The sequence below is a fragment of the Phoca vitulina genome, unplaced genomic scaffold (genome assembly GCF_004348235.1).
Source record: "Phoca vitulina isolate PV1807 unplaced genomic scaffold, GSC_HSeal_1.0 scaffold6, whole genome shotgun sequence".
Lineage (NCBI taxonomy): Eukaryota > Metazoa > Chordata > Mammalia > Carnivora > Phocidae > Phoca > Phoca vitulina.
This window is the reverse complement of record NW_022589709.1, coordinates 18619056-18762653: the sequence shown is the minus strand read 5'-3', so window position 1 is coordinate 18762653 and position 143598 is coordinate 18619056. Positions and strand designations below refer to the sequence as shown.

The window sequence follows — 143598 nt, the reverse complement described above, 5'->3', positions numbered from 1 at the left end:
GTTAGCCCCCTCTGAAAGACGTGGAAATGCAGCTTTAAGATGTTCTATAACTTTCTCCCTAATCACAGGTAGTCACGGTTGGAGCCGGGCTGTGTTGCCAACAGTCTGCTCCAGAGTCTGGATGCTCACCTTACAGTATAATGTATATAGAAGGGCTTTTTAGAATGTCATGGAAGAACAGAAATCTATTGCTTATTAGGACTCTAAGGTGCCAGGTCTTCCTCTGTGGCTTCACATACTTCATTCCATATACTCCCCAGCTGTCCTGGGAACCAGAGCCCAGCACACTGCAGCCCAGAGAGGCTAGTTACCTGTCCAAGGTCACACAGCCAGAACTCGAAGGGCGGGGATGTAAGCCAGGTGTGCCTGACCCCCAAACTCTAGGGATGATGCTTCTCTTGTTGATAATGACGGCGAATGGGTGCGCTGGTCCTGGGGTACCTGGAATACAGAAGGGGGGCCCACTAGGAAGCAGTCACCACCGCCACCGGGGCACTGGGATGAGTTCGTGTCCTCAGCAGCACTCCTGCGCTCCCCCCCTGGATGTCCCTGTTGATGCTGTAGCTTTGTTTTCCTTTCTGTATTTTCACGAATGTTTCAGCTTGGCTTTTCTGTCCCCAGGCGCTTTAATCATCAAGGGCCCTGTTCCAAACGTGCTGTGCATAAATAATTGAAGGAACTAAATAACGCCTACAGCTTCCACAACAAAGCTGGAGCCCCGGGCAGTGCGGTGGGGGACGGGGACTGGGGATGGGGACTGAGGACGGGGGCCACAGGGCTGGGAAGATGCAGAGATTTCCCAGGGTCTGAGCCCAGCCCTGCTTCTGTCCTGCTGTGTGACCTCCGGAAGGCCTCTTAAGCGCTCTGTGCTCCGATTTCCTAATTTGCCAGAGGAGGAGAAAAGCAGTTGACAGCACAGAGATGGCCAAAACCAGTGCTGGGGAGAATGTGAGAAGGTGGAGCAGGCAGGTGGAGGGCGTGCCGTGAGGACGGGTGACTACCTGCAGCTTCGCTAGGTGACGTGGCAGGTGCCCCTCGCCAGAACACGGAAGCACTAGCAGTCCCTCCACTGAGGCTCGGAGGGGACACGACCCGGAACATACCAGAGCTGGGATTGTGGGCCATACCTCGCGTCTCTAAAGCCGACGCTCTTTCCCGTGTGGGGGAAACCCACGGAGTGCAGGGCCCCGAGGCTGTTCTTCACAAGCCCAGCTATTCTCCCAGGGAGCAGCTTTTCCTTTTGAGCAGAAACCCTCAGACCTGCAGAGCTCCTGCCAGCTCAGGAGATAAACAAGGGTTTCTGGATTTGGAGCAAGAGGAGCCTGGTGCCTCCCCGGGCCCCACACATGTAAAGCAGACATCCTCAGAGACACTCGGGGTGGATGGGGCGGTGGCCTCGGGGGGAAGTGTGCAGAAGCTAGGCCCACTGTGAAAAGAGCAAGGGCCACCCAGGACCTTGGGGGAACGGGGCGTGGGACAGGAGAGGCCCCAGGAGAGCATCCCCCGTGGTAGTGTGGATCTTGGGGTCCTGGACTCATCCAGTCCCACCCCCATGTTATCAGGATGGCAGGCTCTAGAGGCCGATAGCCTCCGAACTGTGGCCTTGAGCGAGTGCGTTAGCGCTCCTGAGGTCCTCCTTACTCCTAATGGCGTAGCTGCCTCACGGGCTGGGCATGGACGTCGGGTGACTGTACCGATGAAGGGCTCGCTGCCGTGCCTGACAAGCAGACAGCGCGCACGCAACTGCAGCTGTTATCAGTCCTGGCAAATCAGAGTCTGTACGTCTACCCATCATCTAACCGTCCCCGTGTTCATGCATCTGTCCACCTGCCATCTATCTATTCTTTGTTCATTCACCCATGTACTCAGTGCGCTTTCACTCAGCCCTGCCCATCCGTGCTCCAGGTCCTATCAGCGCTGAGCCCCGGGGTTCTGAGATTAAAAACAAAACCAAACGACATAAAGGCACACAGCTCTGGTGCTCAAGGACCTCATATTTGGGTGGCAGGGACAGATGTGTGTGTCACACCAGGGCCCTGTCAGGAACCCCCCAGGAAGAGCTGAGGAGGGCTTGGCTAACGCAGCGTTTCCAAGGCGGGGACCAGGCCAAGGTGCTGACGGGCGGTGGTGTGGCAGCAAGGAAGCTCTCACTGCCCTCTGGGGACGAAGGACACCCGGTTACTGGAGCCCTGCCAGAGCTGCGGTCGCGGAGGGAGGCTGCCCACAGAAGCTTCCTTCGGAAGAGGAAGTGAGGTGCTGCCTAAGGGGGGGCCCAGCAGGGCGGAAGCCAGGACTCAACCCCCATCTCACTCTCCCCTGTTTCATCCTTCGCTGCTGCCTGACATGCGCTGAGCCAACCGGATTCAGAGGGTGAAGGAGTGCGGCTGAGAGCGAGGGAGGGAGGGGTGGGTGAGGAGGGCGGTAAACGCGGACTAGGCAGCCTGTCCTGTAGACAGGTGAGTGTGGTGTCCGCGTGCTGCCCCAGAGGGACAACTCTGGGGAAGTACAGTGGAGGGCCCTTTAAATGGGGGTGGGAGGTGGTGAGGGCTTCCTGGAGGACAGGACATTGGTGTCCAGGGATGAGTAAGAGTTTTCCAGGCAGAGGAGAGGCGAACAGCGTCCCTGACAGAGAGCTGCCTGAGCACAAAGGGTTGGGAGCAAAGCGTGGAGAATGGAGGCGATAGTGGGGTGTCAGGGTGGGGATATGGGTACAAGAGGAAGGGGAAAAATAGAGGCCCACTGAGGGATGGAGGGGGCTTGCTGGTGGTTCGAGAGCAGACAGAGGACAGGGAAAGGCCTGGGATTAGACCCTAGTGCCTGGGGCCAGCCGGGTCTCTTCCCTATTCCAGGACTGAATTTCCCAGCTAGAGCAATTTTCGAAAAATTAATTTTTAATGACACAAGTAAGCCCTGAATATATTCTCCTTGTCAAAAATGAAAGCACTAGGGATCCATCACTCCCGCTGTGCAGCCCATCCCATGGCTGGGGTTTGGTGTATTACTTCTAGTCCTTTGTCTGGCGGCGCGCGACTGGGAGTGAGTTTGCCTTCCAGGGACATTTAGCAATGACGGAGACATTTTTGATGGTCACAACCGGGAACTGGTGATATTGGCATCCAGGAGGTAGAGGCCAGGGATGCTGCTGAACATCCTCCACAGCACAGGACAGCCCCCTCCCCCACCCCCCCAGCAAAGAGTTATCTAGTCCCAAATGCTAACAGTACAGAAATGGAGAAATTTTGGTCGAGGCTAGGAGTTCTTAACCCTTTTTTCCCATCAATACTGCCTTCCTAAAGAGTCTTTTCAGATAATTTTTTTCCTAAACACAGTCCCCCTGAGGTATTTTAATACTATATACATATTGTTTATTTGCTTATGTACTCTGTGTATACCTGTGCTTTATACACAAGAAGGGCAAGATTTCTTAGGCCTTGAAGAATCAATTTTCTACCACTTGGAGGCCATGTCACCACCATTGAGGATGTGGGGTGCGGGCCCTTACCCAGGAACCACACTCTGTGTGTGTGCATTTTAACATTAATGGTACCACCTTGCATAAAGGGTTCTGCAACATGGCTTTGCAAGTCAGAAGTAGTTTTTTTCCCTTTTTCTTTTGGTTCTGCACACTACTGCATTTTATGGAGCTGGCATTATAATCAACCATTCTCCTACTTAAGAACATGTAGGCTGTTTCCAAGTTTTTCCCCTGAATACGAGCAATGCTGCAAACACATTACTTTTTTAAATTAAACTATTTATTTTGAGATAATTGTAGATTCACATGCACTTGTAAGAAACAATACAGAGAGATATCATGTATCCTTTACCCAGTTCCCCCAAGGGTAACTCTCTTGCAAAATTACAATACAGTATCAAAACCAGGATGTTGACATTAATACAGTTGTGATACAGAACATTCCATTACTACCAGTCCTTTTATGGCTACACCCACTTCCTTGCTACCCCACCCTACCTTAACCCTTGGCAATCAAGAAACTGTTCCCTATTTATAGCATTTCTCATTCCAAAGATGTGATATAAATGGGAGCATACAGGATGAAGTCTTTTGGGATTGACCTTTTGCACTCTGCAAAATACTCTGGAGATTTATCAGTGTATGTGTAGTTGGTTCCTTTTTATCGCTGATAGTTTTGCATGGAATGTATGGAACACAGTCGGTTTAACCAATCACCTATGGAGGGGTATCTGGGTTGTTTTCAAGTGTTGACTTTTATGAACAAAGCTGCAATAAACATTCATGTATGGGTTTGTGTGCAAGTGTAAGTTTTCATTTCTGCAGGGTAAATGCCTAGGAGCGTGATTGCTGAGTCATATGGTAGTTGTATGTTTAGTTTATGAAAAGAAATTGCCCAACCGTTTTCCACAGTGGCTGAGCCATCTTACATTGCCACTAGCAGTGAATGAGTGATCCAGTTTCTTTACATCCTCGTCAGCATTTGGTATTGTCACCATTTTTATTTTAGCCGTTCTGAGAGGTGTTTAGTGATACCTCGCTGCGGGTTTCATTTGTAATTCCCTGATGGCTAGTGTCAAACATTGTTTCATTGTTTCATGTGCTTGCTGCCTATCTGTATGTCCTCTTTGGTGAAACCACTCTTCATGTCTTTTGACTATTTTCTAGTTGGATTGTTTATTATTTTACTGGTAAGTTCTTTTTTTTTTTTAATTTTACTGGTAATTTCTGAGGTTTTTTTGGTTAGGTTTACTGAGGTTAAATTTACAGATTATAAAAATTCTCTTTTTAGGTGTACGGTTGATGAACTTTGACAAATGCATACAATCACCTAACCATCACTACCACAATCAATATATAAAACGTTCCATCACCCCCCAAATTCCCCTTTTTAGTTAACCCCACTCCCAGCAACCACTGATCCATTTTCTACCCATATAATTTTGCTTTTGCCTTTTCCTAAAAGCCATATAAGTGGAATCATAGAGTATGCAACATTTTGAGTCTGGTTTCTTTCACTTAGCATAATGAATTTGAGAAATTCTAAGAACGCACACACACACACTAGAATGTACATATACCATGTGTACATTGTTGAATACGTGGTTTGCCATATTTACTCCTAGTCTGTACTTGTCTTTTCATCCCAGTAACAGGGTCTTTCATGGAGAAAAACTTTTTAAATTTTAATGAGGTCCAATTTATCAAATTTCCCTTTTATGGATTGGACTTTTGCATTAAGTCTAAGAATGCTTAGCTAGCTCTGGACCCTGAAGATTTTCTTCTATTTTTTTTTCCAAACAGTGTTAGTTTTAAATTTTATTTTTAACTCCATGATCTTTCTTCCTCCCTCCCTCCCTCCCCCTCTCTCTCTTTCTTTGCCTGTGGATGTTCAGTTGCTTCAGCACCATATGTTGAAATTCATTGAATTGCTTTTGCACCTTTGTCAAAAATCACCTAGGTGGATTTGTATGGGTCTATTTCTGGGTCCTTTATTCTGCTCCATAGATCCATGTATCTATCCCTCCACCAATCCCACACAGTCTTGATTACTGTAGCTCTATAATAATTTTTTTTTTTAAAGGTTTTATTTATTTGACAGAGAGAAAGACAGCCAGAGAGGGAACACATGCAGGGTGTGTGGGAGAGGGAGAAGCAGGCTTCCTGCAGAGCAGGGAGCCTGATGCGGGGCTCGATCCCAGGACCCTGGGATCATGACCTGAGCTAAAGGCAGACGCTTAACAACTGAGCCCCCCAGGCGCCCCTATAGTTCTATAATAATTCTTGAAATCAGGTAGACTGATTTGTCTCACTTTCTTCCTCTTTTTTTTCAAAATTGCATCATCTATTCTAGTTCTTTTGTCCTTCCATATAAAATTTAGGATAATCTTATCTATATTTACAAAAAGCATTGCTTGGATTTTGAGAGTAATGGTGTTAAATCTATATATTAATTTGGGGACAAATTGACCTCTTTACTATGCTGAGTCTTCCAATCCATGAAGAGAGCATGTCTTTCCATTTATTTAGATCATCTTTGATTTCTATCATCAGTATTTTGTAGGTTTTGGCATGCAAATCCCATACATGTTTTATTAGATTTATACCTAAGTATTTCTCTCTTTTTTTGAGTGCTTTTAAATATTATTGTATTTTCAATTTCATCATCCATGTGTGCATTGCTAGTATATAGAAATACAATTAACTTCTGCATGTTTATGTTTACCTTATGTCCTATGGTCTTGCTGAACTCACATATTAGTTCTAGGGTTTTTTGTTTGTTTTGTTTTTGTAGGTTACTTAGAATTTTTTACATATGCAATCATACCATCTACAAATACTGACAGTGTTATTTATTCCTTTCTGGTCTGTATGCCTTTTGTTTCCTTTTTTTTTTTCTTTGTTGCACTGGCTAGAACTTCCAGCACTATGTTGAATAAGAGTGATGAGGTCAGACATCTTTGTTTTTTTCTTGATCTTAGGGGGAAAACATTCAGTGGCCTTTTACCATTAGTTATACTGTTAGCTGTAGATTTTGTGTTGATGTTTTTATCAAGTTGAGGATATTCCTCATTCCTATTTTTCTGGTAGTTTTGACTACGAAAGGGTATTGAATTTTGTCAAATACCTATTTTTTTTTTTTGCAGCAATTGATACATCATGTAATTTTTCTTCTTTAGTCTATTAATATGGTGGGTTTCATTGATTGATTTTTCAAATATTAGACTAATATGTGGTCATGGTGTTTAATTCTTTGCATAGATCGCAGATTCTACTTGCTAATATTTCATTAAAATTTTTGTGTCTATATTCATAGGAGATATTGGTCTGTACTTTTTTGTTTTTCCTTTTTTTTCCTTTTTAAGATTTTATTTATTTATTTGAGAGAGAGAATGAGACAGAGAGAGAGCACATGGGGGGGGGAGGGTCAGAGGGAGAAGCAGACTCCCTGCTCATCAGGGAGCCCGATGTGGGACTCGATCCTGGGACTCCAGGGTCATGACCTGAGCCGAAGGCAGTCGCTTAACCAACTGAGCCATCCAGGCACCCTGTTTTTGCTTTTGTATTGTCTTTATTTGATGTTGGTATCAGGGTAATACTGACTTTGTAAAACAAATCGTAGAGTCTTTCCTCCTTTTCTATTTTCTGGAGGACATTGTGTAAGATTGGAGTTTATTCTTTAAACATTTGGTGGCTATCTGGGCACGGAGATTTATTTTTTGGAAGTTTCAAAATTATGAAATAAATGTCCTTAGGGTAGTTTTAGGGCTATTCAAATGGCCTATTTCATATTTGGTGAGTTGGGGGGAGTTTGGGTTTTCTAAGGAGTTGATCCATTTTATCGAAGTTGTCAAATGTATGTGTGTAGAGTTGTTGTAGTCTTTTATTATCCTTTTGATATCTGCAGGGTCTGGGATATCCTGTTGTTAGTAATGGGTATCTTCTTTCATTTTTCCTTTGTTAATCTTGCCAGAGGTTTGTCGATTTTATTGATCTTTCCAAGGAACCTATTCTTTGTTTCACCGATTTTTATTTATTGTTTTACTGTTTTCAATTTCATTGATTCCTGCTCTCGTGCTTATTATTTCTTTTTATTTCCATGCTTTGGGTTTATTTTGCTCTCCTTTTGCTAAGTTCTTGGGGTAGGAGCTTCGGATCATTGATTTAAGACTTTTCTTCTTTTCTAAGGTATGCATTTAATGCTATAAATTTCTCTCTTAGCACTGCTTTCGTTGTGCCCCCAAATTTGATATATTCTATTTCCAACTTCACTCAGCTCGGTGCATTTTTTGATATCCCTTGAGACTATCTCTTTGACCCATGGGTTATTTAGAAGTGTGCTGCTTAGTTTCCAAATGTTTAGAGATTTTTCTGCTAACTTTCTGTAATTGATTTCTATTTTTACTCCATTATGTTTGGAGCGCATACTCTGTATGATTTCAATTGTTTAAAATCTGTTGGTTTTTTTTAATGGCCCAGAATATGGGCTGCATTAGTATATGTTTTGTGGGCACTTGAATGCATATTCTGCTGTTACTGAGTAGAGTGTTCTATAAATGTTGATTAGATCTTCTTTGTTGTTGGTGATATTCTTTAATGTCCTCGCTGCTTTTCTGTGTAGTTGTTTTATCAGTTATTGAGAGGGTATGTTAAAGTTGCCAAATATAATTGTGGATTTATTTTTTTCTCCCTTCAGTTCTATTATGTTTTGCTTTGCAGTTGTGTTTTTTGGTGCATCACATTTAAAATTGCCATCTTCTTGGTGGACTTACTCTTTTATCATCATAGAATATCCTTCTCTGTCTCTGGTAATTTTCTTTGTTCCAAAGTCACTTTGCCTGTTATTACTACTACCACTCTTGCTTAACTTAGAGAACTTGACAGGAGAAGGAAACTATATTGTATTTACCCATAGTTTTGCTTACCCTGTTCTTCCTTCCTGATATTTCAAGATTTCTTTTATCATTTCCTCTCTTTTTTTTTTTTTTTTAAAGATTTTATTTATTTATTTGACAGAGAGACACAGCGAGAGAGGGAACACAAGCAGGGGGAGCAGGGGAGGGAGAAGCAGGCTTCCTGCCGAGCAGGGAGCCCGATGCGGGGTTCGATCCCAGTACCCTGGGACCATGACCTGAGCCGAAGGCAGACGCCTAATGACTGAGCCACCCAGGCACCCCATATCATTTTCTCTCTGTTTAGGGAACTACCTTTAGCCATTCTTTTAGGGTAGTTTTGCTGGAGGCAATTTCCCTTAGTTTTTCTTTATCTGAGAATGTCTTGATTTCCCTTTCATTCCTGAAGAATATTTTTGATGCACATAGTTTTCCTTCAGCACTGTTGTGCTACTTCTTTCTGGAATTCGTGGTTTCTGATGAGAAATATACTGTCCTTAAAATTGTTTCTCCTCTATAGGTAAAGTGATATCCCTGATTTCATTCCTGTGTCTTATTTGGGGTTTGGTCAGCTTCTTGAAACTGTAGGTTTATGTGTCTTGCCGAATTTGCATAATTTTTAGTCATAATTTCTTCTAGTACTTTTTCAGCCCTGCCTTCTTTTTCTTCACCTTCTGGGGCACAGATGATATAAATATTCAATCTTTGTGTATAGTTCCGTATGTCCCTGAGGTTCCCTTAATTATTTTTCAATCTATTTTCTCCTTATTCTTCAGATTAGGTAATTTATATTATATTTTCAAGTTCTCTGACTCTTTCCTCTGTATTTTAAATTCTGTTAACCCATTCACTGAGTTTTAAAATTTCAGTTATTGTGTTTTTCAGTTCAAAAATTTCCACTTATTGTGTTGGGTTCTTTTGTACTTTTAATCTCTTTGCTAGGGCTTTCTATTTCTTTGCTCAACTTTCTATTTTTTCATTTGCTTCAAGCATGTTCATGATTGCTTGTTGAAGCATTTTTAGGATAGCTGCTATAAAATCCTTGCCATAGGATTTTAACATCTATGCCATGTTAATGTTGGCATCTGTTGACACCTTTCCTCTCAATTTTAGATCTTCCTGGTTTTTGGTATGACAAATAATTTGATTGAAACCTAGAAATTTTGGGTATCATGTTATGAGACTCTGCATCTTATTTAAACCTTCTATTTTAGCTGCCTTCCGAAGATTCTCTGGCAAGGGATGGGTGCTGCCTTGTTAATGTCAGATGGGAGTAGAAATTCAGATTCCCCATCCAGCTTCCTTTGATGCCCAAGGTGGGGGGAACTCCCCATTACTGTTGGGTGGGTTTGGGATTTCTGGCTCCCGATGCGGTCTCCATGACACCTCCGCTGAACCGTGGGCAGACAGGGGGCTCTTATCTGCTCCCTGTGTGGCCTTCTCTGACATCAAGGTGGGTGATGGGGGGAGGGTTGGACACCTTCTTCTAAACTGGTGACAATGGAGCTCTAGGCTCCCTACTTGGCCTTTGCTGGTGTGGGTGAGGGTAGGACTACAGTGTTTATGGAATAGACTGGTTATTATCTAAAAGTTCTCTGTCTTTCTAGGTTGCCTATTTCCTGATCCTTTGGCTAGAAAAAGCAAGCTTTTGTTGGACTTTTGTTTTGTTTTTGGTTGGTGGGTTCTTCAGCTCCAAGTCTGGGATATATGAGGCTAAAAGAAAACCTGGGAACTCATCACTCTGTTGTTCCTTGGGTCCTGAGGTCTCTCACCACTCTGCCTTCTTCTCTCCACCTTTCAGAATCTTTTCATGTACGTTATATATAATGTATGTTATCTTACACATATATATGACACCAAGGGAAAAGTGCTTGTACTCCATTTTCCTGGGGATGCAAATCCTCTTTTATTGATTTATTTAACATTCCTCCTTGTGCAGACCTGGAAACGAATTTCTAAGGTAGATACTGAATAGTGATTTCTCTGTCACAGGTTATGTGTCTTTTAAGTTTTGAATTACCCTCCAAAATGCCAATTTGTACTCCCACTAGCAGGGTATGAGTGTGTCCTCCCCCTCACCATACTCCTGAATCTGTACCATTGTCAAATTTAAAAATTTTTGCCAACTTGGTGAAAAAATAACATTTCATTGCTTAATGCTGCAATTTCTTTGATTACTAGTGAGGGCAAATATTCTTTCCATGGACTTATTGACTGATTACATGGATTTTACATTCTAATGAGGAAGAGAGGCACAAAGCAAGCAAACAAATTAGCCAGGTAATTTTAAAGAATGATAAGTAGTCTGAAGAAAATAAAACAAAGCAGTGGGTAAGAGTATAGGGGGATCAAGGGATTTGGGGCTCATCAAAGAACAAAATATGGCTGCGAGAGGTAGTAACACATAAGTTTTATTGGGTGGTGCCAGGGTTGTGTGAGGGGGGAGGTCCCTCAGAGCGCGAGTCTGTCCAGAGGCTTATGGGGAGGGGGCCGCATCCAGAGGTGGAGGATGTGGGGGCCCGGAGATGACACTTCCATGTGTAAGTGGTGTCCCACAGCAGCACAGAAGGGAGACTGGGTGAGAACTCTGAAGAGCAGTAGTAGCTCAGGGTCTTATAACCCCAGGCTTCTATCACCCATGGCCTGCGAATGTTGCATGTGGTTTTGTGGGGTATGCAAAACAGGCAGGCCCTAAGTGACTAAAAATCTGCCTGTTTAGACTACTGTAAAATTTGAGTTTGACTCTGGCAGGCTTTTGGGCTAATGAGTCTCAGCCAGCCGCGAAGAAATGACCTAGGAGCCAATATACAAGGGCATCGTTGGGTCACTGATATAACAAAGAATTATGGGGGGTGGGGAGAGGACTACTTTAGATGGAACAGTAAGGGAGAGCTTCTCTGAAGAGGTGACATTTGAGCTGACACTAGAGGAACGACAAGGGGACAGCTGTGGGAAGGCACAAAGGCTTTGGAAGTGGGAAAAGCTTAGCGTGTGTGTTCATGAGACTGAAGGAGGCCAGAGGGGCTGGAGCAGAGTGAGCAGAGCTGGGACTGGATTGGTGAGGTGCGGTGGGGGCCGGGGCCAGATGATGCTGCTATGCCAGAATAAGGAGTGGATTTCTATTCTAAGCCCAGTACAAAGCCATTGGAGGATTTTGATTAATATTTTAAATATTCTGGTTTATATTTGGAAAAATTCAGGCTGTCATGTGGAGAGAGGATGAGTGGGGGGCAAGGAAAGTAGGGAGACCAGTGAGGAAGCTCTGGGTAAGAGAAAATGGTGCTCTGAATTGGGAGGTCTTGTGGAAGTGGAGGGAAGTGGGCAGAGGGCGGGGGCAGGATGGATCCAGCAGCCTCGGTGATGGATGGGCTGGGAGATGTGAGGAATGGAGACAATGAAGGATAGTCCAGGGGGGTGGGGTTCCATTTCTTGAGTTGGAGTAGACCAGGAGAGGAGTGAGCTTGGAGGAAATCAAGAATTGCCAGTGGGAGGGGCGCCTGGGTGGCTCAGTCGTTAGGCGTCTGCCTTCGGCTCAGGTCATGATCCCAGGATCCTGGGATCGAGCCCCGCATCGGGCTCCCCGCTCCGCGGGAAGCCTGCTTCTCCCTCTCCCACTTCCCCTGCTTGTGTTCCCTCTCTCGCTGTGTCTCTCTCTGCCAAATAAATAAATAAAATCTTTAAAAAAAAAAAAAAAAAGAATTGCCAGTGGGAGTCTCATTCTCTTTGCACGGCAGGGGCCAACGGGCCAGGTGATCCTGTACTGGGCTGTCTGCTCTAGAGATGACCTACTCCTGTGTGTAGATTTAATGCAGGCCTCCTCACTATGTGCAGAAGACTCCAGGGGACTCCATGTAGCCAACCAAGAAAATAAGAAACCAGACTTGAAACTGTCATTTAATCAAGGAGCAAAAATAAATTCTTAATTAGCCTCTGCTGACTGCATATCAATTACAGTTCTATTTAAATAGCTTTTTCCTAAACTCAGGGTGGTGGCGGGTGGGTAGGATGGAGAGACAGTAGGAAACGGAAAGGCCGTGTGCTGTGCGGGACATTTCCTCGTCCCCGCTCTCCCGGCGAGTCCTTCACGTAGGTTCTGTCATCCTCACCTGACGAACGGAGAAGCCGAGTCTGAGGAGATGAAATGACATGTCCAGGGTCTCACAACTTCTAAGGAGCAAAACCAGGACCGGGATGTGGCTCTTTGGACTCCAGAGCCTCCTACATTATTTTGCCATCCCTGTCATGTGGCCACCAATGTATAGTTCTTCATTTTCTTTAAATTGGCTTAAATCAAAATCCAGACCTGACAGACCAGAAGGGCAGGGTCAGCCATGACGGAAGTAGCCTCCCCTCCAAGTTAAGGCAAAGGCCGCACATTCTCAGGCCCTGCCAAAGCCTCCGAGAGGTTCCCTCCATCACCGGACATGGGCAGTGCCTACTGGTCCCCACAGAGATGTTCCCAGTCCCAGCTCCAGCAGAACTGGTGATTTCCATACTGTTCTCAGCTCTCCCAGCTCTTCACTGGAGACTTAAGCATCTTTGCCTTCCTGCCCAGCCTCAGCCTTCCTGCAAGTCAGGGAACATGAAGTTGCCACCTCATTTGAGATGCAGGAAGAGAAAAAACACAACAAATGCAAAGCTCAAATGATTATCTACATCAGTCATCCGGGGACACTTCTCCCCGCTGGGGCTGAGACCGTCCCAGGCTCTGGGTGCAGCGCATTGAAACCTGTCAGGGCAGCCCACACTGATGGCAAGCCAGGGCTCTTGTTTTCCTGTTTTAACATTTTATGATGGAAAGTTCAAACTTATACAGAAGTAGAGAAATAGTATAATAAACCTTCCTGTGTCCGTCATCCCTGTTCTGACAGCTCCCAGCCAATTCTGTTTAATCTATATCTCCACCTACTCTCTCCCTTCCATATTATCTTGAAGCAAATCCCAGGCATCGTAGCACTTCATCCATAAATATTTCAGTTTGTGTTTTTTTTTTTTTTTTTTTTTAAAGATTTATTTATTTGAGAGAGCGAGAATGAGAGAGAGAGAGCACATGAGAGGGGGGAGGGTCAGAGGAAGAAGCAGGTTCCTAGCTGAGCAGGGAGCCCGATGCGGGACTCGATCCCGGGACTCCAGGATCATGACCTGAGCCAAAGGCAGTCGCTTAACCAACTGAGCCACCCAGGCGCCCTCAGTTTGTGTTTTTAAGAAGTAAGGAGAGACAGATTTTTGAATGGAGAAAACCTTCCCAACTGGAAACTTTTGCTTATTTGAAAATGGGGAACTGTGGTCTTACAGCACAGGATGAGACACTCCAAGCTCTTCCTGGCCCTTCCACGGTGCATGTCAAGTAAGGCCTGTCCCTCACTGCTTCCCTTTCCTCATGGCTAATACAAACCTGATCCCCACTTCAGAGATGAGAAAACTGAGGCTCAGAGAGGAGCAGGATTTGTCCAAGGTTACGAGGTTTTATAGTACATGGGCTAGGTAGAGACAAGTGGGTCACTTCGGCAGGCTAATACTCTGGGTCCTTTCGAGCCAATATTTTCTAAATAGTTGGTCAACATTTATTTAGAGGTGAGGCTGGGTACTGCAGGGGGAAGAATGGAGAGAAGAGACTCTTGTGGCAGCCTCAGCCTGGTCCCTATTCTTGAAATTCTGTTCCGGTACCAATTTGCACAACCCACCCAGCAGAACCAAACCCTGCAGTTAACCCGCCCACTCTCCTTTGAGGGCAGTTCAGCAACCATCTGTTGTTATTCAGTTTGCCCTTGTGTGTGAGGGGGTGTCTCACTTTTAACCCAGGCAGCTTCTTCAGTGATTCCTCCGAACTCCATAGGGTTCTTTCCCTGAGATGAGTTGGGGTGAACCAACCAGGACTATTTCAAGTGGCACTGACAGAAAATTCAATGACAGAAAATTCAATGACAAAAAGGGAAATTTATTGGTTGATGTGAGTCCAATAGATTTTCCTTCAGGATTGGCTGGATCCAGGGGAAATATGTTGTTCTCCCCTTCCTGGCCTTGCTTTCCCTGATGCCAGCTCCCTTCTCAGGCAGGCTCTGCCCTCATGGTGCAAGATGGTGGCCAAGTTCTGGCCTGTATGCTCTCCTTTTATGAGCCCAGCAGGAGAGATTCTCTTTCCTTTTTTTTTTTTTTTTAAATTTATTTATTTGAGAATCGAGAGAGAGAGAACAAGAGAGCTGCAGAGGGAAAGGGAGAACCAGGCTCCCTGCTGAGCAGGGAGCCCCACATGGGCCTCAATCCCAGGACCCCAGGATCATGACTTGAGACGCCTAACCAACTGAGCCACGCAGGTGCCCCCCGAGATTCTCTTTCCTGACTCATTGGCTCCTATTGGGTCATGTGCCCATGCCTGAGCCAATCATCATGGCTGGGAGTTGAGATACACTGGTTGGATTAGATCCAGGTCATCTGGGGTGACCAGTGGGCGATTGGTCTTTGGGTGACTCCAATACCCCCGTGGAGTGAGGCTAGAGAGGTTTTGGCTCCCCAGGAGAGACTCTGTAGGCTTACTGAAAAAGGGGATGGATGCTGAGCAGGGAAGTAATGGATTTCCACCCTCCAGTGATAGTTCCAGGGATATTTAAGTGCCCCCTAGTTGTGCCCTGGCTGTGGCGAACGCCGGCTGCTTGTCCTTTCTTGTAGCTAGTGTCAGAGCTGTAACTTAGAACCCGCGGCTCCCGGCTCTCAGCCCAGTGCTCTTCATGTCCTTTCCCTCCCACTTTCTGCGCCCATGGGCAGCGGGCAAACTGCCCTGTGCTGGCGTCTCTGGGCAGGGCCACCGGGGGCACACTTGCCTCCCATCCTGGCCAAAAGCAGCTCCCTGCCTCCTAGCCTGAGGACCAGGCGCGGTTTCCTACAGGACCTGCCATCCTGTTTGCCTCTGACCTTGAGCCAGCTTTTCATGTTTCTGAGCCTCAGTTTCGCAGTTTGGAACATCTGTAAAATGGAGCTAATGGTGATGCTGACCTTCCAGGCTGCGAGAGGCTGAAATGAGCTTGTGGCTTGTAAATGATGATAAAAATGGAAATAATAATATTATTACTATTGCCACCTGCTTCTTCCTCTCAGGAGGTATTCTTTTCTCAATCCCCCTTCTCCGTTCCTCCCAGGGGAGCAGCGATTTGGTCAGGCTTTGATCGAGATGAGTGTTGATGGCTTGGAAACTTTCAGAGCCGCCCACTCTTCCTCCTCCCATCCTGCTGAGCTGACAATTTCGCATGACATCAATTCCTCTGACAGCCGTGTAAACAGATGGTGGTCCCTGCTGCCCGGGGTGCTGGGAAGCGATACCATGGTAACCTGCTAAACTGTGACAGGTGCCAGGACGGTGGGAAATCCGGGACCTTCAGACAGGCACACACATGGTGCGGGCAGCAGGGCCTGAGTTGTGGGTTTATCTCAGACATAGTGGGCCAAGCTGGGCGGGTGTGGCCGCAAGGCTGCAGGCTCGCGTGTGGATGCGACTCCTTCTTAGCTGTGTGACCACGGCTGAATTTCTTCCTTTCTCCTGGCCCATGGTGGGTCATTAGCCCCGCCCCAGACTAGCAAGGGTATGGGCCTGAAAGTGCCCAGCTCCGGGATGGGACATGGCTGACGCCCAATAAATGTTTGTTAAGTGAATAAACGAATGAAAGAAGGACACCTATAGGATCAGCTCCCTGGAATCTGGCTGGAGATGGACCCCTTGCAGGTCCTGGTTGGAAGAGGAAAAGGGTGTGAATGGGATCTGAGAACTCAAGAGGCTGGGATAGCACCTGCAAGGGCCACCCCCGCTCCTTCTACGAATAGTGGGGACCGAATAATTTTCGAGTGGTGGGATCTCCATTCTCAATTCCCCCCAGAGCGGGGGGAGTAAATGAACACTCGCGGCCCAGGAAACTGGTGGGTAGGCGGGCAGCATCTGGGCTTATGGAATCATAACTTTAACTAACTCTGTCTGTTTGCCTCAGTTTCTCCAACTGTCCTCTCATCCCTGCTGGACTTAGAGATCTGCTTTAAGCCATGGTCTATCTTAAGCTCAGAGAGGGGCAGTGACTTGACTAAGGCCATACAACCATCCATACAAACCACCCGGGTTTGGGACAGCCTCCCTTGTCTGCCATCAAACCCCTTTGCTGGAAGGGTCCTCCCCAGCTTCCCTTTATGCATGCTACTCTTTCACAGGGCAGCCCTAGACAACACCTACTCCCTCTTCTTTCTCACTGTCCTCTTCTCCCACATGCTTTGTGGCTGGGTCTGCCCCCCTGACAGTAAGTACCTCAAAGAAACAAGAAAGCTTGCCCCACCACTGACTGGCTCCGCCACCTTGGGCAAGTGACTTCACCTTTGCAGGTTAGTTTCTTCATACAGTGAAGGGGAAAGTTGCTCTGGATGGATTAAATTCAGTAATATCTGCAAAAAAGTGCATAAAGGAGTGCCTGGCACAGAGCAAACTTTCAGTAAAAGTGATTTTTGGTATTATGCAGAGGAGCTCCTCAGTCCTTCTGGGAAGATTGCTTTCCACAAATCAGATTGACTTCAGGCAAGATTCGGAGTGACAAAAGCACAGGTGTGGGAGCAGCTGGATATGGGTCAAGCTGTGTGACCCCGGAGAAGCCGCTGACCTCTGAACATCTGGAAAACGGGGCTAACGATCCCCACCTGCAGAACTGTTGGGGTTGGGTGGGCACCTGGAGCGGGCCCTTGGTGCATGCTAACATGATGTCGGTTGTAGTAAGTGCTCCTGGAATAAGGATTATTTCCATGCCATTGAGCACCAGAACCACCCAAGGCAGGGATTCCTCACACCAAATTCCTGGAAGGTGGTTGTTTGGCTTCAGCTTGCATACTTCTAGTGACAGGAAACTCATTCCTATTGAGTTGGAAGCTCTGCTAGCAGCCGATCTTCTGTGGAGTTCACACTTGCCTCTCTCGGTGTGGGCTTCCTCCCTGGGGTCTCCAGTTCTGCCTCAGGGCTACCAGGAGCAGCTTCCCCTCCACTTTCTTGCTTAGCGGCCTTCTCCTCTGAGCCAAGGAGAACCAGAACAGAGGAGATGGCCCAAGCAGCATCCCCTCCCCCTGCCCCCCTAAAGAGCTTTCTGACCTTGTTGGCCAGGCTGGAAGGTTTGAGAGCTGGCAGGCAAGCATGAGAGGTTGTCCTTGGGTAGGCTAAGTGGGCCATCTGTCCTGGCTGAGTCCCAGGGTGGACCTCGGTGGAGGATTGGAGCGTGGCTGGGCCCAGCGTGGAGGCCAGGGTGTGAGCTGCCACGGTCTCACAGGCCAGCTCCCCTGGTTGTGGCTGGGTGGGGGGGCATGACACCAATGTCTGCATCATGGGGTTCTTTTAAGGATTAAATGGTCAGAGAGATATTTTAATATCTAACATGGTTCTTGGAATCTGCTAATAATCTTTTTTTTTTTTTTGGAAGCTGTAATCAGTGAATGGGTTAATCTGCTCCAGAGAGAAGCTTCAAATGAGCCAAGCTTTTAAACATTCATTACTCTTTCGGCTTCAAGGTTTTTTTTTTTTTTTTTTTATGCTTCTTTCAAAATTCATCAGCTTAGGGAAAGTTGGCTGTCTTAATAACAGCACTAAGAAAATGTTGATAAGGTTCTTCCAATAACAGATACTTCTCTGGCAGGGAGGCAGCATCACAATGGTTTCTGGAGACTTCCAATCTTCCCTTTTGGTCTTCCAGCAAGGTTAGACTCCTCTAGACCCTCTTCCATGGCTGTGTTAGCCACCCTGATGTCTCACGGCTCCCACCTTCCCTACAGGAGACAGGGCAGCTGAAAGGACTGCACACAAAGACCCTTAAGAAGGAAAGAAGAAAGCTGTAAAACCCCCTACACGTGTTCTAGGTTTGAATACAATTTAGAGGCTCAGACTGTTTCCTTTCCCCACTTTTGTCCTCATTTCTATTATGCATCACTATACTTGCAGACATCACAGGAACAGCGACAGGGGGCACACAGATGGAAGAGGACAGGACTCCCAATCCTTCCCTTCATTCTGGCCCTGAACAAGTTAGGGCATCCTGAACTTGGAAGAGAACCGAGAGACCGTTTGACTGAGATGGCTGCCCATGAGAGGGATGCTGTGGTTTGAAGGTGTGTGTCCACCCTAAAGTCATAGGTGGAAATCCTAATCCCCAAGGTGATTGTATTGGAAGGTGGGGCCTTTGGAAAGCGGTTCGGTCAGTGAGGGCTTAGCTGTCATGATTGGGGGATTAGTGCTCTTACAAAAGAGACCCCAGAGAGCTCCCTCATCCTCTTCCATGTGAGAACAGAGCAAGAACACTGTGACCCAGAAGAGGGCCCTCACTTGACCATGCTGGCACCCTGAACTTGGACTTTCAGGCTCCAGAACTGGAGAAATAAATTTTTATTGTTTATAAGCCACCCAGTCTGTGGTATTTGGTTACAGCAGCCCAGATGGACTAAGACAAAGGATCGCTGCCAGAGGCAGGCTCCTAGAGGGGGTGTGGTCAGCCAGGGCCTCCTGACCACTTCCTCACTGCCTTGCAGAAGGGATCAGGAATGATCACAGGCAAAAGTGAAGAAATGAGAGTTCTAGTCTTGCCTGCACTGCTGAGTGGCTACATGACTTCTCCTCTCTGGACCTCCATTTCTGCACATGTCAAATCACAGGGTTGGACTAATTGATAAGAATAATCTAGAAGTCATTGTTATTTGGGTGCTTTGCATGGACTAGATTCTAAGTGTATTATATAAATGACCTGTTTTTATTCTCCCACCAACTCTAAGTTTCTTTTGAGAATCCAAGTGTCAATAAAGATCATATTAAATCTCAGGTCTTTTGTGTATCTGAAAGTTATTCTAGGCACACCTTTATATATTTGCAGACATCAGCCTTTTGATAAAGAACAAGGAATTTCCAATTAGATACACTATCAGTTAGGATTAGATGTTGCTGTGTGTGATGGAAATCCCAAACAGAGGCTTAAACATACAGAGTTTACTTTATTGCATAAAAGTCGTGCAGGGCTGGTATGGATGCTCCAGGAATTCATTAAGGACCCAGGTTCCTTCCATCTTTATGCTCTGCTCCACAAAGCTTCTGTCCTCAAGGCCACCAAATGGCCCAAGAAGACTCCTGGAGCTCCAATTCTCTTATATTAGCATTGGCTTCATCACAGGCAGCTGGCTACAGTGGTTCCAGGAATCACAACCGGACTCAACAACTCCACTGGAGGCCCAAGAAGAAGAGAGGAAAGGCTGAAAGGAGTGTACTTTGGCTGAGTCAATGCCCTTTAGGCAGTCTTCCTGGAATGCTTACAATTTGCTTCCATTTGCACATCATTGGCCAGAACTCAGTCATGTGGTTACACCTACCTGCAAGGGGAGGATGGGAAACGTAGTCTTTTAACTGGGCACATTGCTACCCTGAATAAAGTGTGGGTTTTGTTTGCAAGGAAGAATGGGGGAAGGAACCTAGGCTGGCAAATGACAGCCTCTGTTGCAGATGCTTATGTGCAAAGGATTGTATCACAAACCAAGTAGACTGCTTTGCAGATGTATTAATGTAGCTACTTAACATAAAATACCAATGTCTGTATCAGTTAGGATTCTTTTGATTGCACGTGATAGAAACCACATCTCTAACAGGCTTAAACAATAAGGACATTTATAATCCCACATATTTCACTTACAGAGGTAGGGTTAGCATCGGGGTTGGTTGATTCAGCAGCTCGACAACATCATCAAGCCAGGGGTCTGTCCATCTATCATTTCTCTTATATTAGCATTGGCTTCATCAGAGGCAACTGGCTACAGTGGTTCCAGGAACCACATCGGGACTCAATAATATCCAGGCAAATACAAAGGCACATTATTTATAGTGACTCTCTCTTAGAAGTCGAAAAATGTCTCTCATGCCTCAGTGGCCAACACTGGTTTATCATCTTCTCCTGGACAACTCATTGGCAAGGGAGAAAGGCAATTAAGCCACCTCTGGAGCTGGGATCAGCTTCCATGAAGCTCATGGCTACCTAGGGGCGTAGTAGATACCTGAATAAAATTGGGGCTCTGTTAGTAGGGGCCACAGAGGAAGCATGCTGGTAGGCAAGTGTCATCTCCATCTCCAGGCTCAGAGAGGTGAAAGAATTTGTTCAAAGTTCAACAGCCAGTGAGCAACAGAAAGAGAGAGCCTGAGCCAGGGGGGTCGTCCGCGGTTTAAGACGCTTAGCCTCCTGCTCCGCAACCAGAGAAGGGAGGGGTTCCAGAAGTCAGCTGCATCGGTGCTTCCCGAACTTCAGCCATTTGGACAAATGCCACCACTTTTGTGGTTTCCCCCTCAGATTGACTCATACCCACATGATGATTTACTCAAAACTTCTTTATTTAGCGAAGATCGCCTTTATAATTTTCGTTAAGATAAACTCATGATTTTGGCATCAACGATTGCATTCGAAAAGGACGAAACCACTGACATACATGGGAAACTAGTCTTGCTTGACAGAAGTAGAAGATAAATCCTCAAAAGAAATACAATGCAAACTGCCCTCTTCTCCTTTCCAGAGGGATGCTGTTACCTGATAGAATTCCGGAATTCCAAGTGTGCTCTGTCTCCCTTACGAAGAATGACCAGGAGTGCGGAACACATTCGAGACTTACCGGCACCAAGCTCGCTCCTTGACGAAGTAAGGACTGACAGAGAAGGGGCAAAGGAGCCAGGCTTGCTTATGATGCAGTTCGGTGCCATGGAAGGCTCCTCCATGTCCGCCTGAAATCATCCCACGTATCCGCCTTGGAGGAACCTTACCTTAGATCGAAGCCCGAATGCTTTGTGACTTCTGCACTGCACATAACAACACAGTCTTGGGGGGGGGTGCAGACAGCAGTAAGCATGCCTCCCAGAGATTGGTGGTTTCGTTGGCACTCAGCCGAGCTGGGTGAGGACTGACTAGGCGACCCTTCTGTCTAGTCGGGGACAGGGTTGGCAAACTCTTTCTGTAACAAGTCAGGAAGTGAATGTTGTAGGCTTTGCGGGCCACACAGTGTCGGGCGCCGTGACTCAAAGCTACTGTTGTGGTGTGACAGCAGCTCAGACAAGATGTAAGTGGCTCAGTAGGGCTGTGTTTCATAAAACTTTAGGAATGCTGAAATTTTAATTTCAGATAATTTTCACACATCACGAAATAGTGTTCTCCTTTTGTTCGCCATTTAAATTTTTTTTCAAGATTTATTTATTTGAGAGAGAGAGAGAGAGAGACAGAGTGAGCAAACAGGGGGGAGGGGCGGGGGAGGGGGGAGAAGAGAATCTGAAGCCGACTCTGTGCTGAGCGCGGAGCCTGAAGCGGGGCTCGATCTCATGACCCCAAGATCACCGACAGAGCCTAAACCAAGAGTCAGACGCTTAACCAATGGTGCCACTCAGACGCCCCCTTTTCAACCACTTAAGAATGTAAACATATTCTTAGCTCTTGGGCCATTCCAAAAACAAGTGATAGGCCAGATTTGACCTGAGAACCATAGTTTGCTCACCCTGGCCTGAACCAAAAGCTGTCCCTGCCTCTGTCAGGGCCGGCGGCTTCCTAGGTGTGGGATCTGCTAGAATGCACGTGGTCCTGCACAAAGATGGGCCCCCACTTGGTTGAATGCTCCGCTACAACCATCTTGAAAGCATTAATAATTTTTGAATAAGGGACCCTGCATTTTCATTTTGCAGTGGGACCTGCAAATTACGTAGCCAGTCCTGGTGTCTTCTCATAAGCTGTGTAGAGACATGGAGAATTATCCCCCAGCAGTGGCCTTACTGGAGCATGTCCTCCTTATGGTGATGGCAGAAGTACAAGAAGCTAAGTGGAAACACCTAGGTGTCTTAAGGCCTACGCCTGAAACAGGCTGACTGCCACTTCTTTTCGCCTTCTGCTGGCCAAAGCAGGTCATATGGTTGAGCCCAAAGTCAGGAAAATGGGAAACATACTCTGTTCTTTTAATGAGAGGGACTCTAATGTCACATGACAAAGGGCTTGGATACGGGGAAAGGTGATGAATTGGGGCCAATAATGCCATCTATGACCAACTCTGTTATGGTCTGTTAATCATTCTGGCTGTTTCCATACCTCTAGTGTCAAAGAACTCATTATCTGGTCCTCTTGTCTGTAAGCTTTATTAGTCCCTTGTTCCATCTGCCCAGGCAGAGGCAAGGACAAAAGAGTTTTGTGTGTCCTGAGGTTGATTTCCGGGGGCAGCATTACACAGATAGTCTTCCTTCCCCCTCTACGGGATCAGAGAGACTGACAGCATGGAGACTAGAACTCGTTGGCATTTTGAATGCACAAGCCAGCATGCCAGTCTCCTCCTAAACATTCAGGCAGCTCCCTTTCCTGGAAGAGTCCTCTTGGGGATCTCAGTAGCTTGACTAACACCTTCGTGCTGAAAACCTGGAGAAGAAAAATGGCTGGCTCATATTCTACTTGGTGAATTCTTTCTAGGTTTTAAACACATTTGAATAAACAGAGTGAGGCCACAAACACAGATCTGACTCTATCATTCCCCTGCTTGAGGTCCCTTCCTGGCTCCCGCATCCCAGCTTGGCTTTACCACACGGTCTTTGTGGCGTGGCCACAGCTGCCTACACAACTGCATTTCCCGCACATTCCGCTCACGATAAGCATCTAGACTCACTGGACATCTTCCACCTTTAGGCCTCTGCACCCACTGTCACAATCTTGGAGGTCACCGGTGAGATAAGCCATCTCTACTTTTAAACAAGAAACGGGACATTGTTGGCACATGTAATTGAAAATCCAGTGGTGGAGGGAGTTTCAGGCATGCAGAGGTGCTTAAATCATGCAGTTTAGAATATGCTTTTCTCTTACTTACTCCATTCTCGGGCAGGCACTCCCCTCACCGTGATCAGTAGGAGTAGCTCAGGAGAAAAGAAGAGTCTCTTTTCTAGATATTCCAGCAAAGGTCCCAGGGCTGACTCTCATTGGCTGATTGGGGTCACATGTCCATCATTGAACCAATGGCTGGGGGAGCTTGAGTGCACTGATTGGCCAGGCCTGGATCCTCAGCTTATTCCCGCATCTAGGAGAGTGGCGTTAGCTCCACTTAAACCACAGGGACCCAGAGTGGGGATTTCCCAGGGGAAGATCAGGGGGCGGTTACCAAATGAAGTGCTGAACAGAGGCGGGGAAGCCAAGACAACAGACGTCCCCACCCTCTGGTTCCTCCGTCTGAAATGCTTCCTTCTTCTCTGCGTGGCAAACTCCCACTCATCCTCCTAGCTCCACCTCCGGTGTCGTCCTTCTTGTAGACCCCTGAGCCCTCCCTAGAATAAAGCCACTCCTTTCTCTGTGGGTCCCTCCCATCACTCAGTGCTATGCTGCCACGGGTCTCTTGGGGTCATCTGCTTCTGGAAAATGTTGGTGAACTTGGCCAAACTCCCCAGTTTCAGAGCCTGTGCCAGTTCACACCTTCCCTGATTTCCACGCGTCCTTGGCTTTCCTCCGCATGACACTCGGCTTCCACATCTGTGCGAGTCACCTCAGGTTGGCCACTGGGGTGCACACCTCGACCCCCTTGCCATCTCAACAACAACAAAGTCTCATCACACGTGTGACTTTGTGAGTGTTCTAGCCTGACTGAAGACCTGAGGGTGACAGAGGAATCCCACGCCTCTCGCAGAGCCTTCTGCCGTTAGGTGGGCTCCCCACTTAGCCCCGCCCCCTTCTAAGAACACCCTTCTCCCCAGGGTGGCCCCCCACTGGGCCTGGCATTTACTCCTCCTGTCTCCCCTCCCCCAAGGCACAGACCTGCCAGTCTGGTCTGCACTTACCTACCCCCCTTCCTCTCTTCCCTGCTCCCCACTCCTAATTCTGGCGAATACTCTACATCGGGGCAATTCCAGTGGTCTGTCCAGTCTCCCTTCTCAGCAGGATCCGAGCTCCTTGAGGGCCCAGGTCCAGGTCATCTCTACGTCTCCAGTGCCCAAGACAGGGCATGGCACCGAGTAGGGGCTCAGTGGAGGCTAAATTCAAAAGCTAGTTTCAACAAAAGGCTGCATTTAAAAAAATCAGCAAGAATTTCTTTGGCCGCTGCAGGAAGCACAGAGCGTGTGGGTGAGTGATGATTTCAGCAGAAATGCCGCCGGACGCTCGACTTCTCAATTATTTATGGACCTAAGGAGACACGTTCCCGGAGCGCGGCAATATATTCTGAAGATGTCGGGCAGAACGTGAGTGACTTTGTTCCTTAGAATCCCTGCAGCCCTACTCTGCACCTCCCAGGGAGGGGGACTTTTAGCTTCTTTTTTTTTGCAGCAATAAAGAACTGTTTTGGAACTCAGTTCTGCTCCTGCCCAGTTACTGTTTCTCAATGTGCTGGCAAAGATCGAGAGATGAGAGCAGGACAGCCTCTGGGAACAGAGAGGTCTGGGTTCGAGTCTCGTTCTGCCCTGGGTCACGCTACGCTGCCCCCTCTCTGGGAGGCCGTTTTCTCCTCTGTGCCATGGAGACCAGCACTGCTTCCCTGCCAGGCGCCTGGGGGCCTTCAGCGAAGCAGTAACCTGTAGGCCTACAGCCTGCCCGGGTGCACACACAGGCGCTCATCTGATGCTGGTCCCGTGCTCTGTCCTGGCTAAACTAGGTCCAGCTTCACCCTGTGTGGCTCTGAGTTCCTGGAGTCCCCCATCAGGGGCAGAGTTTGTGGATGGAACTTTAAAAAAGATTTACAAAGCATATGCTTTTCATTTGAACCAGGGAGTAGAGATGGTATAATTAGCTGCAAGGGATTTCTTATTTGTAGAAGGAAGAGTTGAAGGATTTCCAGGCCAGACTATTAGTGCTTTTCTCAAGAGCAGAGGGTATGTGAGTTCCAAGCGCAGGAGGTGTGCTGATCCTGGAGACAGAGGGTGTGCTGGTCTTAGGGCCCAGGGCTGTGCTTGCCCTAAGGGCAGGTGCGGACTCCACAGTCAGACGGTCCTGAATTTTCACCTTGTGTTTGCTGACCCAGAAGTGAGTGGGGATGGAGGCAGCCTCTGGGGCCTCATTCCCATTGGTGCTGGCCCTGATTTTCACAATGGGTTTCCACTTCTGGCTACCTTCTATAATGTTCATATGGTGACCAACAGAGACTGTGATCATAGAGATTTCCTAGGGTGTGGTATTCCACAGGTGCTTAATAAATGCTGAATGAACTGTTTGACGAGTTAATAGCCTCAGACTTGGGGTGAGATGGAGCTTGATACAAATTTTATGTGCTCCTGGCTAAGTGTCTATTTCCTCTGAACATCAATGTCTTCATGTGCGGAAGTGGGTGTAAAACCACCGACTGGGCTGGGTTTTTGAGGATGGAATGGATCACAGCTGGAGAAGCACCCAGCACATAGTTAGCACTCAGTCCATGATGGATTCTCCCTCTGAGTGCCCAGCTGCCTTCTTTAGAATTTCAGAAGTCTCCACTTTCCCCCCTTATTCGTCTCTAAATAAATAATTCTCTCCTTAAGTACTGCCTTCTAGATAAAGAAAACTCTCTTATTTAATTTGATTGTTTTCCTGTTTGTTTAATTACTACCATTAAAACGTTAATGTTTTCTTGTATTTTTTCATGGCAAATGTGATATTTTAACTCCACTTGGGGTTATTTTATTTGTCAAACTTCTGCTGTTGCAAGTATCAGAAACCTGATTCGAAGGGGGACTTACGAAAAGGCAGACACTTACTGGTTTCTGTAATTAAATATCGTAGGGGGTTGCTTCAGCCAGAACAAAGCTGCTTGCAGACAATCAGACGGCGGGTCAGGATGCGGTGTCTGGTTCTTGGCTCTGCTCTCCTGCGTCACCCTCACTCTGGGGCAGGCTTTGCCCCCGTCCTCTCCTCTCAACAGTGACATTGAAAGAGCTTTCCCTGGGGCGCCTGGGTGGCTCAGTCGTTAAGCGTCTGCCTTCGGCTCGGGTCATGATCCCAGGGTCCTGGGATTGAGCCCCGCATAGGGCTCCCTGCTCCGCGGGAAGCCTGCTTCTCCCTCTCCCACTCCCCCTGCTTGTGTTCCTTCTCTCGCTCTCTCTCTCTGTCAAATAAATAAATAAAATCTTTAAAAAAAAAAAAAAGAAAGAGCTTTCCCTTCCCATTGGACACACCAAGCATCTTGGGACTTGGGTCCAAATGTTGCAGCTGGGGGACTGGCCAGCTCTGCTGGATTCCATGCCTGGAGCTGGGGGTGGGAGCTTGGTCCCTCCAAACCTCTTGGGCTGCGAGCGGCAGGGAGTGGGTCCCACAGGGAAGCCAGGGTGGTTTCTGCTCTCTGAGGCAGGGGACATCCGTAAGGATTATTATCATTTCTATTTTACAGGTGAAGAAACAACCTATGTCCACCACTATTTCATTAGCAGCTAACTCAACCCCCTCTAATAAACTTATTTCCTCTGAAAAATAGGACCTGGCTATCACATAGTCAACTTAAAAGACCCTTGTGGAACCAGGGTGCTTGTGTCGCCTTCTAGAGATGTCCGGGGCCACATGGGGGCCTGGTTGTAGAGGAGCTTGTGCAGAGTGCCAAAGAAGGCTGAGGGTGGCCTTTGTCATGGCCCCCCTTGACGATCTTGTGTAGGTCCCCATCCTGGATCTTCATTCCTTCATCTGTGAAATGGAAACAATCAGCGCTATCCTCTCAGAGATGTTTGGAGGATGCGCTGGGGTGACGAGCATGTAGGAAGCGCTCAGTGAACGCAGAGCTGGCTGTGAACCCGTGCCACCTTAGGCCAGTCCCTCTGCCACTGGAGCCTGAGCATCTCTGTCTGCAGAATGGGATGATGACAATCTCACATCCAGGGTTGGGCAGGCAGGAGGCACTTAGCGTCTGGAGACTGAGAGGAGAGAGGACTTTGGGGACTATAAATTCCTACCAGGTTCCAGGCATCTTTACCCACATGACCTTGCTGTGACTAAGTCCCCTGCTATTCAGATAAGGAAACTGAGGCTCAGGGAGGCAAACTTCCTCCTCACCCAGCTGAGGGGCAGAGCCAGACTTTTTTTTTTTTTTTAAGATTTTATATATTTATTTATCAGAGGGAGAGAGAGACTGAGAGCACAAGCAGGGGGAGCGGCAGGCAGAGGGAGAGGGAGAAGCAGACTCCCCACTGATCAAGGAGCCCGATGCGGGGCTCAATCCCAGGAGCCTGGGATCATGACCTGAGCCGAAGGCAGATGCTTAACCGACTGAGCCACCCAGGCGCCCCCCAGAGCCAGGCTTTGAACCCGTGTCTTACCACTGTGCCAGCTGCTTCCTGAAGAACTGGGGGCTGCTTCCACATATAGCCCTCATCCCTCAGGGCCTGGCTAAGAAGGCCTCTCATGTGTCTCCCCAGGGCTCCCCAGTCTGGGATAGGACCCTCCGTGGTTTCCCGCAGCTCCCTAGGTCCCCATCACAGCTCTTCCTCCCTGGAAGTGCTTCTGTCTGTGTGTCTGTCTTCCTCTACCGGACCAGGGACCAGGCCTGAGGTGCCTCAGAGCCCCTGATGTGCCGCTGGGAGTGACGGGGGAGCCCCTAAGTTTGGACAAAATGGCGTGGTATAAAGAGCTTCCGGCTTCACCTGCAGCCCTCCCAGCCGCACCCTGAGCAGGGCTGAGAACCTCCCCGAGCCTCAGGTTTCTCCTCTGTGAAATGGGAACACCGTCTAGCTGTGTGGTTGTCAGGAGGGAAGGAGTGCGACAACTGTAGCTAACGCTCTTTGAGGACTTCGTCATCTCATTCATTTCTTCCAACCATCTTTTAAGGCAGGACTAGACTCGAGCACATTTTACGGCCAAGAAACAGACTGAGAGACGAGAGCTGACTTGCCCGGAGCTGCGCGGCGGAACCCACGGCCGCACGGTGGGGGCTCATCGGTGGCGTCTGGAGGAATCACACGCGTTCACGGGCGCCCCGAGCACACCGTCGCCCTGCCCGCCTTGCCCGCCCGGGCCGCCTGGGGGGGGTTAAGTGCCGCGCCGTGTACCCCGCCGTGTACCCCGCCGTGTACCCGCCCAGCTTGCTGCGCCGCGCGCCCCGCTGGGGAGGAGAGCCCGGCTCTGCGCACCAGGCCTGGAGCAGCTTCTGGAAGGTGGCCGGTTTGGGGCAGAACAGGGGCGTCGCCTAGCCTCGCCGAGAAGCAACTGGCGCTTGAAGTGTCAGGTTCTGGTCGGGAAGGACTGCGGCGCGCCTCCCCCAGCCCACACGTTCAGCGCGTCCTCCTCCCGGCGGCAACAGCTTCCTCCCGCGGGAAGGGCTGTAGGGGCTGCGCGGTCTCCGCAGGGGCAGCCCCGGCGGCGCTGCGACATTGACAGGGAGCGCTCCCGTCCAGGAAGGGCGGCACAGGACCCCTGTCAGAGACCCCTCAGGAAACAGCTAGAGACACTTGGGGTATAAGGGAGGGGCCTGTGGAAATGTGGGTGGGCCGTCAGTGGTGGGGGACCCGAGAGCCGCTCCTGCTGCACAGCCAGGGAGTGTTGGGGCTGGGGCCAGCCCTGGAAAGTGGGGGGCCAAGGCCAGGCGGAGAGGTGCTCTGTCAGCTTTCCCAGAGGCCTGGAGGGAAGTAGGTTTAGAAGGCAGACTTGGACCCACTGTCCAGCAAGAGAATCATTGGCCAGAGAAGTGGTGAGCTTCCTGTCTCTGGAGGTATTCAAGTAGATACTCGAGCAGAGATATGGAAGGATTAGGGCACCAGGATCTCCAAGGACCCTTCCTGATTCTCTGTATCTGGGGGAAATGACTGATGATCTGACTGCTCCTCTGTTGCAGATGACCTTGGCCTTGCAGAGAAGACCTCAGGCTGAAGCTCTGAGCTGGCTCTTGGGGCCCTGTCAAGGACAGGGCGCAGCAACCCTTGGCGAGGGACCAATAATGCTTTTCTTTCCCTGCTCTCAAGGATGGCATCTGTTGACTCTCCTGCAGCTTAGCGTCTGGTTCTTCTAGATTGGTGGAAGGTCATGTTCCAGCAGATATAAGTGACCAGAGGGTAGACAGGCAGTTCATCTTGAAGGCTGAAAGGACAGGGAAGGTCAAGGGGGCTACGGGAAGGCACCTGGATGAGATGGCCATCCGGAGAGGCTGGGATCCTATGGGGAGCATTCTAGGTATGGGCAGGTGAGCTGCGAGTGTGGAGAATCAGGGATGGCTTCCTTGCAAAGGTGGTGTGAAACAGTCTTGAAAGATGGGCAAGACTGGGGGAAAAGGGAGGGACATTGCAGGCAGTCCCTAAACCTGAGACTAGAGCCAGAAGCTGGGTTCGTCAATACCTATTTGGTTGTAATTGCTAGAAATGGAATTAAACCCAAATGGATTTTTTTTTTTTTCGTTCATGTAATTGAGAAGTCCAGAGGCAGCTTCAGGCATAGCTAGATCCAGATTCTCAAACAATGTCATCCTCTCTTTCCATTACTCAAATCTGCTTTCCCCATGTATTGTCTCAGAGGGGCTCTCCCAGAGATGCTCACTGGCAGCACTTCTCTGCTAGCTCTGCATAAGTTCCAAGAACAGTCTCATTGCTCTGACTTGGCCATGCCCAGCCCTGAACCAGGCATGGAAGCCTGTGGCTCACTTCGACTGGGTCATGGTCCAACTCCTGGGTTAAGAAGGTGCAGAAGTATTTCCATAAGGAGAATTGGGGTCCCAGAAGAGGGACAGTGGATGGAGGTGAGGCAAAACCTGTCTGTGGCTGGGGCCTGATCCTGCCGATGGGCTTCCTGCCACCTTTCCTTCTGACTTCTGAGCACTCCTGGCTTCCTTATCATGATGCTGGGACCCTCTGCCCAGATGCTCCTTTTCTTATCTGAGCACCCTCTTGGTGATGGCCAGATGTCCACATCCTAACCCCCCAAGCCTGTGAAGATATGAGCTTCTGTGGCCAAGTTGTGATGAAGTTAAGAGCCCTGAGACAAGGAGACAATCCTGAATTATCCGGGAGGGCTCCGGGTAATCACAAGCACCGTTGTGCATGAGGGGGAAGCTGGAGAGGCAGGAGGAGGGGATGTGAGGGCAGAAGGGAGATTGGAGGGATGCCATCGCTGGCTGGGGGCCAGGAGCCACAGGATAAGGCGGCCTCGAGAAGCTGGAAAAGCAAGGAACAGATTCTCCTCTGGAGCTTTCTTGAGACTTCTAGCCTCCAGAATGGTCAGTAATACATTTGTGTTGTTATAAGCCATGAAGTTTGTGGCAATTTGTTACAGTGGCCAGAGGAAACTGACACACCCCTGTGTACTTGGTATTTCACCTTGTGGATGCCTTGCTTTGCACTGGCCTCCCTCCATCACCCAGAGAAAGAGTCATCTCCAGGGAATCCCTGCTGAAGCAGGGTTGGGAGTCAGGTCCACTCCTCTCAACCAACCCCGCACTGAGCCCCCCTCACCCAGGCTGGCTCCCTCGGGAATCCGTGGCATGGGTCTGCAGCAGAAGGCCGAACTCAGGTGGCTACAGGATTCCCAATGAGCCAGTCTGCAAAATGCAGACAGAGACAGAAAGGGCTCTGCTACCCACAAATAAAAGGCCCTGGGCTTTTGCCACTGAACACTAGAATTAGTTCCTGGGTCACCAAAGGCAAGGGCAAAGTTAACAACTTGGAAATAATTTCTTGTATTTGCTTAGTTCTATAATTTACAAAGTTCTCCCACATCTGTGATCTCATGGGTTGCGCCAAACCTATGAGGAAGGTGTTACTCACATTTTTCAGCGGAAGGACACTGAAGCTTCAAGATTAATGACTTGCCCCGGGTCACACAGCTAATGAGCGAGGGAGCTAATTCAAGGCCAGCTTCCTGTCTCTAGAAATTTGCTGTTGAATGACTGAGATGTGGAGGGGCCTCTTTATCACTGGGGCCTGGTGAGCGTGTGTGTGTGTGTGTGTGTGTGTGTGTGTGTGGTCGAAGACAGGGGAGTCTTTGAATTTCTGTAGGCCTCAGTGACCCCAAGTGTACTGGGATTCTGCTGGACAGAGGGACCATGGAGGGCAGATATGCTTGCCCAGAAAAATCTTTCCTGATGATACACCTGAGCCCCGCCAGGGAAGCCAGACGAGCTGTGATGAGCACCCGGGACTTAGGTCTGTACTGAAGGCCTCTCTCTGTTACTCACTCGCTCTGCCCCGCCCTCCGTGGGCCTTGCCTCCTTGGCTGGCCCTCCTACACCCTGAAGGAGGAATCTCACCTGCCTCCCCCACATCGCCACCTTTCCATGCCCTGGGCTGCAAGGCTGGGCTCTGGGAACTGAGGGGGAGTTCCGGGGGCTGGAGTGCCAACCTGGACTCGCTCTATTGGTTTGCGTTGTGGACTTTTGCTGGTCTTTGGCCCCCCAGCCTCCCCGCCCCCTTCACTGGGGAACCGTGGGCAGGGCTGTCCTGGGGCTGTCTATGGAGGTGGCTGTGTTCTCCAGACCAGGCCAGGGGCGTGGCCTTACGCCACGGGTTTTGAATCATAGGGACAGACCACCAGAGGTCATTCATCACAGTGGAGGCAGCCTGGCGGAGAGAAGAGTGTATCCCCAACCCCCCACCCCACCCCGAGCTGCTCTGGCATTTGCTGAGCTCAATCCTCTGGCTTTCCCTTCATTTTGGGAGCTACCTGACATCCTTCCAGTAGATTAAGTTCCCTCACATCAGGGTTTAGGGCTTGCAGCCAAGGACTCTTGATGATGCAGACAGAAACCCAAGTAGATAGTAGGAAAGGAAATATTTTCTAAAGCCTTCTTTAGAGCAATGCAGTGCACATTTGTCGAGCACCAATGGTGTGCTAGCCCCTGTGCTGGGCACCCGGGCTCCAGAGAGGTCCAGATCTCCTTCACAGCCTGGAGGAGCTCATGGTTTGTGGCAGGGGACAGCGAAGGGACAGAAACCAGTGTCAGCACGCTGCTGTGCCATGTCTCCCATGTAATAAACTCCCAACTGCTAATTCAATTGGCACCCAGAAGGGTTTGCTCCTGCTTCCTCTCATTTCCCTTAAAAAAATCAATAAACTGCTCATAATGTCTTTTTTTTTAGATTTTATTTATTTATTTGACAGATAGAGAGAGAGAGAGCACAAGTAGGCAGAGTGGCAGGCAGAGGGAGAGGGAGAAGCAGGCTTCCTGCCGGGCACGGAGCCCGATGCGGGGCTCGATCTTAGGACGCTGTGATCATGACCGGAGCCGAAGGCAGACGCCCAACCAACTGAGCCACCTAGGCGTCCCTCATAATGTCCTTAATAAAGACAAAATCAGAGCTTTTTATAACCTTATTATAGGGTTGGCATTTTCAGCATTTCCCCCCAAAACTGAAATCAAGTTTATGTGGCATCATTTGGGAATCAGACAGTGGACTGAGACAATTGTTTATGATAAATAAACCAATAACCAAGCTGAGTTTGGCAGTTTACCATTTTCAGAGGCTCCCATGGGCATCACAACAACCCAGAGGTTAGAAGACTAGCTCAGAGATGGGAAGGAACCTGCCAAAATTCACACAGTGAGATGGAAATGGTAGAGCTGGGGTTTGATCCTGGATCTGCCTGGCTCCTCAGCCCCGGTTTTCTTCTGTGAGCAGTGCGGATGAGTAGCTGGAACTGGGAGCTGCAGGATGGTGGGGCTGGGTGGAGAGGCTTTCTGCAGGGAGAAGGCTTGGCCAAGGGCTGTTGCTGGCAGGTGCCGCGGCGTGAGCATCCATGTTGCCGCACTGCCCCCTGGTGGACTCCCCGAGCCTGGCCTCCGGGCTGTTGGAGGGTTGAGCTGGGAGTTTCAAGCTGATTGTAGCTATGGGCGGGTTTGGGGAAACCTTCCTGGTGGAATGGCCTGTGCTTTTGGACAGCTGAATGTTTAAGCCTTCCAGAAGAGATAACAGATGTTCATGTGTTGGCTTGTTTGTGTGAAAAGTGTTTATTCATGAATGCATTCAACCTGTCTCCAGAGACACCTGCCTACTCCTGCCCAAAAGTTGATGACTTGGCACCACCCTTGTGCTCAGGGAGGCCCCAGCCTCATGGGAGGGTCAGGCCCACAAGTAGATGCCCATGATGCGGGGTGATGTGGAAACCGTGAAGCCATGCCCAGGGCATCCTGGGAACCCTAGCCTGGGCAGGAGTGGGGAGCGGTGGGAGGGGCGAGGGAAAGGTTGGTCAAAGAAGGTAACAGGTCGGGTGAGTGTGGAGGGGAGCTGAGGTAAGATGGGTACAGAGGGAGCAGTATGTCCTCTGTGAAGGGAATGGCTCTGATTTTACGCTGTAGTCATCATTTTGTGTTCTTTTCCTTCAGGAGACCCAGCCCAGACTGTGTGAGCTTCAGGGGCTCCACCTTATCTGGCTCTGCCCCCAGGCCAAGGAGGAGCCAAAGCAGCTGTGCGCTAGACCAGGCCAGGCTGGTGGTGTGGCCAGAGCCCTGGAGGAGGGCCTTGGGGCAGCGGGGGACTGCGGAGGATAAAATGATAAGAGGCAGAGGGTAGCCTGTTGGCTCAACTAAGAAATTCAGCTCTGTCCTGAGGGCAATGGGGTCCTATTAAGAGGTTCTGAGTAGGAGAGTGGCCGAGCTACCCCCAAGTTAGAAAATTTTTGACAGACCAGAGAGCTCTCCCAGAGCAACCCCCTGACCCAGGCAGAGGGACCCCCACCATGGTTCCCGTGCTTTGGCAGACCCTGCCCTGGCCCTCCAGCCGTGCCGTTCCCCAAAGGCGATGAGTCCCTGGGCCAGGAGGATGTGCCCACCTGGAGCCCACCCCCGGCCCCTCTTCCAAAACACACCTTGGGGAGCTGGGACCTGACTCCACAAACTGTGCAGGACTTGCCCACCTCCAGCCTCCAGAGGGTGGGCCATGCTGACGGTGTGTGCATGGCTAGACCCAAAGACAGCCATTTTGGGGGTGTGGAGAGGGAGCTGGAGGGTGCCTGACGGAGGGTAGCAGGCAGCTGGAGGTGCTGCGGGGGAGCGGGGGAGGGCATGCCCGTGTGGTCTCTCTTTGTTGCCCTTCGTTCCCTCCCCAGAGACTTACGAGCACCTGCGTTGTGCCCTGTGCTGGGCTCGCTGGGCCAGGCCCGGTGGTTTCCTGGGCCAGATGTACTCTGCAGGCCTGGGTATACAGCTGGAACGAGGTGCCAGGAAGGGGTTCTGTAGGTGGGAATCCAGAGGCTGGTGGCTGCACACAGGCATGAGTGTGTTCTTCTTCGTGGGGCCAAGCTGAGGACCAATGCCAGGCCAAACAGGGAGACAGTTCCAGGGCTGATGCCTGCCTGATGTAGTGACACGTGGGGGAGGGAAGGGCAAGAGGAAGGGCTAAGGCCCAGATGCCAATGCCAGGAGCCCTCACTTCCTATTTCTTGGCTCTTGGTATGTAGCTCAGGAGTAGGTCAAGTGGCTTAAGAGTTCAGGGCTGGGGCAAAAACACAAGGGGGGGCCACTGGCAGGATTGGGGAGCCTTATCTTGGGGTTGGGGGCAGGTGGGGGCCTATCTCTGGCAATCTGGTCTCTGGGACACAGGCCAGACCTCCTGTTCCCTCCAGAACAGAATTCCCACCATGTCTGCAGCCCTCAGGAGGCAGCAGGAGGCTCCCCAAAGGCGGGGAGGAGGCACTAGTCTGGCCCAGCCTGGTAATTAGACCTTTCAATTGCAATTACTTTTGCAATTAGCTCAGCTGGTAATTGGAACAGGAGGTGGTAATTTCTGTCCTTCATGGAAGCTCCCTCTGAATTGAGTTTTGCTTGTCTGTCCAGGGTACAGGGTAGAGCTCTGGGGAGAGTGCTGGGCTCTTGGGTGGGAGCAGTGTGCACACAGCCTGTGGTGGGCTCAAAGTGAAGCATTTGGGTTCTCCCGACCCCTGCAGTGGGACATTCAAGGCACAGCAAGTGGGTGCTTGGTGCTCTGCCCTTGAATGTGACTTTCTTCTAACTAGTAGAATATGACAAGGGTGATGGATGTCCCTTCTACATAGGTTACAAAAGATTGTGACTTCTGGCACTTTGCTAGCAGACTCTCTTTACTGCCTCTGACTGGCACACTCCAAGGAAGTCAGCTGCCATGTAGGAGAGGCCCGTGCAGGAGGGAACCGAATGCTGCCAACAACCGGTGAGTGAGCCTGGCAGCCAGTCCTTCCCCAGCTGAGCCTTCGGATGAGACCATAGACTCTGGGCTGACACACCTGATCACAACTTCTTGAGAGACTGTGAAACAGAAAACCCAACTAAGCAGATCCCAGATTTCTGACCCTAGAAACAGGGAGACAATAATTGTGTGTTGTTTTAAGCTGCTCATTTTTGGTCTAAGTTGTTATTCAGCAATAGGTAACTAGTACATGGACAAACTATTAAATTAAGTATGTTCTATCCTTTGACCTTGACAAAGTATACTTTAAAAACTACCTGAGAGGTCAGGTTTAAATCTAGAATCTTTGGACTCCTTGGATTTCTGCACCAGAACTTGGGGGGGGGGGGGGGGGGAGGTGGACTATGACATGAGGACACCCCCCTTCTCTTCACACCCTGGCTCTATCCCATACACCCCAGGGCTCATACATGTGAGAGGGTTAAAGCTCCATACACCAGCCCCCACAACAACTAGCCAATTCTGGGCCCAGCCATGCTCACACCATTGTCACAATCTGCCTCAAGAGGTTGGCTCTAGGGAAAAAGCCCATGCAGGCCCTAGAATTGGGCTTTAGCGCTATTTAGCCGAGGAAATCCAGGGTCTCAAGTGTGGTTTAGAAGGGAGGGTTGAGCTCCTGGTGGACATATCCTCTTGGCCCCACAGACTCCTGACTCTGTGAGGTACAGCTGGAGGTCCAAGGCAGGACTGTCTGAAGCTCAGGAACCATAGCGGGGGCCCTTCTGGCCAGAGTCTGAGGGTCCCCCTGGGAGGGCCCTTGCTCCAGCCTTCTCAGGCAGGAGTGAAGCACCCCCAGGGATATGCCAGAACAAAAACGACCCTGGAGAGACAGGAGGGGTGGGGGCTTTAAATAATACCGGGTCAGTTCTCACCAGGGTCCACTCTATGCCAAGCACTTGCCAGGCTCTGACAACGAAAGATTTAAAGGACACAGCCTCTGCCTTCGCAGTTAGTAGCGGAGGGCACACCTCCAACCAGACCCAGTCCTTCTCCCCAAGCATACTGGTTCTTGAAAACCTATACATGGGAGAGGTTTTTTGTTTTACAGGCCTTCATTCAATTAGAATGGATTGAGTACCTATTACATGGCAGGAGCTGGGTATTAAGCAGGAGGGCTTTATTAGCATAGGGGTTATTAGGAAGCTCATAGATCCTGGGCAGAACTGGCTGCCCTCTGAAGCTGGCCCTGCCCACCAGCCTGATGCGCTGCTCCCTGAGCCCACCGCTTTCTGCAATGAGCTTATTTCTCAATTGAAGGTGCTTGTTGCCTGTGTTCGGTTAAAGTCACTCGTCTGTACCCGAAGGGCAATGAGGCCGGGAAATGCAGATGTTTGCATTCTATACTGGGCAGGAGGAGTTCACAGTAGAGGAAACCCTGGACAAGCGGGAGGGCGCCCGCAGGTGTGGGCAGCTGTGATTGATAGCTGCCTGCCTGGCAAGGGGCACGCGAGGACCGACCAGTTGTGCGGGAGGAAATCCAGCAGTGTTAACTTAGCAACTCGCAACAGCGAAGCCTTAACGTTTCCTGCTAGTAATGTGCCACTTGTTTTTGGAGACCACTGGCTTGAGGAAGAAGAATGGATCTGATCTTGCCAAATAAAGGATTTTCAATCCCTTCCAAATTTTTTTGCAAGTCACATTCTATTTCGATTTGGGGTAAATATTTAAACCACCCCACGGATGAATGCTCCCTATAGCAGTTGCTGCAGTTTATAACCTCTAGCTCGGGACTCCCTCCCCCTTCTCACAGGGTTGTCACCATCCCCCCTGTTTAGCTGTTGCCTGCATATTGCCAAAAAAAAAAAAAAGTTGATTTCAGAATATAAAAATAAGACTGCAAAATCAAAACCAATCAATGTTTATATTTAAACATATTCTGCGAGCGGTAATATTATGCTAGCTGGTGAACTGCAGGTGAATTCAACATTAGAGTCATTTAAGGTGGGGTCTGAAAACATTTTAATACGTGAAGATATGGGGTAAATCCTCCCAGATTAGCATATCTGTACAGGAAGGACCTTCATCAAACTTCAAACTACACGATGTTTAAAAACTTGTAACTGTCTTCATTTGGTGACATGTAAAACAGTTATTTACTTTAAAATTGTAGGGCTTTTAAAGCAAATATTTACTAGGTATCGAGTAGGTGCTGGGCACTTTGTATATATTATCTCATTCAATCCTGATTTGATCCTTATACTCATGGTCACTCCCATTTCACGGATGAGGAAACCAAGGTACAAATGAATGAGCACCAGGCTTTCTTAGGACTTGAACTGGAGCCAGAATTCAGATCTTAGGGTTCTGAGATCAAGACAGGAGTGAGGGTCCTTTTCAGTAAAGGTCTCAAAACCTTGAGACCCACGATGTGCCTATTTGCTTTCTCCTCTTATCTTGGGTTAAAATAGAACCTGGCTTTGTTAACAATGATATGGTGGGCCTGACCGCAGTTTCAGAGAAGTGAGGACAGGAGGTTAATCCCCACCCCATGGCTGTTAAGAGTGAGTTTCTTGGGCTTGAAACAGACAGTAATGCCATTTTGTAACCTCACTTGCTATCCCTGGTGGGTCAAAATCGATACTTCTAGATTATCGAAATCAAAATTAGGATAGTTAAAAAGATCATTTGTACCCTGTGGACATGGAGATATGAAATCCCTGTTAAGACCTCTTCTTTGCCTGGAAGGGTTACCATGGATACAAACTGGTGAATTGATTACCTGGAAGACAGCTCAAACCAGAACATTCTTAGTATTTCTTAGTGCCAGGTCCTCACAAACTGCAGCAAGGAGTCCACGAAACCACAATGGTTGGGTGGCTGTTGTCACCAGGTAGGAGAAGGACACCCACATTAGTGTGCCTTCCCATGAAGTTCAGTGGGTCGTGCAGAAGGGTGATGGGTCTCCAGTTGCCCAGATCAATAGCTGACTGGCCTCAAGGCCCAGGCCCACCCTACTGGTCCTAAAGCGTGACAAAGGACCACAGAGGCATAGAGTCTCGGGAATATAGGGCCGGAATTTTGCCCACCCTCTCCATCAGATTCTAGGGGGCCCCCGTGGGCTTGGCAGGTGGATCTGGGTTTCTGTAACAGAAACTGATCCCCTCTCAGAAATAGGGCATGTGGGAGAGGCTGCCTCTCCAAGAGAATGTCCCCAGGTACATAACTATCTTTATTTCCATTTTACACCTGGTGAAACCGACATAGAATATACCTTCCTCTTTTCTTGAGGGATTCCCAACATCAGAAATTGTGACCACTGAGAATACACCATATTAAAAATCATTTTTATGTAATCATGAGTCGAGCTGAGCTATGGTTGACAAGTTATACTTAGTAGACAACTAAAATGTTGTATTTTGTAGTTATTTAACAAGCATTTGTTCATTTTTTTTTAAAGATTTTTTGTTTATTTTTTAACAGAGAGAGAGACAGCGAGAGAGGGAACACAAGCAGGGGGAGTGGGAGAGGGAGAAGCAGGCTTCCCGCGGAGCAGGGAGCCCGATGTGGGACTTGATCCCAGGACCCTGGGATCATGACCTGAGCCGAAGGCAGACACCTAACGACTGAGCCACCCAGGCGCCCGCATTTGTTCATTTTTTTTAAGTTTACATTTTCTTATATTTTGGAAGCTCTGGCTTTTTTTCAGTTCCCAAATATCTCTGGAGGTCTCGGAAAAAGAGTGTTTTTACAGTGTCCAATGGTTAGAGTAACCCTGCCAGCAGGGGGCACCCCTGCCCACTGCTGTGGTTAGAAAAACAAAATTTTTGTCAAAGCGTAATTTTCAAAAGATTAAAAACATAACTCGTACAAATGTATAGTCAACACGTGACAGAGTTTAATTTAGCCCATTCGTGGGGGAACAAGCAAGATGATAGAGCTGGCTCAAGGAAGTATCTGAGAGGCCGCTGTACATCTGGAAAGGAAGAATCTTGAAATAAGACTGCTGAGACATAAAACTGGTCAGTGTCCTACAGGACGATAAACTGTAACCTTCGGAGTTATCTTTTCTACTGAACAGAAATCATTTGCATTTCTATTGGGCCACAAGAAAATCATTTGCAACTTATCAGTCTTGTATAAATTAACATGTAACTGCAGAGTCTGGTCCCTGATCAATACTAAATAGTCAACAAAAGGACTTTCCGCTAGAGAATCATATAATACTGGTCGGGCCTGCTGGCTACACTCCCATATGACACTAAGAGGACATGCCATCATCTTTAGCCCTATTTCCAAGTCTTAGATAAATTTTGTTAAGAACAGATAAGGGTTTTTGGGGGGCAAGTCCTTGCCGGGGTCATGGCGGGCTGTAGATGTGTGGCTCCCAGGGCAGATAAATAGTTTGGTACCCCTCCAGGTCTATGTCTCTCAATTTCTGTTCAACACTTAGTCAGTAGAGCCGAGGGAAAACAGATTTTTCTGTAACAAAAACTAGATACAGAAAGAAAGTCAACGCATTCACGTCTATGGTCCCAGCGAGTCAGTTCTGAAAATACTCCAGCAAAACATTTCCTGTTTTTTGGTGGTTATTTTTCCTTCTTTAGCCTGCCTTTGGGAAGATCCAAATCAAATAACTAGTGGGAGGCATAGTAAAGAGTTTTAATTTTAGATAATCCTTTTTTTTAAATTGGTAAGCCGCAGGAACGACTGGGTTTTGGAATTTCAGCAGCCGTCGCTGTGGATGCCAAGCTTGCTCTGATGGCACATGTATACAGCCAAATGTCCAGAACAGGCAAATCCATAGAAACAGAAAGGAGATTGGTGGTTGTCAGGGGCTGGGGGAGTGACTGCCGATGGGTAGGAAGTTTCTTTCTGGGATGATGGAAATGTTCCCGAATCAGACAGTGGTGATGGTTGCACGACTTTGTGGATATACTAAAAGTGCTGAATTGTGTACTTTAAAGGATGAATTATATGGTCTGTGAATTATACCTTAATAAAAAAAATACCCACAGAAGGATCAGCACAGCAAGGTATTTTTAAAAATTCCACAATGAGGAGCCATTTTCTTTGTTGGAATTGTAGGGGTCAATGCACAATTTGCCAGCTACAATAGAAGAATGGTTCTGGAAACCTGAGTTAACATATTTGTAGTTATCTTCATGATGTTTCAGGGCTCCTACTCTGGCTGGCTGGCTGGCTCAAGCCACAGTTCACCTTGGGCTGGGTCTATCTGTCGTGACATGTTTCAGGGGAGATGTAAGCACAGAGAACTGAGAAGATACCCCTTCTCCTCTTCTCATTTGTGATATGAGTCAAAACTGTTCCAGACTGTTTGAAACACCTGCTTAGACCCACCCAGTGTTTAGCATTTTATGCTGTGTGAGACATGATCTTCAAACTGGAAGACCCTGTCATGTTGTGTGTGGCATTTGTGAGACAGCCATTTTCTGAGGATGTAACCATGAGGAAAATTCACCTGAAATAATCGTTGTCTCTATGTATTCATCGGATGTCTTTATTGATCATATCTCTTAATCCTTAAACCTTAATCCTTAATCTTAAACCTCAACATGCAAGGTAGATTTTATTACCCCTGTGTAACCAAAATGACATATGGGGCCTCCCTATCCCTTGAGATCTGGACAAGGTTGTTTTGATACACCCCCCCCCCCCCCCCCCACTGCCCAGGAAGTCTACAGCCTTCCCGGAGACTCTGGTGCCTTCCCAAAGGGCTCAGATTCTCAAATTCTCCTCTGCTCCGGGCACCTGCTTCCTCTGGGGCCCCTTCCATTATGTTCTTTGTGGACCCACATGTGAAACTCCACTCCCTTCCTAAATTCCCCCCAAAAGCCACTCACACAAAATATGCATGAGTGCAGTGAACTTTCTTGGAGATTTCTTTTGTAGGAAGAGAGATGGAGAATGGTTTGCATCACATCAATGTGTACAACTATAAAATGAACACTAGGCATTCCCCTTTCCTCAAAATGGCATTTGAGAACGTGCCTGATTAACATCACCCTGTCCCCATTTTAGTGGCTCTTGTTTTTTTCCTCTTTTCCCATAGCTTCTCTTCACCATCTGCCACCCCAGACTGTGCCTCAGGAACTCCAAATTTTTTCCCCACTGTTATGCAGATAAATGCATTTTCAGATTCAACTAGATGCTTAACAGAACAAAGGGGACCCATTTATCAATAAAGGGACCTTCTCTTGAAAAAGCAGTTAGGTTATAAATAGCATAAAGAAAAATGTCCCCAGTACCACCACTTCATGGATGAGAAAGTGAGGGTCAGAGAGGACTGTGTCTGTCACTCCCATTGCCTTGTCTGGCTCAGCCCCCCAGATCAGAGGCACACTGTTCCTCTGGGAGAAGAGTCTGGAGTAAAATCAGAATGAACTCTGTCCCTAAATCTCTATGAGACATTGGGTGCCCAGGGCAGCCCTGACTTGGATCTTGCATCCTAGATTGAGCTCAGGGTATGTGAGGCTTCCCTCTCTCTTCCCTGTTGGAGCATGACATTTGGAAGTCAGTGCCAGGGCCCAGATTTGAGTCTTAGACATACTGTTGCAGGCCAGGGTAGAGAATGAACATAGGGTGTGTAAGAGACTGGAAGCAACTGTATTACTAGGGAGTAGGGAAGCTTAGAGAGCTCCCAGGAATTGCCAGGCACTAGGGGACCCATGTCTCCTCTATCTGAAAGGCCCTGGCTCTGCAGAGCTCTGGAGTTGGGCTGATTTCAGTTCCTATCTAGGCTCTGCCGCTGCGGTGGATTAGATGGTCATCTAGTAACACTCACCTCCACCTCTACCTCAATTCCACGGGAGGAGTAAATTTACTCGCTCTATGCATGACTTGGCCATGGGACTTGCTTTAGCTAATGTGTTTGTAGACAAGATGCTTGGGAACTTGAAATGCACTTGTGCTGCTGGGCTTGCTGTCTTGTGTGCCCCTGCCATTTCCATGACAAGAACATGCCTAGGTGGGCCTACTGGTCCCAAGAGAGGATGGGAGGCATGTGGAACAAAGCTAAACCACAGAGCAGAACACATCCTAGATTAGTCAGCCTACAGATTCATGAGCTAAATAAATGTTTACTGTCATTTTCTGGGAGAATTTGGGCATGCTTGTTATGAGCACTACTGTGGCCATTGTGAGTTGATACATCTCTCACCAGCTGTGTGACTTGGGAAGGCTGGCTTCCTCCATGGAGACCCACAGGAGGAAAGCAAGATTTGGTAGAGCTCATAGAAAGCCTGGGGTGAGCCCAAGGAAAGTTCTGGGAATTTCTTCCAGTTAAATGTCCTGTCCTGCACTCGCTGGAGGTAACGTATCTCTAGGGGGAATATTCTAACTTCTAGGGGATGAAAGAAGCCACAGCGCATGATAGAAAAGACCCAGGTGGGTGGGGCTGTAGGGAGCCAGGCCCTCCACCTCCACGGGTTGTTGGTGGGAGCTTGGATGATCTGTGCTTCTCTGAAGGGCTACTGGGCAACATGAATACTCCATTTCCAGAATTACACCTGTCGGTATGCTAAACACATTCATACACCACCACCACCACCACCACCAAAACCTACTTGCATATGTGCACAAGGAAATATTGTCAGACGATCAACATAGTATTGTTTAAACAGCTACAAGTTAGAAATGACTCAAATATTCCTGGCTAGGGGGACACCATGGCACACTCTCTGACGGTTAACAATAATGGAGGAGCCCTTTATGGGTTAATGTGGTTGAACCTTGAAGACACATTGCTGAATTCAGTTCGTAAAGTAGAGCATAACGTTTGTGTTGAGAAGCAAACAAAATGGAACTGAATACCACGCAGCCAACTGGGTAGCAGTGGTTTCTCAAAGGGAAGTGCTAGGGGAAGGCACGGGGAGGGGTGGTCAAAGGGACTCTGGCTTTCTCTGTAGTGTTACAATTTTGAAGACAAGCGGGTCTGAATTGTAACCTCAGCTGTGTCACATAATTAGGTTTTTAACTCTGGGCACTTTGTGTTCCTCTTCAGGCCCCAGTTGGTGGGGATGTGAGCCTCTACCTGCCAGGGCTGACTGGTGGAAGAAATGAGCTGGTGTCTGTGGAGGGGCTGACATCATGTTTGGGCACAGTAAGGGTCTCATAAATGTCAGTCGAAAGCAAAGGATAGGGTCATCCGTGAGGCACACAGCCCAGGCTGCTGGTCCTTCTGGGGCTCTATTTCCTTGGGCATCCTGCCAGGACTACTAGGCACATAGAACCCTGGCCAGGCCCTGGCAAGTGAGGGCTCTGGTCCAGCTGGGCCCGTGCTTGGGCTTGTGCAGTGGCATCTCAGGGCATGAGAGAAGCCATGTTGTGTTGTGTGACCCCGAGTGGGGAGGTTGGGGACATGACACCAACATCTGCAATGATCCCCCAAAATAACAAATTATGAACGCCTTAGAGCTGCTGGCTGGGTGTAGGGGAACTTCTCCCAGTCACCCTCCAAGCTGTTAGTGACCACTGAAGGCTCCTGAATTATCACTGGAATGCTTGGAATTCTGAGAGATGTGTGTCCTTGGCTATCATTTCCTGCTTGGGTGGCCTGGGAAGAGCTCCCTCAAATGGACAGTGAAGATGATAAATTCGCCCTCCAAGCCCCAGATGGAGTTGGGTCAGCAAAGGTGAATTGCTGGCTACTTAGCTGAGATGAGACTCCAGATGGATTCCCTCAATCTGGGCTACTGAGCACTCCCTCCCATCCACTACACTTCTGAGTTTCAGCACAGCCCCAGCATGCCCCAGGAATGCATCCCTTCAGACGGTCACGGCTGCCCTGGCCACGTCCTCCTACACTCCGCACCCCGCACCTTGGCCACCCCAGCACTGGCCCCCATGTCCTATTCTTTGCATGATTCCCTGGTAATTTTGGTACAGGCCAGTCTCTCTGGGGGATAGGGAGGGTCCGTTCCTTTGGGTTCCCAGCATGGAGCCCACAGTCTGCAGTAGAGCCAGTAGTAGATCCTAATAAAATGCTACAGTCCACCCTTCCCAGCAGTGGGGCTGCTCCCTCAACTGGAGAATGAAGGATCGTTCCATAACAGACCTCCTCATTCCTGAATTTTCCAAACTGGAGTCTGAATGATCTTTCCATAACACAGACCTCATCATTTTAGCCCCTCCTGATGAAGACCCTTCCAAGCCATCCCATTACCCATGCTCCCAATGCAGCTGCCTCGGGAGCCTGCTCTCGCTCTCTGAGGTAAGCCCTTCTAGACTCCCTGGTCTTTTTTCCCTCCCCCGCCCCTCCCCGGTTTGCCTAGTTAGCAATAATGGTTTTGCTTCTCTTCGGCTTCCTATTGGTGGAATCTACACCTGTTGGAATAGGATTCTGGAAAAATTCCCAGGCTTCCAGCCCTGGCTGGCTGCCTATATAGTGCCCCACTATTCATCACCCCCACTGCTATAGTTCACGGGACACTTCCCTGTCATTTCCTTCCATCCACATAGAACTGCTTAATACCAGCTATTGACTCCATCGGCTGCTCTCATCTTTCCCAGGTGTCCCTTAACACAGCTTTGTCTTTTCTCCCCTGAAAAAACCCATATTAAAATCCACTTTGAGGGGCGCCTGGGTGGCTCAGTCGGTTGAGTGCCTGTCTTAGGCTCAGGTCATAATCCCGGTATTCCGGGATCAAGTCCCGCATCGGGTTCCCTGCTCAGCGGGGAGCCTGCTTCTCTCTCTGCCTTTCACCCCGCTCATGTTCTCTCTCTCTCTCCCTGAAATAAATAAATAAAATCTTAAAAAAAAATCCACTTTGAGCCAGTCAGTTCCCATAAGCTTTGACTGAGATGAACTCACAATCTCTTCTCTGCCTCCTGTGGACATTCATCCAGGTGTGCCTTTTTGCATTCGCTGCAAGGCCCAAAGTTCAGGATTCCACAGCCTCCTCTGGCCTCCTCCCTTCCCTCCCAGGGGACACGGTCACTGCTGATCTCGACTCTGGTCAGCTCCCTCCTTCATCTTCCAAACCCTTTCCTTGGTGCCTTTGGTATTCCTTCCTGGCCCCACATCCATGAACCTCTTCTTGATCTGGCGGCCTCTTACTTGCTCCTCAACCACCTACCCTACTGCAGACTTCCTCGACTGACAAGTTTTCCATTTTGAAGATGTCTTTTTCTCTTCCTTAACACAGGCATCTCTGCGGCTGACAATCGTGGGCACATGGCCTTCTGCAAACCCTTACTGAGCGCCCGCCATGTACCTGGCTCACCGGGGAAGCAGGACAAAGGCCTGATCCTTCTGACCAGCCCGTCCTTCATCGCCAGTGTGGTGTTTCTATAGTCCCCTGAGAACTCCTTGACTTTTTAAGGCAACTGCCAAGTTGGCCTTTACCCCAGTATTTTACCATAACTCCTTTTCTAAATTAAGACACACCGTGTGATCAAGTTTGGGGAGTAGTCCTCACCAGGAAGTTAAAAAATAAAACCGCGAGGCAGCATCTGTTTTGATAGCTTTATTGGAACATGATGGTAACACAGAACATGGATTTGGGGGCCCATCACAGATGCTCCCCTCCTCTAGACAGCATGTGCCCCACTTCTGCAGCCAGCAGAGGCTCCCGGGAGCCTCCAGAAGGGTGGGGGCAGCTCAGACACAGACCCAAAGAGGCCCCTGCCATGGCGGGTGGTGTGTGGGCACGCTGGGTTGGAGCCCTGAACAGCTGAGACTGTGACGAGCCCGACTGGGTCTTATGCCTCCAACTACTTGGCCATGACTTCGAGACCCACCTGCCTCAGACTCCTGGGAAAACCGCTTAGGAGGGGACTCTGGGGCTTCCAGAAGGAATCCAGCCAAGAGACTGAGCACCTCTGAGGGTCACTGGGGGCAAACCATGCCTTCAGGTGTTTTGGCAGATAAACTGCTTAAAGCCCTTACTAGGTGCCAAACACCCTTCTAGGGACTAGACATACAAAGGTCAACAGAAATAGGCAGGGCCCATGACCTCCTGAGTGGGGGAGACAGACGAGGGTGAGGGAGTCACACGGATGACTGTAAATTACAAACACGCAGTGGCTTCTGAGGACAGTTGGGGTGTGTGTGTGTGGGAGGCCTGACCTAATGGGGTGGGTCAAGGAAGACTTCCTCAAGAAGTGGTATTTCAGCTGAGCTCTCATGGTCAGATGGGTGGGAAGAGCATTCCACGTCATGGAAACAGCTTTGTGCGTGGCCCTGCGGCGGCTAGGAGCAGGAGGATAAACAAATAGAAAGGAGAAGCCAGGCGGGTTGGGGTGAAGAGACAGAGGGGAACGTGGCAGGAGGAGGCTGGAGGGCCCTGCAGGCCTGAGCACGCAGGGCCGGTGGGCCAGGAGAAAGATGGTCGCCTGTGTGTGCCGTGTGAGCACGTCCGAGTTTCGCACAGCCCGCTGTGTCTGCTGGGTGGGGGGGCTGGTCGGAGGCCAGTGGGGAACGTGGAGAGCTGTCAGGCAGCTGTCTCATTTGTCCTGACCAAGGACGGCAGTGGGGCCGAGTGCGGACAGAATCAAGCAGATGGTGGGTGCCTGTGCAGCTGGGGCCCGGGACAAGTGACCACGAGGAGCTAAGGCTGACCTCGGGCTGCGAAGCCAGTGGCAGACTTCTGTCTGAGACGGGGGACCTGGCAGAGGAACAGGTGCAGGGAAACGGTCAGGAGTGTGGCTGCAGACGTGCTAAAAGTGAGGTGCCTTCGAAACACCCAGGTAGAGGGGTCGGGTGGAAAACTCCCAAAGGAAGCCCGGGCTCCAGGCACAAACCTGGGAATAATCTCCTCACAGCTAAGTCTCCTGGTGACTTCGGTTACGAGGGTGCAGACGAGGCCACAGAGGCAGAGAAATCGCAGTGAGAAGAGAAGGCTCATGGGACCGGCACACCTGACAGCCGGGGAGAGGACAGTGAGCCGCCAGAGGGCAGAGAAGGCCTGGGTGCGGGGGACGCCACCGGCGGCGGCTCTTGGAACCAAGGGAGGAGCGGGCTCCGGGAGGGGCCGGGGTTAGCAGGGAGAGTCCATGCCCACCCTCGTTTCTCGGAGTGTCACCACCCCCACCTCCTTGGGTCTCTTCAACAACCCTGTAAATAGCAAAGGGGATCTTACCCCCTTGGATGGAGGAGTCAAGAGCTGCTCAGAGAGATCACTACGATGCACCCAAGGTCACACATCCAGCAGAGGACGCTGTGGGGTCGACTCCCTCTCCCCAGGCCCCGCCCCCCAATGCCATCTCTCGCTGACTCTGGCACCCCCCCCGCCCCCCCCCCCACCTGCCCCGCCTTGGCTCTGCTCCGCACCACTTCTTGTTGATGAACAGCACCAGAGAGGGGCAGGACTGCGGCACGAAGGCACCCCTCAGGCTCCGGAGCGGAGCCCCGCTAAGAGAAGGCTAGGCTGAGTCAAGCAAACACCTTGATCTCTCTCCTGAGCAGCAGTGCAATGTCAAGTCAAGCGCGTGGGCTCGAGGCCTGGCTCTTTGCCCATGCTCCCGTTCCTTCCTTCCCTCGACAACTATTTTTCGAGCGCTTCCTAAGAGCCAGGCTCGCGTGCTAGCTGAGAGCCCTGGGGCGGGCCCCGGTCTTCCTGGAGCCTCAGTTTCTACCTCTGTGAAGCAGGTTGGTGATTCTTACCACGTGTTATAAGGATTACGCGAGCTCAAGCAGAGGAGGTACCTGGCACGCGGCAGGTGCTCAGGAAAGGCTAATTTCCTTCCTGTCTTTCCCTTCCCTTCCCTCGCCTTTCCTTCCCTTCATCCTACAGAACCTGTGCGAGAGTGAGAGGCTAACTCTTTATGGCAACACCCTCTGCTGTGCTCAGAGGGCCTGCGCATTCCTGCGTGTACAAATCCACGCACACACCTGTGCACGCGTCCGCCATGCCCAGCCACCTCTGCTCATGACTCAGGGTCAGCACCAACGTGAGCTTTGAACCCATGGGATTCAGCGGACCCAGGCCCAGGAGAGTTCTGAACATCTGCTGGGGATGCTGAGCACAGAACAGGCTGCTCCGCACTAGACCCGAGGACCCCAGCACCCCGCTGTGTGCTCCGGGAGTCCCTAGACTCAGGCTAGGGTGGCTCTGGGGGCTTCTGGGACCTCCTTTGGGCTCCAGGAGTCAAATCTTGGTGACCAGAAGCAGTGTCTTCTGTGTCCTGGGCCGGGTCTAGACAGCCTCGGAGGGCAGAGTCCTCACCGCTTCCTGGGGTGGTGTCCTCAGTGGCTCCTCGGACAGTGGCTCGCCTGGTTGCTCCTCTGAGGGGCCTCTCATGTGTCTCTGGAGGAACCTAAGCCCCCACAGACTCTTGCAGCAGCTTAGAAGATTGCTGGAGCACACAGTGCAGGATAGCGCTGGCTTCCTGAGGAGACACAAGCACAGGTCAGGGCTGAGGTGACCACGGAGCAAGGCCAGAGGGCCTAGGGCCCACCTCTGGCCTTTGCTTCTTCTCTGCCAGCCTGGGGAAGGGTGGGGGGTGGGGTGGGGGCCCTTCCTTGGCCAGCAGGGCAGCCCACATGCAGCAGGGACTTCTTCCCTCAACCCACGGGGGAGAGCATTCAGGAGACCTTTCAGATCTCAGGCCTGCTTCCAGCATGCCGTGCACCCCTTAACTCCTCTGAACCCCAAGTGGAGGAAAAAACAGCCACCTTTCCAATTCTTGGAAGGATTAAGTGTTATAAAATAGGTACAAAAGTATCCCACACCTTGCCTGGCTTGCAATAGGAGCCCAATTAATATTTGCTGTTTCTCACTCTTAGTGAAATGATTCCAGAACATCGGCGGTATGCCTTGCATGGGTTGAAGGGAGGCTGGGAGAAGACACACAGATTTATTCAGCCTTGCATTAAAATCAGTTGTGAGCGCATCTGTCTCCATCAGAATGTGTGCTCCCCGAAGGCGCTAGCCCCCGGCAATTATCGCTGGTATATAGTAGTTCCTCAGCTAACGTCTGTTGGGTCGATCTGATCAAAGAATAGATCACTGAAGACTGAGTTAGCCAAAAGCTTGGTAGGAAAGTTTTTAACGAAGTATTTGGCATATATTTTTAGCAAGAAGAGGATTTCCCTCCCTTCTGGGCATACAGAGTTCCTTTGCGCTGTTGCCTGCTAAGGTGCGGATGGCAGACCTGTTCTTCTCTTGAGCTACTTTCAGTGAGTAAGAATTCCTTTATCACGTTTATTTCAAGGCAGAGGGAAAGGCTCAGGGTGGCGCTCCTGTGTTTGCAGCCCGCACCATCTGCAGATCTCCCTTTAGAACAGAGAACAGGAGGCAGGCTCAGAGCTTTAATCAGGCAATTGGGTCTGGTCAGACTTTGATGACATTGTTTTGTGTCATTGTATCTATGCTCATGGGTTCTGTTTTCCACCAGTGATACTGTGTTTCCATTTATGGGGACAATATAAAGTTTCCTCATGTATTTCAGTGAAAACAGTGAGTTGGTATAGAGCTTTAAGTGCCTATAATGCAGGTGGGAGAAGACTACGGGCTGGACTGGATGGGGAAGGCGATGTGCAAGCGGCCCTGGTTTGGGGAGTGCCGTTCCAAGTCCCCGACCCATCCCAGCTTCCCCTTAGCCCAAACACAGAAGAAGCTGAGTACTGCATGGTGGCCCTAGAGACTCTGTCTGGGGTCTCTGCAGCCCCAGGGCAGGACAAAATCTGGCTTCAGCTATGTCTAAAACCACGAACGCTACCTACTTTCTGGCTTCCCTGCCTAGGCTGGAGTGGTAGCTTTCCTTGTCAGTTTCAAGCTGGGAGCCACCCGCTGCTTGGCCCTGAGACCCCCTGCGGTTCCTTGGGATGTCCTCTGAAGATCACACCTGGCCTCAGCTCCCCCCATCATCTGTTAAGGTAATCTGGCTGCCAGAGGAATCAAACTCCCTGCTCCTCCTCCTTTCTACATAGAGAGAGGTAAGAGCATCGAGCTTCCCTTTAGCATCTGTTAGATAGATGGGGGTTGTGGATTTGGACACCTGACTTTGTAAGACACAGATGAGAGAAGCCCCCGACACCCAAGCTTCGCTCAGTGCATAGGTACGCTCCAGCTTAGCCACTGCTGAAGGCTGTGAGTGGCCCAAGCTCTCCCTGGAGGTTTGGCCAGCCCTTCCCTCCCCAGAACACGTGCCCTCACCTGGACCTCGAGGTTATATACCCCTGGCACTTCAGAGGCCCCATTCTCCATGCTAGCAGTGTACATATTTGCCCAGGCAGCCAGGTATCTACCCTTGGGTTAACATTCCACACGCAGCTCTGGTCAAGCGACTTTCACTGACATCATCAAAGAAAAGCTGGCTTTGGCTAGGAAATAACCAGCTCCCTTGTAAAGAGCTTACAGGTGACTTAAAATAATATTATTATGGAAATATCACATGTTCCTTATAAAAAATTCAGGACATAGAGATTAACAAAACAAAGAAGATAAACATCTCAAATAACTCCTCTACTCAGACATATCTTTTTGTTACATATTGATTCTGTCTTTAAGTATTTTTAAATGAAATACATCATACATCCAAAGAGACCGTATAAAAGCCAAATATGCATGGTTTAAAGACTACCAAGGAATACTGAAATGGAGACCAGCATAACCACCTCTCAGGTTAAGGGACAGAATTTACCAGTACCGGACTTGTTTTAGCAAATACTTAGGTATCCTGAAACATCATATTGTGGTGTTCTGCCTGCATTTATTTATTTATTTATTTATTTATTTATTTATTTATTTATTATTTTGGCAGAGGTGGGGGGCTGCAAATTACAGCTTTATTCTTTTTACAAAATAACAATTAATTCAGCAATATTGTCATTTTCCAAATGGGGGCTAAATCTGGATTGTCTGTCTGGAACAAGGCTGTTCGTGGATGACAATCATCTTGAAATGAACCTTGATGGATAAATGTGATTTCTCTGCCTCAAACGCCTTCCTTTGGCAACCATTCAGTCCCCACAGCATCATCGGGCCCCATTCCCTAGAGGATGCTTTTGGATTCACCTCTCCATGTGGCAACAGTGACTGCTTGAGATGTGAGTTCAGAACTCAACCCAGAAGAAAGAGAGTCCTTCCCATGACTACTGCATCTTTCTTATGAGGCAGAGAAGCTAGGAGCACAAAGGCAGTCGATGGCTATCCAACTGAATTACTATCACTTCCAACCAAGACTTTTATCCAGGGCCACCTGGGTGGTATAGTTGGTTAAGCATCCGACTCTTGGTTTCCGCTCAGGTCATGGTCTCAGGGTCATGATTTAGGGTCTTGGGATTCTCTCTCTCATTCTCCTTCTGCCCCTCCCCCATTGCTCTCACTCTCTCTTTACAAATAAAAAAAAAGACTTTTGTCTAATACAACAACACAGAGTATTATTTGAGGTTGACTATTTCCAGTAATAATATATTCAGCAAAACAACCTTCTACAACAGTTTATAACTGTAAACACAACCAACCTTCTGTACTTTATGATCATAACAACCCTCTACAACACTTTGCACCTATAAACAAAACAACTTTTACAATATTTTATAACTGCAAACACAAGTTTAACATGCCTGGGAGGACCTGCCACCTATTTGACATTTTGAGTGCATATAGAGGCTTGAAAAATACTAGCTTATTGGAGTGCCTGGGTGGCTCAGTTAAGTATCCGACTCTTGGTTTTGGCTCAGGTCCTGATCTCGGGGTCCCAGGATCCAGCCCCAACCTGAGACAGCCTCCACGTTCAGAGGGGAGTCTGCTTGAGGATTCTCTCTCCCTCTGCCCTTCTCCCTGCTTGAGCATGCTCTCTCTCTCTCTCAAATAAATAAATAAATCTTAAAAAAAGAGAAAAATATTGGCTTATTTATCAGTTAATACAGTTTCAGATACTAAAATTTTGATTAATGCAGTTAGTGGTTTTTGGCATACATAATCTCTCAGCATACATCTCAATCATTAACACTTAGGTAATAAGCATTAATTTATGTAATAACTATAATTTACTCTGGATTTTAAAAAAGTTCACCACTTGTAAAAAAAAAAAACCAACCAGAAAAATCCAAAGAAGGATTAAAACTACAAATTGAAAGTATTTAAAATTTATTTTATTTTAATTTTTTTTAAGATTTTTATTTATTTATTTGACAGAGAGAGACACAGCGAGAGAGGGAACACAGCAGGGGGAGTGGGAGCGGGAGAAGCAGGCTTCCTGCAGAGCGGGGAGCCCGATGCGGGGCTCGATCCCAGGACCCTGGGATCCTGACCTGAGCCGAAGGTAGACGCTTAACGACTGAGCCACCCAGGCGCCCCGAAAGTATTTAAAATTTAGATTTTCCTTTTATATAAGTAAAACCATGTTTTATGATTTTTTTCTGTAGCTACCTTTTGTTGTTGTTGTTGAACGCTATATTTTTGAGATTAAACTGTGCTGATGCATGTACCTGTAGTTCATTTTCACTGCTGTAAAGTATTTCATTACGTGAAAATACTCCAATTTATTTATCCATTCACCTGTTGATGGACATCTGAGTTGTTTTCCATTTTTTTTTTTTATCATTTCCCTTCTCATACTTGTTTTTGAATTTACACAATAATGGCCTCATCAAATGAATAGGAGAGTTTCCCTTTTTTCCCCTCTGATAGAGTTTGTGCAGAAGTGGAATGATCTATGATCTATTCCTAGAGTATTTGGTAGAACTCCTTTGCAAAACCAACTACTACTGGTGTTTCATTCATTTTATTTATTTTTATGTTTTTAATTTTTTTTTAAAAGGTTTTATTTGTTTATTTGACAGAGAGAGAGAGACAGTGAGAGAGGGAACACAAGCAAGGGCAGTGGGAGAGGGAGAAGCAGGCTTCCTGCAGAGCAGGGAGCCCGATGTGGGGCTCCATCCCAGGACTCTGGGATCATGACCTGAGCTGAAGGCAGACGTTTAATGACTGAGCCACCCACGTGCCCCTCGTTTTATTTTTAATTGTTACAGGACCATTCCAGTTTTCTGTTTCATTGCAAGTCAGTTTTGGCAAGTTCTGTTTCGCTAGAAACTTTTCCCTTTATCTGAGTTTTCCCTTGTTTGGGGCATAGAATTGATTACAGCATTCTTATTACCTTTCTTAATCTCTGTAACATCTAAAATAATATCCTCTCTAAACTCTTAATATTGTTTATGATGTTTGTGATTGATTTCTCTTTGTAGTTCTTTCAAATTTATTTCATATATTTTTAAAAGCTAGTTTATTGGGTACGTATGTGTTTAGAATTATTATTGTTCCAGTAAATAGAATCTTTTTCAAAATATGGTGACGATCTTTATCTTTAGTAAAATGTTTTGCTTAAGATTCACTTTGTCTGATTTAATGTAGCTACCCAAATTTCCTTTTGTTACTATTTGTCTAGCATACTGTATTTTTGAAAGTATAACTTTCAACATTTTTGTTTCCTTAAGTCTATTTCTTGTAAAAACATTTGTTTGGATTTTTAAAAAATCATATCTGATGACCTTTGTTTTTCTTACTTGGACATTTTATTCCATTTACACATATTGTGATTACTGATATATTTTAACTAATTTTTTCAGTGTGGTTTTGTGTTTTATATTCACCCTACCTTTTCTAAATTTTCGTATCTTTTCTTGCTTTGCTTTAGATTGCCCTTTCCCCACCCTCATTCTCTTTCCTTCTTACCTTGTGGAATTTCTAGCCTCTTGTAAAATAATTTTAACATGCATATTTAATATAATAAAGTCTAGTGGCATGGAGCCCTCCTCATTTACTTAGCTTGCCATCCATGCTAAATGTAAGTTGGGATGAGACATTAAGCTAAATTCCAATACTGTGTAGACGCTATTACATTACAGAGTCTAGAGATACCAGTAGGTTTAATATTCCTTGACCCCCTTCATAGCCCCATGGCCCATCCTGCCCTGAGCCTTAAATCTTGAAGCGGGGGATGTTAATGGGGTTCTCAAGAACACATAATATGTGTCTGCCACACAGTAAGTGCTTATGGTAAACACCTGTCATTTTCACCTTCCCATCATCTATTCCCCTTCTCTTGGTAATAGCACTTTGATTCTTTGGGAGCCAGCCTTCCTCACTCTTTGCCCATGTGAGTGAGGTGGGGTTGACTTCTTATTCTTTGCCCTGGCTCCTGGGGTGGGTACAGAGGTAAACTCATGACCCACCCAGCCAATGAAAGCCTGAAACTTTTTTGTTGGAACAGTAGGAAAGGGACACATTTTCCACTGGAGTTGCTAAGATGGGAAGATGTAAACTTGGAGCTGCTGGTGGCACCACAGGGAGACTCTGAGAATGAAGTCAACACAGTGTAAAACTGAGTTGAAAGCTGGAGAAAGACAAATTTCTGATGACATTTGCACATTTGGATCTAGCCATGCTTGAAGCTACCCTTGTTTTCTTCAGTTTTATGAGTCAGTTCCCCACCTCCACCAATCCCAGCCTCTTTTATTTATTTATTTATTTAATTTATTTTTTGAGAGAGTGAGCGAGCTCGCATGTGCATGAGTGTGTGTGGGGGGGGAGGAGCAGAGGGAGAGAGAGAATCTTAAGCAAGCTCCACGCCCAGTGCAGAGCCTGATGTGGGGTTCGATCTCAGGACCCTGAGATCATGATCTGAGCCAAAATCAAGAGTTGGACATTTAACCGACTAAGCCACCCAGGCGCCCCCCACCCACACAGCCTCTTTTAACTGGGTTTCTGCTCCTGGCAGTCAACAGTATCCCGATTAATAATACTTCTAGAATCTGAATCCCATCTTTTCACGTTGAGGGTGTTAAAATCTATCTGGCCACTCATGGTCCGGATCCAGTTTCAGTGCTACTCTCTCTATAGGAAGCCTTGCTCAGGCCCTCTCTGAACCTCAGTTTTCTCTTCTGAAATAAGTTTATAACAGCAACCTCACAGGACTGCTGTGAGGACTACAGGTAATGAGTGTCAGAACTCTTCCCCGTTACCGTCTACCGCATATAGTACCGACGACCACACAGAACCACATGCGCACAGCACCTGCTGTCATTTACGTCTGTGCCTTTGCACATGTCCCGTTGCTGGAGTCTTTATGTTCTTCGTTGCTGCTCAACTTCTACTTCTCTTTCAAGGTTCTGCTCAGGCATCGCCTCCCGTGGGAAGCTATCTCTGAGGCTTCCCAGGATTGCTGATCCCCTCCTAGCTCCTATAGCCCCTCCGCTGAGGCAATGACCTCCTTGGGTTAACTATCCATTGACTTTGTCTATCTCCCAGACGAAAGGCACGCACTGGATCTTTCATCTTCAGCCCCACCATCCAAGTTTCTAGTAGGTGTTCAGTCAGTCAGGTGTGTGAAAATGAAAAGCCCGATCAATCTCAGTTTCAGGAGTGATTCTGCCATGTTCGGACTTCCCCAATTCACAGATCATCAGAAACAGAAGCACTTCCCTGTCGCTCCGGCAGCCCTTCTGCTGTGTTGGTGACTCATGCTGGCTTTATTTCTATCTCTACCTCCCTGCTGCAGGCCGGGAAGAACTTCGTGGACAGGAGCCCCAGGAGGGGCAGTGAGAGACTCTGACCATTTCAGCCAGCACCTCTGAGACTAGCCATGCGCTGGGGCGGGGCGGGGGGGGGGGGGGACGGAGAAAGCGGGAGATTTGGGACCAGGAGCCCTGAGTGTGGTTTGAGTCTTCCTCATTCCCCTGCTGTTGGGTCTCAGACACTCCATCTCTTTCTCAAGTCCCTCTCCTCATCTGTAAAATGGGGACGAGCTCAGTGAAAGGGGCTGGGAAAGGAAGCTTCTCCTCCTCCTCCCTTGTTTCTTGCAATGGGTGTGGTCATGGCTGCTTTGTTCCTCAGGGTCCCCAAGAAATGGAGGTTGAGGGACTGTATGTTGAGGGTCTGGGCTGATCTCTGAAACCAGGTTCTTACTATGCTGTGCCCAACCACGCAGCATAACCGTCACCACCACGTGTCAGCTTCACCTACATCCTGGGAACTGGGTCACTGAAACTCCTTTATGGGGAAAAGGAAGTGGAGGAGAAGAGAAAGGAGAAGAGGCTCTCTCGTACCCTGGGAACCAGCCATAACCCACCAGGGCTCTTTCCCCTGCCTTAAGCTTTTGTCAAAGTCAGGGGTGACCCTCTTCTCCAGGCCAGGCCTAATTTCTGGTTGTTCTGAAATAAGCTATGAGGTGGACATTTCAGGACACCAAGCTACCCGGAGGCCATTCAGAGCATCATCTTCATATACCCTTGTTTCCTACCACAAATTGATACCACCCGATATGCTGGAATGACCAAACTTCAGGCCTCTGCTCATGAAAGAAATTATTTTTTCATGCCCTTCTCAGAATTTTCTGGAAGCAAACATAGAGGGTTTGCCTACACCAGCATCAGCTTTGAAGGGGTGGTGGCGGGGTCTTTTGTCCTTCAACAAGCGTCACAGCGAACTGGGCAGAGGCTTCCTGCAGGAGTTTTGCACACACGCTGCATTCATTTTCGTGCCAGAGAAGGTGAAATTTATCCAAGAAGGGCACCCCAGAACTCCCTGGGACTTAGTTGAGATCTAGAGGTAATAGTCATAAACCATTGGCCTCTTTTAAGTTTTCGCTCGTGACGTAGGAACTAGATGGTGAGGGTCTGAAAGCCTTGGGCTCATCAGAGGGATTTTTATTAGGGACCTCCCAGGACACGCATCCCTGAATGCTGGAGGGTCACAGCCTGGGACCGCACTGGGAGCTCAGTGAGGGAATGGTTGGCTACCACTCTCGCAGTCAAGCGAGGGACCTGGCACAGAGCCGGCATCAGGCATTGTACTAGTGAATGAGCAAATGATTGACAAGAACTAGCATTTACCGGGTGCTCACGTGCTAGGTCTTGAGTGGGCTATTTGGCATCCTTTTTCTAGTTAATCTTCCCAGCAGTGCTATAAGGCAAGCACGGGTGTCCCACTTCACAGACCAGGAAACTGAGGCTCTGGGTGATTCAGTGATGCCCCTAGGTCACTCATTAACAAAACTCAAATAGGAAACAACAGCTGTTGGCTCCCACGTGGATGATGGTGGGCACAGAACCATTTCTGGCCCCGGGGACCAGGGGAAGCCCTGTGGAGCAGGTGGCCTTTGAGTTGGGCCTGGGGCAATGAGTGGAAATGGAATGGGGATGTTGGCAGGGGGGATGTCTCTTTGGGCAGAGGGGGCAGCCTGAGCTGTGGGTTGTGCTCTGGAGCAGGGAGGTCTAGTTCATCTGGAGCAAAAGGAGCCTGAGGATGCAGCGGGAGAGGAGACAGAGTGGGGTTCCATAGCCCGAATGTGAGGGGCCTGCTGGAGGAGTTTGCAAGTAACCTGCCAGGCCCTGGAGCAATGCTGGAGGCTACAGAGCCGAGAAGTGTCAGCGATCGGCCAAGGAACAGTCTCAGCTTGTGGTCAGCACTGGCCCTTCTCCATGATCTTACACCTACGTGGGTCAGTGAGATTGTACCTGAGTGAGGGCCTGGCATAGGGTGGCCGGTGGGGAGGGAGTGTGACCCTTTGTCACAGGTGCTCCCACTGACAGGGACGGCTGAGGCTGCAGGGCACGGGTCCGGGCCTTTTTCATGGGTGTTCTCTTTAAGACTCTCAGTCTCCAATCATGTTGAGCATTTCCGGGGTGCTTGAACTGCCACATGGGCACCACCCACATCTTGACGGATGAGGGGAGTAGCTCTTCGTGGAATTAAGGGACCTGAGCAAGGTTGCAGAGTTGGTGGGTAGAGGAATGGGGTTCTTGCCTTGTCGCCTTGGTCCAAAGCCTGTGCTCTAAGCCCTCAGAGCAGCCAAACAATAGCCACCATCCACGGAGCGCCTCCTGTGCTCTGGGTCTCAGCATTTTGTGAGTCTGAGCTCAGTTAATCCACACGCAAAACCCATGGGGTAAGTGCTATGATTCTCCCCATGTGATGGAGAACACTGAGGCACAGAGAGGTGAGAAACCTGCCTCAGGTCACACAGCTAGTAAGGGGAGCTGGGTATGTTACAGCACACTGGGCTTGTTGCTTGAAGGAGTGAAGGTGTGGGGAGCCCTACTTCCACTCAACCCCTCCCTTGCCTCCATGTCATCCATGTCTTGGGGCTGCACTAGCATTGCCAAATAAAAAAGTGATGATAGTGTTCATGCGTCTGGCACTCAATACTGAACTCTCATAGCACCCGTAGGACACATACGATAGAGTTGTTATCTTCTTAGCGCTAACAGGAAGTCTGGGCCCAGAGAACTTGAGTCACTTGCCCAGTGACTCACAGCAGGTAAGTGGTAGAGCCTTGAGACAGCCCCGTTTGGCCCAACTGCAAAGTTGGAGATGCCCTGCCCACCCTGATCCCTTCCTATACACAAAGTGGCTCTCGGGGAGGCCGGGCGTCCCCCATGTACTTTGGATCACACTTAGTTCGCCCCAGTCCCAGGCTTGTGCTCCCCCTGCCCTGCTGCTTGAACCCTCCAGTAATTCCCCATGCGACTGGATGGCTTGCCCAATCCTCTCCTTGAAACTATAGAACGTTTGGTAAACCTGAAGAAAACCCCAAAGTCCTGCCCACTTACACCAGTGGGTGCTTATGGAAAAAACCACATGGCACCCACGTCAATCCTCAAAGTCATTTCCGATCACTCATTCTATCCCACTTCTGTGAGGCAGGCCAAGTGTCATGCCTATTTTACAGATGGGGAAACTGAGGCTCAGGCAGGCTTGCCGTATGCCCAAGGTCAGGTGTTATCATCCTGGGCTCAGCTCCCTGTTATCGCCATGCTGGTCTCTTCAGGTTGAGACTTACTTGCTCTGAACGGTTCAGGACGTGGATGTGTGACAGGCTCTCCCTTCTCTGATGGCTCCTTCTCAGCCCTTTCAAAGACTCCCGTCTCTTCCCTGTCCCCTCTGCCCATCCTACAGTGTTGGTGGCCCCTTCTCCTTGCATCTATGCCCTGCCCCAGCCAGCAGCGCCGCTTACAACCCTTCCAGGACGCTCCCCCCACTTGGCTTCGAGGAAGTGATACCTTCCGGAAGCCTGGCAGCCTGTCTAGAAAACAACTAGGCAAAGGGTGACAAAACGCTTAAAATATCCTTCCCCTTCTACCAGTAATTCTGTTCCCAGAAATTCAGTTTCTAGGGAAATAATCTGAAAGAAACCAAATGTTCTCTGCATGGAGATGTTCATCATAGGGTTGCTTATAATAGCAAAAAAATCTGGAGACTACAGCAAAGTGCAATAAGGAAACATTTCAGTCAATCATGAGGCTCCTCATGCACTCCCCTGACCCCAGCAAACTGCCATGGACCAGTGTTCACTGGGGAACCCCCACGTGCCAAGCACTCTTCTCAGACCTTTATATTTATTCTCTCCTTCAATCCTTACAACCTTTTGAAGTGGGTCCTGGCAACGCCCCCATTTTACAGACAAAGAAACTGAGTCATGGAGAGGTTAGGTAATGTGCCCAAGGTCAGTCTGACTCCACCAGGCTCAACGGCTCCCAAAGCAGTGGTGGTGACTAGTTACCGTCACCAGGTAGATAGTTGTTAAATGCAAGCCAATGTGCCAGGTGTGTGAGATGTCTCAGGTGGGGCAGGATGGGATACTATTTTGAGATGTCGAGGGCTTGCTGTGGCTTTTCACTCCTGCTTGTCCCCATTGTCATTGCTGTCCCCCACCATTCAGGCAGCAACTGCAGGTGTGGGCAGGGATGATTTCTTAGACTCCAAACAGAAACAGTAGTGAGAGAGTCCTAGGGTATTTGGTGTTCAAGGGCCCATGTGAGCAGTTCCCCCACCACCCAGAGAGGAAGAGGAATGACCTGGGGGCTGGGGGAGGGGGCCTAGAGTTAAGTGGTAGAGTGGGCCCCACCCCGTCACCCCCCTTTGGGGTCAGAACCCAGACTGGAGGTGAGGTGGGGGTCACTGGAGGATGAGTGTGAGGGTCTGAAAGCACAGGGGCTTGTGTCCTATCCCTAATGGAAGCCAGGACAAAAGAGGGGTCCCTGCAGACAAGGCAGAGAGGAAGCTTCAGCTTAACCCTGTACCCCAATTCCTCTGCTCCCACAGGGGGTGCAGGAGGTCCCTCAAATCTCCTGGATCTACAGTGAGCTCTAGCATGTGGCCGGGCTTTGATGCCTGCCTGCTGGGGGAGTCCAAGGAGGCTGGGGGCCTGCAGCAGAGGTAAAAACCCCTGAGAGAATGTGGTCGGTCCTCAGCAGTGCCAGGGAGAGCCCAGGAGCAGGTCATTTGTGTCCTGGGGCCCAACCATGGCACAAACACCAGGGATGGAGAAACTGGCATGACAAGTCTATTGTGGTCCAGAGGATGCTCTGGGGGTCAGACAGCCTCTGGGAACTTAGCTTACCCTGGAGGGAAGGAGATGGAGGGGGAGTAGAGAGAATCTTGTATTGAGTTGGTTCAACTTCCAAAGTCACTGTGTTTCCAGCTGGAAGTGACCGAGCTCTCTGACCAGAGCTTCTCCACCATCCATGAAATGGTGGTCCATGGGCACCCTGAGCAGAATGAAACAAAGAATCTTAAACCTGCGGGGGCTCAGGGCTGCGCCGTAAGCTGCTGTCCAGGGCACATGCATGAACAGCCTTGCTCCTTTCTCCAGCTTAGGATGGAGGTGCTGTAAGGACCAGCCCCACTCTTCAGATAGGGACAGAGTTTTGGAGAGGGAAGGACTTACTCAAGATCAACCAGCCAGCAAAAATGGGGAGGTTGGCCTTCAGCGCTCTCTCAACAGACCACGGCACTAAACGGCATCTCATTGCCTATGAGCGCACCCCTCTCCCCACGCTGTTCCTTTGTCCAGAATGGCCCTCTGCTCCTCAGCTTAGAAACTTCCTATTGTCCCTCAGGAGTCAGCTGAGACATCATCCCTTCCAGGAGGCTTTCTCTGCACTCCCAGCCCGGCCCCCACAGCAACGGGGTCTGGGCACTCATCACGTGTGTCTGTACCCCTCCCTGCTCTTCTAGGGCCTCCATTAGTGTACCCCTCCCTCCCACCCAACCCCCTGCAGGGGAGTGGGCCCTTGGTAAAGGATGAGTGAATCAATGACTCAGTAAGACTTAGCAGCCCCTAAAACAGGAGACATGTGGCCTGCTGAAGAACTCCAAGTATGGAACCTCTTTTTTGCCATGATATTGAGGCCACATCTGCTCATGAAGAACATGAAGGGAGAACAGAGCCATGATTTCAGGGATTGCATAAGATGGCAACAGGAATGGGGTTTCTCCTCGACTTTCAATTTTAATGTTTCCCCTTCCACAATAATTCAGTGTTTATAAATACTGTGTTTCCAAAGTCAGTGTGGAAAGGGGAAGTTTCCTGAATCCTCTGGTCATTGGGACTGCCTTGCCACCCACCCCGAATGCCAGTCCCTGGGTGACAATGGCACGTTTTACAGTCCTGGAATGAAGAAGGGAGGAGTCTCATTCAAGGGCCTGTGCTGCCCAAGCCTGTGGCCCTCCCTGCACGCTGCAACCTTCTACACGATCGGTATGGAGCAGCAGACCCACCAGCGTGCTGGCGAGCCACCTGCCACTTACGCCAGTTGGGACAAACTCCCCCGCCCCCAACCTTCCCATCTCTGGGCAGAGAGTAAGTGATCCACAAACCCCAGGAGAGCCTCACGGGCTATGGACACCCTGCAATGCACAGCGTGTCTCAGGCGTACCCCATCCCTGTCCCCCAACACACCCACAAACAGCGCCTATGGGTTTAACAAACCCCCGAAAGCAGAGAGCCCTGTGACGCATTGCTGCTTTGTCAGGGGCCGTGGCAGCCTCCAGAAGTCTGAGCTCTCTTTGACAGATGAGGAAACTGGGACTCGGAGAGGGATGTGATCTTCTCTCTCTCTCTCTTTTTTAAAAGATTTTATTTATTTATTTGAGAGAGAATGAGAGAGAGAGAGAGAGAGCATGAGACGGGGGAGGGTCAGAGGGAGAAGGAGCAGGGAACCCGATGAGGGACTCGATCCTGGGACTCCAAGATCATGACCTGAGCCGAAGGCAGTCGGTTAAGCGATGTGACCACACAGCGGGTCGGCAGCAGGGGCGGTGAGGAATTCAGGCCCCTCATCTGCCAGGGCGGGGCTCTCTTGGTAGCCCTGTGGTGCACCTGCTTTGCACCCCCATCTGCACTCACAGCTTGGGGCGTGACAAGGACACATTTTACTGAATTTGTCTCCACACTCAGAATGATTTATTAGTATGAAAAACATGTTCTTTGCTGCCCTTGCCAGAAGATTCTTGACACAAACACATTGGGGGTTTGGCATAAAATCTCTCCTTTGTTAAGCATGGTTGAAATTGTCCCTTGGGACTGATCCAAATCCCTCATTTTCAGAGGACAGATGTGAGACTCAGGGGTCAGGGCCGGACTTGAACAATTCAGTGGCCCAGCTGCAACATGAGTCCACAAAGCCTGCCTTGAACTTCCCAGCCGCTTCTGTACAGAGGGGAGGAAGGAAGGAAGGAAGGAAGGAAGGAAGGAAGGAAGGAAGGAAAGGGAGGAAGGAAGAATGGGAGAGATAAAGACTACCACTTATTAAGCATCTACTCTGTGCTAAGTGTTTTGCATAAATTGATGCTTAGCCTTATTGCTATCCTCGCAGGGAGACATTTCTATCCCCATTTTGCAGATGAGCAAGCTGAGGCTCAGAGAGCACAAGTCACCTGCCCAAAGTCACAGAGCCAGCAAGTGCTGGGGCTGAAATTGACACCCATTTCTTTCCCCTACATCAAGGGTTGGCAAACTACAGCTTGTAGGCCAAATCTAGCCTACCACCTATTTCTGTTGAAATGGTGGTGGTGGTGGGGGGGAATAAATAGAAGAATAACATTTTGGGGCGCCTGGGTGGCTCAGTCGGTTGAGCGTCTGCCTTCGGCTCAGGTCATGATCCCAGGGTCCTGGGATAGAGTCCCGCATGGCATGGAGCCTGCTTCTCCCTCTCCCTCTACTGTTCTCTCTGCTTGTGCTCTCTCACTCTCTCTGTCAAATAAATAAATAAAATCTTAAAAAAAAAAACAAAGAATAACATTTCATGAGTGATGAAAATGAGACAGGATTCACATTTCAGCATCCATAATAAAGTTTTATTAGAACACAGCCACCCGCATTCATTTATGTACTGTCTATGGTGCTTTCACACTCTAAGGGCAGAGTTGAGTAGTTGCAAGAAAGAACATATGGGTTGCAAAGCCCAAACTATTTACTATCTGGCTCATTGCAGATAAGATTGGCTGATTCCTGCCCGATGCCATGCAATTTCCCAGGGGGCCTGGAAAGTCTGCAAGGCCTCCCTTGTCCCTGCACAAGCACATCAGGGGTGAAACCCAGGCCTCCTTCTGCTTGCCAAGCCATGTGCCCTGGGGCTGGATCCCCCTGAGAAGGGCCCTTCTCTAATTTGTTCACCTGGAGTGTTCACCCTTTCTTTTATGGGTACAAAGCTACTAGCAGTGGCCCCAAATGCACAGTTCCCCTTCCTTCCCCATCACGGCCTCTGGGAAGGCAGCCCCAAAGTATGTCCCATCAGATCTGCAGCAGAAGGAGTGGATAGTGAAGGTAGAGAACAAGCAGGGGCAGGGGTCTGCGTGAAGCTGGGGTGGGTGGGGGAGGGATGGCCCGGGCAGAGCTGGGGCCTCTAGCTGGCCTCAAAAGGGACAATCACCAGGGAGTTAAATGAGGAGTTCTCTACCTTTCAAGTGACTCCCGGGAGGCCACTATTTATTCTCTGTGACTTTTAAGGCTGTAAAAGGCTTCCCACCTCCTCTTTCTCTGTTCTCCTTCCCCTGACTTCCCCTCTGGGGGTGGGAAGGAATCTCATTCCCCAAACTCTCAGAAGAGACAGAAGATGAAAAGGATTAACTCTTTGCTGTAGCCTGTCTGCTCTGCCTGGCAGCTGTGCATAAATGTGCGTGAGCCCTGCAGGCCTGAGCACAGTGTTCTGGGCCTCCCCTGGGCCGGAGGCAGGGATGGGCACCTGGGGAGTCCTTGACATAGTCTCATGCCTAGAGCTCCCCACCCAGGGCCTACAAACGGCCAAAAGCTTCCATAAAGCCCAAGCGCTTGGTAAAGGAGAAATCAGACCATGGATGAAGGAGGGGAGGAAGGAAGAAACAGAGGGAAGAAAAGAAACACAAAATAGAATGGAAGAAAGAAAGGAAGAAAAAACAGAAATAAAGAACCTGCTAAGTGAAAAAGCAGGGCACAAAAGACCATATATTATATGAAATGTCCAAAATAGGCAAATCTGTGGGATAAAAATAGATTAGGTTGCTTGGTGGAGGGCAGGCAGGAATCAGGGTTTGGGAGATGATCACAGAAGGCTACAGGGTTTCTTTTGGGGGGTGATGAAAATGTTCTAAAATTGGTTGTGGTGATAGCAGCACAACTCTGTGAATATACTAAAAACCAGTGAATTGTACCCTGAAATGCTCGAACTGCATGGTATGTGAAGTATATCTCAATAAAACTGTTACATGGAAGGAAGAAAGATTGAAGGCGGTCCAAGATGGTGGCATAGGAAGACCCTGAAATCACCTCCTCCAATGGACACACCCAGTCTGTAACCCATAGTTACATATGGAACAATTCCTGCTGAAAAAGAATGGAAAAGTAGTGGGACATTTCCCTCTACAACAAGGGATAAAAGGGCCACATCAAGACAGGTAGAAGAGGTGGAGACGCGATCTCACCAAAAACCTCAACCCTGGTGGGATAATTCACAATAAGGAGAGATCTTGTGGGTCTGGAATCTCTCTCTGAGGAGAGAGGGGTTTGTGCCCCACACTGGGCACCTCAACCCTTGGTACCCGCACTGAAGAGATGAGGCCCCCAAAACATCTGGCTTTGGAAACCAATGGGCCTTATGTCCAGGAAACCCGGGGCGGGTGGTCTGTGGAGATCTGAGATATTCCTTCTGAGGGGTTCTTGCACAGACTCACCCATCCTGGGACCAGCGGGAAGGAAGAAGTTTGAGAGGTGACTGGATTATATGTGGAGGAGGTGCATTTACCAGAGGGGTAGAGGACAGTTGGGACTCTCTTTGGGGACAGAGGTGCTGGTGAGCAGCATTTTTGTACTCTCCCTTTACCTTGCTAGCACAGGTAGGTATGCATAGACACAACTTTGCTAAAGCCTTGGGTGCGCCTGGCCCCCAGCACTCTCTCTGCCTCCCTAGAGCCATAGGCATGCCCTGGCCTCAACGCTCTCCAACAGCCTCGCTGAAGCTGGTGGGTGAGGGCAGCCCACAGGGGACACCGTTGATCCCCTGGACCTTGTGGCCTGAGGTGCTTGTGTTTATTGGCCCCCCTGGGACCATAACAACTGGAAAGACAGTTCTGGGCAGGCTATCACACCCAGGGCATTGCACAGATAGCAGACTGATAGCAGTTGTGTTTCAACTCCAGTCTGCCTCTGAAAAAGACCCATCTCCTCATCCTGGAGCTTCAATCTGAGGGACAGGCTTCAGGTTTGCCAGACATCTAGAGGCTATAGAGGCACTCTGAGGGAATGTAGGCAGGGAAATAGCATCTTTGAACCTTCCCTTGGCCTTCACACAGCTCACTGTTATCTCTTAGAAAAGAGCTTATACATTTGCCTGAAGCCCTGATTTTTCCAAGAGTTGCCCACAAGACACCTCCAGATTTCCTGGTCTGGAGGCCGGCAAAGTTTACAATTGCAGTCCCGTGGAACTATATATATTTGCATACTTGAAAAGCTGCTACCTGAGGATCTGGCTTCCAATCAGACTGAAAGTAGGTGCTGCCTGTGATTACTCCCTTTGGAACACTGGTAGGTCTTGGCACACCCTCAACCACAAAGGTCTATCAAGAATAAATCAGGCTACTCAGAGTCACAAAGGTGTGAGGGACAACAAGAGCTAGGGCAAGATTGAACGATAAGGTTCATCTCCTACACAAGGCCACTCTTTCAAGACTGGGGGAGGTAGTTGTTTTGACTAATACATAGAAACAAACACAGAGAGGCAAGCAAAATGAGAAAACAGAGGAATATGTTCCAAATAAAAGAACAAGACAAAATCTCAGAAAAAGATTTTAATGAAACAGAAATAGTAATCTACCTGTTAAAGATTTCAAGGTAATGGTCATGAAGATTCTCAATGAACTTAGGAGAAGGATGGATGGACACAGTGAGAACTTCAACAAAGAAACAGAAAATGTAAGAAAGTACCAAACAAGTCACAAAGCTGAAGAATACAATAATGGAACTGAAAAATACACTTGAGGGGCCAAGAGCAGACCAGATGAAGCAGATGAATGGATCAGTGACCTGGAAGACAGGGCAGTGGAACTCACCAAGAGCAGCAAAAAGAAAAAAGAATTTTAAAAAGTGAAGATAGTTTAAGGCACTTATGGAAGAACATCAAGCAGAATAACATTTGCTTTATAGGGGTCCCAGAAGGAAAAGAGAGAAAGGGGCAGAAAACTTACTTGAAGAAATAATGGCTGAAAACGTCTCTAACCTGGCAACAGAAACACTTAGTTCAGGAAGCCCAGGGAGTTTTTTTTTTTTTTTTTAAGATTTTATTTATTTATTTGACAGACAAAGAGAGAGAGTACAAGCAGGGGGAGCAGCAGGCAGAGGGAGAGGGAGAAGCAGACTCCCTGCTGAGCAGGGAGCCCAATGTGGGACTGGATCCCAGGACCCTAAGATCATGACCTGAGCTGAAGGCAGATGCTTAACCGACTGAGCCACCCAGGCGTCCCATGAGCCACCCAGGTGCCCCTGCCCAGAGAGTTCTAAATAAGATGAAACCAAAGAGAATAACGCTAAGACACATTATAATTAAAATGTCAAAAATTAAACAGAGAATCTTAAAAGCAGTAAGAGAAAAAAAAAACTTCTTGCATACAAGGGAATCCCCATAAGACCATAAGCTGATTTTTCAGCAGAAACTTTGCAGGCCAGGAGAGAGTGGCATGATATATTCAAAGTGCTGAAAGGAAAAAAACTTCTGACTAAGATTACTCTACTCGGCAAGGTTATCATTTGGAATTGAAGGAGAGATAAAGAATTTTCCAGAAAAGCAAAATCTAAAGGAATTCATCACCACTAAACTCAACTTACATGAAATGTTAAAAGGGATTTCTTCAAGCTGAAAAGAAAAAGCACTAACTAATAATGAGAAAACATATGAAAGTAAAAATCTCACCAGTAAAGGTAGCAGATCAACCACTTATAAAGCTAGTTCAAAGGTTAAAAGATAAAAGCAGTAAAACTAACTGAAACTATTAATGATTAGTTAAGGGATACCAAAATAAAAGAAAGTAAATATAACATGAAAATCATAAAACATGGGGGGAATATAGAGTTTTTAGAATGCATTCAAATTTAAGTTGTTATCAACTTAAATAAGACATATATATATATATACACTGTTCTATGTGAACCTCATGGTAGCCACAAAGCAAAAACCTATAGTAGATACACAAAACATAATGAGAAAGGAATCTAAACATAACCCTAAAGAAAGGCATCAAACCACAAAGGAAGAGAACAAGAAGAAAAAAAAAAACAACATAGAGGAACTATGTGCCAGAAAACATCTGACAAAATGGCAATAAGTACATAACAATAATTAAGTGTAAATGGACTAAATTTTCCAATCAAAAAACACAGAGTGGCTGAAAGGATAAAATAAGACAACTATATATGCTGCTTACAAGAGACTCACTTCAGATATAAGTACACACACAGACTGAAAGTGAAGGAGTGAACAAAGATATTCCATGGGAATGGAAAGAAATCTGGTTTAACTATATCCGACAAAATAGACTTTATTTTATTTTATTTTTATTTTAGAGAGAGAGCATGCATGCCTGAGTTGGGTGGGTGGAGGGGCAAAGGGAGAGAGAGAAAATCTTAAGCAGGCCCCACACCCAGCATGGAGCCTGATACGGGGCCCGATCTCAAGACCTTGAGATCATGACCTGAGCCGACATCAAGAGTTGGACGCTTAATCAATTGAGCCACCCAGGCGCCCCAAAATAAAATAGACTTTAAAGCAAAGACTGAAATAAAAGACGAAGAAGAGTGTTACATCATGATAAAGGGGTCACACCAACAAGATGATAACATTTATAAATATTTATGTGCCAACACAGGAGCACCTAAATATATAAAACAAATACTAACAGACCTACAGGGAGAAATTGACAGTAATACAATAATAGTAGGGGATGTTAATACCCCACTTTCATCAATGGATAGATCATCCAGACAAAAAAACCATTAAGGAAACACTGGCCTTAAATGACACATTAAACCAGATGGACTTAAAAGATATATACGGAATATTCTGTCCTCAAACAGCAGAATACACATGCTTTTCAAGTGCATATGGAATATTCTCCAGGTTAGATTACATGTTAAGCCACAAAACAAGTCTCAATAAATTTAAGAAGATTGAAATCACTGTTAACAATAGAGAACAAACTGAAGGTTGGAGGGAAGGTGGGTGGGGGATGAGCTAAATGGGTGATGAGTATTAAGGAGGGTGCTTGTGGTGATGAGCACTGGGTGTTGCATGTAAGTAACAAATCACTAAATTCTACTCCTGAAACAAATATTACACTATATGTTAACTACTAGAATTTAAACAAAAATTTGAAGGAAAAAGAAAAAGATTGAAATCATATCAAGCATCTTTTCTGACCACAGTGGTATGAAACTAGAAATTAATTACAAAGAAGAAAACTGGAAAAATCACAAATATGTGGAGATTAAACAACATGTTACTAAACAGCCAATGGGTCAATGAAGAAATCAAAGGGGAAATTAAAAAAAAAAACAACCTTGAGACAAATGAAAATGGAAACACACAATCCAAAATCTGGGGGATGCAGCAAAAGCAGTTCTAAGGTGGAAATTCTTAGGGATACAGGCCTACCTCAAGAAACAAGAAAAATCCCAAATAAATAATCTAACCTTACACCTAAAGAAACTAGAAAAAGAAGAACAGATGAAAGCCCAAAGTTAGTAGAAGGAAGGAGATAATAAAGACCAGAACAGAAATAAATGAACTAGAGACTAAAAAAAATAGAAAAGATCGATGAAAATAAGAGCTGGTTCTTTGAAAAGATAAACAAAATGGACAAACCTTTAGCTAGACTAATCAAGAGAAAAAGGGAAAAGGCTCAAATAAGTGAAATCAAAAATGGAAGAAGAGAAGTTACAACTGATGGCGTAGAAATACAAAGGATTATAAGAGACTGCCAAGAACAATTATATGCCAACAAATTGGACAAACTGGAAGAAATGGATAAATTCCTAGGAACATACAATCTTCCAAAACTGTACCATGAAGAAACAGAAAATCTGAATAGACCAATTACTTTACCAATTATTAGAGAGATTGAATCAGTAATCAAAAAACTACCCCCTGCCCCCCCAAAACTCCCAACAAACAAAAGTCCAAAGCCACACAGCTTCACTGGTGAATTCTACCAAACATTCAAAGATTTAATACTTATCCTTCTCAAATGCTTCCAAAAAATTGAAGAGGTGGGAATACTTCCAAACCCATGTTAAGGCCAACATTACCCTGATCCAAACCCAGACCAGGACACTACACAAAAAAAGAAAATTACAGGCTAATATCCCTGATAAATGTAGATGCAAAAATTGTCAACAAAATATTAGCAAATCCAATTTAATAATACATTAAAAGGACCGTACACCATGATCAAGTGGGATTTATTCCAGGGAAGGAAGCATGGTTCAATATTTGCATATCAATCAATGATGACACATACACAAAAGTATAAAAGTCATATGATCATCTCAATAGATGCAGAGAAAGCATGTGACAAAATTCAATATCCATTTATGATAAAAAAAACTCTCAACAAAGTGGGTATACGAGGAACATACCTCAACATATTAAAGGCCATATATGACAAACCCATAGCTTACATCATACTCAACAGTGAAAAGCTGAAAGCTCTTCCTTTAAGATCAGGAACAAGACTAGGATGCCCACTCTTGCCATTTTTATTCAACATTATATTGGAAGTCCTAGCCACAGCAGACAGGCAAGAAAAAGAATTAAAGGCATCCAAATTGGAAAGGAAGAGTAAAACTGTCGCTTCTTGCAGATGACATGATAGCGATATACAGAAAACCCGAAAGATTCCACCAAAAAACTGATATAAATGAATTCAGTAAAGTCACAGGATATAAAATCAATATACAGAAATCTATTGCATTTCTATACAGTAATAATGCAGTAGCAGAAAGAAAAATTAAGAAAACAATCTATTTAGGGGCACCTGGGTGACTCAGTCAGTTAAATGTCCGACTCTTGGTTTCAGCTCAGGTCATGATCTCATGGGTCATGAGATCAAGCCCCGAGTTGGGCTCTGTGCTCAACGTGGTGTCTGCTTGGGATTCTTTGCCTCTCCCTCTGCCTCTCCCCCCACTTGCATGTGCATGTGCATGCGCGTGCTCTCTCTCAAATAAATAAATAAAATCTTTTAAAAAAAGAAAGAAAACAATCTCTTTAACAACTGCATGAAAAAGAATAAAATACCTAGGAATAAATTTAAGCAAGATGGTGAAAGACCTATACACTGAAAACTATAAAATACTAACAAAAGAAATTGAAGAAGATATGAATAAATGGAAAGATATTCCATGCTCATGGATTGGAAGAATTAATATTGTTAAAATGTCCATACTACCCAAAGCAAGGTACAGATTCAATGCAATCCGTATTAGAATTCTAATGGCTTTTTTCACAGAACTAGAACAAATAACCCTAAAATTTGTATGGAACCACAAAAGACTTTCTCTAGCCAAAGCAATCTTGAGAAAGAAAAACAAGGTTGGAAGTATGACACTCCCTGATTTCAAGCTATACTACTAAGCTATAGTAATCAAAACAATATGGCATTGGCATAAAATTAGACACATAGATCAACGGACCCAGAATAGAGAGCCCAGAAATAAACTCACACCAACCCCTAAGCAGTGGTGGGGCAGGACTCACACTGGGGCTCCCTAGTTCCACCCCAGAAGCAGACCACCCCAATAGCCTTGTGGTGTGACGGCCAGGCACAGAGGGTAGAGGTGACAAAGTGGCCAGTGGGATTCCAGTGTGCCGGGGGGTGCGGCCAGGGCCCTTCGTTGGGGGTGAGCTGCTCCAGGCACCTTCGCAAAAAGCACCATACAGGCTCTCAAGAAATGTGGGAATCAGTGTGCCGAAAGGTTAGACTACTTTAGAACCCAGATGATACAGGGAAACAAATTCGGGCTCTTAGCTAGGCAAGCTATGGGAAACTTCCTGCCTGAGCAACACTCCTTCTTAGGAAGAGTGTGTGCACGGCTCATGGGGCTCTTTCACTCCTGTGGGTCCTGCAGCTTCATCTGCAGAGGCTGGGCTTGGAGCAGCAGATGAAGTCAGCCCCGCACTCCCCTGAACCCCCAACCTCTGGCCAAACCATGACATGCTGTGGAGGCCTAATGGACAGCATCGGGTTGTCAGGAACTGCGGACTCCCCTCCTCCCCGCCCCCACTCAGAAGCTCACTTTCTGTGTCCTTGGCACAAGTGACCTCACCTCTCTGGGCTGGTGCGTAACACAGCCAGGGGGAGGGGCCAGGTTACTGTTCGGGGCCTCTTCCTTCTCCAAGACTGATTCAGAGCCTGTGGTTGGGTTCTGTTGTGAGGCCTGCCCTGACACCACTGTGTGGAGGGAGGCCCGCTGTGATGTCCAAATTAGAAAGGGGAACCAGAGATTTCTGAGCTCCCACTAGTTCCTGCAACTTCCTCACTGAGTTTTGGTTTCCTAATCTCTGAAGTGGAGGCAGTATTATTTACCTCTTAGGGCTCTTGGGGAACTAAAACTAGATATTCACTCACGCATTCATTCAACAATATGACTGTGCCAATCCTAGTAGGGATACAGCAGTGAACAACACAGGCATGGGCCTGCCCTTGGGGAGCGTACCCTCGGGGGTGCAGACCTGAAACACAGAGAATGCATCAAGAGGAATAAGACAGTCTGGGCTGAGGCCAGGGGGCGTGGAGGACAAGGCCTGGGAGGTCAGGATAAGAACTTGGGAGCATCAGGAGGGACGGCGCATAGTCCCACTTCCACATGGAAACCCGCTCTCTGGCTGCAGAAGGAGAGCAGATAGGAGGGCTCGGGTGGACAGCTGCCACGGGACCTCTGAGGAGAAAGCTGGCTGGAGGGGTGGGGGCCCCCTTGCCTCCCTTTGCACCCCTTCTCCCAGGGTCTTTCCTGATCTCTGGCTCCAGCCTCCAGGTGCTCTGCAGGAATGCGGAAATGCCACGCCCACGAGCGACTGCTGATACTCCAGGTGCTTATGAATATTATCTCCCCGCCCCGGGAGATTACCCAGAGTAAGCCAGTGTGTGGAAAAAGGACCCAAGAGGCCTGGGCAGGGGTCCAAAGTACTGGGTTCACTGGCCCCTCCTGAGCTTGCGTTGCGCCTCAGATAAGTCACTTGCTTCCCAGTGATCTTAGTTCCCACATCTGGTATCAATGGGACTAGCACCGAGTCTGGACTAAATTCAAGTCCAGACAGTGTTTTACTGTAGAAAGACCCCAAGCTTTAGGGTCAGACAGGCTCAGACGGGAATCCTTGCTTGGATTTGAGGCTATGTGGTCCGACGCTGGCCACTTTGCTTCTGGAAGCCTCAGCTGGCTGGGGGCCCACACTTTGAGAAGCACTGCCCTAGAATAACATCCCTCAGGGAGGACAGCCTCTGATCTGCTCACTTCTACGCCCCAAGCAGGGCTGGGCTTATAGCAAATCCTTGCTGGGTGCCTGGGGATCCTGGGCTCGGAGTGGTCTGTTTTGGCTGTGACTGAAGTGGGTGGAGGGCGGGTGTGGGTCAGGGGATGTTGGCAAGAAACAGATCAGGAGGAGGGTAGGGCTTCTAATGCCAGGCAAGGCGCTGGGACTTGGGGTCGCTGAACATAGTCCCCAGAAATGTCCACATCCTCATTGCTGGAACCTGAGCATGTTACCTTCTGTGGCAAAAAAAAAAGGACTTAGTAGATATGATTAAGTTAAGGAATGTGGGATGGGGAGATGATTATCCTGGTGGTCCCTAAATATAGTCACAAGAGCCCTTCTAAGAGAGTGGCAGGAAATTTGGCTACAGATGGGAGAAGGAGTTGTGACAAAGGAAGCAAGAGGGGCAAGATGTGAGAAAGGGCTCATGAGCCAAGGGGAGCAGGTGGCCCCCGGAAAAGGCACGGAAAAGGCACAGAAAATGCACGGAAAGAGATTCTCCTCTGAAGCCTCCAGGAGCAACCAGCCCTGCCAGCACCTTGGTCTCAGACTCCTGACCTCCCAAACTGTAAGGGAATCCATCTGCCTTGTTTTTGGCCATCGAGTATTACAGCAGCCCTAGGAAATGAATGCAGGCCGATATCCAGCAGGAGCGGTGGAGGTCACTGGGCGGGGCACGTGGACAGAAGTGACAAGGGCCACTCTCTCCAGGAGTCTCCCCTTGGCTGGCGCCACCATGCCCCTGACCCAGCCCCACCCTGCCCCAAGGGCAGGCCCAGTTAGGCCCTTCAGAATTCTCCACTCAGAGCGACACCTCCACCACCACCCCCTCCCCCCGCCCCAGCAGGGATAAGGGCCTTCGGTCAGGTCAAGGCTGATTTTTGTCCCCAGACGGAAAGCAGAAAGGACATGTTATCAGTCATCAGGGAAGCTGGGAGCCAACCTCATGGAGGGCCACACGAAGCCCTGATGCCCTGGCGGTCTCAGTGGGAAAATCAACCTCTGGCTGTTCGTGGCCTCCTTCACCCCCCACCCAGGCCCCCACCAGTCCAACTGGTTCACCATCCTCCTCTGCCCAACCCCTCTGCCCACTGTTTCCGGGGCCTGGAGGACAGAGCACGGCCACGGCCACACAGGACGTGTGTTCTGAAGGCCCTGGTTCTGTGGCTGCCATGTGTGACCCAGGCAGGCCCAGCCTCTCAGCTGGCCTCAGCCTCATAGCCCCCCCTTCCCAGCGTGGCCGTGAAGATCGGAAGAAAAGGTGGGCATTCATGGTCCACAGTGTGCCCCGCACCCAGAGGACAGCCAATCGGGGGGGCTGCTATTTCTGTTGTTGCTCAGAACGTGGCTTTGGTTGACTCATTAGCTTGTGTCACTTGGGTAATTTACTTATCTTTTCTGAGCCTCAGTTTTCCCATCTGTAAAGTGGAGCTTAAACAAGCATAGGGTTGTGGGGAAAGTGAAATGAGGTCATAAGTCCAGAGGGTCCAGTACCACCCTGGATGAATAAGGTGTTTTCCCGTCTGCATTTAAGGCTCAGCTTGGAGGTCTGCTCCCTGGGATGGGCTCCCTGGGCCATGAACCGCCTCCTCTGGGCGCCCAGCACACTGGGTTTCAGTCCTTGGCATGTGCTGCACCGAGCTGCTGCCCATCTACTCTTAAACTAGACCATGAGCAATGACAGGTGGTGAGACCTGGGGTGGGGGGCTTGCTTTATTTCCCTTTGCACCTTTAGCACCCAGCCCAAGGGTGGGGATAGGATGCCCACAGAATGATTATACATGGAAACAATGGCCAACGTGTACAGCGGGCACCTAGTGGGTGCCCGAGTAGCGTCAGCTGTTGTTGCTAAGTGCTTATTGAATACAGTTCCCTACGGACTAGGGGTGAAGGCAGCCTCTTCACCAGGGGGTCACACAGGTAAGAGCAGCGGGAAGTGGCATGCATGACTAGATTGAATCGTGTCAACAGCCTTCTACGGGGTCTACTCTCTGTGCTTTGTTCTTTGTTTTTGTTTTTTTTTAATATTTTATTTATTTATTTGAGAGAGACAGAGATAGTGAGAGAGAGCTCGAGCAGGAAGGAGGGGGAGAAGCAGACACCCCGCGGAGCAGGGAGCCCGATGCAGGGCTCGATCCCAGGACCCTGGGATCATGACCTAAGCCAAAGGCAGAGGCTTAACCATCTGAGCCACCCAGGTGCCCCTGTGCTTTGTTCTTTGTTTGCTTCGTGATCTAACTTAGCTTTGTGCTCGAGGCTGCTTCCTGAATGGGGGAGGGAGTGGGAAAGGACATGGTCAGAGGGGGCCTTACCCATCAGGGCCGGATGTGGAAGGCTCCAGATCTCCATTTTGGAGAGACATTGCTCGGTGGTTTGGAAGATGGATTTGAGAGGGAGAGTCTCAAGGTTAGGAGCTGGAGGCAGGAGCAATGAGGCTTGTTCCAGAAGGCTGGCAGTGGAGGGGTGGAGGGCCCGGGACCCAAGTCTATGGCAGGACACTCCACACCTGGCTGCTGCAAGGACCAGAGGGGACATGAGGCCCAGAGGTCTGGCTGGGCAGTTTTGCTCCCACAACGCTCCACAGGGACCAGAACCCAGAAGGTGTGGGGCTGCGGCATCTGCCCAAGCTTTTCTCGAGTCTGATGCTCAATTATTGAGAGGAGACAAGTGTCCCATTGGGGCTGTAGAGCCTGCTCACATCTCTTGACTCACATGGGCATCAGGCAACCCTGGGAGGTGAGCAGGGCAGGCTGCATGAGGACAGACCCCACCCCCTACGAGATGAGGAAACAGAAGCCCAAGAGGGGCAGGGACTTGCTCACACCAAGGAGGGAGGGAGAACAGAGCTGAGAGCGGGGCTATGCAGTTGACTTTCCATGCCTGTGCATCAGAACAAAAGCCCAAAATGTCATTCTGCATCCTCGGGGCTCAGCACAGTTCCCAGCATGTGGTGGGAAGTTGATAAAGGTTTGCAAATGAATGGACAGACGGACGGACGGACGGACAGACGGATGGATGGGTGGGGGGTGGGTCGGTCACACAGACCTGCATTCTGGGGGGCAAAGGCATGGTCTGTGGGAAGAGTAAGGAAAGCAACATTTGTTGAGCACTTTCACGTGCCAGGCGTTCTACCAGCGCCCTTTCACTCAGCCCTCTCCGCAGCTAGAGTGCCCACAGACCGGACAATGTATTCTCCATGCTGTGGGTGAGCTTCCTCAGCGCCACTCAGGTCTCTAGTGGGGTTTCCCTCAATACCCGGCATTGCGTTTGCCATCAGTGCATGTATCTACATCTCATTCTGATCCTGTTTATTTTTTCAGCCTGGATACCTCTTGGGAGTAGAATCCTGGGGCATCCTCTCTCTCTCATCTCCTGTACCCCAAACATCCAATGCTCTCCAAGCCTTTTTTTTTTTTTTAATAGCCTCCTAGATTTTGCTCTATTCCTTTCTCCTCTCTCATGGGCCAGTGCACATCCCCCTTCACCGATGGCCCCATCTCATCCTTCTGGTCCACGTCTTTCCGGGAACCAAAGCTCTCTTTCCAAAGCACAGAGCTGCCTGGCTTCCCTCCACCCTTGCTTCTAATCCTTCCATCTTCCCCTGAGACCAATGGTACAAGGTCCAAGCCCCTAGCCTGACCTGCAAGGCTCTGCCTTCCCAATTTGGCCAGCCCTCTTTCTCCTCTGACCCGAGCACCCCTAGCATAAGAGCGGGTGCATCAAAGGGGCTCAATGAACGTGGACCGAGCTGGGTTTGCGGTTACTCCCCCGGCGGCAGCATCAGTGCCTGGCCATTTGTGGTCTGTCCTGGAGAGCTTGGGTGAACACCTCACATGACTAACCAAATGGCAGAGTTGGGCCTCGAACTTAGGATTCCCGATTGTAAGGACAACGTAGCTAGAATAAAGGGCCCACAAGTTCTGGAGTCAGAGATCTCTGTCTAGGTCCCAGCTGTGTGGCCCTGGTCACGCGCTCTGAGATTTAATGTGGTCCTTTAAAAATGGAAGTCAAAGCGTCTACCTTGGGGGGCCGTTGGGAGGATGGAACAACATGAGGTTGGCAAAGTGCTCATGAAGACTTCCCAGCACAAAATGTTCGACCAGCACCTGGGGAACGACCGCCACCTTCACGGTCGCCATTACTGGGATCCCCCTCCCCGGGGCGCTTGTCCCGCACACACACACACTCAGGGCAGTTACCTGTCTGAGGCTCCCCTCGGGGCTGTGACCTCTGTCCCACTCCACACCTGCAGCTTCAGGGGCTTCTCTTCCTGCTGCATGGGTTCTCGGCTTTGGTTCCTGGTCAGCTGAGAGCTGCCAGCCCTCCGAGTAGTCTCCTGGGCACTGTGGCTGGTGGGCCCGCAGCGGAAGAGCTGCTGGTATGCCGTGCGGAAGTCTCTGTTCAGCGTGGCGTACAGGATAGGGTTCAGGGCCGAGTTGGCATAGCCCAGCCACAGAACAACGGCTTCAATGGCCTCGTTGATGTCATCATCCCCTACCAGCCCCCGGTAAACAAACACGGTAAAGTAGGGGAACCAGCAAATGATGAAGGCTCCCATCACAGCGGCCAGTGTCACTGTGGCTTTGTGCTCCCCGATGGTAGCCGCCTTCCAGGAGCCCATGTGATGGATCCTCTTGGCCTGATCCCGGGCAATCTTGAAGATGCGGTAGTAGGTGATGCACATGACCAGCAGTGGCAGGTAGAAGGTGACCAGCCCATCCACCAAGCCGTACACCAAGTTGACCTGCACTTTGCACTTGGGGATGGTGTGATTGAAACTGCTGTTCTTACTCCCGCTGTTCCACCCCAGATGGATAGACAGGAAGGACAGGGTGATGGAGATGACCCAAATTAAGACAAGGGAGACAGCCACCCGGACTGGGGTGACCAGCACGGGGTAGCGCAGGGGGTCCGTGACAGCGCAGTACCGGTCGAGGCTGATCATGAAGAGGTTGAGGATGGAGGCCGTGCAGAGCATCACATCCAAGCTGGTATAGATGTTGCAGAAGACCTTGCCGAAGCTCCACTTGCAGGATAGCTGGTAGAAGGCCGAGAAGGGCAGCACCAGGAGGCCGAGGAGCAGATCGGTGATAGCCAAAGACACAATGAAGCAGTTGGTCAGACTGCGGAGCCGGCGGGTCAGGCCCACAGCCAGGCAGACCACCACGTTGCCGGCAATGGTGATGAGGATGAGGACAGTGAGGACCACGCTGACAGTGATCTTGCATGGGGGAGAGTCCAGACAAAATGAAGAGGCTGTGCCGTTAGGTACCATCCTGGGACCCTACGGCTCCGTCCTCTGCCGGCGGACCCTGGCCACTTCTTGCCCAGCTTCCCAGTGTGTCAATTATGTCAACCACTGGGCTCTAGGCTCCCAATGGAGCCAAAAGAAAATGTCCAAATGTGGGGAGGTGACAATGACTGCCCAGTACCGTTTTCCTAGAAATAAATAAAGCAGTCTCCTGGGAGGTATTGAGCATGAGTATGAATGAAGAAGAGTGAAAGGAGAAAGCTCCTGGTTAAAATTCCAGTCCTCAAATCACCCCCTGCTGAGCCAGCTTCCTCCAGGGACTGGAGCAGGTCTCTACTCTCCAGGTTTTGCATAGAGACTGAGGCACTGGAGCATGTATCTGGAGGTGGCTTTGGTTTTATTCGGGAGGGATCATGTGGAGATGTGGCCGCATCCTTCTCCATAGCTGGTGGAGGCTCCCACCCATGTGATGGGGGTCAGGGACTGCTGCATCTGCCTCTTAGGACCACTGGCAAACAGGAGCTGAAAACGCAAGCATCCAGTGTTGAACACTTTGAAATCAGACCAAGAGCATGACCGATGCGAGATGAATCCTTCTAGACCTTCTACACCTTGACCTCCCTGGGAGACACCAGGAGGCACAGGGTCAATCTGGATGCCTCTCTTTAGGAGGGACTGAGGCAACCAGGATGCGCAGCGGGAGGAGGAAGGGAGGCAGGATGCAAGGGGCTGGACCACTGTGTCACCCTGTGAGATACAGTTGGAGGGGTAGGACTATTTATATGGGAGAAAGAAAGAACTAGACACAGACTCTAAACGCCACAAGAACAGGGGCTGTGTCTACTCGTTCACTGCCGGTTCCCGGTGCCTGACCCACAGGTAGGCAGTAAGCATCTGATGGATAAGTGATCAAATGAGTGAATAAATGAGCAAATGTAATGGCTTTGCTCTGATGAGGCACTGAGAGCATGTCTGACACTGTTGGTTTCACAAAATGTCATCGTACCATAAAGCAGGAGCTGATCAACTTTCTCAGCAGAGAGCCAGGTAGTAAGTACTTTCTGCTTTGCATCCCCCAAGGTCTCTGCTGGAATGACTCACCTCTGTCCCTGTAGCCCGAAAGCACCTACACGGACAATGTGCAAATGAATGAGTGTGTCTGTGCTCCCATGAGACTTTACTATGGGCACTGGAATTTGAATTTCACATAGCTTTCACGTGTCACAAAATAGGATTCTTCTTTTGATTTTTTCCAACTCTTTAAAACTATTTCCAAACGCTTTAAAAATGTAAAAGCCATTCTTAGCTCATGGGCTGTGCAAAACCAGGCAGAGGGCCAGACTGAGTCTGCTGTCACAGTCTGCCTGTGGCAGGCCCTGCCACACCTGCTCCAAACATCGCTCTCAATCTTTTCTTATCTGGCGGCACATGTGGTCGGTCAGCCGGCGCAGAACTGACTCAGTCTCTCCGATGGCTGCCTAGCAGCCCACGGGGTGGCTGGCCACAGTTGATCCTATTATGCCTTCATCAGGGGTATTTTGGTGGTTTCCAGCTCCTTCCTCCCTCCCATCTTCCTACCTTCCTTCCACCTGTCCCAATGCAAACCTCACTTCACCAGAAAGGCTGCACACACAATATGTCTTGGTTAAACCCCAGAGATCCCCTCCTACTGGTGATATTCTGTGATTCCAATCGATGAAAAACAAGTGAAGGCCCTGCCGATTCCCTTTCATGCCAGCCGATCCTGGTTTTTCAGAGAGCAGCCAGCAGGCAATCTACTGGGATCTGGGAGCCTGCAGAAATCAGGATGACAGTGGAATCCCTCTCAGAAGCAAGCTAATCGCCATGTGACATGAATTAAGCCTCTCCTAGGCTCTGGCCTGGAGCGGTTTTGCAACCTGAATATGAGAAGCATCATTTAATCGTAACCACTGTGTTGGTGCAGGGATCACGGCTCCTGGTCACCTTCTGCCGCTCCAGCTGGTTCAGCCACCGTGCTTTGCGAGCTGGGCCTCTGGGTATTATTTTTAGAAGATCTTTTCATTACATAAATAACGCAAGCAGCATGGTTCTCACTGGTACATTTAATTAACTGTGGACGAGATAGCAGCAAGGCTATCTTTTTTGAGAATCCCTATTTCTGATAACAATTTTTTTTTCTGAGTTTCTTAACAGCCCGGTGTAGGTATTTTGGCCCCGGACCAACGTTTTAGCTAATGTTTGGGGTTTTCAAATCTGAACGAAGCAGCCTTTCACGTAATTTGAAATCCATCCTCCCCTCCCTTCTTCTTTCCTTCTCTTCCTTCCCTCTGTTCTTTTCGGCCCGTATTTCTTTCAGACCTTACAACGTGGCCAATGCTGTTCTAGGTGCTGGGGGCACAACGATGAACAGAGCAGTGGTGGTCCCTTTTCTCATGAGTTTCAAAGAAGAATCACTTCTGTCGTGTTTCTCTTTTACAGCCCAGGTCCCAGAGTTCCTGGTGACCTTCCGTGAAGGCAGGAGCTTTCGAATGGAGCTTCACCCACCCTACAGCCTGTGGGTAGAGTGACTGCCCCAGAGCCACAGCACCACAAGATCACTGTCACTGTTTTCACCATCCCAGACAACATAAAAACACTTTCTTGAACTTTCCTTTCAAACTTCCGAAGCAATGACAAGCTTATTACAGGAAACCCATATCCCGAGGGATACAGAAAAGGCCGACTCTTTGTGTGGTCACACGTCCAGGCCCTCCTGCCTGGAAGGTGCCCGCTGCTGATGGTTTGGTGTGATGGGGGCCTTCCCATCTTTCCCTGTGCTTCTCTGTGTACATGCTCTCCACATTACGGAGCAGCTCGGTTTCCCTAATTCCTTTATTGTATAAGGACACCCCTCTCGGTCACTTAGGCCTCACTCCCTCTTTTGAGAACCTATGCTGTGGCAATATAGCCTCTGTCGGGCTAAATGTATGAAGGACGTCTGTGACAGCAGGTTTGCAAGCAGCAGAAAGCAGGAACCCACCAGAGTGTCCAGCAGGAGGGGATGGCTTGAGAGATCATGGTGCATCCTTACTGCAGGATCGCTCTGGGCATGCTGAGATCGCATATTAAATGAAACATCATCTCATCCTCACAATAACCCACGAGTGAGGGAAATCACTGCTCTATCTAGTGCCTGGAAGAGTGAGGCTCAGAGAGGCCCAGTGATGTCACAGGCCTAGTAAGTGGTCAGAGAGTCTGGATTCACACTCAGCTCGCACTCCTTCAGCCTGCCTTAATGCCTGTGCTCGGATCAGACTTCACCCCATCCTTCCAGCTGGATCTCACCAAACACTTCTATACTTGTCCTCTAACTCTGCCATTCAGTTAACCCAGCTTTTCCCCCAAACGTATCACACCCTCTCACTCTTTGCCTTTGCTGTCTCCCTCACCTGCAGCTCTGTTCTTCCCTCTGTTCACTTCGACTACTCTCCTTTCAAGGCCCTGCTCAAACACCTCCATCTCCCTGGAGCCTTCCTGAATGCCTGGAGGCAAAAGCATTCTCCCCTGTACTTTGCACCAAGTTATACTTTGGCACCTGCTGCCTTGCAGTGTTAATATGGCTCTGTGTTTGCCCTCCCCACAGGGCCTGGATCTTGCCCACCTCTCTCCACCCCCCATCCACCCATCCAACCACCCATCCACCCACCCAGCCAGCCAGCCAGCCAGCCACCCACCCAACCATCCATCCATCCACCCACCCACCCACTCACCCACCCATCCATCATCCACCCATCCATCCATCCAGCTAGCCAGCCAGCCAGCCAGCCACCAACCATCCATCCATCTACACATCCATCCATCCATCCAGCCAGCCATCCATCCATCCATCCAGCCAACATTTTCTGTTGTCTATATAACAGGAGAAGTACAGGGTACCTGGAGTGTGAGTGAGTGTGTGTGTGTGTGTGTGTGTGTGTGTGTGGTTTCCTCACCTTGGAAATATATGGGTACTCCCCTTGGGATTCAATGGGTCCGGTTAGTATCTGAATTGATACGTGAAAATGGGCCTATTTTCCCCAGCATTTTATGGTGAACGTTTTCACACACAAAAAGTTGAAAAACAACAAAATATATGGTAGATCTTATCCAACTGTCCATGAAGATGAGATAATTGACTGTTCCCCTCTCATTCTGTGTGAAAATCACATGAAATTCATTAAAAGCCTTCAGCCACCCCCTCCCCCCATCCCGTAGGCTAACCACGGATGTCACAGCTGAACATGTCCCACTGTCTCCTCTTCTCATCTTTGTCTTAATAGCCTTTCAAAAGGCACCTTCTGGAGAATTGGCTCAGGGTTGCGGTACTCCCCGCTGCCCCCTGGGGAGGCTTCTGACCTTTACCTGCGTTATCACCTAGCAAATGCAGCCCTAACGAAGAGCAGGGACCAGCTCAGAGTCTGCTCATTGCGGGCCTCTGTGAGGCCATGCTGGCCAATTAGCCCTCAAGAGCAGCCCCGGCCCAGCGTGATAAGTGCACTCACCGCACTCTCTGATGGGTTTTAAACCCGCCGTGCTGGGCTCTGTGCGGGGGAGGTCTGATCCGTTTTCCATTCCTAGCTTTGGTTGGTCTCTAAGTTTAGATCCTTGACGTGCCATTCAAGGTTCTTTGTGACCCGGTTCTGTCTCCTCTCTTTCGTCTCAGCTCCTGCCTGCCATGTGCACTTTCGTGTCCTAGGACAACACTTTGAGAAACAGGGCACAGGTGACATTTCATTCCTCTGGTTTTGAAAGTGCCAGGCCCATTCTGACTCTGTGCCTTCACATATGCTGTTCCTCCTGCCTGGAATGCCCCTCCTCCTTTCTCTTGGCTGGCGAGCCATCATTCTTCCTGTAAGACCTGGCCTCCTCTGCTATCTCAGCCAGGAAGGCTTCCAGAGGTACTCGCTCCATTCCCTCACTTCTACCTCCCACTTGCACCCACCTCTGACACAGGCCTGGGGTTTCTGGGGTGTGCTGGGTAGAATCCTGGGTTTTCGGTGCCCCAGGAAAACTCTCCTCCTTGGGGGGTCCTTGGTGATTCATCATCAGAATGTGTCTCCCCAGGAATGGAGTTGTGGTGGCTGGGATCCAGAATGTTATTTCCCTCCTCACTCCTCCCATGCAGCACAAAGAACACGGGGGCTTGGGGGGGTCGAGGGTCGCCCCACCAGCACAAGCGTAGCCCAGAGGCAAACCCAGGTCTGCCTCGTGCCTCAACTTCCCTCTCACTAGTCTTCACAGACAAAATCCCAGAAGAAATGCCACTGGTGGTAGATTCTGTTTGCTAACTAGAAGGGTGAGGCCTTCTGGAAAAGCTACTAGTCTAGGGGCTCGGGCCTCCTCCCTTTCAAATCTTATCAAACTGAGTCCAGCACTTTCTTTTCCCTTTTCACTGGGAAGTGAAATGAAGTTCCCCTTTCAAGGTTTAAGAAACTAAGCTCCAGGCACAGGGAGCTGGTACTGTGCAAGCAGCCCGCAGCTTGGGGGGATCAGTTAAGGCTGGTGTGATTGGGTTTCTCACTGGGCCTGACAGATGAGTCTGGTTTTCCAAGCAATAATTTACACTAGGAAAAGAAAACGGGATTCATCAGACAACGCCTGTGTGCCAGGGACCTCCTGGGTGATCCAGTAGGAAGTCCTGTGAGGGAGGTGATTTGACGCTTATTCTGCAAACCTCGGCACGCAGAGAGGTGAAGGGGAGCGCCAGGGGCTGAAAGCAAGGACTCTGGACAGATCTGGGCTCTAATTCCAGTGCTGCCACTTAATAGCTTTGTGAGCCTGGGCACTTTACTGCCACCTCCCTGAGCCTTAGTTTCCTCATTTGTAAAATTTGTAAGATAAATATGCCCTCCCTCACTTGGTGGATGTGAAAATGCAGAGTAAGGGTCTGGCACATGGCAGGTTCTCTCCGAATGTTATCTGTATTATTGTCTAAAGCTGTCCAGCCAGGAAATAACATTCATGAGCACTCCATATATTTATTGAGTGCCTTTCAGTTGCTGACACCGTGCTGGGCTCTTGGAACACAACAGTGAGCATGACAGACACATCTAGAAGCTTCTAGTACAGTGGGGGAGACAAACATTAAGTAACTCATGGTAGAATTGCTCATTTAATTATAGTCGTATTAAGAGTTCTATATATAAATGGGAAGTATAGGGAGCCAAAAGATTATATAATGGGGGGGGGCTGACCTGGTCTCGGGGTTACTAAAGGCTTCTCAAGGAAGGGATATGTGAGTTGACACATGGGTACAGCTTGGAAACTCAATGACAATGGGGGACAAGCAGGTTCCAGAAAGAGGGAAGAGCTCACACAAAAGCTCCACCAGGAGGGAGATGGTGGATTTTAACCCCAGAGCCATGGGAAGCTCTGGGGTTAAAGGGGTAGAGGGGGAGTGTGAGCGAAGGGTGATGTGACTGGAGGGAGGAAGGGGCCCCCTGCCCTGCTGTCCATACCAGGTGGGCTGTGGCAGTGGGCGTAGGCCTAAGCTGGGCCCTGCTGACCACCTCCTGTAATCACCATAAGTTATGAGACAGAAGTCACTGGGTCCTGGAAAGGCAGTTCCTTGTCTTTATGAGCCATAATTTCTTCAAACCTCCCCCCTATAATTGGCCATTGCAAATGTCCTAGGTACCTGGTGAAGAACGCATTAGAAAGGGGCCCCAGCAACAGACCCTCAGGAACTCTGTCCCTGTCAGGAGTCCCAACCGTCAGCGGGGCAACTTTCATTCCTTAAGGAGGGAAGACAAGCCTTTGCGAGCTCCAGAGTGGCCATACCCCCATGGGGTGCTGGGCAAATGTGACCGAGGCTCAGCCAGTCCGTCGGAACTGAAATGACCTTGGTCTTCCCCAGGGTCCTTTCTTCCCACTTCCAGATGCCAGCCAGGTCCACTTAGGAAAGGCTGACTGCCTGTTATGCGCCAGGAGCTCTGAGGCTCCTAGTTACCATCAGCCAGGAGCCTGGTGCAAGCTGTGAGGCTGGGGATATAAACCAAGTGGACAGGGCGGTTCAGACACAGCCAAGGGACGGCTAACAGGGGCCGGAGTGGGGACAACGAGGGGCTGTGGGAACTCGGAGGAATGAGGCGGGACTCTGTGGCTGGCGGCAGGTGTGCGCACGCACGCTTTACTGAGTCTGAAAAGCCCCATGAATGTTACGAACACTCAGACTCCTGACCCAGCAGTTGAGTTTCTAAGAATTTGTCCTGTGACTCCCCACAGCACTGACTGTGTGAGCAAAAGCTGGAAATGGTGTAAAAGTGCAGAGGACACAAAGCAATGAAGCCGTCAAAAAGACTGAGTAGGTTGTCTGGGCCCATGTGGGATGGTCTCCAAACATGTGCCGAGTAGGATAGGAAAAGGGGAAATGTGTGTGTGTACCCACGCATCCATGCGTGACTGCTCAGGAAGGATACTGGGACTTGCCAAAAGGGGGTTGTTTCCTCTGGGGACCTGGGGGTTGAGCCATGGGTGGGAGAAAGACTTTTTTTTTTAAGATTTATTTATTTTAGAGAGAAGGAGAGAGAGAGCAAGCGTGAGCAGGAGGGGGAGAGAGAAAGAGAGGAAGAGGGAATCTCATGCAGACTCCACGCTGAGTGCAGAGCCCGACGCGGGGTTTGATCTCAGGACCCTGAGATCATGACCTGAGCTGAAACTAAGAGTCGGATACTCAACCAACTGTGCCACCCAGGCGCCCCATGAGACTTCTTTTACTATATGCCCTTTGGGACCTTTTGAATCTTTTTACCTTGGGTATGTATCACCGATTCAAAGCCTAACAGCCACGCAGTTTGACAGGTGGCAGAGATTTCCTGGCAGAGGGATGGAAGCTGGGTGATCAGATCACACCTAGGAGCAGGACCAGCCATGTGGTTGGTCAGGGCTCCAGGCCAGGGCTGGCACTGGGTCCGCTCAGCCCAGGAGCCCCTTATCAGAAATCCTCCACTCCAAGTTCATTGCCCTCAGGCACCATCCTCTCCCCACAATCACTGCACAGGTTTGGGGGTCAGACTGGTCATGCCATGCCCCTCCAACGCTTCCCTGCTGTTCGCATAAAGATGACCATGCCTGCCACACCCTGCAGGATCTGGCCTCCACCAACCTCTCTGGCTGATTCTCCAGGGGAAGTTGGAGCTGGGGATGGAGTGCTAAAGAGTTTGGACTTAGCAGTAATACCATAGGATTTTAGTCATGTGTGGAATTTAAGAAACAAAACAGGAACATAGGGAAAGATAAGACGAAAACAGGGAGGGAGGCAAACCATAGGAGACTCTTAACTCTAGGGAACAAAGCGAGGGTTGCTGGAGGGGAGGGGGGTGGGGGGGTCGGGGTCACTGGGTGATGGGCATTAAGGAGGGCACATGATGTAATGAGCACTGGGTGTTGCATGCAACTGATGAATACTGAATTCTACCTCTGAAACCAATAATGCAGTATATGTTAACTGAATTGAATTTATATAAAAAATTTTTAAAAAGGAGTTTGGACTTAGTTCTGAAGGCAATAGAAAGCCACTGAAGCTTCAGTCACCAGGCCCAAGATTACCCAGGAAACTGGTCGCAGATCTGGGAACATGTTCTCCTGGTCCCAGTCAGCCAACCACCAGTGAGGACACTCTTCTTACTGGTAGCATGTACACAACTCTTACTTCACAACGGGCCTGGGGCTCTCTCTCTAAACATCATCTCCTTTACACTTTACCACAACATCTTGAGGCAAGAAATCTCTTCTACATTTTACAAATGCAGGAACCAAGGCTCAGACAAGTTCAGGAACTTGTCCAAAGTCTCAACACCGTTAAGTGGAAAAGTCAGGATTTGAATCCAGGTCTGTCAGACTCCAGAGTCCGTACTGGGCCACTGCCTATTTATCTTTTCCTGTAGAGAAAGAAATGACTATTTGGGTTTTTCAAAGAGATGGTGTGATTGCCTGGGCATCTGCAACACGAAACACTTCCTTTTTCGCAATAGCATTAATGTTAGTCTTTTATCTTTGTGGTTTGGCCAAAAAAACGTCCAGCCCACTGCCAGGAAAGCCTTTTGGTCGAGGCTGTTCTTTAGAGAGAAAGGTCCCAGATCCCAGTCATCTGAACTTTGGTCCCACCTTTCATTTCCTCCTGGGGTCCAAAACCAGGGATTGTGTTTGCTTCTGTCCTCAAGTGTGTCTTGTTCCAAGCATTGCAGCCCCCTTGGTGGGGCCCCTCTGCACAGGCTGAGAGGTGAACAGATCTGAAGGTCGTCTGGGATTTGGGGTCGCTCAGCACAGGTTGGAGAGAGCCCCACCCACTCCTTAGCCCACAGTGGGGAGGTGGGATCAAAGTGGACATTCTATTATGATGAATGCTATCACCCTGGCATCTCACTGAGGGGGACATGAGGTCCACATACTGGACCACAAGCCAGGACACTGATCACTTCTATTTGCTGAGCACCTACAGATAGTTTACTATCTCTGTGAGGCCAAGATTATTATTATTCGTGTTTGACAAATGGTGAAACTCAGGTTCAGAGAGGTTAAGATCACTTTTCAAGTGCACACAGCTAGTAAAGAGGCAGGCAGGGCTTGGAACCAGGCCTGGCTCCACAGTCTCTGAGTGTCCAAGACATGCATCTGGTCTAGCTCATTCCCTATGTGTGTGACCAGTTCTCACTGAGGTGTCTTCTTATCAGTGAGAGACCCCGCGCTGTTTGCCTGACCTCTGCTAATGGTTGATGTGGGAACCTGAAGCCACATCTGGTGACAACAAATTCCCTTAGTTATTGTTTGTCCGAGAAAGTCTTTATTTCTCCTTCATTTTTTGTTTCAATTAAGGTGAAGATCACATAACAGAGAGTTAACCATTTCAAAGTGTATAATTCAGTAGCATGCAGTACATTCACAATGTTGTCGTTCCAAAACATGTTCATCACCGCACAGAGAAGCTCCATGCTCATTAAGCAGTCACTCCCCATCCCCCCTTGTCCTGGTCCCTCCCAACTACCAACCTGCTATCTGGCTCTTTGGATTTGCCTATTCTAGATATCATGGGCACAAAGGGCATGTAAAATTGGGAAGTGTGGGGCTAGGGGAGACCTCTGATTCTCTTTTCCACCCCCTGGCTCCTTTTCATCTGCCTAGATGCTCAGCTAAATACTTAGGCATCACCCTTGACCTCCAACCTACCAGCAAGCCTGGGGACTCTGAAATGTGTGTATCTAGGAAGTGGCTACTTTCCTTGGCCTCTGCCACCATCCCAGGGTTAGTCTAAGCCAGCATCATCTCTTGCCTGGACTTTTGTGACCGCTCTCCACTGGCCTCCCTTCTCTCTTGCCAACGCTGTACCATGACACTTCCCCTTGGCCCACAAGACCCCCTGGGCCCTGTGCCCTACCTCGCTGGTCCCCTACATTATGCCCGAGGCCTCAGTGGGCACCTGGCTATCCTGACCTCGCTCCAGTGCCGTGGGCATGCCCCTCGCTCCTCCTTGGGGCTCTGCTTGTGCTGTGCTGCTGACCTGCACATTCCAATCTTGGCACAAATGTCAATTCCACAGAGGGTCCGTCCTTGACCCCCCGAAGCAACTCTCTTCACCTCTATCATATCCCCCTATTCCACTTCCCACAGATTTTTTTTTTTTTTTTCCTGGAATTTTTCTTGCTTTCCCTACTTGTTCCCTATTTCTCTCTCCCCACTGGAACGTGGGTGCCATGAGGGCCAGGGTCCACTCTGTCTTGTTCCCTGACAGGCACTTAGTGAGGGCTCAATTAATACTGACTAGATAGACTAAATGTATGTTGAAAACAACCATCATAACAATATAATATCCCATTTACTGGGCACTTTGAAGGTGCCAAGTGATGTTCTAAGTACCTTATATACTTTATCCCATTTAATCTCTGCAACAACCCTATTTTGTGGATTCCATTATTCATTTCCATCTTCTAGATAAATAAATTGAGGTTTATGGTGTTTGATGACTTGGCCAAAGTCCACGGCCAGCAGTGGCTTGGCAAGTGTGGGAAAGGCCTGGGGAAGAGCGAGTTGGACTGGGCCAAATGAAAATTCTGCCTTGGTTCTTCTGAGGGAGGTGAGACCCGTATTGCCAATGTTTGCAGGTGGGCCCAAATCTCTGCCATCCAGGGGGCAGGGGTGGGGTGGAGAGGGCACAGGGTTGGCAATTTGGACCCTGAGTTTGAGTTCCTGGTATGACCCTGACTGGCTGTGTTACCTCCATCAAGTTCCATACCCTCAGGTTCCTCAGCAGACAAGTGAGGAGATGGGCTTAGAATATCTCAAAGGTTTCTTCCAACAACTTTATGTATGCGTGTATGTGTAGAGGGGGTGGGAAGGATAGAATCATGAGCTCCCAAAATAACAACATAGGAGTGTTCTGTGTGGAAACTACATTCAGTGGTCACCCCGTGGCCAAGAACCCCTTCTACGGCATCCCTGAAAGGTAGTCAGCCCCAATCGCCTTGCATACCTCCAATGATGGGGGACTTACTATCTCAGAAATTATTTGCCAGCCAGTCACAGCCATTTAAAGACATTATAGAGCCCTACACACTCTTTGTTTTGGAGGCATGCCCCCCTGCATAATAAATGCGTTGTAATAAATGCATATTCCAAAGAAAAGAGAATGTGTACTTAGCTATTTAGTATAATGAGCTGTCACTGACCAGCTGTCATAGTGACACAATTGTAGAAGGCCAATTAAACATTTATTACTTGCAATTTTGTGGTTTTCTTTTTGTATTTTAGATCTGGTGTGTGTGTGTGTGTGTGTGTGTGTGTGTGTGTGCGCCTGTATGAGTTTGCAGACATCTTTTGTAGGTTCCTTAAAGCTCTGAAGCCCCATAGAACAAAGTCCCCTTTTCCAGGCAGCTTGACAGAGCTCCTTGTTCTCCTGAGTTTTTGCTTCTTTCTGAGCAAGCAGCCCTCGGGCCTCCACCTGGACTCCTCACCACCATCACTGCCATCGCGGCCACCATCACTGCCACCACCGCCCTGCCCATCACTGCTGCCATCAGCGGCCTGGCCACCCTCATCTCCATCCCTGCATCGCCTCCCCTTACCTCCAGCCACCGCCGCCCCGGGAGCCAGGCACGGGAGCTGCCCCCACCATCTCGGGATCTCCCTCCGTCTCTGTTCTTCTTTCCCCCAGCCTCACTCCAGGTTTTGCCCTTCCGACAAGGTACACTTGCTCCTCCACGCGACAGTCCTGCCCCCAGCCGGGTCACCTTAACAATGGCGGCAGCAAACAGCTAGCATTTCCCATAACAGGGAACATTCACACATACTGGCTATCTTACATAATCCTCTCTGTCCTCTCCCACTTTCCATGGCCCCTCCACATGCCCATGGCCTCATTTCAGGTCCCGCAGGAGAACGCGATGGAGCACTCGGGGAGGTCACTCTGACCCCATTTTGCAAATGTGGCACAGAGAGGCCAGCTGCCTAGGCGAGGTCACACAGTTGGTCAGAGGCAGGCAGAGCCGTCTCTGTCTCTCATTCCCCACAGCTTACCCTGTCCCCCACCGCCTGTGTTTCTTTTTTTTTTTTAAGATTTTATTTATTTGAGAGAGAGAGACAGAGATAGTGAGAGAGAACACAGCGGGGAGCAGAGGGAGAAGCAGGCTCCCTGCCGAGCAAGGAGCCCGATGCGGGGCTCGATCCCAGGACCCTGGGATCACGATCTGAGCCGAAGGCAGACGCTTAACCGACTGAGCCACCCAGGCGCCCCACCTCCTGTGTTTCTCAAACCTCATTCACTCACGCACCACCTCCAGGGTTCTCGCCAAACCCACAAAATACCAGTCCTGTTTTTTTTACTTACTATTTTTCTTTAAAGTGATTGAATTTATTGCAAATGGAATTGTTTTATCATTGCAATAACCAGCAGGATCACTTTCCTTCAAACAGGTCACCCTGAAAATTAATGTGGCGATTAACCCATGTTACATTCCACGTGGCTACTACTGCACAAAGAGCCAGCCTTGTCCTTCTCAGAAAGGCAGACCGGCCTGCCTGGGGAGGTGTTTAAGATGGACTGGCACCACGCTGATACTTCCCCTTGGACACAGAGAGGAAGGTCTGAAGAACCGAAGAGAATTCTCTCTCTGTAGGATTGGCTGCGCGCCGACATCTCTGCCGCCGACCACCCAAGTCCACCTTGGGACCGCAGGGTGGGCTGCCTGCCCCCCTTGAGGAAACATCTGGCTTGCGCAGGAAGCTACCACTGCGCAGTGGAAAGGAGCCAGGACCCTCTCCGAGGCTCGGTTTTCCCATCTGTACATGGGTATGATACCGCAGCGTGCAGTGCTGGGAAGATGACATGTGACACAAAGAGACGGCTAGAAGCGAGGTGGCCCCTAGCAAGTGTCACTCCCTTCCTTCCCCACGGCCATTCCCTGCTCTTCTCCCAGAGACACTGCACTTGGAGTCCTGCCTTTTCTGGGAGAGAAGACACCCCAGCTGGCCAGACGGGGAGAAGAAGTGAGCACTGCAAGTACACCACAGCCTGCCAGGCCGGAGGGGACGGTGTTTCAGTTAGCAGGCTTCTCCTCCCTGCCTGCCCCTCAGCCCACTCTCATCTCAGCCTCCAGACCCCAGTGAAACAAAGAGTCCCCCCCAGCAACTGCAAGTGCCTTCTAATTCCAGCTCCGCTACTTACCCGTGAGGCAATTCTGGCCGGGAGACTCGGCTGGGAGCCCCGACTTCCCTTCCTGTGAAATGGGGATAATAACCTCAATCACACAAGGGTTGCCGAGAGGCTTGCGGGCTTAAGAGCGAGGCATTTCTAGAACCAGCTCCCCTATTGCTTCTCTCCACAGCCGCGGCAAGCAATGGCGTGGTGTTTCTCTGCCTCAGATGCCTCAACGGGCAGAATGGAAATGATGAGTTGTTGCCAGGAAGAAACGGGCGAAGGTGTGCAAAGCCCCAGTAGTCGGTGTTCAGTGGGTGTGAGCCCTCTACGTGATGAACAAGCACGCAGCACAATGCCTGATCCAGAGCCCGTCTTCCTCCTGCTCCCCACCGGGCTCTGTCCTGCCCTGTCCCTTCTCCTTCTGTGACCTCAGCGTGTTCCCTTTCTTAGCTACATCCCCTGGCAGCACCCTCAGCTCCTAGCCCCTGCCCTGGGGGGCCAACCCATGACTCTGCAGTGTCTGACCTAGATGCCAGGCTTCCCAGAGATGTCCACTCAGCCCAATCCAGATACAGAACAAACTGCGGGTTTCACTGTGTTACTTATGACAGGTGAATACTAGAAATGACTTTTAGGCGTTTCAAACTAGAAGACTGCTGGAGGAATTATGTCATAATGGAATCCTGATAGCTATTACTATCACGCTCTGGAAACTATGAAATAATAAGGGAAAATGTTTATCTTTAAGTAATAAAATAGCAAGACTGAAATTGTATCTAGGAGATGATTATAATTAAGAACTCCTACCTTGTTAACCTACAGGAGAGAAAAACAACTAACATTTATGTCTAGAAGGGCAAACTGGATGGGAATAGTGGTTTTCTTTGGATGGTGGTACGATGACTTATTACTGTCTTCTTCCAAATTTCCTTATTCCAACTTTTCTACATTGAGGATTAATTCTACAGTGACTAAAAAGAACACAAAGATGCAGAATTGTGTATGCTGTACTTCTCTTATGTCAAAAACATGCATATATATATATATATATATATAGTGCATATGTCTTTTGCATAAAGAAAATTTGGAAAGGTACAGCACAACAAACAAAAGTGACCCCCTCTTTTGGGCAGGGTACTGGGCAGATGGGGGCCAGGGTGGAGTGAGGGTCTCCCTGTGCATCTTTGTATACTGTACTTCTGACCACATGAATATTCTCTCTAATCAGAAAGTGAAAAGAAAAAGAAAACGTAACTATCGAATAAACCTTTAGCAAAGGCAGTATTTTCCCAGATGGGCTCTGTGGACATTTGTTAAAGTTGCTACTTAAAAAAAACGAATTTGTGCTGGAAGTACAGGGTCTTAACGGTGCACTTAACAGAGCCCGTCAGCATGTGCTGGGACTGAGAGAGACAGGGGATTGCAGAGCTCCCAACAAGCCAAATAAGGTCCCTGCCTTATTTTTCCCACGGAGCCTACCCGAAGGATGATGCTCCCAGGACCAGTTTAGGGAGCACAGGGTAAGGGAAAGCTAGGAGGCTGGTCGTGCCTCCCTGAGCCAGGTAGGCTGTGTGTGAACTGTCTATACTCGCTATGAGACTGCAGGGGTGTGGGCATGGTGACCCAGAAAGAGGATGCATGCCCTGGCCAGAGGGGTGGTCACTGTGGTCACTATGGGCCTAGTGCCGCCAGACTGCCACATTCTTCAAGAGAAGGTGGAAATCCGGATTTTAAATGAAATCTTCTGGCTATAAAATAAAATATCCAAGCTTTTCAATACAATCTCTCTCTCTCTCTCTCTCTCTCTTTTTTTTTTTCTAATATCTTATGGTTCCCTGCAAAAGTCCTCCACCAGCTGTGGGCTAGGAGCTCAGTGCGTTGCTGGTGTTCTCAGAAAGCCAGGTCAGCCCTGAGGATTTATTCCCTTTTCTAGCCACCCACCCTCTTTCATGATTGCTTTGAGAATTTTGCCCCAGATCAGCATCAAACTCACTGGCCAATTGCCCAGGGGAGTTTGTCTTCCTTCTTGTTGAAAACTGGGCTGACACCCATCTATCTCTGCCCCGGGAGTGTGGGAAGGAGTCCGGGAGAGGCTGACTAACCCTAGCAACCAGCCCTCTCGTGGGGAGTGAACGCTCCGCGTCTGGCAGTGACAGTCAGTGGTGCTGCTCTGGGCTCTAACAGCCCTCTGATGCCAGCGTCTCTGCCCCTCCTGCCCTCTGCAGCCTCAGTTTCCCTTCTTCTCCTGCCATCACACCCTCTGTGCACAGGCCTGCCAGAAAGTCTCATCCTTCCTCTAGCTCTCCATATTCTCGCACCTCATCAGTGTCTTTGCACATCCTGATCCCTGGGTCGGGATCACCCTCTCCTGCTGCCTCTACCATCCATCCCTCTGGCAGCTGGACAGTGCCACACTCAAACGGCAGCTCCTTGTGCCTTCTCTGTTGTAGCCAGCACCCCAAGAGGCTGGCATCCATTGCTCCTGGGCTGTTCATTATTTAGATTCCCCTTTCTCCTTCAACCCACACCCCTCTCACGTGCTTTCACCTCCCAAACAGCTTTTGTTTTTTAAAGATTTTATTTATTTGTTTATTTATAGGACAGAGAGAGACACAGTGAGAGAGGGAACACAAGCAAGGGGGAGTGGGAGAGGGAGAAGCAGGCTTCCCGCCGAGCAGGGAGCCCGATGTGGGGCTTGATCCCAGGACTCTGGGATCATGACCTGAGCTGAAGGCAGACGCTTAACGACTGAGCCACCCAGGCGCCCCTCCCAAACAGCTTTTAAATCAGTCCCCTTCTCTCCCGCTGCAGTGTTCCAACCTTTATCCCAGCTCACCTGGATGAGGGCAGGGCTGTCCTGACTATTCCAGGTCTCGGCTCTCTCGTCAGCCCCACCTGTCCCCACTTTATCTGGGGAAAGGGCATTTTAGAAAACACAACCTGGTCACCTCTATCCCCTGCCTGAAATCCTTGTGTCGCTTCCCAGCCTACAGGACAAAGTCCAGACTCCTCAGTTTGGCATTGTGGGATCCGTTGCGGGATCCAGCTCTGCCGACTCCTGTTACCTCCTTCCCCTGCCCCTCACGCCTCCCGCAAAACCTAGCTGTCCTGTGTGCCCTGAGCACCCCAGAGGTTCTGTGGCTCTGTGTCTTTGTACACCTCTTTCTCCATCTCCATCATCCATTCTCCAAAGAATACTCTTTGTCTACCTGCTGCCCTCCCCATTCACCTCTACCCCCAGCTCTGTGAATCCTGTCCCCGTTCCCCCAGGGCAGCAGGTTTGGAGCTTAGAAGGTTATTCTCGCAGCAAAGGTGGGCGATTCCCGGGCTGAAAGTGGCTGAGGTGTCCAGTCCTGGCTGGAGCTGTTGACGATTCTTCTTGCCACTCCTGGAGGTTGGGCACCAGGTCAAGGCCGCCACATGTTCCTGGAGACCGTCCCCACAGGGCTGGCGATAATCAGCCATGCTGCCTGCTCCAATCTGTGACCAGCTTGGCTCCAGCCACCTTTCCCTCACTGCCACGGCGCCAGGCAGCGCTGTCACGCGGAAGCTGGCATCGAAGGACAGAGTCAGAAAGGCTCTATGAGATCAGCCAGTGTGCCCCTGCCTGGTTTGAAGATGGAGCAGCTGGGGCCCAGAGAAGGACAGTGGCTCGCCTAGGGTCACACAGTGATGAAAGGTATAGTCATGCCCGGAGCCCAGCTCTTCCAGATCTTATCAGATAGTTAAAAAAAAAAAAAGAAAAAAAAGATCAAAAGAAACCTTCAGATGTGCTAGCAAGGGCCTGGGGAGGAGGGCCTTGAAATTTTCAGGACAGGACAGGCCTCCCCGAGGCTGAGCCCAGAGCTGCTATGCACATGACGGTCAGGCAGAGGAAAACAGCCCGTGCAGAGGACTTCAGTGGGGGACGAGCTTGCCGTTTTGGTCAGAGCAGAGTGAGTGAGCAGAGATGCAGTTGAAGGCAGGGCCCGATCATGATCATGTAGGGCCTTGTAGACCTCGGTAGGGTTGGCATTTTAAACTACATAAGGGAACAAAGCAATGGAGTTTTGACTTTGAACTGAGCAGACAGTTCTGCAAACAAGATATACAAATGGCCAACAAGCACCTGAAAAGACGTTCAAATTCATTAGCCATTAGAGGAATGCAAATCAAAACGAGAGTAATACCACGTCATACCCACAGAATCCAAAAGTAATGACGGGTAATTACGGTTGGTGAGGATGAGAAGAAACTGGAATCCTCATACACCGCTGGTAGAGATGGAAAAGGTTCAGCTGCTGGGGCGCCTGGGTGGCGCAGTCGGTTAAGCATCCCACTCTTGATTGGCTCAGGTTGTGATCTCAGGGTCATGAGATCAAGCCCCGCATCGGGCTCCAAGCTCAGTACAGAGTCTGCTTAAGACTCTCTCTCCCTCTCCCTCTGTCCCTCCACCCACTCATGCACGTGCTCTTTCTCTCTCTCAAATAAATAAATAAATAAATCTTAAAATAAAAAGTTTCAGCTGCTTTGGGAAACACTCTGGTAGTTCCTCGGAAGGTTAAACATTGTATTATTATATGGTTTAGTAATTCTATTCCTAGGTTTATTCCCAGAAGAAATGAAAATATATGTCCTCAAAATCGGTACATAAATGTTCATAGCAGTATTATTTATAATAGCCAAAAAAGTGGAAACAACCCAAACGCCCATGAACTGATGAATGGGTAAACAAAATGTGGTGTATCCATGAATGGAATATTATTTGGGCCATATAAAGGAATGAAGTATTGATACATGTTACATACAACATGGATAAACTTTGAAAACATGCTAAGTGAAATAAGCCAGACAAAAAAGGCCATCTATTATTCCATATAATCATATATTATATGATTCATTGATATGAAATGTCCAGAATAGATACATCTATATGCACAGAAAATACAGTCGCAGTTCCCAACCTTGTGTAGGAGTGGGGATGGATTGGGGAATGACAGTTAATGGGTACAAAGTTTCTTTTGGGGGTGATGAAAATTAGATCTGGATGTAGATCGTGGCGATGGTTGTACAACATACTGAAAACCACCGACTCGTAGACTTTACATGGGCGAGTTTTATGGCATGTGCATTACATCTCTATAAAGCTTCAATTTTGTTTTGAAAGCCCACTCTTGTTGCTGGTGGGGGCAGAGTGGCAGCAAGGAGGCCAGGCAGCCAAGAGCCCAATCACAGGCTCAGAGTGCCCAGCGCACGGGAGGCACAGAGTGACTATGTGTGGATGCCTCGCACAGGCTGATCCCTGTTCAGGAATGCCCCCCTCTTCTTATCCAGGCTTTCTTAACTCTGCACTGTTAACATTTTGCACAGGATCATTCTTTGTTGTGGAGGCACCATGGGACGTGCATCACGGGATGTTCAGCAGCACTCCTGCCTCTACCCACTAGCAGTCAGCACAGCTCCCCACCCCAGCTGCGACAATCAAAAATATCTCCTAGGGGACTAACCCGACCCCAAGGGAGAACCACTGCTCTAACCTCTTTTGCTCAGCTGGTGAATTCTTGCTTATCCTTCCAGAATCATTTCCCATGGCATCTCTTCTGGGGAGTCTTCATCCTTCATTCTCTAAAGTTTCCCAGTTTCTTGAACAAACCCCCATCATAGCCCTGAGCACGCTGTGTACACACCACTCTCCCCCACAGCTGTGTAGAGACGGCACCTTACGTGCCTTTGGGTCCCCAGCATCGAGTATAAAACCTGGCCCTTTGGAGGTCGCTACCGAGCCATCGCCTCATCTGCCAAGTGCGGAGATGCATTGCCTCCCCCAGGGTTTCTGTGATCAGGACTCAAATGTGAGTTAACTGATCTGTCCACCCCTCCTGACTCTGGGTAGGGGTGTAGGTTTCAGATCCAGATGGCCTGGGTTTGACTGCTGTGGGATGCTGGGCAAGTGACTGAGTTATCTGACTCTTGGTTTCTTCTCTGTAAAATGGGGATATTGATAGTACCTACATTGTAGGGTTATCATGAACATATAGTAAGAACACAACAAATGTCAGATTCTGCTGGTAATAATAATTTACTATTCTTTCTTTTTTCTGAGGGGCCTTCCAGGATTCAGCATAGAGGTGGCCTTGTCACTGGTAAGTATCCCTGTGTAAGCCCTGTCCTAGGTGCTGGCCAAGAGGAGCTGGGGATGGTGGGTTATATTGTCACTAGAAGCCAGACAGTTCTGTGTCCACTAATGAGAATATTGCATAAAATATGGAAGTTCAGAAATTATAAAGAGTCAGGGAATAAATCTCCCATTTTCCTGCCACCCACAGGCAAATATTGTTAACAGTCTTTGGTCTATTTCCTTCTAGTCTTTTTTCTAAGTGCTTGCCATGAATTTGTGACCATACCCTATATATGCATATGCATAAGCATGTCCTCATTCATTAAAAACTTTCCATTCTTAGTAGCCACATGGCTGTCCCATAATTTACTTAATTGATCCCCTACTGGACATTTAGGCACTCTCTGATTGTTGATGAATATCTTTGCATTTGAAAGAGACTTTGTGTATAGTTTAGTCATTTCACTTGGATGTCCTCCCTTCTTTTAAAACATTTTTGGCAAAGGAACCTCTCTAGCCTGCCGGGACACCCATTTTCCCACAGCTAGGCATCCATTTTCCCATCATCAGGGATTTCCTCCCCAAGGTTGAGCCAAATCCTTGGGATTGTGACTTAATCCTGTTTCCCCTTCTGTGGACATTGGTGGAGATGGACCACAGCTGGCCTTGTCTTCCTGTTGGATGCATCAGCAGGGAGAGTCAGTTTGGTTAGTCAACAGCAGATGGAGAACGAAAAGGAGAAGCAGCCTAGGCCAATGTTAATGGACACGAGATTAACTGGGACAAGGTGGTAGAGGAAGAGAAGTTGGCCAGCTGGGGTGAGCCAGCCTGATATCTGTTTCCTATGTGATGTTGACTAGTGACCTTCCTTCCTTCCAGATCCCTAGAAAAATCCCTAGGCAAAGGTACCCAACCCCGTTGCCAGGCTCAGACTCACTTTCTCCAGTGTTTGTATAGCAGCTCTTCCTATTACACATAGAACAAGAAACCAGTGCTGACTGGGCTCCAGCCGGGTGCCAGGTCCCATGCTAGACATTTCCCACAGTCATATTGTGGAGCCGGTATGATACCCTCAGAAGTGCTTGGAATCAGGCAGATCTGAGACCAATCCCAGCACAGGCACGTCCTACCAGTGTGACCACGTGGAAACCATTTACCCCTGTGAGACTTGGTTGCCTTGTCTGTAATTTTGGGGTTTAATGGCACCAGCTTCCCAGGATCCTTGTGGAGACTGTAGCCCACACCGTATACACAATGCACCAAGTACCAGGCCTGCACAAAGCAAGTGCAGGAGAAATGTTATTTTCTTGTTCCATTCAATTCTCATACCTCACAGTCAAAGATGTCAATAAATGTAATCTATCTCATTGCCTTTTATAACCTCCAGCGACGGGGCACTCATTAGTATGAATTTATAACTTCCCATTACAAATAAGATACTGAGGCTCAGAGAGACTCCGCCAGGAGTTTTTCAGGGCAGAATCGGTCATCTCACAGATTCCATGTCTCAGAGAACCATCAGGATGCGTGTCTGGAGTGGAAGGGGCGCCTGCTCCCCACCCCAATTCCCCAGGCCCTGTTTCATGCCCAGCCGGGCCACTGACCACTTCTGGCAAAGGAGACCAGAGAGGACCGGCCACATGCCAATGAGTTCCCAGAAGGCAATGAGAACCAGGACTCTGGCGGTTGAAGTTAGGGTATGACAGTTGCCATTGGGAGACACCACAACCTGTACTTTCCTGACCCACCTTCCTATCCTCAGAGCCTTCTCAGAGAGCCATTAGCACCCCCGCCCCTCTTCTCGGGGTTGGAAACTGAGGTTCACATGGTCAAGGTCAACTGCAATTACTTAAGTCAGTGAACTGGGATTCCCAGCCGAGGCCACTTTGCCCAGCTCATCCCAGAAGCAAATCGGTCCAGGCAAGCCCTGCCCGTCCTTGCTACTGGTCATAGGGCAGCAGCCCAGGAGGATGAAGGCCAGATGCCTGGGCTCCCTGAGGAACTGCGAGCCCCCTTCCCGCCCACCCCCAGCCCTCTACTGGCTTTCCTTAAGCAGAATGTCGCTCCAGGCTCCGGCGGACACAACGGCCCTAGAAAACTGCCACCAGGGCCGGGGTCAAAACAGGGCTGTTTCGGTGCAAGTGGACTTTCCAAATCCACCCCCACGCGGGCAGAGAGGACAATACACCGGACCCCGCACCCAGAGCACGGCTTCGAACCGGGGCTGCATCCCGTCCTTGCAACGCCCCCTTGGCGCGCGCACGACCCCGGCGGGTCACAGAGAAGGAAACTGAGGCTCGCAGGCGGAGAGAATCGTCCAAGGTCAGGCACAGTCAGCGAGCCGTGGGGCTGGAGCTCGCACTCGGGGTCAGGGTCACGACGGCGGCGGGGACCCCACCCGAGCCGAGGCCCCGCGGGGAGGCGGCGACCGCGTTACCTTGAGCTGCTGCGCCGTGTGGCTCCGGCTTCGGCTCCGGGCTCGCCGGCGTCCTGCGCCCGCGCCGGCTCCGCTCCGGGCAGGGATGGAGCGGGCGCCCCGCCCGCGCCCCGCGCCCACTTCCTCGTCTCCGCCCCCAACTCGCTCCTCCTCGCTCTCCGCCGCTCCCGCCCTCCCTCCCTTCCCTCTCCCGGGCTCTCCTGCTCCCCTTTCTTTCTCTCCCTCTCTCCTCCCGCCTCCGTGCACAGCACACTCTCTCTTCCTTCGCTCGGCTCCCTCCCCACAGTCCCTCTCCCCCACGCTCCCCCACTTTCTCCTAGACCTTCTTTCCTTCTCTCTCTGGCTCTGACCCTACCCCTTCCTCTTTCTTTCCGTCACACTACCCCTCTTCCTCTCATTTCCCCCCTCCTTTCCCCCACCCACTCCCCCCTGGCCCTAGGCCTGTCTGGGACCCAGCGTCCAGTTGTGAGGTGATAGGAGTGGAAGGGGACTACCGGCTGTGGCCCAGGGATCCGGTGGCACCCCTCAGCATGGGTGCCCAGCATCCTGCTACCTGGAATCAGGCTATAGGAGAGACAGGACTTGTTTCTGGGCAAAAGCCTAGATAATTCTGGGATCAGTGGGACTTCAGAAGACCCCCAGAGAGGGTTTGTTCTAGCTGGAGGAAGGGATGGAGAAAGAGAAGAGGTAGAGAGGAGGGAAAGGGGCTTTTGGGTATGGAAAATGGAGGCTCAGATGGGAAAACATCTCTCTTAAATATCAAGATGTCAAGGCTGCAGACGTGGGTGGAGGGAGCCTGGGGGGACAGGATGGCCAAGGGCATTGTGCCAGGCCTGGGGTAGTCAGGCCAGGGTAGGAGAGGCAGGTGGTCAGATGGGCTGCCCCTAGTTGCTTGGGGAACCTGATACGAGGAAGGGAGTTTGTGCAGAAGCTTGGCAAAGGAGAGCAGAAGGATGCTGGCTCAGGGAAGCATACATTTCAGAGGCGTGCTAATGACGATTGACACACCACCCTAAGCCATTCTGACACTATGGGCCTGGCCCTGTGCCTATGGGCTGAGATGCAGACTAAGGCCACAGTCCTCTGGAGCTCCGAGGTCACAGTTTCTGGGGGAGGATGTGGTAGGCCACGCATGCAAGAATGACAGCAAGAGCCTCCAAGAGGGTCTGGGGGACTCCATGCTTGCTCACTTACAATTTACAAAGCCGCATAGGTCATCTCTAAGAGAGTAAATCAAACATGCCTCTCTGTACTCCCTGCTTAAAACCCTCCCATGACTTCCTGTTGTAGTTAGGATAAAATCCAAGCCCCCTATCACTGCCAACGTGATCTGATCTCATGTCTCACCACATTCTGCCTCACTCCATGTGCCTCAGCCACAGCCGCTTCCTACTTGTGCCCGCAACGGGCCACGCTGGGTCATACCACAGACCATTTGCATTGGCGGTTCCTTCTTCTGAGATTGCTTTTCCCCCATATCTTCCTGGCTGCTCAAATGTCAGAGAGGCTGCATGGCCTGATGATCGTCTTACCTAAAGCAGTCACCTTCTCGCCACAGTGCCTTTCACATCGTCCCTTTCTATTATCATGAAAACACTTACCGGTATCTAGAATTTTTTGTTTTAATGCTAATTGTCTGCTTTACCTCACAAGAATGTAACCAGTGAAGGAGCAGGAACCTTGTTTGTATCATTCCCTGTGTCTCCCAGAGCCTGTAACAGTAGCTGGTACATACTAATAAATGCCCAACAAATGTTGATTGAATAAGTGGATGAATAAATACTATAATGAAAATGTTTAGAAAAAAGGTGATTGACCCTGCCAGGGGAAAAAAGATTGTCTTGAGATAGGAGTGGAGAAGAGGGGAGGGCCGCAGGGCTGGAGGAAACAGCATGAAGACCAGTGCAGAGCATCAGCTAACCTGGGCCATCCAGGGAGTGCTGCCTGGTGGGCCAGCAAGCAGAACTCATATTGGGGCGGGGTGGGGTGGGCTTTAAGGACACCTCAGGGATGCGAGTTTGGACCTGATCTTGTGAGTAATGGAAGCTGCGGCAGGTTTGGGGGCTAGGTGGCTGGAAAGGCTGGGGTGTGTATCCTGGAGAGAAGGCTCCAGCAACCTCTGTCTCTAGGAGGGGCTCTCTGAGGGAGCAGATGAGACTCCAACTCTTGGACCAATGGTAGAAATAGAATGAGACAGATTTGGACTCTGTAAAGAATTTTTTTAAGGATCTGAAAAGGGAAATTGGCTCTCTGTGGGTGAGATTATGGTACACTCATATTCGGTGCCCCTCCCAGAGAAAGGATGCTATGTCTGTGACCTGTTTAACCACTGATGTGTTGGTGAAGGTGATTTGTGTCTCTTCTGTGCAGGAGGGTCTGGGAGAGCAAGTGTCTGCCGTTTCACTTTCTTCTGTCATGAGACTGGTTCTATTCAGGCGACGTTTCAGGGAGAGGCTGCTTCATCATATTGGGTCCCAGAGTGAAGTCCCAGAACCCCCACCCAGCTCCCAGTGGGCACATAATGTGATCGAGAGATCAATTTGTTGTAGGCCATTGGGATGTCTAAGTCATTTGATGTTGCAGGATACTCGTAGTCCTCGGTGTTCTTCACTGAGTTAGAGGTCCAGTCAAGCTGGTGTCAGCACTTCTTAGCTATGATAGATTTTCAAAGATGGCCACAATTTGGCCCAAGGTCCTCTGCAATATGGCAGCACCCCCAGCAAGAGGGGTCCCTTCCCCTAGATTGGGCCTGCCTCGTGACTGGCTTTTTTTTTTTTTTTTTTTTAAGATTTTATTTATTTATTTGACAGAGAGAGCACAAGCAGGGGGGAGGAGCTGCAGGCAGAGGGAGAAGCCCGCTTCCCACCGAGCAAGGAGCCCGGTGTGGGGCTCGATCCCAGGACCCTGGGATCATGACCCGAGCCAAAGGCAGACGTTTAACCTTAACCGACTGAGCCACCCAGGCCGCCCCATGACTGGCTCTAACTGACAGAGCCCAGCGGAAGTGGTGTTATGTGGTTCCTGAGGCTGGGCTCTATGAAGCCTTGGTGCTTCAGCTCTCAGTGTCTTGGAATAATGCTCTGAGACCACCAGGCCGTGAAGACATCTGGGATGAAGGGCCACACACAGAGAGACAGCCAGCTGTCCCAGGTCTCATGGCCACATGGGTGAGCACAGGCAAGACCAGCAGAAGAACCACTCAGCTCACCTACAGAATTGAGAGAAATGATGCATCTTTGTTGTTTTAAGTCAGTAAATTTTGGGGTGGTTTGTAACAAAGCAATGAATTAGGAAAGGGGCCTTGGGGAGAATCAGTTCCTATATCTGAGCCCATTTCCTTGACCATTAAATAAGAATAACAGCAATGTCTGCCTCAAAGAGTTTAGATGAGGCTCAGATGAAAAAAGAAATGGGTATTAAATTCATTCATTCATTCAACACCCGTCAACTGGATCTACCAAGTTTCAGGCCCTGGGTTAACTCTGGGATACGGCAATGAACCAGATAGGCAAGGATTGGAAATGTGAGGAGGAAAAAGACAATGAACAAGGCAGATAATTTCAGCTAAAGATAATAGCTACGAGGAAAGCCAAGCAGGATAATGTAATTGAGAGTGACTGGGGGCAGTGCTGTGTTCATGATGGCTGGAGAAGGATTGTCTTAGCTCATGACATTTGAACCCAGGCATACATGACGATAGTGGGGAGCAGCGTTCCACGTAGGAGAAGCAGTCAGTAACTGTAAATGCCCCAAGGTAGGGAGGAGTTCATCATGGCTGAGTGCATGAGGGAGAGGGAAGATGTTTGGAGATGGTGTTGCTGCAAGGCCATGGTAAGGTGAGTGGATTTCATCCTAAATGAAATAGAGCCGAGGAAGGATTTTAACAGGGAAGTGATACCCTTATACTCTATGAAGCAAGTTAGTACTGGAGTTATTGCTGGAATCAATTCATGGTTGGTTCCCCCACAGACTGGGATAACATTTGCAACCCTTTCCAGCTCTAAAAGTTTCCAGTTCTGTATTAGATCTGAAAAACCTTTGGAAACTACTAAACACGATCATATAGGAAGTCATCATTTGCAAGAGGGCTTTGGGATCTGATAGCCCAAATTTTCTTCTAGCTCTGAATACTTAATAAAAACCATCTTTCAAAGGAAACGGAAGAAGCTTCTTATTCTAAGAAAACCCAAACCACTATTTGACCAAAATAGAAAAAACAAAAAAAACAAAAAAAACAAAAAACGTGCCTTCTTTGGATGAGTAATCTCTGCCGAGTCTGACAGCTTAAAATTGAAAAAAAAAAAATTGCAACAATTAAGATAACGAATGACATGGCATAGCAGTAACATTTATGGAAGTGGTCTGCGGAAAATTCCAGCGAAACCCACTGGGTTTTGTCATCAGTTATTTCTCATCTCTGTCCTGGGCTCTGGGGTGGCTCTGGGTTTGAGGTAGGGCAACTGAAACTGTGATTGGTATGTGTGGGTGTAGAGTTTCTTGGTCGTCATGTGCCCTGAGTCTTGAGAGAGGCTTTGGAAAGGTCACAGGGCTGGGAGTCCCCCAGTGGATGCAGTTGGTTCCTGCCCCACAACAGCTCCTCCAAAGAACCCAGACTTGGCTATTTCCCCAGTGTCTCCAACATTATATATGCCCCAGTTCTGGCTTATAAGCGAGGAAGGAACACAATTTGTTGAATATCCACCATCTTCTGTGCTGGATTTTTTGCATCCATCATCTCAAATAATTCTCGCCATAGCCCTGTGAGGTAGATATTATTATTACCTGCCACCATCACTCTTTTATAGATGAGGAAGCTGAAGCTCAGAAAGTTAAAGTTTTCTCCAAGGTCGCACAGCTAGCTGGGAATTCACGTGACGGGTTCCAAAGCCCCATCTTTTAACCAGTCTGCTCTCCTGGTGCGCTCCACTAGCAAAAAGGAGAGTGTTCTGTGGGAAACCAGAGCTGGAAATGATGCATTTAGCCTGGGTCTCCAGCCAGCCAGCCCACCCTATGAATTTTGGACTTACCAGCCTCCATAATGGCATGAGCCAATTCCTTAAAATATATCTTTCTATATCCACATCCTCTTGCTTCTGTTTCTCTGGAGAACCTTGACTAGTGCATAGAATAGGAGCTATTCGCCATTTCCTAAAGGAAGGATTTCCTAAGAGCAGCTAGCTGGAGGATGTGTTGGCTGATACGGGCAGCCCAGAACTGGGGCTCAAGTAAGAGCACAAGGGCCCAGAATGAAGGAAAAGCCAGATTTTGGAATCTTGCTTAGCTGACCCCCTGGGAGCCTGGCTGGGTCAATCAGAGTTCCAGGCGGCAAGGAGTTTGGATGTGAACGTCAGAAGGTGAGCCTGAGACCCAGCCAAAGATGACTTGGGAAACTCGTTTCTGATTTGGGGGTGGGGGGGGTGGAGGTGCTAGGCAGCGGGTACTGCTGTTGTCTACAACAGTGATTTGCACCCAGCTGTCCCAGCCTCCGTTCTAGATGGAGATGTCATGTGACCTGGTTCAGTCAATGAGAAGAAGGGGAAATTTTGCTGGGGGGGGCAGATGGTGAAAATTTCCCCTCCTATAACAGAAGAGACAGACACACCTTCCCCTGCTTGTTCAGTTACTTCGTTCTTTTGATCCTGAAGCAGAGGCAGCCATGTTGTGACCATGAGGGGAAAACTATGAGAACGGCAAAGAAATGGACTCAAAATCTAATATTATAGGGCTTCTGGGCCAACTTTTTCACTTGTAAGAGAATAAGCCCCCTCCCCCTTAAGTCAGCGTTTCTATGATTCACAGCTGAACACATTCTGATTCGAGGAGGAAGTACACGAACATGCAGTAGTATGACCTCATCCCTAATTTGTTGCCCTTTGAGAGTACAGTGACGCAATTTTCCTCTGCTGGGACGTTTTTCCTCTCTATTCTCCACCTGCTCAGGTGCCGCGCTTAGGTAGTACTTTCTATGCAAGTTCAACCTTAAGTTCCCAGGCTGGGTCCCATGCTCTTCTTCAGAGCCTTCTTAGCCTGGTGCACCTTCACGAGATGGTGAACGCGTCATAAAATGGGTGCTTGGTGGGGGGTGAGGGCAAGAGGAATGGGGGAGGGGAGGGAGCCAGTGATCCTTGTCTCTCTCAGCAGGCTTCCATGTTGGTCTCATTCGCCCCAGTCTACCTCACGGCCACACCTAGCTACAAGTGACCATGTGACCCTTCTAGCCTCCCTAGTGGGAGGCAGGCAAGGAGAAGAGCACTGGGAATGCAAGTGCTGGCTTGGCCATGAAGCAGCATCTGCCACAAATGATAAAATATTTTATTAAGTTTTTGATGTTTGAACCATATATTATTTGTCTTTTTTTTCTAAACGGAAATACTTTTATCATTTTTTACCCATTCTAAAAGTAACAAAGCTTGTAGTAAAATTTCAAATCATATGGGTTAAGTGAGTTTCCTGAAATCTTATTCCTCTAGCAATAAGCCTATGAATAATTTGATCTATAGCTCATTCCAGACTTTTATCTATGCATAAAAATATTTTGTATGCACTTATTTGTACAAAAAAATGGAAGAGGGTGGTTTTTTCGATAAGAACACCAAGCAACTTCAGAAAGAGATCACCACTTTGCCCTATGAAAAGTGACGCCCTCCATCCCCAGTGTCTGGTCACTTCTTTCACTGCTCACTCCCTGGGGACCCAAGAGGGGATGCTCCTTCTCTCTCGGCCCGTCTGCTCCAATTTCTTCTCTTTCTTTACTGATCAGCTCCTCCACTTAGGGAAGAAAGCTCCCTCATGGCTTTCTTCTAGTTTCCAAAAGAAAACCTATCTAGGACTGTGGAGGAAGTCACATTCCTACTGCCATCTCCACCCCGATCCCTTCTCTTGGAGTATTGGCAAGGAACTGTATGATGTCTATCTTTCTGGTTTTCTTGCTCTGTGGAGGATGATGACGATAGAAGCTACTGGTTACTGAGCACTTAGTATGTTCCTAACATGGTCCTACCATAAGACAGATTTTCATCCTCATTAAAACAACCATCTGAAGCTGATACAGTTATTTCTCACTTTAGAAATGAAGAAATTGAGGTTAAGTAATTTGCTCAAGGCCATATGGCTAATAATGTCAGAGCCAGGATTCAAACCCAGGCAGTTTGAATCTGACACACGCAGACACACAACGCTATAAACATAAATTTAAAAATAGAGTTTTTTATAAAATAAAAACCCAGTAATTTTCTGCATCTTTTTCTGTATATAAAGATTTACCTGACTCTTTTAAATTCTTAAATGATACTCCATTATATGGATGAACTATACTTTTTTTTTAGCCCATCTCTTATTGATGGACATTTAATTGTTCCCAATTTGTCACTTTGCCACCTTCCTCGTGAGAATGTCTGACTTGAGGCTTCAGCTCTGTGGCAGTGACTCTGGCCTTGCCCTAAGGTGACCATTCAGCTCAACTTTCTCCCACCTGATCACCAGCTCTGTAACTCATCTCTTCATTCAGATCTTCGAGAGGATCTGACAGGTCTCAGGCCAGCAAATGAGCACTTAGGACTCAGGACCCCAGAGGGAAGGCAGGTCCTTCAGAGGGGCCGGTGTGTGGGGCCAACAACCTGCGCAGCACCCTTTCTTTCTTTTTCCCGTGTTGCTTGTTCATGACCTTTGCCTGTTTTTCTATGAGAGTGGTTTTCATTCCTTATGGGCTTATAAGAGTTCCTTGAATATCAAGCTTTGTCTGTGCTGTGAATATACTTTCTCACTTTGTTCTTTGTGTCCATGCCTTGTGCCATAAGGAAGTTTTAAATTGTGATGTGGTTAGATCCATAGATCTTTTCTGGTATCTTTATTGGCCTTCATGTCCTGCCAAGAAAGGCCTTTCTCAACTCCACGTTGTAAATCTTTCACTCCCTTTATTGTCTCTATTATTTTTATGGTTTTTGTCTCACATTTAAATATCTGATCTAGGGATGCCTGGGTAGCTCAGTTGGTTAAGCGCCTGCCTCAGGCTCAGGTCATGATCCCAGGGTCCTGGGATGGAGCCCTGCATCAGGCTCCTTGTTCAGCAGGGAGTCTGCTTCTCCCTCTGCCTGTGCCCCTTACCCTACTTTCACGCTCTCGCACTCTCTTTCTGACAAATCTTTTTAAAAATAAAAATAAATAAATATCTGATCCATTTCCCTTTATTTTGTCTATTGCTTTTATGGGTTTGCCTTACATTTAAATACCTAATCCATTCAAATTTGTTTTTAAAATCAAGTTAATAATCTCTCAAATAATTATCTCAGTCCAATGGTTGACTAAGCCACCTTTTCCCTACTGATCTGCCACGTCTTGATGTCCTATCCTATCACATGTTTTAGTGCTTATGAGCAGGGACATAGGAGTTGGACAGACTTGGATTCAGGGCTCTGCTCCACCATTCATTGGCTTGTGACCTTGAACAGGTCACATATCTCTGGGCTTATGTTTCTTTATGTGTAAAGTAGGGATCATCAGGGTTCCTGATTCACAGGATGACTAGGAGATGCAATCCTGCAGCACATGCAAAGCACTCAGTAAACATTCTTATGATTATTATTTCCTAAGCTCCCCCACCTTCAAGAGCCTGTGCTTGGGCCCTCACTGCTTCCCTCTGTCTGCTACATGGTCCTAGTTCTATGGTATATTTGATATCCATTAGACTGTAAACTTCTTGAGGACGGGGACGATGTCTTTATCTCCAGCACCTGGTATATAAGAGGTGCTCAATAAATATCCACAAAAAAGAATGGATGAGTAGTGTGAGCTCCTCTCCTTATTCCATTTTTTGAGCATTTTCTTGGCTACTCGTGAGCATAATTTTAATTAATTTGCCAAGATCTTCTCCCAGGAACTAGTGGGATTTTTATTGGCTTTACAAAAAATTAATGGGTCAACGTGAGGAGCATCAACCTTACAACCCCAGGAATGTGATCTGCAGTCCCTTCACCCAACCCTCCTGCTTTGTTGGGCCGAGCAAAGCCGCATCGTGTCCTTGCTATAGGTCTTGCCTGCCTGCCCGAAGTTTATTCCTGGATATTTTGCTTTCACTCTTGCCCTTTGGAACGGTATCTTTCTCTGTTAGAGTGACTGAGCACTTAGAATCCTGAGTTGGACTTCCTCTTGCTGGCTTCTGCGGTTCAGAGCACTGCCTTTGGAATCTAGCAGATATGGGGGTTAAACCACTTAATAAGTGTGGGACCTTGTCAAAGCACACAGCCACCATGAGTCTCAGTTTCCTGGGCTTTGACGGAGAAGTAGTGTCTGCTCCATGGGTGTACTGTAAAAATTAAGTAAGATATTGTAGGTAAAGCTTTGAGGGTGTTGCCTGGTACTATTGCAAATATGATCTAAATGTCTGTTATGATTACTTAGTAATATTACTGACATAAATATTTTATTATAACTTTAAGCAATGTCCTACCATGCTGGGTGTTTTATTATTGCTATGTACAAAAAAATATTTCTAACTCCCTCCCCCCACCTCATCTCTTTGGCAGATGAGGGAACTTTCTGTTCACTAAGTACATGTGTTCAGTACTCAGCCTAATGACTTCTCAGATTCTTGAAGGTGATGTTGATGTTGGCTGTGGAGATGCTGGAGGAGAATGAAATTGCCCTAAGACCCCACGGAGACTAGAGATGGGAGATAGGAAATCTTGGGTGGGATGGGGGAAAGATTCTGAGGGGAGAGGGAGAGAAGAGAAGAGAAGGAGCATGATATATATCAGGTGATGGGGAAGGAGGGTAGAACCAATGTGTCAAATGTCATGGGGATTTGGGAGGGAAATCCCACCCCTTCCTAACTCCACCCCTACACACTCTCATGGCTACCAACCACGCGTTTTTTTCCAACGCCACCAAGCTGGGTGTCCTCAGTTCAACTATTCTGACTCTATCTTCTAGAGACAGCACCAGATCCCACAAGTTAAGGGCTCAGTCCCACAAGGCTGTCCCCGCCCACTTCAGACGCCAATCACGAGACCAGATTGCCACCCGTGCTTCTGGACTCACTGGCTATACGCTTGATCTTAGCCAAAAGGCCGAGAAGTGATGGACTGACTGGCTATAGACTAGAGGTTCCTATCACTCCCTCCTTGCGTTTAATTTGCCAGAGCTCACCGAATTCAGAGAAATATTTTACTTACTAGATTACAGTTTCTTATCAAAGGATGCAACTCAGGAACAGCCAGATGGAAGAGATGCGTAAGGCGAGGTATGTGGGAAGGGCTCCGAGCTTCCATGCCCTCTCCAAGTGCGCCACTCACCCCGAGTGTCTGCGTGTTCACCAACCCTGTCCTTTTGGATTCTTACAGAGGCTTCATTACATAAGCGTGATTGAATCGATCATTGGTCGTTGGGGATTGATTTCAGCTCCAGCCTCCCTCCTCTCCCCATAAGTGGGGGAGAGGGGGTGAGGGGGTGGGACCAAAAATTCCAACTGTCCAATCACATGGACGCAGACCCAACCCCACTCTCCCCTGCCCTCCTGGCAGCGCTGAACTCAATGAGAAGCCGGAGGCAAGGGAGCTCTTTGATATAGTAGATCTTTTGGGGGTGAAGAGAGGGCTTGGAGGGAGGGACAGGGGTTATCTGCCACAGCAGGGGAGTCACAGTCAGTCCGCCAGAGAGTAAGGGCAGGGCGCCATTTGTACTAACTTATTTGATCCCTGCCATAACCCTCTGAAGTAGATACTTCCTTTCTCCTTAGTGAACCGGAGGCCTAAAGAAAATAACAGACTTCCAAATGTATTCCCAACTGCTTCTCTAAATAAATTCCTACTAAATTTTCTCAAAACCTGAACCTGGTGCCCAGATTTCTCAAAATCTTTTTTTTTTTTCCCATCCTGGCTGATGTCTTGCCAGGTAAAGCATGAGCTCTCCTATCTTACCTACTCCAGACCAGCTCCAAAGAAGAGGGTCTTTCCTTCCGATCCCCAGCAGAACTCTCCAGTATAAAGGAATACCTCTCCCCAGAGGGCCTGTAAATTCAATTGGATTCCTCAGAAAGACTAGATGGAAGACGTCCTGTTTTAAATATTTACTATATACCCAACACTGAGGTAAGTATATATACCTATATAGTAAGTTCATTTCACTCTCACAGTTACATAGATAATCATCCCTGATTTACAGGTGAGGAAACTGGGGCTTGGAAGGAGAAAGTCCTGGCTTAGAGTTACATACAAGACAACCATATACAGCTGCTCAAGGTGTGCACTGCACAACTCCAGGCAGTGACATTCATAAACTATGTGAACTGGCTGGTAAGAGCCAGTGCTAAGATTTGAACTTGATATTTCTGGCTACACAGTGCATGCTCTCAATCACTATGCTATGTGCCTTTTTAGAAAAGAAGAGCTGTAGGACCTCAGAGACCACTTTGCCCAGATGTTGCAAACCTAGGAGCCAAGAGTTGTATCCAGCCTGTTTTATTTGTCTGGCACATTGAAGTCGAAGTTTACACGTTAGAAGATTTCACTTAAAAATCCAGGCTTTTGTCTTCTCCTAAAACACCAGACACTGGGCTAATTCTCACAAGGCAGCACTGGACCAGAACTGAGGAGTGTCTCTCTTGACAGGGCGTGAGTTCTCTACTTCACCGCAGTCCCCATACTTCCTGTGGCCTTAGACACTTGTCCACTGCACACATGTACATCACCTGCTGGGCCCCGCAGTCACTGGGCTACGGAACTTTTGCTACAAATGTCCAGTATACATACAGGAGCCTTCTAGGTGCTCACCAAACAAAACATGCCTCCCTGCTATGACTCATGTGGCTTCCTCCCCAGGGATGCCCTTTCCCTTTCTCCAGGGAGAAACTCCTACTTATTCCTTGAGCTTTGGCTTGATGAGCCTCTGATTGCCCCTCAAGTATTACAATAAGCTATTTACTTGTCCCCTTCCCGGGTGATGAGCTTCCTGAGGCCCAGGAAGGTGTCTTTGATCTCTGCATTCCCGGTGCCCAGCATGATGTCTGGCCCAGAGTCAACAGGACACTAATCCATGCTTATTCTTTATTCGGTCTGCCTCCCCTTTCCCCTCTTCTCCCTAAAGGCAAAAAACTGAGGATCAGAAAGGACATGTGACTTGTCCCAGAGCACACTTGTCCCAGACCATTTATAGAGTAGAAAGAGTCCTTGCTGGTCATGTATTTCCACCCCCTTGTTTTCAAGCCCCTCCCCCCTTCTTCTCCCCTTGCTCACAGCCTCTTTTCCACATTCAAATTCTGGCTTGAGTCTTGCCCACAATAGAAGCATGAGCCCCCTTGTCTGATTCTACCCCATCCCAGCTCCAAAAAGTGGGGTCTTCCCTTCCAAACTCAGCAGAAAGGACACGTCCTCCCAGAAGGTCTTCAGATTCAACTCCATGTGGGGGATGGCACCTGCTAAACTGCTGGTGACATTCCTCTTGAGTTCTATTTCCTAGCAAAGTCCAAGAGTGTCTCTGGATTACTGGAATGTCTAATGCCATAGCTGGATTAGGCAAAAATGGAAGGTGGGGAGCTCTGGCGTTTCTCAATTCCCTTCTATCCGTGAGCTCAAATAAGGAATGCCAACTCAATCTATTTTAGAGTTACTGACAGTAGTGTGGAGGAAAAGCTCAGTCCCAGGGCTGGGGGTCACCCCCTGGCCCAACCTCATGGCTGTCCTTATTAGTCTATCACTGCTTCTGGTCCCAGGACCTCAAGCACAGCTGGGTGCCCTCGAGTGAAAGCTATTCATAGATCTTGAGAGGTCCTTGCTCTCAGGCAGCCAGCTAAGGCCTGCGGTATTCATTCCCCTCTTGCAGGGGTGCAACTTCCTTCCAGAGTCAGCATCATTGATTTTCCAGTGATCAGGAAGTGCTCCAAATTTCAGCTCTCTTGGGGCACATACTACATGGTCAGCTCATCCTTCTGAAGCACCAGCCCAAGCCAGGATGGCTGGATCCAGAGTGGCTTTCAGCCACATAAGCTCAGTTCTTCCCATAAACACAGATTTCCTTTCCCCTACTGATGAATTAATTCTTCTTTGGGTGTTACTAGCAGATCCATGTCAGGGGCCTCCCACTGTTCTTGCACTGTTCTTGTTCAGTTTCCTTTGGTGATCAACAACAGCCTTCTGGTCGCCTTCTGATTCTGTTCGCCATTCATTGAGCTCTTATCAGAACAATACAAATAAACACAACAAATTGAATTAGTTACAGAGTGGGATGAGATACTACAATAAAGGAATATATGATGTTTCATATTGAGAAAAAAGAAAGTAACAGATTTTACCTTCCAAACCATGCACTATCCTGCATCCATTACAGAGGGTGTTGACACCTCTAGTGACAGCGATGAAAAGGTGCTCAGGATAGGCTGTTGTCAAAGGCCACCCACCAAAGACCACCAGGAGCACATCTGTAGCCAAAAGGTAGCTTTATCTGGTTTGCTGCAGCAAGGGGAAAGGCACCCCAGGGGAGCCACAAGGGTAGGGCTGGGTTGGGAGAGTTTCTCGGAGAATTTGGGTTTGACAGGGATGATTCTTCAGCGGCATTAAGGAAGTAGGTTCTGGTTTGGATGGTGGCAAGGGCAATTCGGTCACTGGATATCTTAATGCCTTTTATTTTGGAGGCAGTGCAAAACTGTCAGTCATCACATTAGTCAAAGGAGGGGGTATTTAGTAAATTTTGTGGCCTCTGAATGGCTTTGCCTTTGTCTTATTCGAAACACAGGTGCAGCATGGCCCAGTCCGAGCCCCACACCACTGAGGCTCCGTTTGTATTCTGTGAGCATTGGGCATCATTTATGTTCAGATGGGAACATCATGGTCTGGCAGGCAGCAGAGCAAATTTTTATTTCTCATCGATAATAGAAAAAAAAAAAAACTGGTTTCAAAGGTTAGGAAAGGGGGCGCGCCTGGGTGGCGCAGTCGGTTAAGCATCTGACTCCTGGTTTCGGCTCAGGTCATGATCTCAAGGTTGTGAGATTTAGACCCGCGTGGAGCCCCGTGTTGGGTTTGGCACTCAGCACGGAGTCTGCTTGGGAATCTTTCCCTCTCCCTCTGCCCCTCCCTCCACTCTCCCTAAAATAAATAAATCTTAAAAAAAAAAGGTTAGGAAAGTACACACAGACACATAACATGTAAGTATGATGTGTTTGTATGAAGAAATTAAATAAATGATTTATTAATAGTGTTTTGTTTTGCTTTGTTTTGTAGTTTGGTTTTGGCCTTTGTGGCATTTTTAAGATCTGGAAATTTCACATAAAAATAAGAATTTATGGCTTTTACTGATAAATAATAGGAAGATTTGGCAACATTGGGCTTGAACGCTTTTCTAAAGTGAAATATGTCAGGGTACTTTGGAAAAAAAAGTGTTGAAACTCCCAACCCCTGTGCTCTGATACTTCAAATTAAGAAATCACAGTGGGATGGGGCACCTGGCTGGCTCAGTGGGTAGAGCATAGGGCTCTTGATCTCGGGGTTGTAAGTTCGAGCCCCATGTTGGGTGTAGAGATAACTTAAAAAAAAAAAAAGGAAGAAATCTCAGTGGGAGGCCCCTGACATGGATCTGCTAGTAACACCCAAAGAAGAATTAATTCATCAGTAGGGGAAAGGAAATCTGTGTTTATGGGAAGAACTGAGCTTATGTGGCTGAAAGCCACTCTGGATCCAGCCATCCTGGCTTGGGCTGGTGCTTCAGAAGGATGAAGCTGACCATGTAGTATGTGCCCCAAGAGAGCTGAAATTTGGTGCCACACGTGGGGCAGCACAGTGGTGTCAACTGGGAGGGTCAGACCAGCCGGGCTGAGTGGCTACAGTAGACAGGTGTTCACAGGACTGTGCAAGACCGCTACTCAACAGGGACACCTGGTGAAGTAACAGAAGCAGCAGACTGGTGGATGATTAATATCACTTCCCTCTCCCGTGGTGTTTGGAAGCAGGACTCCTGACCCAGCATTAACAGTGCCGTGAGCAGAAGTGGGGAAGAAGCTAGTGTGAGGAAAGCCGGGAAGCTGAGCAAGGCTGGGAGCTTGCAGCAAGAGCTCCCCAGGGCAAGACGCCCCGGAGGGTGGGAGGGAGGTTTTGGACATTCAGAAGACTTAGCCCTTGCTGGTCTTCCCAGTTTCAGTTCTTGTTCTGTTCTGGAAAGCCTGGCTTAACTCCTCTGGGCTGAATTGGCTGCTTCTTCTCCATTGCTCCCACTAAATTTTGCTCACACATCTGCGAATGCCCTGATCGGGTTGTATTGACATTATGTATTCATGGGTTTGCCTCTGTTCTACACCCTAAACTCTTGGCATGGAGGAACCACAAGTTTTCAACTTATGTCCCCAGGCAGCATGAGGCAGGACTCCTTCTCCAGTGCTCTCCCTGAATATGGCACACACATCTGTGATGGCAATGATCAGGTCGACTGGAATTATTTATTCACATGAGTACCTCTCGGCTGACCTAGAAGGCAGGGGTCATATATTTCCATCTTTGTGTCCCCAGCTCTTAGGACCTAGAATGGATATTCAACAATAGAAGAATAAGGATTGCCTGGGGAATTCGCATCCCCACGTGCACCCTGTGGATGGACACAATTATCGCTGTATGTGTGAAGCCTCCCTGCGTCACCTTAGGTTAGAAGGACTTGCTGGACTCAAAGCCAGGAAAGGGGTGGGGTTGCCTCTCTGGAAGAACTTAGCTCCTTTCTTTCAGGCAGTAAGAGTCAACAGAAGGCGGACATGGAAGACTGTCAGCTGCCGGGCTCTCACGTTCACAGGTAGCAGCTCACGCAACCCCCAGCACAGCCCTGGCTCTGATCCAGAGGCAGCAACTCAAGCTCCAAGTGATGGGGGAGTCGCGATTGGGACCCAGGTCCAAGAGAGGCCAGAGCGGGACACTTTTGACTGCCTTAGTCCACCTGAGAGGCAATAACGAATCCCCTGTCATTCAGTGACAGCCACCTCAAATGATCTGCCCTGCTCCGATGTGAGAAAGCTGTCATGAGCCCTCAGCCCGGATTCTATCCGACGCAAGATTCTCGAGGGGGCAGCGGGGTGGTGTGTGGGCAGACTGCTGGGAAAGCAAGGGGCACAGGCTCTTCTGATAGGGGGCCTAGCTTCCAGAGGCCCCTAACCACCAGCTAATGGTCGGCATGGCCACCAGGGCCCCCGCCTAACAGGCAATAGGCCTCCCTGCGACCTTGCCCGCTGATCTTATCTGCCTATAGCAGGGCGTCAGCCACACAGTGGCGTTCCCTCTGCCCAATACAGCCAGAAGAAAACCCGGACCTTGACGAGCAAGCACCCCATCATCTCCCAGCGGTGCCCCAGACCCGGCGTCTATGACTGCAGCATGTCCTCAGGCCCCCCCAAGGCTTCCTGGTCTCCCTGGCAGCCTTTCATCTCACCCCTGGGGATGTTCCCAAAGCTCAGATCCAATCTGATGTGACCCCAAAGCCTTTCAGCCTTTTGCTAAGTTCTTTTTTTCTGGATCTGTCTCCTTTTTCTCTTCCCCAAACCTGCCAGCCCTTTGGCAATAGCATGGGCTGAGTTCCCCATCATTGCAGATATTCAAGCCAAGGCCGATGGGGGGCTTTCTTTGTGACTCTGGGGCCTGCAATTCTAGGAGCCCCGTTATTTCTGACAAGCCCTGCAGAGGGAAGCATGTAGGTCCTCGAATTGGCCACCTCTCTTTAGAAGCCATGTGATGGTGGGCAAGCCACTCCTTGATCTCCCCGGGCCTCCATCTTCTCCTCTGTACAATGGGGATGTGGACACCCACCTTACAGGATAATGTGAGGAGGTTTGCGAATTGCCTGGCGCAGTGCCAGGCACACGCCTGGTGCTTTGTTGCTCTGCCATTTGGGCCACAGGTAGGCTTGCTGCCTTGTGCGAGCGCACGGCCATGGGTCTGAACTGAACTACTTGAGGGCGGGAAGGAAGCCCACGAGCTCCATGGTAAGGCTTCCTTCTCTCCCTCATTTTTATATTCCTTCGGTGAGGATTTCTTGTTTCCCAAACATTTCCTATCTCCTAGCCTTGCCTTATTCTGTTCCTGCCACCAGCACACCCTTCTCCCCATATTTACTCACATGTCCGTTCAACAATTACCTATTGATTTTCTGACCCTGATTTTGTGTCAGGCACTGTTCTAGGCTCCAAAGATACACTTGTGAACAAAACAGACCATGTCTCTGTTTCATGCAGCAGGCGTTCTAGTTGGGAGCAAAGTAAAGACATCAAAACAGGTAACTTTAACCACACTGTCTCATTCGGTACTTCGATGATGCACCTGGTGGAGTGGGGTGGGGGCTGGATGCTGTGGGAAGGGAGGTGAGGGATGATTGCGCACTGCAGAAACCAACCCTGGCTAGTGAGTGCTGATCAGGAACTGAGTGGGGCCCTGGATGGCTGGATGGATTTACATGTATTAGAGAACAAGACTTGGAAAGGGGGCAGGACCCAAGTGAGACCTCAGCCAGACCAGCCCTAGCACAGTCAGCCTGAGAAGCCGCCTGGCACCCTCTCTCCTGCCCTGTGGGACCCAAGACTTGATTGTTCTCACCACTGGGGATAATTTCTGGTTGTCCCATTGGAGGCTAGATCATGTGCTTGCTCCACAATTCCTAGGGGGCAGGAGAGAGAGAGAGAGAAAGAAAGAAAGAGAGAGAGTGAGAGAGTAGACATCCACCCTTCTTTGACTTTCTTTGATGTGAAGTCTGGTCTGTTGCCAAGTAGCTAAGAGATGATAAGTACCTGAAGAGGTGACATCTGATCTGAGGTCTAAATGATAAAGAACCAGTCACACAAAAATGGGAATGGGCATTCCAGACAAAAGGAACAGCAAGTGCAAAGGCTCTGGGGCAGGAATGGACTTGATTTGTTCAGGAGTGAAAAGCAGACTATGACGTGGGAGAGCAGTGAGTGAGGGAGAGACCAGGAGGATAGACGGGCAGGGGAGCTACCCTGTTTACGATGCTGCCACTGCCCCAAAGTCCCTCCTCCCCGACCCCCTACCTCCCCAAGTTCAGTAGAGACTGCTTGGCTCCACATCTGAGTTGCATTATCTCTCGTATACATACTTTCTACCTGATCTGGCCGTTATTTACGGGAATGCCTGACTCTGAGAGCCCCAGAGGGTTATATAACAGGGTTATATTTTCATTTCTGTGTCTCAGCGCCCAGAGACAGCTTGGCATGGGAAAGGTCTTGGGATTGCTGAATGAGTGAATCAGCTGCCGCTGAGGCGGAGCATACTAGTAATGCAGGAACCTGGGTCAAGAGCACCGATGTTTCTAACTCTTAGGTAAATCTTGTACCAACCAAGAGATCTGAGTATCATATCAGGCTATGTGTATTAGGCTTATGAGAAAGTTCCTAGTATTACTCTGGTTGCTCAGGGTTTGGTGGTCAGATGCCCCCGTTCTTGCCATGTGGTAGACATTGGGGATCGCCTGTCCCACAGTCATTGCCCCTCTTCCTTGCGACTGAAGCCCCAGTTTTACCTCGCTGGCGACACGCCTAACCCCAGGGGCTAAGCATGGTTGGTGTAAGCCGATCATGTGATCTGGTAATCAAGCGCTGCCTAACAAATGACCTCAAAACGCAGAAACAACAACCATCATCTTATTATCTCACATGGTTTTAAGGTTGGCTAATATTCACAAGGACTTGCCCCTTGAGGAAGAGAGTGACAAGAAAATGCAGATACGCTTGGAAACGGCCACATCACGTCATCCCCACTCTTTTGCCACCGCTTGGTCTAGGGTTGGTCATGTGATCCATTTCTGACCAATGAGACTTAAAGTCTATTGGAGGTTTCTGAGGAAATTGTTGACGTCTCTGTTCTTGAGAGAGGGAAAACGAGGGTCAGGAAGACTTGCCAGAGGTCACACAGCTGGCCAGGGGAAGAGCCGGGTTTCCAGGTCTGACAGAGTCAGAGTCCGGCAGAGAATCCTTCACTCGGGTGTTTCTATAATGACTCTTCCTCAGCCCTTGTTTCCAAAGAGACCGAGTCTGTTGAGACACCCTGAGACCCATAACTTTTCCATGTCTCATGCTTCCTGGTGTCACCCTCTCTCACTCATCCACTCCTGTTAATTCTACTCTGCCCTATCCTCCCAAAGCTGCCACCGCCCAGTGGGTGCCACCATGCCCTCTCACCAGGGTCACTGCACCCTCTTTAGAATGGTCTTCTGGTGCCCAATCATGGCCCCTGTAGTCTAGATGATTCCTTCTAGAGCATAAACAGTTTACATCCCCCCAGTGGCTTCTCAGGGCACCTGGAGGAAAGTGCAAACTCTGCCCAGGACTCCCAGGCCCGTGGCCCTTCCTGAGCCCCGTGGAGCCCTCTAGCTGCAGTCGAAGCCTGACCCCCACTGCCTAGGGCCCCTTTCTCTTCTCTCTGCAGCCAGGCAGCCACTCCTTAAGGTCGCCCTTCCCCTGCCTCCTCCTGTCTCTATCTCCTGTCCCATAACTGGATGCCACAGAACATTTCAGTTTGTAACTCTGTGTTAGTTTTAGAGTTTTTTCCAAGCCCTGTCCCCTTCACCGAGGCTGTGAGCCACATGTGGGCAGCAAGGCACTGTGGACTCGTGGTCAGAGGGAAGGCTCTAGACTCAGACCAAGTTCATAGCCCCATTTGCTTCTGCTTGTGGGCCTTTCACAGTTTCTTTCTGCCTTGTTTGCCCAGTCTGTAAAGAGGTGGTGATGAGAGAACCCTCCTCCCTGGGTTGCTATGAAAATTAAGTGAAGCAATTCCATGTGATATTATTAGAGCAGAGCCTGGGCATGAGGCTGCACCTGCCCTCGCACCTGACATGGAGGGCCCCCTAGTAAGTGCTTGGTCGGAACATGCTGGCTGAGGAGCAAATGGATAATCTCCCTTGCCCCCCATCATAGCCCTGTGAGGTGGGAAGGTGGGATTATTGTTCTTGTTTTGCCAGGAAGAAGACAGAGGCGCAGAGCTGGGGACCAGCCTGTGCGGGGCACACAACAAGTCAGGAGCAGATGTAGATGTTGCTCTTGAGGCTCTTGGCTCCCAGTCAGATCTCTGACCACCACCCATTCAGAGGATGAGGCCCTGAGGAAATCCGGTGGGGTCCTCGGCCGGTCAGTTGTAGGGTATAAGGGATTTGAGCTATCTCCTCCTCTGGGGTCAAGGCTAGAGTTCTAATGATTATCAAGATGTCCTCGCTGGGCATAGAGCCAACTGAGTGATTAGAAGGCGTCTGGCCCAGCTGCAGATGTCCTTGGGGACAGAGAGGTGTGGAGGGGGAGGGGTGCAGGCCCCAGATCGGGGAGCACACCACACTCATACCCAGATCCCTAGCATTATCCGAGCGCCCACGGTGTGCCTGGCCCTGTGCTGAGGGTGCCTGCCTGGGCCGTGGCACCAGCATCCCCTTCTACATGGGTTGAGCTTCTAAAAGATTAACCTCATCTCTCCTCTGCCCGCAGCTCTTCTGGGGCTCTCTACCACCCCAGATTCCTGGGCCTGGCATTTGAGTTTCACTCTGAAGCTCTGTCTTTACTTGTCTACTCATTTCTTGCCCATCTCCTTGCGCCACACTTAACGCTCTGCAGCTTGTTGGCTGTTGTAACCAGAGATTAGCACAGCGCCTGGAGTCTTCTGCTGCTCAATGGATAAATGAATAAATGCATGAATGAATAGTCTGGCCCCAGCCACCTCTCTAGCTACATCTCCTAATGGTGTCCCCATCCTGGATTTTATGTTCCAATAATCCCAAGCCCCTCCAAGTTCCCAAAAAAGTCCTTCTGTGCCTCTGTGACTTTGCACATTCTGTTTTCCATCCAGAACACCCTCCTTTGTTGGCTTCCTGATTCTCTCCTGTTCATCCACCAGGTCTCAGCTCTTTCCTGCCTTTGCCTCACCCCATCTTCACCTGCCAGGTGCCTCCCCTCCATTCTTCCATGGTCTCTTTCTTACTGCTTAATAACATCCTGGATCATGAGCTCCTTAAGGATGCCATGTCTGATTCATTTCTTGAACCCTAGAACCTAGCCAGCCTTGGACATAGCAGACATTTAGTAAACGTTTGCTGAAAGAGGAATTGACTTAATGCTCACACACCCTAAGAGTTAGAGATCTTTTATGTTTGGGAAATGTGCTTTCTGATGGTGAGCAGCAGAGATGCCGCTGGATCCCAGTCATGGAGTTAGGTACTCCATCTTTTAGTCTTAGGCCATGGAGTCCAACAAACCTGGGTGTGAATCTTGGCCTTGCTACATACCCATAGGGACAGGTCTCCCAATACTCTGTGCTTCAATTTTTCCACTTGTAAATGGGGATAATAATAGGATCTCCACAGGGAGGCTGAAAGAGTTCAATGGGACGATCCTCATGAAACACTTGGCCAAAAGCCTGGCATACTGTAGGTGCTTAATAAATGTCCACTGCTGTTACTATTGTTACCATTATCCTGACTCCATGTCCTGTGCTCCATTCCATTTCACTAACTCAGTTACAACTACACAGAGTAAACTTTGCAGGAAAAATAGGAAGTGAAAGCACTAAGTCAGATTGTTTTTGCTCTCGGCTGCAAAGGTAAGGGACAGCAACGTAAGCTCTGCCTGTGCCTTTGATTTGGGGGCTAGGAAGTCAGGATCTCCAACCTGGGGCGGTGGGGATAGGGGTAGCTGGGAGTGATTCAGGGACTACATCTCTGCGACTCTTATCTCATCCCAGTCTGAACCACCCAGAGGTCGGATCCCTACACCTGTCTAACTTTGGCAGCCAGTAAGCAAAGAGGCCCCATTATGAAACAGCACAAATGGGACCCACCTCTCTTATCAAGACCAAAGGGTGCACAAAGCAAAAAAAGGCCCTTTGTGAAATCGGAAAACTGATTAGCAATCACCTGCTCTGTGGCTGGAGTTTTCCCATGCACGAGCTTTCTTGATGTTCCCAACTTCCCAGTGAATCATAGAACATGTGGAGAAGACTGTTGGCACTTGCCAAATAGCATATAGACATCCCCAGCAATCCTTGCAGGTATGTGGTAGCCATGTGATGACTATGGGTCCAGCAGCTTGTGAGTGGAGGTGATGTGGGTCACTTCTGGGCCAAGGCAACTGACAGCCAGTATACCTCCTCCCTCCCTCCTATTCCCACTGCCCTAGTGACCATGGTGACCATGTGCTCTAGATGACATAGTTATAAGACAGAGCAGTGCTATGAGTGAGGGTGTGAGCAAGAATGAACCTCTGTTATGTTAGGAGGTATTTGTTACTGCAGCAAAGCCTAGGTGAATCCTGACTAATGGAAGATATGTTTCTATTTTCCAGATGAGAAAACATAACCTTCTGAACTTGAAATGACATGCTCAAGGCCATCCAACTAGGAAATGGTGGGGCCGGAAATGTACCATCGGCCATTGGACTTATGTCTTTTTAGGACTCGTTCAAGCCAGATTCTAGGCTTGGCAGGCTCATGATCTGAAGTTGGGATGAGCCAAGAAAGCACAGTAAGAGGTCTTGGGCAGTGACTGGGTGAGATGGGGAAGCTGGACAGATCCAAGAGATGATGTAAGCAAGTGAGGAGCCTCAGCCTTAGCCTAGGAAGTGGAGTTTGGGTCTGAAGCTCAGGATCTAGGTCAGAAGGAGAATTAGGGAAGGTCTGTGAGTACCTAAAGGTGAAGAAAATGAATCCACATATAGCTGAATGATGACCACAGCCCCTGGAGAGGTCTTTTCCAGGGACAAGATGTCTCCCAGGTTGAAAACAATAAATTCAGAGCCTGGAAAATTCAATCAAGGCTTTGGGGAGGAGAGAGGAGAGAGGCTTACTCAGGGAGGTGTGTTAAAGAATATATCTGGTTTTTGTCCTGGCACAGAGCTCCAAAAACTTTTAGAATTAACTGAGTGAAAGGAGTGTCTTTGTCATGCTAATGAGGTGACTCTAGGTGGGCCCTTAGCTATCTTCCCAATGGGGACTAGTCACCAGAAAGACCACCTCTGTGATTAGAAAACTGGAACTTTGGGCCAGCCTGACATCTGGGGTGGGGGATGGGAGGTGTTGGAGATTGAGTCCAATTATGTGGCCAATGATTTCTTTAATCATGCTTAAATAATGAAGCCCCAATTAAAGCACTGAGATCATGGCATGGTGGAGCTTGCCTGGTTGGCAAACACATTGATGTGCTGATGAGGTGATGTGTCTGGATTCCACAGACAAAAGGCACAGAAGCTCTGTGTCTCCCTCTTCAGACCTTGCTTGTCCTGTTTCTCTTTACTTGGCTGCTGCTGATCAGTACCCTTTATATAAGTCTAGCATTTTCAGTGAGTTCTGTGAGTTATTCTAGAGAATTATCAAACCTGAGGGAATCATGGGAACTCGTATATTTATAGTCAGCTGGTCAGATATGTGGTGGCACCTAAGATTTGTGGTTGGCATCTAAGTGGGGGCAGTCTTATGGAGGACTGAGCTTTGGAAATTGATGCTAACTCCAGGACGCCCAGTTGGTACTAGAGCACTGGAGATAAATGTGGCCACAACTATTAGTCTATCTGGAGGAAGAGTTTGAACAAAAGGGTAGTGTGCAGGGATCCTAGCTAGAGAAAGGGTTTCAGTGTGTCAATATACCCACCCAGAGATGTCAGTATCCATTGCTTTTGGTGGGTCATCTTTGCATTGATAATGGAAAGAACTTATACTCAGGTGAAGGATTCTAGCTATTGGGGCCATCCAATCACTCTCTGTACTTTTCTTATAAAATCATCTTCACCACCATCATCATCACCATCACCATCATTATAATCATCACCACCACCATCATCACCATCATCACCATCACCACCATCAGCAGCACCATCACCATCAACACCACCATCACCATCATTATAATCATCACCACCACCATCATCACCATCATCACCATCACCACCATCAGCAGCACCATCACCATCATCACCACCATCACCACCATCAGCAGCACCATCATCATCATAACACCATCACCATCACCACCACCACCATCACCATATCACCATCACCATCACCACAATAAGCAGTACCATCATCATCAGCATCATCACCACCATCAACACCATCATCATCGTCACCACCACCATCACCATATCACCATCACCACAATAGGCAGTACCAATCATCACCATCATCACCATCATCATCACCATCACCACCATTACTATCATCCTCATATCACTAGCACCATCATCACCATCACCATTATCACCATCAGCAGCACCATCACCATCATCACCATCACTATTACTAACATTGATCTCGGGCTTAGCATGTGCCAGATCCTCTGCTGAATGCTTGCTGCACATCCCATGGCAGCCCAGTGAGGTAGAAACGGTAATTACCCATTTTACAGAAGAGGAACCTAAGGGCAGGAAAAGTGAAGCGACTTCTCTGGTAAATGTGAGGGAGGGTCTAGCAGGATTTAAAGCCCAGGCAGCCTCATTGCATAGCCTGAGTTCATAGGCACCATCCTGTAAGCTGCCATGTAGAAGTCTCCATAACTGTGAAAATACAAACTTTTGTGATTTAAGTCACTCAGTCTCTGGTATTTTGTTATGGCATCCTGAGCCAACTAAGACACAGGCCCACCCAGCAGAGGGAGGGGGATGGGGAGGGGAGTCCCATTTACTGAGAGCTTGCTGTGTGCCAAGTGCTGACCCATCCCTCAGGCACAGAGGCACAGCATCTGGAGCCCACGTACTTTTAGGGTCTCATGAAAATAATTTCTTTTAAAATCATAAGATTAAAAAACTGGAAAGTTTTCATCATATAAAAAAAGAAGAAAAATTTTTTTTAAAGATTTTATTTATTTGGCAGAGAGAGAGACAGCAAGAGAGGGAACACAAGCAGGGGCAGTGGGAGAGGGAGCCCGATGTGGAGCTCAATCCCCGGACCCTGGGATCGTGACCTGAGCCGAAGGCAGCCGTCTAACCGACTGAGCCACCCAGGCACCCCCCAAAAAGAAGAAATTTCTAGGGCCACAAAATTCTATCGTGGTGAAAGGGACCTACAAAGGCAAAAGTTCCTGGGGCCCATGAAAGTCATACACAGTGCGGTTTTTGTAAATACATATGGTCTGTGGTTATGAGAAGATGTGACAGAAACAGTATGACCCATGAAGCTGAAAACATTTATATCTGGCCCTGTGCAGAAAAGTTTGCCAACTCCCTACTTTATGACCATTAGTTGAGTTAATCCAACTATTTTCTAGATAAGGAAACTGAGGCTGAGTGCCGCTCAGTGACTTGCTGGAGACCCCATAGATGTCCGAGGAGCGAGCACTCTGTGACTTCACCGAGAGCCCACATTGTGCTACAACTGCCAGCAGCTGGGATGTTCGATCTGCTTCCTTCCTGCAATTCCCCTCGGTTCCCCTACACTTTACCAAATGAATCTGCGACATTAGAGCAAAACTTGTTACCACAATTAGGTTCAATTCAACCAGTGTTTTCTGTGCCAAGCCTTCCCCGTGCTTGGTGCCAGTGACTTAAAGATGTGCCTGACTCATTCTTTGAAGGAAGCAGCAGAGCAGTGACTCCAGTGTGAGTGTGGGTGAGCTGCGGCAGCCCTGCCCGAGCGAGGCCCCTCTCCGAGCCTCGGTTCACTAGTGTAGTTAAGTGTGTGGCTCTGGGGACAGACGATCTGAGTTTGAATCTTGTCCAGTAGCTAAACCTTTTGGCCTGTGTCCTTGGCTATGAAGTTGGGCGTCTAACGGTTCCTACCTCATAGGGTTGTAAGAAGCACAGTTAAACATGGAAATAAACACCTTAGGGGGCGCCTGGGTGGCTCGGTCAGTTACACATCTGCCTTCAGCTCAGGTCATGATCCCAGGGTCCTGGGATCGAGCCCCGCATCGGGTTCCTTGCTCAGCGGGGAGCCTGCTTCTCCCTCTCCGTCTGCCTCTCCCCCTGCTCATGCTCTCTCTCTCTCTCTCTTATGCTCTCTCTCTCTCTCAAATAAATACATAAAGTCTTTTGAAAAAATGCCTTAGGACAGGGCCTGGCACCCAGCGAAAGCTTCGTGGCTGTTAGCTGCCACTGTTGTTCTGCCCCAGGGCGTGATGAGAGAGCCTCATTCGGATCTGGTCCCAACTGTTTCCGACTTGCTGTATGACCTTAGACAAACCACTTTCTCTCTCTGGTCCTCGGTTTCCCCAGTTGATCTCCAGGGTCCCACCTGGCATTAATGTTCCCTTTTTCTGGAACTTTTTCACTGCTTTTTCCTTGGTAGGCCTTGATTCTGCCAGGGCCTGCCCAGGGGGGTGCCCGTCCCTGGCTTCCCTGACAAGTGGCGAATGTCACCCTTACCTGCCTGCCAGTGACTCAGATAGGGAGGGCCTGGGAAAGGTCAGAATCCAGGGGCCTGGAAAGATAAACAGGAAAGGAAATGAGAAGAACAAGTTGTTGCTTACTTAGCTCTAAGGTGTGTCCATTTGCCCAGAGTATCAGGATAGGCCCGAACGGAGAAAACAGCCCCTGGAGGATTAAGTCTTCACTTGGCCCCGGGAAAATGCAAACATGTCACCTGTCGTACGTCTTACAGAGCACGATCACAGCCAGGGCGCTTCCTCCTTCCTGTCACTGCCCCCAAAAACACTCCTTCTCAACTGGAACAAGATCTGACCCCTGCTCCCTGGCTTCTAGGCCTCCCCACTTGCCTCCTGCATGTCTCCCCGACAGGTCTCCTACCTGGCCACCCCTTGCTCATCACCCATCAGCCCCACTGGCCTCCTATTTGTTTTCCTGAGAAGCCAGGTTTATTCCCATCACTTTCGCTGTTATTTCTGCCTGGAGTGTTCTCTGCCGCTCTCTTAACGGCTGGCTCCTTTTCATTCTCTTTCTTCGTGGAGGCCTACCCTAGCTGCCCCTTAAAGCAGTCTTCCCCAGGTACCCTTGACCTGTCCTTCAGGTCACTTTTACTCTGGGAGTCTCCTGTTCCCATGTTCATTGTCTGTGAATTCCAGGAAGCCACTGGCCTTGTCCTTCGGATCACTGCCGCACCGACAGGCCCAAGCAGTGCCTGGGGGGTAGGAGGTTGTCAGGGTACCTGCTACTGAACCCAGTGAGTGACATCCACACGTCATCACTTTCTGTGAGAGGAGAATGAATGCCCGGGGGAGCAATGACGTGAGGGCCTTTCTGAGGAAGCTGGTAGCCTCACTCGGGCTCTACACCAAAAGCCATTAAATTGTACACCTGAAGGGGGAATTATATGATATGTGACTCATATCGCCAATAAAACCGTTTTAAAAACCCTTTCACATATCAAAAATGCAGTTGAGATCTAAAAGGTAAAGCTACCGACCCAGGGCCACAGGCTAGAAGGGACAAAGCAGGGCTGGAAGACGAGGCTGCCTGAGCCCCAGGGCTGTTGCGTTCATCTGCACTCAGCCACCTCGCCCGGGCTGGGGTGAGGAGGGTGAGGCGGGGCATTTACCGGGTTAAAAATACCCAACCGGGTCTTAGCTAAGATTTTAACGGGGGTGTCTGTGGGTGATCAGATTTTCTATTTTCCTTCTTTCTGGTACTGTACAAATATTTTCTTTCTTCTTTCTTTCTTTCTTTCGTTCGTTCGTTCTTTCTTTCTTTCTCTTTCTTCTTTCTTTCTTTTTTTTCTCTTTCTTTCTTTCTTTCTTTTAGTTGAGGCATAATGGACATATGACATTATATTAGTTTTAGATGTACAACATAATGATTTGTTATTTGCATATACTATAAAATGATTACTGCAATAAGTCTAGTTTAACATCCTCACCATACAGAGTTACAGAATTTTTTTCTTGGCATGAGTGCTTTTAAGATCTACCCTCTTAGCAGCTTTCAAAGATACAATACAGTATTGTTAATTATAGTCACCAGGCTGTCCATTATATCCCCAGGACTTACTTATCGTATAACTAGAAGTTATGTGAGTATTTTAATATAAAAAAATGTTGTCTTTTTGAAAGACAACATTTTTCAAGAAATGTAGGTGTAGTTAGTTCAATAGGCATCAAGAGTAAACAACTGCTCTTGTAATTGTCCAGCGAAGGCTGAGTGCTTTCTGTGCGCTGGGTACCGTGCTCAGTACTTGCTGCATAATATTGCTTTTCGTTGTCACACCGGCTCTGTGAGGGAGAAGCAGTGATTGTCCTCCTGTGCGGATGAGTAAATTAGGGTTCTGAGAAATGAAGTGGTGCATCCAAGATGACACAGCAGGTGGTGGCTGGGCTGGGATTTATCCTCAGGTCTGTCCAGCTCCACAGTCTGCTTCTAACCAAGTATTTCTCATGGAGACATATTGTCTAGACCAACAGAGGCAAGAGTCTGGCCACGGGTCATACTGATCAGCTGGGACGGTCAGTCTGAGACTCTGCACTGATGGAGGACAGTCGGCAAGGAGAGTCAGTAGAGAGGTGAAGACACAGGGGACCATGCTGTTTAGGAGCATCTAGGGGTCAGAGGGGGGAGTGGGTCATGTCACAACACCATACCGCCTCAGTCTCTGCAAGGTGTGTTGGGGTGGTCTTACTCTGTGAGGCCCGGAAAGAGGGACACAGGGAGCTGGGAGCAATGGTCAGACTCAGGTAGGGGGTGAGTTGGGTCTAACTATTTCAGTCTTAGTAAATAGTGACCCCCTATAACTGGAAGTACACGAGCTGAGGCTTGATTTTAAATGAGCAGAAAAGGTGAGAAGTGGCTTTACGCATTGGGCGGAGGTTGTCCTAGATGACCTTATTAGTCCCTGTACGTCAGATAACGAACAACTCCCCAAAACTCCATGGCTTACAGTAACAAATGGTTATTTCTCTTTCACCGGTCTGTGGGTCAGCTGTGGCTCAGCCGGGCTTGGGTTCAGATCTTTTCCATGTGTCTTCAATTCTTGTAGTTCCTGGAGGGAGCTCTTCTCATGGCCTATGTTGAGAGCACAAAAGCAGGAACAGACAGGCAATGCATCCTAAATCCTCTGCTCAGTATGGCCACACTCTCAGTTCCACTCAGCTTCCTTTGGTCAAAGCAAGTTACACGGCCAAGTCCAAGTCCGTGGGTTTGGGATGTGTATTCTGCCCACAGAGTGCAGAGGGTAAATATTTACTGAGCACTAATGCAGTCTACCACAATGACCTTTCAGATGATCTGCTCCATACCAAAGAAATAGATATGCGATTTTTTGGATCCCTCCAGGAATGCGTGGTAATGAGTAGACACATGGCCAATCCCAACTCCAAAGTATCTCTTTGCTCCCTCCTGCCTTTCTCTTGGTTTGTGTGCTATGTTGTCACCAATCCATCATTTCTTCACTCTTTCTATCATCCTTCCCTAGTTCCAGGCAGAAATGGGATTGGTGAGATGAGTCAGACAGTTTCTGACCTTGGCTTCCTTACAGCCCCTATGCAGGAGATAGCATAGAAAGAAAAACAACACACAATCCCTGGGACTTCCTTTGTTCCTAGGGAGGGATCCCTGACCTGGAATTTGGTCACATGAAGGGAAATGGTAACATCAATGCCTTGCATGTTTTTGGTGCAGCTCAAGGATGGTGCCCAAGAGTGGAGAGCCCGTTGCTGAGTGTGTGTGGGGTGTGGGTGTGCCTAGCTGTGCCCAGGAGCTTCAAGCAGAGTAGGGACCAGAAACCTGAAGTCTCTTAATGGAGAGGGAATTTAGAAGAGTAGGACAGCGAACTGAGAGGGGCTGGGGAGGCTGTCATGGAAGGAAAAATCAGGACAAGGGGTCAACAAGCTAGCATCTAAGGGTGAACGTGACCAGCCAGAAATTCTTCCTGGTAGGATTTTAGGATTTTACTGGATTTTAAGATAATGTTCAAGTCGAGGCTGTTGTCTGCCCTGTGTGAGGGGCAATAACCACCCGTCATCACTCCAAACTTTCTGTCAGAGTCTGTTACATGCAGAACCTTGTGTGCAGGATGATCCGGGGCAGAGAAATAATCAGGCTGGTGTCCATTGTGGGGTTGAGGCAGTGGGTGGCCGTGGCAGGAAGGGGTGTGGGGGACACGTGGGGAGCAAAGATAGCTGGAGGGTGAGCACTCAGGAAGTCGAAGAACAAAGGCTGGCTAGGAGAAATGCAGATATCTAGATTAGAGTGCCAACTATTTTTACTTAAATATCAAAGAGCAGGCTTCACCCAGTAGGTTGGAGGGCCTAGGGTTTTCAGGGGGCTCTTATCTGACTTATATTTGAGGTCTTATTTAGGATAATTTTGGCCTGTTTGGAAGACCCTTTGCAGCTGGGGCTAACCACTGACCTAGTGTTGACACAGAATGGTGCCCTCACAGCACTGGGGAACACAGTCCTAGGCTGAGTAGATCCTCAGAACAGAGTCAGAAGGAAATTATGCAAGCAAGTCTGGGGTGTGGAGTCCCTCAGTTTGAGGCTGGGCGTTGCAGCGTGTCAAGGCACCTGCAACATTGAGAGAACTTTCTAGAGCTTTTCAGTCAAACAAATCTCCTGAGGCATATGGCCTTGAGACAGGACAACCTCAGGGGTCTCACTTCCGGGGTATGCTAGACTACAGTGTGACTGCACTCGCAAAGGATGTACGTTGTCGGGGGTTGGGGGGTGGTGGTGTGTGAGGGCAAAAGCCATCAATTCTGCCCCGGATGTCTCTGGGAAAGCTCTGTGGAAGACACGGCCTTCCAGCTGGGCCTTGAGTATGAAGAAGAGTTCATTAGACGGCAAAGACGAGGATGGGCTTCTTGGCAGAAGGAAGTATGGGAGGTAGAATCTGAAAAAAGGACGATGATACACAATTTCACTAGTTAACATGAGCTTTTTAAGCTCTTTTTCATGTATTTCTATTTTCTGTTAAAAATGAGAAATTTATTCAGATTTATGCTAATTGCACGCCCTGCACCCAGAATAGAAAAAGTCGTAGGCAGAGGCTGCAGAATCATCACTCCTGTGGGAGCTTCTTGCTGTGAGAGATGAGCCTGTGGCTTCTGTGGAAGATATGCAGCCCCTGGTCCCTTACGCCACTTGTTGGGCAGCCACACACTGTGAATACATCACAGACCCTGCAGTCACATGGACTGGGGTTCAGTGCCTGAGACTGGTGCTCTGGACTGGGGGCTGTGTGACCTTGGGCAAGTCATCTCGCCTCTCTCAGCTTGAAGTCTCCAAAATCTAAAATAGGGATGCAGATCTGTCTTCCTGTTGCTTTGCCTTCTTCAGTCTTGAACACCAAGTCGATCTCCCTGGTAGTTAGCCAACTGGACTCCCAAAGCATCTTCTTACTTGATCTAGAAGCTCTCTGGCTGCCTGGACCAAAGCACAAGATCTCTTTGATCCCTTTTTTGCTCAGTTGCTCAAAAGTCCTTTAAATAAGTGACAATAAGCAAGCATACCCATCTTCCCTCCTTGGTGCTCAAGTCAGCTTTCTGTAACTTCTCACCCCAGATCAATAACACCAGTTCCATCAATGAGGCTGGATTCCTGTGCCTCTAGCTTCAGGGTGATGCCTAGAGGGGACATGTCTTCTTTTCAGTCAATGCTGAGCCCAGTGAAGCCATCCCTTCTTCTGGCAGGTTCTGGAATGTTTAGAGCCTGAGTTGGAACCTGTGATGCCTTGGACAAGTCGGCTAGCCTCTCTGAGTGACCTTTTCCTAATCATTTAAATGGGGATGACAGCAGTGACCTCACAGAATTATGATCAGGAGGACATGAAATGAGATAGTATATGTAAAATGGCAGATTATATGACGACTATATATTTAGATTTTGTCTCTGGTTCCTGGCACAGAGCTCCTAAAACTCTTGGAATATCCAGGAGTAATGAGTGTCTTTGTATGCTAATGAGGTGACTGGTGCCTGGGAGCCCCTAGATAGCTTCAGGATGAGGACTGGTTGCTAGAAAGATCAATCCATGATTAGAAGGTTGGAACTTTTAGCCCCACACCCAATGTCTGGGGAGAGCTGAGGGGCTAGAGGTTGACTCAGTCACCAATGGCCAGTGATTTGCTCAATCATGCCTGGCAATGAAACTGCCATAAAACCCTGAATGATGGGGTTCAGAGAGCTTCTGAGTTAGTGAACATGTATAGAGGTGCTGGGAAGATGGCATATCAAGAGAGGGTGCAGAAGTCCCCAACTTCACCCCCATACCTTGCCCTAGGCATTTTTTTCTACCTGGCTGCTCCTGAGTTGTAGCCTTTATGATAAACTGGTAACTGTAAGTAAAGCACTTCCCTGAATTCTGTGAGCCATTCTAGAAAATGATCAAGCCGGAGGAGGAGGTTGTGGAAAGCTCCTGAATTTATATCCATTGGTCAGAAGTATAGGCAGCAACCTAGGACTTGTGACTGGTGTCTTTAGTGGGGAATCTGTGAGACTCAGCTGAGCCCTCGACCAGTGGGGTCTGCGCTAACTCCAGGCAGTCCATGTTGAACCGTGTTGAACACAGTCCATGAGTTGAACCCCTTGGTGTCCAGAGAGTGGTATCAGAACTGATCCCCGGTGCTGGAAATGCAGTTCCCAGATGCAGAGAGTAATCAGTGAGCAGTGCTATGCACCACAAACTGTGCTAGAATCTCTGCAGTGCTCATCTACTGAGTGCTGACTGGGTTTTGAACATTGCTTCATGGTTTATCAAGAACTTTCACTTATGGTATAGTCTCATTTGCCTCTCCCACCACCCCTGTTTTGTTTGCTTGGGCTTTTCTGGCAGAGCAGGACATTGAGGCTTGAAAAGATGATGCAGCCCACTCTTCTGATTCCAAATTTGGGGCTTTCCCCCACTCTGTTGCTCCAGTGGGCAGCTCTCATCAGGGGCCCTTCCGGGCTCAGGGAAGGATGTTCCAGAAGGACTGAGCATGCAGGGCAGCCAGGGAAGCAATAGGGGTGCATCATCTGAGAATTTAACTACAAAAACAAGAACTAAAAGTCAATTTGCTTTTTGACTATCACCGCACGCCTGCTATTTTAAATAGTGTTAGAGATAGAATCTTCTTCCCTGAAAACACTTTTTGTTGGTATAAGTTCTCAAGGATTGTTGTGGTTATAGTTGAGAGTTTTAATAGTATATGTGAGCTTCAAATTAGCACATTTTTATTACTTATTCTTTAAAAAATATTAGTCTACAAGGAAATGAATTCGGAGACCTCTGTGCTATACAGTCAATGGGGACACACGCAGACTCAGCTGTAAGCTCTTGCTTGAGACGAAGTTGTATCAGTTTGGAATCGTTCAAGTTTGCTTTGGGAGAGGTTTTCGATGCTGTATGCTCCTGTGTGTGAACAATGGGTTTGAAATAAATGAAAGCACAGTGATTGCAAAGACGAAGAAACTGAACTTGCATTTCTTCAGTTCTGTCATTCTACGCGACTACTTGGAACTTGTATTTGCGTTTGAAATTTAAAATGGTGGGGGCACCTGGGTGGCTCAGTCGGCTAAGCGTCTGCCTTTGGCTCAGGTCATGATCCCAGGGTCCTGGGATCGAGTCCCACGTGGGGCTTTCTGCTCAGTGGAGAGTTTGCTTCCCCTTCTCCCCCTGCCCCTCACCTCTGCTTGTGCTCTCTCTCTCTCGCCCTACTCTCTCTCTCTCAGATAAATAAATAAATAAAATCTTTTTAAAAAAAGAAATTTAAAATGGCAGAACAAATGACAAACTGTGAGGTGTGATATTTTTTGTTTGCTACTGCAAATTTCCATTTGTACATGAAACATATCCATTTCACTTTTGATTATTATTTTACTTCAAATAATTATAGGTAATTACCCACCTTATAGAGAGGAGAGGATGCTAATAAAATGATCTACTCTGGGTGTCAAATATGGTAGGTACACCCCTACTAGGGAACCAACCAGATCAAGTCAAGACTCTCTGAGAATCTGGGCGAGTGAGCCTACGTGCTGTGGTTATGCGAAGGAGACAGTAGTAGTTGGTACGACAGATAACACACAGACTTTGGAATCAGGGAAGGCAGGTGTAGATTCCCAATAGCTGTGTGGCCTGGAGTAAGTCACCCCACCTCTTTGAGCCTCAGTGTTGTCAACTGTAAAAGAGAAGTAATGTCAGAACCTACCTCCTGGTTCGATAAGAAGGTTCAGGGAGATAATGTGGCCAAACTGCCTGGCTCACAGTTGGTGGGTACGGATGGGTGGCCACTGTTAACGATATAATTTCCATACATCAGGGGCTGTTAGGGAAGGAAAAGACAGGAGGCAGAAGAGAATGTGAGTGTGGGCATTTCCAGTATGACCTGGGGTGGCTGTGGTGGCCAGAAGAGCAAAGGCACCTTTTAGCTCCTGTCCAAGTTCAGAGAGTCTGATTTTGCAAGAGAAGCAGGAACTAGGAAGTTTCAAGTGTAATTTCTCATTGAAAATGTTGGCTCAACTAGTTTTAAAGCACTGTGAGGATTGAACAAAACAACTGCGGGCTGAGTTTGATCCACGGGCCACAGGTGGGCAACCATAGTCTAAGAAAAGATGGACCCCCAAACACAACAGGAAGGAAGTCTATTGCTTGGAGAAAAATCAGTGAATCTCTCTTTCCTTTTATCTCGCTCTCGGTCTGTATCTTTGTCTCTCCCATACTCTATTTTATCTGCAAATATGTCAGTAGTTATCTCTGTAAGATAAGGGCTTTTCAAAAATGTAAACACAATACCATTATCATACCTAAAAAATTAACACCTTATCAGCTACTCAGTAAATAGTTAACATTTCCCCTGCTGCCTCATATTTTACGATAGGAGTGTTCTGAGTGTTTTCAAAACTTTTTCCATTATGGCCTTCTAAGGAGCTACTTAAAACATTTTTTTCCCCAATCACATCCCTCCTTGCCCTGCTCTGTGAAATTTTAATGCCACATATATATGCTGTATATTTCCTTACGTACTGGGGCCCTTTGGAGGGCCACAAACCATTGAAACAACTAAGTTTTTCCACCCCTCCAGAAACCATTTTTGCTCCCTTAGGAGCAACTTCCCCTTGAAAATGCATGTTGTAATGGGATCCAAATATGGCATGGCTCTTACTATAACAATGGTTCATACTGTAACAATGGGTTAACGTATTCTCCTGGACCCCTTATAAGGGTCTCCCTCTATCTCTCTCTCTCTCAATTTTTAAACTTATTTTTGTTGTTGAAGAAATGTGCTCCCAGTGATGGGTATTAAGGAGGGCATGTACTGCATGGAGCACTGGGTGTTATACGAAAACAATGGGTCGGGGATCACCACATCAAAAACTAATGATGTATTGTATGGTGACTAACATAACATAATAAAATTAAAAAAAAAAAAAGAAGAAAAAGAAATGTGCTATGTGTCTTATTACATTTCTCCCATCCTGCATTTGCTGACTGCAGCCTCCAGGTGTGGTTTACGTGTCCCTCTATCCCCTGTATTTCCTGGTCCTTGCTGCCTGGATTCACTAGAGGCTGAATCAGTATGAGGATTGGTTCCTACTTCTTCTTCTTCTTCTTTTTTTTTTTTTTGCAAGACTGTGTCTCTTTTTTAAATGGGAGAAGGCACTGAATATCATAGTCTGGACCCATTAATTCTTTTTTTTTTTTTTTTTTAATTTTTTTATTGTTATGTTAATCCCCATACATTACATCATTAGTTTTAGATATAGTGTTCCATGATTCATTGTTTGTGCATAACACCCAGTGCTCCATGCAGAACGTGCCCTCCTCAATACCCATCACCAGGCTAAACCATCCTCCCAACCCCCTCCCCTCTAGAACCCTCAGTTTGTTTTTCAGAGTCCATCGTCTCTCATGGTTCTTCTCCCCCTCCGATTTCCCCCCCTTCATTCTTGGACCCATTAATTCTTTAGGAGTCTCTCTCCCTTTTGAGAAAATGATTTTAGAGGGGAGGAAAATTTTTCTTTTCTTCCTTTTTAGGTTCTTTGGCTGGTCTAATAATTGATGTAAGACAGATCAACAAGAGAAAAACAAATGTAATTTCATACTATGGGAGCTCTTAAAAATATGTACTCTCCGAAGTGACAAAAGCAGGTAGCTTTTATGTCTTTTAAACAAAGAGAAACAATCATTTGTGGAGAGTTGACAAATGGATTTGGATTTGGGGTATCAAAGGAGTGAAGAAGTAACAGTTTGTTTATACAGCCTTCTCAGTCCCGACTTCCCTATCTCTGGTGATAAGAATGCCTTCCAACCTCTAGCAGGGTAGGTAGACTTCACATATTTCCTCCTTTCAGGGAGACAAAGGCAGTCAGAGTATCCTTCTGGTACCAGCTGTTTCTTAAGAAACTTTAATTCAAAATAATCAACATGCAAAATGGCATATTTTAGGGCAGCCTACACTAAGCCCCATCAGTTTCCAAGAGTTAATTCTTCAAAGGGCTGAAAATTATAGCATTTCCTAAGGGTTTATCCATTGCACTTTCTTCAAAGAATATTTTAAACCTGCTTAATCTAAAACACCAAGGCTCTAGTTAAAAGTTCAGTTCTGGTAGCTTCTGGAAGGCAGTTAGATAACATATGTGAAATTCACACATTTCATAGCCCTCTACAAACATAAGGGAAAAGGATGACCAGCACCCAAACTCCTGTCTTTCGGCCTTCTTCCTTTCCTTTCTTCCATGAACAAGTACTTTCGAAGCACCTCTTGTGTGTGTTAGACCCTGTCTGAGGCATTTGGGTGAGCAGGACAGAGTGGGGAGGTTACATGCACAGAATGCACCTGCACCTTGCCTACAACTCAGCCGTGCATTGCCTTTTTTCTTGCTCTGATTTTTTGGTGGCATGAACAATGACATCAAAAGCATACCCTTGACTTGGACAGGGACTGAGTGGCACACTTTGGGAAGAGTCCAAGCCAGGGACTATGGAAGAAGATGGGTGTCTCCTTTGCTGCCAGAGACCAAGCCCCACCCTTGCTCATTTTGTAGGAGCTGGTCCGTGGACATCACCTCACTGTCCCCTCTCCTGCATGCACACCCCCCACCATGATTGAATTAAGTAGCAATTAGTGACAGTGGTTTATTGTGAGGAGGACTGGCAGTCCTTGGCTTATCTTCACATGTAAATGTCCTCCCAGGGATATTTTCACCACTTCTAACTTCCTGTTCCTTCCCACTTGCAGATGCTGGGGGTCAGGTGGGGGGGGGGGGTCAAGACTCCATGCTCAGCTCCAAACAAGGATAGCTTTTTTTTTTTTTTTTTTAAAGATTTATGTGTTTATTTGAGAGAGAGAGAGAATAAGCAGGAGGGGCAGAGGGAGAGGAAGAGAGAATCTCAAGCAGACTGTGCGGTGAGCATGGAGCCTGACTTGGGGTTCCATCTCATAACCCTGAGATCATGACCTGAGCCAGAAACACAAGAGTCGGATGCTCAACTAACTGCGCCACCCAGGTGCCCCAAGGATAGCTTTGATCAGCTTTCATCATGGTCCTGGTATCTCCAGCTACCACACTCTGTTTTTGCCTGTTGCCTTCTCCTTAAAGTAGAACCCCAGCTCCCACCTGTTCCCATGAAGGGAGGAGGCTGAATAAGGATCTGCTGAGTCAACCCTTTAGGGACAGGCATGCAGTATCTTCAGGGTATTTTCAGAGTGGAAGAGGAAAGCTCCTTTAAGTGCCAAATGCAAGCTTGGAAGGGAAATAAGCCCAGCCAAGCTGGTTCAAGTGTGACCTTTAACATAAAGCCAGATTGTGCAGGGCAGGGCTTTGCCAAAGACTTGCTTCCAATGCTAATTAGGCAGTATCTTGGAAGAGTATAGGGAGGAAATGTGAGAATCTGAGTGGGGCCGAGAACCCGGGTCTGCCTTCCACCCCTAAGCTGGTGTCTCTGTGTATCTAGTTGGTGCTCAAGTGAGAATATGCATATAGAAGTGCTTTTGCAATCTGTAAAGTGCTATAATTGAGTGAAGGATTGTCTTTATTAAAGGGAACTTTTATCTTGACCTTGGAAAGTGAGGGTGGGGTGAAGGATATGGGAAGGGATGGGAATACTATATGACTAGTACTTTCAAAACATGGATCTTTTTCCTCTAATTCTTATATGAAGTAGAAATTCTTATTCCATGGTTTGTCAGACTCCGGAAGTTCATTTTTGATTTTATATATTCCAGAAACATACTGGATTGGGTGCTAGAATGAAGAAAGCCTTCCAGACAGTTCTCCTAGTTCATTTCCTATTCACTCATTTTATAAATATGTATAGAGTGCTTGCCTCCCAGCCATTTTACAAATGAGAACACTGGAGTTACAGAGCCAACGACTCACCAGCTGGTTGACCTTGGTTGGGCAAGTCACTTTACCCCTCTAGACTTCCATTTTGTTATACATAAAATGAGGATAATAAAATGGCTTTCTGGTCTACTGTGAGGATTCCCTGAGAACCTTGCTTGGAGCAGGTACTCGATAAAGCAGCAGGTAAGGACAGCCCAACCTGAGTTTTCCTTTACTGTGTTGATCCAGGATGCTTACCTGGATAACACCTCTTCCTCTGGAAATGGGAGGCAGTGTTTTTGTTGTCACAAGGATTGTGAATGCTAGTGGCATTTGGGGGAGGGGACAGGGATGCTTGAATCCTGCCATGGGCATGACAGTCTTACACAGCAAAACACAAGGAAGCATTGTCTGCCTCCTTCCAAACTTTAAAATGTCCCACCAGGCTACTCGGTACCAATAGAATCAATAATACATCAATATTTTAATAAGAAAAGTTTTTACAAGACATTATGTGAAATCCCAGTAATTCGGGGGATGCGGAGAGAGGTTTTGATGGAAGAAAAATTCTGTCTTGAGATTATTGACCAATTTCTTTTGGTCTAACTCATCCAACTCATCTTCTACCATAGTGTTTCCAACCTCATAGGTAGTTGAAAAGGGCTTCCAGCTACCCACGCAGTTACTGCAAAAGCGGTTAACTCATTGCCCGTTTCTTATAACAGACTTAGAACCAAATTGCCTTAAATTAGTGGAGATACACAAAATGCAGAAATCTCACTAAATTTCATTAATGTTTTTCAAAAATATTCAAAATCATTGCTCTTCAATATAATTTTGTATTTTCGCATAGCCTAACTATAAGAGATCTCTGTTCCAGAATTACACAATAAAATGATTTATTTGGGGGCTGCCTGTTATTTTTCACTTTTACCCTGACAGGGTTTACCCTGTTAGGGTCAACAACATAACTTTTCTAAGACGTCTTGTGTTATCTATTATTATCTATTTCCATGCCGTACCCCACATCCTGTCTCCTCTCCAAGGACACAGATTCCCAATTGGCAATAGGCCTCAGTATGTTTTCTGGGATTCTTCATCACTGCCTTGTCTCCTGTCACAACACAGGGTATTATCTGGACACTATACTTCTACAGAAGGCCCAGCTTCTTCAAGAGACTGTCACACTTCCTTATTTTCTCCCGTTGTCTGGGCGTGTTAACCAAACTTCAGGTAAGGTTATTGCCTTTCCTCTTATCACCTATAAACATGTCTGATCTGTTAATACTAATCCTAACACTGATTTTTAATGGAAGGTCCACTCTGCCTCAGCCTCTTCATTTCCCTGCATTTCTTTTTTTTTTTTTTTTTTAAGATTTTATTTTATTTATTTGAGAGCGAGAGCACAAGACGAGGTAGGGTCAGAGGGAGAAACAGACTCTCCGCTGAGCAGGGAGCCCGATGCGGGACTCGATCCCAGGACTCGGGGATCATGACCTGAGCCGAAGGCAGACGCTTAACCAACCGAGCCACCCAGGAGCCCTTCCCTGCACTTCTTATGCCTTCTCTAAGTCATCTGAGCATCGTGGTCCTCTTTAATCCAAATTCATATATTTTTATTTTTTATTTATTTATTTTTTTTTTAAAGATTTTATTTATTTATTTGAGAGAGAGAATGAGATACAGAGAGCATGAGAGGGGGGAGGGTCAGAAGGAGAAGCAGACTCCCCGCTGAGCAGGGAGCCCGATGCGGGACTCGATCCCGGGACTCCAGGATCATGACCTGAGCCGAAGGCAGTCGCTTAACCAACTGAGCCACCCAGGCGCCCAAATTCATATATTTTTAATAGGAACCGGTGTCTGACTTCAGGTGGGAGCGGGTGGGTTACTGGATTATTTGGATTACGGGATTATTTCACTGTGCCTTCTAATGTAGTCTTGTCAGAGTATCGTATTGTATGATGAATTATTTTCTCTTATACTACGGGTGGGAGATTTCATTTATCTATATTAAGCATGTGTGTACATATGTTGTATTATCTAAAATTTCAGGATAGTAAAGAACACTTTTAAAAAACAGACAAATTTAGCTTCACCTCAATAGATACTTCTTTGTAACAGCACAGATTAGATATGGCAGTTATACATTTTTCTCATTCGCTTTGAAATATTTATTCTGAGAAAGGGGGCATGTGTGTGAGAGGATTGGGAGCCACGGGTCTGGAGCAGCCCTCATTACCTCAGTCTCTGTTGACTGAAGGCTCACTGTGGCCAGGGGCTGTCCCCCAGGACACATGCCCTCACTGCTCTGCCTCCATCCACCCTCCAGGATGATGGTCTCCCTACTCCCCTCCCTGCTTACCACCAGTCAAGGAGGGACATTCAAGACAGACAACAGTGTCTATCACAGTGTCAGGATAGACACTCCCTGTTTTGAGAAGACAGATCCGGCCACTGGTTCCCTCCTCTGTCCTGGTGGGAGACTCAGTGGTTGGAAGGATCCAGAGAGCTTCGTATGTCCTGCCTCCTGCAGCAGTACTTTGAACCGTCTTAGAATGGCCGAGGCAGAAGGGCTGGCTTGCTCCGTGCTTCCCCAGCGTCAGTGTTTGGAGGACCAGTGTCCTGCCCACGTCCTGAGGAGGCTGTTGAGAGCCTCTCCCTCTCCCACACCCCCTGTTTGTGTTCCCTCTCTCACTGTCTCTCTCTGACAAATAAATAAATAAAATCTTTTTTTTTTAAGATTTTATTTTATTTTATTTTGACGGAGAGAGACACAGTGAGAGCAGGAACACAAGCAGGGGGCGTGGGAGAGGGAGAGGCAGACTCCCCAAGGAGCAGGGAGCCCGACACGGGGCTCGATCCCAGGACCCTGGGATCATGACCTGAGCCGAAGGCAGACGCTTAACAACTGAACCACCCAGGCGCCTCAAATAAATAAATAAAATCTTAAAAAAAAAAAAAAAAAAAAAAAGACTTAAGTTTAGCTCCTCTCTACAAAATAATTCCCCAGAACAGCATAGATTGGATATGCTAATTATACATTTTTCTCATTCATTTTTGATAAATGCACAACTGTTAAAATGCAGGCTGTCAGCGTGCACTTCACCCCTTGGGAGGGCATGTTCGGCTGGCCCTCCCGTCCCAGCAGGGAAGGCCCGTCTCAGTCCCCAGCATCCAGGGGGACTGGCACTGCTGGGTAGTTCTTAGGTAACTGATTTGACCACTAAGGAAAGTGAGTCGGGGTTTGTCCAGGACCCTGCCCACACCCCACTCGGCTGCTTGTAGCCCGCCTACCCAGGGGAGAGGAACGTCCCTGGATTCACCCCCACAGCTCCCAGCCCCAAAGCGTTGCCGAGGAGACTGTGATTCCTTTTTTTTTTTTTTTTTTTGCTGACATCATACATTTTGGAGCTATTTGGCTCGCCTCGTATCCGCCCCTAGTGGGGGTGGCTGTAGAAATCATGCTCTGGCAGATAATTAAAATTGCAAGTGAGTAAGGAGTCAGGAGGCCTGCATCTCCTGCCGAGGAGATGTGCTAATCAGCTGGAAGAGAGGGCTGCAGATGCGTTGCCAGGAAGAGGGCCCAAGGGGACACGGAGATGCCCCTGGCGGGTTTGTGAGCCCGCTGCTCTGTTCTGCTCCCCAGACCGCAGCCTAGTCTTGCCCCTGCCAGGGTTCCTCATCTGCCATCTGGCCTGCCAGTGGCCCTTTCCCAAGTGAAGAGGACTCGGCCTGTCCTGATGACTGCCCATCAGCGGTCCCCCACTGCCCACCCCGCAGCTTCTCTGAGTGAGGGGGCCAGACCAGCTGCAGCAGCTGGGAACAGGTTAGAAAAGCACATCCTTGGCCCCTCTCCAGAGCTACTAACTCAGAGCCTCAGGGATGGTCCCCAGAAATCTGTGTTCGACAAGCCTCCCAGGTGATCCTGATGCTCGCTGGAGGGTGAGAACCCCGGTCCTAGACAAGGTTCAGCCTTATCAGTGGGGCATCCGGGGCCCTCAGGACTGGAGATGGGCCCCGTTGGCTGGGTGGCGGCCTCCCCGCCCTGGACTTCACCCAGACTCAGGTCCGCTTCTGCGCTGGCTCTCAGTCTGGGTCCTTGTGCAGGTCCCTCCTCCCCATGCTGCCCGGCCTTTCTGCCTGAGCCATTATTCACGGGAGTGTCGAGACTTTAAAGGAAATGGCCGTGTGAGGGGGCCTGCTCCGTGCTTGGCACAGAACGATTCAAAGATGACTATCTATTGAGCAACTAGGGTCTACCAGGCACTGTTAACAGCATTTGGGATAAATCTATGAATAAAACAGATAAAAATAAAAATCACCACAAGGTGCTTATATTCTACTTGGGGAATACGGACTACAAACCAAAAAAACTCACAATAAATCAGTACATGATCCAGAATTGTAGAAGATGATAAAGCTGCGGGGGGAAAGCACAGAAAGAGCAGGGTGGGAGGATCAGGAGGGTGAGGGGCAGGCATGGCTGTGGGGTTCTGCCCATAAACAGGTAGTCAGTGAAAGGGATGTTCTAGCAGGGACTGGAAGGTGAGGCAGCAGCCAGGAGATGTCAAGGAAGGGCGTCCCGGACAGCAGACGAAGCACCAGAGCAGAGGCCCTCCGAGGGGGCTCCCAGCTTGTTGGAGCAATGGCCAGAGGCCAGGGGGCTGGAGCCGAGTGGGTGAGAGGACGTGGCACAGAGAAGAACAGAAAGGGCAGTGGGCTGGACCTTGAAGGCCTGGTCGGCTCTGACTTCGAGCTAAGGCTTTCCTGGGAGTACAATGAGAACCACTGGGAGTTTTTAAGCAGAAAAATGACATGGATCAGACTTACCCTTGGCAGGGCACACCATGGGCGCTATGTTGGGAAAGGCTGTGCAGGAATAAGAACAGTGGTAGCCAGGGGCCTCTGAGGAGCGGCTGTAAATCCAAGTCCGAAAAGATGGCGGCCTGAAGCAAGGGCGAC

General features: G+C 48.7%; 1 protein-coding gene across 3 annotated transcripts; it reads right to left on the bottom strand.

Moving 5' to 3' along the window:
- Positions 1-45454: 45454 nt before the first annotated feature.
- Positions 45455-100617, bottom strand: HRH2 (histamine receptor H2). Of its 3 annotated transcripts, XR_004299343.1 has the most exons (4): positions 100516-100617; positions 77303-78876; positions 47129-48715; positions 45455-46992 (listed from the first exon to the last, which is right to left on the bottom strand). XR_004299343.1 is itself a non-coding variant. In XM_032403751.1 (3 exons), the coding sequence occupies exons 2-3, from the start codon at positions 78376-78378 to the stop codon at positions 48523-48525; spliced, it is 1269 nt and encodes a 422-aa protein (XP_032259642.1). In that variant the 5' UTR covers positions 78379-78876; positions 100516-100617; the 3' UTR covers positions 45455-48522. The 3 variants fall into 3 exon arrangements, 2 of the variants coding, with proteins under 2 accessions (XP_032259642.1, XP_032259643.1); XM_032403751.1 differs by having other exon boundaries at positions 45455-48715; XM_032403752.1 differs by lacking the exons at positions 45455-46992; positions 47129-48715 and adding an exon at positions 75510-75616.
- Between the last annotated feature and the right edge of the window lie 42981 nt (positions 100618-143598).

Bases quoted from the DNA above. Each gene is read 5' to 3' on its own strand.
- HRH2 (XM_032403751.1), bottom strand. From the start codon at position 78,378: ATGGTACCTAACGGCACAGCCTCTTCATTTTGTCTGGACTCTCCCCCA. The intron at 48,716-77,302 runs GTAACTGCCCTG...GTGTCTCCTCAG, and splicing joins CCGAGGGGAGCCTCAGACAG to GAAGCCAGCGCTATCCTGCA.